We start from the raw sequence: 144179 nt of genomic DNA, 5'->3' as shown, positions 1-144179 counted from the left end.
ATGCAATGGCAGCGCCAGAGGCTCACCGCCGGTATTATCTCCTCAGTTTTTGAGGCGAATCTGCAATCAGTGTACACAGAACTTGCAGGAATGGAACCCGTTGTATCACGTGCGTTTGGGGTTCGGGTGTCTGCCCAGAGAATATTTGCAATCACAGGGGTTCTGAAGCCTGGGATTCTTTCCAGCAGTATGTAAAAATAGCCGAGACTTACCGCGTCGCTCGCTCGTGAAAAGGTCGTGCGGCAATTGTATACCAGCATGGGTATGTGCGTTGGCATGAGTGATAAGTCCTCGTGCTCGGTTACTGGTTCTCATACTGGGATACCAAGCAAAGGGTCCGATAGTAGGGGTGCTGATGTATTTCGGTCTCCCCTCACTGATCGGAGGGCATCTGCAGAGTCTGTTTTTTCTTGTGCGCATTCTTGTGCGCGACCAGGACCCTGAGACCTCAGACGCAGAACGCACTCGCCTTCTAGACCTGGCGACACAGTTAATGGTAGGCCACTGCACGGCTATGTGCGATATCTTCCAGTGTCATATGGCTCTCTTGGCTGGAGCTACTACTGTGCAGCGGGACACGGTTTTAGACGCGTGTGTTTTCGCCGGCGAACTGAGTCAGGGGGTACGCCACCGCCTCAGTTACGCAGACTGGACATTGCCCACCCTCTTTGATGGGGAGATAGAGGGTGCAGTCGAAACCAAACCAAATGGTCCAAGTCGCATCCGCTAGCCAGTTGGTCGTTGCCAATGATAAAGGGAGGGTGCCCCAAGCACAGAACGCACAACACCTTAGGACTAGCTCCGCTAACCAGAGTTAGCCAGGAGGCACGCGCTCATACCCGTCTGCAGGAGGGAAGGGTAGCGGCGCTCTCCCGGGAAAGAGAGGACCAGGTGGTGGCTCCTCCTCCTCCATGGGTGGTCGTCAACCCTGGCAGCAGGGGAAGCATGTTTGACGCTTACCTCTGCGACGGGGGTGGGGGGTGGGCTTGCTTTCAGCAAGAGATCAGGCTACAGCTTAGTAACCCCAGAGATCTCCGGGGAAGCTCACCTCACGGTAGATGAGAATCCCCCTCTTACAACCACCGATGGCCACAGATCCCTGTCACACACAGATTGCGCCAGTGCATTTTGGCTTGGAGACAGCTGGTAACCGATCCCTGGACGCTCCAGGTGGTCACACTCGGTTACAGAATACCGCTGACATCTCCACCGCCCCTGTCAGTATCCCCCCTGTTGGAGGCACTGCCAGGGAATCCCGCAAGGCGGAAGCAATCAGACAGGAAGTAGACAGTTTGCTAAGAAAGGGCGCCATACACAGAATAGTTCAGCCGGCACTAAGTCCGGACTACTCAAATGTATTCGTAGTACCAAAATCTATAGGTGGCTGGCGTCCGGTTCTGGACCTAAGCAGACTAAACCGGTATGTGCTTCTCGATCGGTTCCGCATGGAGACACATCCAGTGTTCTACTCTCCATCCACCGGCTCGACTGGCTAGCCTCTTTAGACTTATACGACGCTTACCTGCACATACTGATGCACCCAGCGAGTTGCCCTCTCCTTCGATTCACCCACCTGGGCCAAGTATTCGAATTTTGGGTGCTTCAGGATATCCACAGTGCCCTATGTGTTCACCAGAGTGATGAAACAGGTAGTACAGCTGCTCCATCAAATGTTGGTACACATCAATCCGTACCTAGACGACTAGTTGCTACACAACCCAGACAAGGGGTTAATAACCAGACATGTAAGGCTTACTCAGGATTTACTTCACCAGTTGGGCTTTCTAGTAAATCACAAACAGTTCCATCCCAACCCAACTCAACAGTTGGTGTTTCTGGGCATGGAGTTCGACACCAAAGTAGGCCTGGTTGGCCCATCTCAAGCGTGTTGCCTAGCGCTAAGCAACCTAGCAGAACGCCTAGTCAGCGTTCCTTCAGTGTCCCTCTGAGAACTAATGCAGCTCATCATAATGATGACCTCCGTTCAAAGGGTAGTTCCCCAGGCCGCACTACGCAACCGCCAGGTTCCAATGTTATTGGAACACCAAGCTCACAGGAACTAAACAGGCGAAATATTTATCCCGAACCAAGTCAAGGAAACTCTGTCCTGGAGGTCGTCACTGACCAAACTCAGACAGGGGGTCCCCTTGGACCCACTCGTCACAGCCTCCCTCCAAGTGTGGGAAGCACATCTATTGGATAAACAAGCCCAAGGAATATGGCCCACGCAGTGGGTTCGGGACCACCATATCAACTGGCTCGAGCTGAAAGCAGTGCACCTAGCACTTATACGCTTCCGACCCAAAGTTCGAGACCACAGAGTCCTGCTCTGCACAGACAACACACCGGTGGTCTCCTACATCAACAAGGAGGGAGGACGCGTTCCCCATCGTTGTCGGTCCTAGCAGAGCAAATCCTCCTTTGGTGCCTGGAATACAATGTGGAGCTAACCGCACACCACGGTCTGGCAGACGCCCTTTCGAATTGCCTCCGTCTCCAGAACACGGCGTGGCAGATCCCCCAGTGGGTAGCCTCCACGCTGTTTCGGCTGTGGGATGGTCCAAAGATAGACCTGTTTGCCGCACCCCGGAACGCCAAGCTCCCAACATACGTAACACTCCTGGGCTGTGGACGCCTTATCGATCCCCTGGTCCCACATGAAATGATAGTCGAAACACCAGTAGTGCTGCCGGACACACTGGACTTGCTGTCCCAACTGAACGGCACACTACCAACAAGCCCAGCAGTGTACCACTTACACGCATGGAGGCTCTCAGTAGACTCGTGCAGACGACAGGTCTATCTAAGTGGGATGTCAACGTCCTGGCCAGGGCGAACAGGGATTCCACCAACGCTGCCTACGACTCGAAATGGCTAGCATACACCATTTGGTGTAGTGAAAGGGAGATTGATTCATGCCATCTCTCTATAGACTAGGTAGCAGACTTCTTTGTCCACATGTTTGATGAAGTGGGTCTGTCCTACGCAGTGATCGTTAGCTACAGGTCAGCCTTGTCCCCCATCATAGAAAACTCTTTGTGGTCAAGTCAAGCCGATTTTCCCATTATTAGGAGACTGTTTACTGCTTTCCATAATCAGAGGCCAAGGGTCCGTTCAAGGGAACCACCCAATTGGGATCTGTCGGTTGTTTTATAAGCACAAAGCAGACTACCCTTTGAGCCCCTTGTTTCAGCACCACTCAAGTTTTTGACGTAGAAAACAGTCTTTCTACTGGCCATTGCCTCAGGTAGGTGCCGGTCAAAGCTAGGCGCACTGTCCTTCGTGGACGGTTGTGCCGCCTTTATGGACGATCAAGTTGTACTAAAGACACGAATCGGGTTTCTCACCTAAAACCAAATCCCAGGACACAATCCTCAACCGATCGTCATCCCTGGCTGTCAAATTTTGTCGGTCTGGAGGATCAGGAGGAATTGCTTCTCTGCCCAGTCTGAGCGCTGAGTTGCTACGAGAACTGTACCAGGTTTTCCAGACGGGGAACCAAACACATGTTTTGTGTTACGGCCCTGGCAAACAGTCTCGGCATTCTTGCGGGCAGATTGTCTGTACCACTAGCACTTCTTGGGAGTTCCCAGGTTTCGCTTCTTTATTTCAACCTACGCCCTCATGCGAACTGTTTCGATCCTACTCCAAGCTTATCATCCCCGAATTCGGCTTGGGTCTAGCTTTCTCGGGCACACCGAACCCTGTCACCACAGCGGCATTGGCTTCTTTCTTCGAGGATAGTACAGGCAAGGTAAGACACCACCCTTCTTGGGTCTTAACTAAGGTTTTGAGTTTGTTTTCACCCCGGACTGGTAAAAGAATATCATCATTTTTTTCTGTTTGCTCGGAAAACCCGCCACCTATCGGCGTCTGACTCTGCCTACAGGTCAAAATAGTCATTTTGACTGAACTGAGTCTATAGTGGGTAATTGAACATAGTGAATTTAGGCGAGGGTTCTCCGAACCCGCCTATTCACATATTTTATACCCACCATAGACTCCGGGTCACCCCCCCCAACCACCCCACTCTTTCCGTCGCATTGGTCTAAGTCCTCGAGGCAGGTAGAAAGGAACCAGAGTGATTGTATGGCCGCCTATGGTGCTGCCATGTGGCCTCGGTCACGTGGGTTCGTGACGTAAGGGGTAAAAGAATCTTGGGGTCATGGGGCTTCCACTGACCTAGATTCTATCTCTCCGTCACCGACAGAATTACTGATTAATGGCTACAGTTCAAAATAGTCATTTTGACTGACCGGAGTCTATGGTGGGTATGGACTATGTGAATAGGCGGGTTCGAAGAACCCTCACCTAAATCAACAGTGATCAATCTGCGTGGACTTGAACAAATATATTGAAAGATACTATATATAATAAACCTCAATTTTGTGATACTGAGATATAGATATGACTTCGTATTTTTATTTCACTTTTACACACGAAATGTCACATGTTAAAATAAAGAAAATTGCATTATTGTTACAACCACGTTGAGTTCTGCCTTAAATAGGTCTTGATATGTGACCAAAGCTCATAATCTGTCGTAAAATAACATTTTAATATTAATGTAATTGTGACATACTGACTACTCCGGTGAGGTACAATGTGACGTCGAAAAATATGAATTTGAGGAAAAAAATCACATTGACATTATTCACGCATGCGCACTATGTCTCGCATCTGACGCCACTATGGCCTTTAGACGTAAAATCACACGCGTTTCTATTTGTGATATTTCAGTTTACAACTATATACATCACTTAATCCCCCCCGAGTACATCTGTTGCGCAATGGACAGGCGTACGTATCAATGGACTTTTGCTATTTTGTGCGGTTTTTCATGTGTGTTTTCCCTGTTATATCTATCTAACCAATCTATTCTCAGCCAAGGTAGGTACCAGCTTATCAGTGAATAAGTATATTCACATATTTTATTTGTGAGTACTTTTTGGTGTATTTGTTTGTAGCTTCCATTCGATGAAATAATAATTCCAATAAAATTCACCCCAGTAAACACTGCATATTTCAGGAAAAAAAGCATATATTGTATATTTTTCAAATAACAAAAACAGACACAATATGAAAACAACCTGCACAGAAGTTGACATACGGTTAATTAAAAATGAAACAAGGGGATCGATTCAAGTATACTTGAGCTGATTGGCTCAGATGAGCATGTTGATGGGTGTTACGAATCATACCTGTATTGCCATAATTGACTTATATCTTAAACATGTTCCAGGTCCACAGCAAACTGAATAATTTGTTTGTTGTTATTATTTCGTTAAAATGTATAAGAAGAAGATTTTTTAAAGAATTCAGCCCCCCTAGACCGCTAAAAGTATGATGTTTTGATAACTTTCAGTTGTATATATATCTGTGCTTGAATTTGTGGCCTTTATGTGGGAAATTGACAACCATATTTTGTGACAAATTCGAATGTTTTTATTTTTCTCTTAATGAATTGATTTGGCGCTACATGCAACATATTAAATTTATCGCTTTAATTACTCACCCACAATGCCAAACTTGTTGAACATTATTGCTAGATATTCAAGATGGCGGAAAAAACACGTGACGAAACAACATTTTTTCATAAGAACATCGGCCATGTCACATGTACATCAAGTTAATCAGTTAAAAGACTCATGAGAAATAAAAGCCCTAAATTGTAGTCAACTATACCAGAAATAGAAGATGACGGACAAATAACGTGACTGATAACATTATTTCATTATTTTCCCACAAAACGTTTTGACCATACATGATACCTGTAAAATATAATAAAGTGTGTTTGCTAAAGCACGCATGGGAAACACATGCACCAGATTTTGGCATTGTTTTTTTTTTCAGAAAAACAACATGGTGGCCAAACTACGTGACCGATCAACATTTTTTATATTTCTAAAAATGGTTTCGCCATAAATGTTACATGCAAGATTTCAAGTCGATCGGTGATCGGTAAACTATCAATTTTTTTTTGTAAACAGCTTTGAACATTCATGCTATATATAAGAAAATCAAGTTGAATGTTCGATTTTGCAGAAAATCTAAGATGGCGGCGAACCACGTGACTGATAGCATTATTTTATATCCTTAGTCTTGGGCCATATATATATATACTATACTACCTCTGTCAAAAAAATCAAAGATGGCATTCAAACCACATGACCAATCACAAAAAGCTTTGCAAAACCAAATGACCATTATATTTGCATGTTAAAAATTCATTTGTCAGCTCAATGTGTTCAGTGGTTCAAAAGAAAAAAAATCTTTTTGAATATCTAATTTCAAACTACTATTCTTGAAATTTCCTGGACTTTTTTGAGTATCGTCATTGCACATGTCAATAAAAGGTTACACATCTATTTGAATAAATATATCTGTTCTTTCCGTCTGGCGCGAACAAAATCCAAATCCGTTATTCGTGAGTGTGCGCACGTTTTTTTCTTTTCAACATAATCATGCTTTTTCGTATACTGACTATTTGCGCATGCGCACAAATATGAATTAAAGAAAGTTATGTATAGAAATTAAATATAGCAGAAACACAAATGCTTTCTAATTTTGACAGCAAATATCTGTAATATTACTTTATGAGTGTTCTAGCTCATACAATGATACCATTGTTTCAAGGTCACCCATATCAAAATGAAGACGGTATTTCACTATAAAAGAAGTTATTTATTTTGGACATCTTTTTATAAATTTGATGACACTACTGATGACTATTGTAATAACAAAACAATCATATGAGTCATGTCGATTTGTGGAATATCATTTTTCACATATACGCAAAAGAAAACCTCAAAACAACATGGCACATGACTGTTACAGCTGTGGTGGCAAAGATGGGACTGACTTGGGTCGGGGCCCGTCATGCCACACAATACAGGTCCCGGTGGAAATGTGACGTCGCGTTTCTATGTTCCACGGGAGATGAAAATTGGATTTGATTAATTATAGTAATTTTCTGGATCCGGCCTCTCTACGTTATATTCGTACTGAATCTGAGCTATTGTTCAATTCAATTCAATTATTGAATATATAACAATGCATTGCATTTATTTATAGTTAATGTGAAGATGAAGTTAAATAGGGTTTTCAATTCATTTAAAAACGACGCCGTCCAGAATACAAGAACCAATATTGACAAGTTTACCACCGCATCTACGCCACTCTTATCAAGAAGTACGTTGAAGTCTAGGGAGAACAGCGAAATATTGACAACAGCACGAGTACCCAGAATCACGGAGAATCATAGAGACCAAAGCGAGTCCTCGACAACAGAACGGGATCGCAGAAACACGGTTAGTTTTAAAGACATTACGAATTCTTATTTTGTAGTGTGAAATGGTTTTCCAGCGCGTGGTTATTTTGTGTATCTACTAGCTATGATGCTCTGTGAACGTAATTTTATAATAGAGCGGCTTTGTCACAAAGAGTGATTGCATACCAAAAAACTGACTTCATAATCATGGAGTAAGTTCATAACAATAGAATGAGTACATGTCAATACAGTGAGTTCACGACAATATAGTCTTCAGAACAATATATATGCTGGAAAAATAGTGAGTTCATTTCAGTATTGAGTATGTAACGACATACTATAGAGTGTAAGTTAAAGCAATTTGTGAGAAAGTAAGCCACTACACAGATTCTACTATTTTACGTGACATTGATCGTTTTTATCAATCTTCTTTGTCCACCTGTAGATGCTCGGCTGGAAAGTAATACAAAAAAGAAGAAAAGAGCATGTTGCTATGATGTGCCAACAATATCCAGAACTGAGTGCTGAGAGAGTCAAGTATAACAATCTTCTTGTCGACGACAATTACAACATTCTCTACTGTCCAGCAGCAAAGGTTGCTAGTACCAACTGGCGAAAGGTGTTTCTTGTGTTGCGGGGAACTTTCAAAAACGTATCAGAAATACCTGGCAACCGTTTGGTGTATCGGTTGAATTACCCACATTTGGATAGTTACACCAAATCAGAAATTGAATTACGCATGCGCACATACACCAAGTTCATGTTTACAAGACACCCCATACCTAAGCTGCTATCTGCATATATTAATAAACTCGGTGATTCCCCGCAATGGGTGCTCCTGAAAAAAATACGCCCATGGATGACTGTGGTGGATAAAATAAATTATGCATCAAACAAGTTAAGTTTCAGTGATTTTGTTAACCATATATTGAAAACAGATTCGAACCAATTAAATGAGCACTGGGGATTGATTACAAATCAATGTAATCCGTGCAATATCGACTATGACATTCTTGGAAAATTTGAAACACTAAATGAGGACAGCGAGGGCGTACTGAAGGCAATCAACGCAAGTAATATTGTTGATTTCTCTTCATACGCTCCACACAGAACGAACAGTTCATCGATTGATGTATTGGTTAAGTACTATAGCCAACTGTCTAAACAGCAAATTGAAGGACTTTATTCAAAATACGAAATTGATTTCCGTTTATTTGATTACAACGCTGCCGAGTTTTTTAATCTGTCTTAATTCGAGGAAATAATCTGATGTAAAATTACTATAATCACCACTCGCCACCGAAGGGGTCAACGAATTTGTTAAATTGTAAAAATGGTATGTATTGAAGAGGTGGTTTTCAGTTTACCGTCATCGGTTGATGTATTGGTGAAGTACTGTAGCCAACTTTCGAAGCAGCAAATTTAGGGACTGTATCCAAAATACGAAATTGATTTTCGTTTATTTGATTACAACGTCTTAATTCAAGTAATTGATCAGGCTGATGTAGAATTACTATATTCACCACTCGCTTTGTATTTTCATATAGTTGTGAATTCACGAGATCATGTTTGTATTAATGTTTATATATCCACATAAAGGGAATTCATGTCCATATTTGTGACAAAAATTGCAAGAGGTATTGTGGCTTAACGAGATGGACAAGTTAGGTATTAGTAGAGCCTACACGCAAATGGATAAAGAGAGTACGAATCTTGTTTTTGGTCCTCAAATAGTGTTTAATTTTATCCTATTACTGCAGGACTAACTGAACGATAGTTTTATATTCTTTAATTCTATAATCAATCGTTTATCTATATTTGTTTCATGTATAACCAATTTGCATGAATAATCAACTTATTCTTTTATTCTATTTTATGAAGTTAGTTGAACACGATTGCATCTGTATGTTATGACTGTGACACATGAGCTCTTGACGACGTTCTTTCTGCTTCCTGGCTCCTGAATTTAGGCAGAGGGTTCTCGGAATCCGCCTCTGGTCAGTCAAACTGACAATTTTGAACTGTAGGCATTAATCTGCGATTCAGCCAATGATGGAGAAATAAATCAAGGGAAGCCCCATGACATCAAGAGTTTTCTTCTTGTCTACTCGTCACTCTGGTTCCTTCTTTCTCTGCACCGAGGACTAAGCCAACACTACGGAAAAAAAGTGGGGGTTTGGGGGACCCAGAGTTTATGGTGGGTATGAACTATGTAAATAGATGGGTTCCAAGAACCCTCTGCCTAAATTCACTATGTTCAATTACAATGTTCAATTTTGAACTCTAGGCAGAGTCAGACGACGATATGTGGCGGGTTTCTGAGTAAACAGAAAGGGATGAAAAGTGTGTCCCAGTCCGGGACAATGCTCTCCAGTAATAGACTACGTTATACCACCTAGTTAAGACCAATGAAGGAAATGGTGTCTGTCCGCAAAATTGCTGAGACTAACTTATCGCCTATGCACAGGGATCCCTGTGGTCGTTCAGAATGGGTCAGCAACCAAAGTCTGACCTACGACGGACCCATTCTAAAGAGACCATCCTCATTGGATTGAGTATCTCTTAGGTAGTAGTAGTTGATAAAGACTTTCTGCGTTCTCCAATGTAGGAAATGGTGTCTTACCTTGCCTGTGCCGTACCGTGGCAAAAACCAAAATGCTGCCGCCGTGACGGGGTTCAGTGTGCCCGAGAATGCTAGACCCCAACCCAAATTCTGGGGTAACTAGCTTTTCAAGGAAGTGCCGATGGTATAAATCCGCAAAATTGATGAGACTGACTAATCGCCTATGCGCATGCGCAGAGATCCCTGTGGTCGTTCAGGCTTAGTCAGCAACCAAAGTCTGATCTACTTCGACGGGACCCATACTAAAGAGTATCTCTTAGGTAGTAGTTGATGAAGACGTTCTGCGTTCTCCAGAAGCCTGCCCTCAGAATATGTTCAAGGGGGCACCTGACGCTAGTGAGTTAGCAATCGCATGGACCTCATGTGTCCGTACTTGGTGTCTCGATAGACCCTGTGTCTAAGAAGCTGAACGATTAATAACTCGAGCCAGTGATCCACCTGGTCATGGAAGTTTGGGAGGCTGGTCTGTCCTGCGTACCCTGGCCATAACATATAAACCTGTGCTTGCTGTCATGCCTCAACCTTTTAGTATGGCTTTCGTCGCTACTCTGCGCTCGAACTGGGCACAGAAGCAACTCCTCCTGATCCTCTGGGTTGGCAATTTTGCTCATCGGGGGATGACGATCAGGTATGGAATGGTTCCTGGGGTTTTCTACCCGGCGAGAAACCTGATAGCTCAGTCCGACGCCTACCTGGTTCCCCTGTTTGGGGTCTAGGTGGGTGACAAGGCTGGCCTATAGCCAACAACTATAGAGGACAAGTCCATTTCCCCCAAACGATGGACGAAAAGTCAGCTTCCTGGCCAACAGGGGGATGGCATGGATCTCCCTTTCACTACACCAATCAGTGTACGTACGTCATTTTGAGGTGTAGGTTGTGTTGGTGGAATCCCCGTTCGCCCTGGCCAGGACGTTGGCAGTCCACTCAGAAAAGTCTGAATGAATGTAAGTGGTACATCGCTGAGCTCAAAGGCCATTTGGTTGGGACAGCAGATCCGGAAGTCCGGAAGCACCCCTGCTGTTTCAACTAACATTTCCAACAGTAGTGGAAACCAGACCTTGCAGACTGCACAGATATTATTGACAGAAACCAATTCATACTCCCCTTTCTTCCTCTAGCTATAGAAACGAAATCGTTAGAGCTGAACCGTCTGAGTAAGATGTTGAAACATATTCAAAGTCATTCCGCGTGTATTGAACGCCACAAGATATTGATGAATGCAAGGATAGTTGTTGACACTTAACGTCAAGTCATTTGTGTCTGACGAAATATATTACATTGGACCTTGTCTTGAGATCTGAAATGACGTCCAAGGAAGATAAATCAAAGACTGAAGCGCGTGTAGACATTGATAGAAATGGCAGCAACATAACAAATTCATGTCAACAACACGGTTCTATTGAAAAAAACAACTATATATGACAAATAACCCTCCACAAGTTGAGTTAATGTTATACCATAAACAGGCAATGTTACTGATCTTCTGCCAGAAGATGATGACATGCCTCTATAATAACTCAAATTATATCACAGAGAAATCAACAACTACTTTGAGTAGACACTTGTAAGCATATGTTTGGGTGTGTACTACATGAATATGTGCAGCACTGGCTCCAGGGCACTGATTTTTACGACAGATTGTTTTTGTAAATGATCTCTCAATTGAACGTTATCCGATGATATTAATCTACTGAATTTTTCAGGGATATATGTGTCGGCACTGAAGGTCGATTTATTCAAATACAGACTATCACCCGAAAATGTACAGTTTTGGTGGCACTTCCATATATTATAAAATCTCACCACTGAAAGTAACCGCTGTACTAGTCTGGAATGTATGATAGTCTGTACTTTTCGTTTCCGTTGCGTAATATACAAGAAAACTCGCATTTGAACCACGTGACTGCAGTGGGATTACTGAATCGCACGTGGTATACTCTGCAATACAAAATATAAGAACTGCATGTTTGGTTATAGCGCCCTCAGTGTAGTCTATAAATCAACCAAATGTGATGATACAATATGCCTCAAGATTGCATTGACCACAATACCGAGTGTTGGAATACATCACAGGAGAGAGTGACGTCATTTATATACATCTATGCCACACGAAATATAATCCCCCCGAAAGATATTTCATAGCCATGTACGCTTTGTGATCGCTTGAAATCGATTTCATTTCATGCGCGTCCATTGAATGTGTGTGTAACCAATAGCGTTACAGTATGCAGTTGACGCTAGGAAACGTTCAATGAAACAGAACAGAAATGAGCGAAATTTATCTACATCACACACTTGTATAATCTAATTTTATAAATCATTGTAACCACCGCAACGTCAGTACATTGATCGTTGTTTATGGTCTATTTATTAATTTCGAACGAATGTGTTTTTTTTTAAGAAAACAATCTTGACATGTTTCTACACTTTCATTTTTCATTCTCACAAACTAAATATAAGATAACTTGTTCATTGAAACTAAAACTTAATTGTGTGTTGCTCACTGGCCAATAAAAATCGACTGTTTATATATGACTCTTATATCGGTCATGTCAACAAGGATATAAAATAAAAAGCGTGACGTAATTATTAAGTACCATGCCGTGAATTTAACTTCTTCGTCCTTGTATCTTGATGAGTGGAATATATAGTTTCGTCAAATCGATTAAATATATCTCATTAATTTGAGATTTACGCATAACACAACTCGTATTGCATACGGAATCAATGTACCTAATTTATTGCGGAGGGGAACAGTTTTATACCTGAGTACAACACTGTGGGTGTCATTGACATATATGCTACAAGCTAATGTACAGTGAGTGTATGTGACTGCTGAATATTAGTTTTATTTAATATTAGTAATATTAACAGACTTTAACTGCATATGACATTTTAACTATAAGTATTACGACTGGATTACGATGTTAAATACAAAAATGTGTTTTGAATTACCGGTACGTACTATTAATTTTAAAAATGAGCATTCGTGTAATTCAGATTTTACAAAAGAAATACTATTTAGTGCATATCAAAGATTATTATGTATATTGTTAGTGAGGTTATCCATATTTTGTTTTTATTCTATACCGTAAACCTTTACAATAAAGTGCGCCCTCATGTGATGAAACGTTTCACATGAATTGACATGGTTCGAATATAAGCAATAACACTTTTTCTGAAGTTGAAAATACAGGGTTTCGTTAAAATAATATCTGCTTTTACTGTATACAAGCAGACATTTTGTATTTGTCACCATAAAAAGACGTCTTGCTTGACTCAACTTTCGTATAGTCTCCCTTTCAGTGATAAATCCTGAGTGGTCTATGACGTTTAATTCGTAGGTAATTTAGAATATAGTCACGTAATTTAGAATATAGTGAATATTGACGAGTGCTCGTAACAGAGACATATTTTAAAATGTGTTTACACTGATAACATGGTAAAACTAGCAGCCTGTCGGCTGATATAGCTCCGCTGTTGGTGATGCATGCTCTGAAAGCAATGACTAAGAAGCAAATTAAAAAAATCCTGGCTGCTTAAATATCGACACCAATTTTCTTGATTTTATTGCAGAGAATATTTCACTAAAATTAGAGATTCGAATATATCGTCATGAAATTACCAAAGCTGACAGTGATTCACCCAAGGTACCTACAAATACAGTTACAAAGCAATCGGATTAGCAGTTTTCAAGAAGAAGTTGAAAATAACGTTTTGACCACAAATTACAAAAATAAATAGAATTGAAGATATTGTCACAAAATAAGGTCCACCTGATACACACCATATACCATATCAAAGTAATTGGACAAGGAGTTGTCAAGGAGAAGTCGAAAGTATAATTTTTTAACAAAAATATTCATCAAAATTAGAAAATTGAAGATGTCGTCACAAAATCAACAAATCTGACAGAGGTCCACCTGATGTACCTACATATACAATATCAAAGCAATCAAACTAGCAGTTTTCAAGGAGAAGTCGAAAATATAAATTTTACCAAAAATGACAAAAATATTCATCAAAATCAGAGAAATAAAGATATCATCACGAAATGAACAAATCTGAGAGAGGTCCACCCAAGTATCAAAGCATTTGGGCTGGCGGTTTTCAAGGAGAAGTCGAAAATAGCATTTTTGACCAAAAATTACAAAAATATTCGTTATAACTAAGACAATTGAACATATCCACACGAAATGAACAAATCTGAAAGAGAACAACTCAAGGTACTTTTCTAGAAAGTTTCACAGCTACGCCGACAGCGGAGCTAAAAAATCATTAATATTAACAATATTAAAAAACAAAATATATCAAATGATGCGTTTCATGATCAAGCACTTTGCATTATTGTACAGTAATCATAAAAAACGATAAAGAAATCACATAATCAAATAAGTACTCCAAAATATTAACATTAATACGGTAAGTTCGAGTGTAACATTTAAAAAAAACAGACAGATATATAGTTGTTGTAAAAGATAATATCAATCGCATGAAGAAGTGTCATCGACTTATGTGCAGCTGAATAAGTTTGTTTACCCTAATTAAACCTTCCGAGAAACTGTAGATACAATATCCAATATCTGTGAACATTGACAAACAGATGAGTAATGAACTGAAACGAACAATAACAACTTTGAACCCTTTCCTCACTGACTTAAATGAAAAGGCCCAATCTCTTTCCATGTGGTATTGTTGTCTCGAATGCAATCCTTCCGGTCACATCAAATTTCTGAGGAAAAAAAATAGTTGAACCACAGTCCCTCTATCCCCGGTCTGGAAACGGTCATTGTATTAGGTGTGAATTGGCCTCCTTCCCTGGCAAAGGCGCATTGCGGGTATGGGCAAAGCATTGTCACGTGATCAATACGCAGCCGGCCACTATTCTTGACATCGTCAGTGTTATGTACTTTTTTTACAACTTAGTTGTTTATTCCAGAATTCGTGCTTTTTCACATAATTTTTTAATCAGGATATCTGTATAAGGTCATATGTTAGCCGGCGAGTAGTTCTTTAATTCATCTATTTTACCAGCAGCGACACATTTTCGCAACCAATTTCATACCTTTACCCAGATATTTGTCGTTTTTGATTTTGGGGTGATTGAAATGAACTCTATATTATTTACCATACTTCTCGGCGCGAAACCAATATTTGTCTTCGATTTTGACATTTTATGATCGAAACATATCACTAAAAATTGGTGGGCTGATTTGTTATTTGTCACACCGCATTTTATTAATGTTAAATTTGTTTAGCGATGTCAGCATGTTGGCACGCGAAGTTATTCCCTATTAAAACGAGAAAATAAACAGAATTCCCGATATTTATCTTTGCATTGCAGGAGCTGGATGTTTATGAGTTGGTAGGCTGGTTGTGATGCGTATCAGAGTTCAAAGACCCCAAATTTCATAGTGATAATTTTGTTTACATGTTTGTATACGTTGTGGTTGCCCGAATTTGAAGTCAAAGTGAAGTCATACAATGAGGTATCGCTTTGCATGACGGTAAATTTTCCGATTTTAATGAATATCTTGACGGTATTGTAATCTGTCTGACTTCCTGACTCCCTCGGCCCGGATGTGAACGGTTTGTTTACCTGCACCGCGGTTCGAGACTAAAGAACGCCAGTTTCCAGATCGGGGATAGAGGGACTGTGGTTGAACACAAAAAAAGCATTAATTTCATTTATTGCAATCCCATTCACACTCATTCCTTGATTTAGCATACATGCACTAGATCTAAATGCTTGTATGCATACAAATATAAAAGCCCAAGGAGTTCAAGAGCAGTGATTTCATTTTATTGAGATGTGCCATGTGCGCTTTTTTACCTTCTTGGTGTATAAACCTAATTTCAACAGCTTCAGTTGGCGAAAATTTATTTTTTACACACGGCGTCACAGTTCGCGCTAGAAGACTTAAATGAGCTACGCATGGATAGGAGTTACACACTGCTTGAGTTTAGGCGTATGTCAACACCATTTTTCTACAAATATACTATACGTATGTAGATATACTGTAAAAACAGGCAAAATACATAACAAAATCATACTCAGCGGTGCCATATGTCCCACGACAAAATCCACGACTATCAAATTATTTAGAGAGACGAACTGCGCAACCGCAGATCAAATGATTCAAAACGAGTAGCTGAGCTCTCAAGCAAACTTACAGCAAGAGATTAAAAACACGCTAATCGCTACAAATTCATGGTTTACACTCTAATAAGATAGTCATATAATGAAATCAAACATGGCGAACTAACAAGTATTGTCACTTATCGTTTTTTCAAGTTCGGGAGGAAGGTACCCGAATGGAGGTAGACATAGAACATATCTACAGGCAGACACAGGCTTTCTTGGTCATTATGTAAAATGCAAGTGAATGGTGTAAGTTTTAAGGCGTACCCTAACGATTATTAGAATAGCAGCTAGCATGGTATTGTAATTATCGTTTGTATTATAGACTTTTATAAAAGAGGAATATGAGAGACAGGCAAACAACAACAAAATTCAGAATATTTTTCTTGCAGTCTCTTTGTAATCTCTCTAGTTTGCAATCAGATTAACTTAGATTAAACAAAATAGATACCATCTGCGATATTAAAAATGGTCGTAAAATATAATTATATAATAATTATATGTCTGAACATTTCATTACTGATTAAGCATTATTTTCAGAAGCGAGTTTCTAACTTTATATTGTAAATTATTCGAAGCTTTGATTCATGATCATTGCTACAAAACATTTACGGAGGATGGTAACAATTAACCACATTTGCACATTAGTTATTTTTGTTGACTTAAATGAGATTTCCAATAGAACTGGAAATAAGTCTTTTTTTAAGATGAATGGCCAATCGATCATTAGGGTTTAACATCCCCAGCCGTATACCGCTTTTTATGAGTTTTTATGATTATTGATTGCTCTCTCATGCTGTAATACTTTGGTATTTATATTCTTTGTGTTTACTCTGTCATTTTATATAACGCGTCTAGATGTGCATCAGTTATTTAATAGTATTTATTAGTAAATAGTGGTATTTAACCAATATCGTAAATCCCAAACTTAATCATTCTGATCACTCAAAAAACAAGTCCGCGCAAATGAGGTGGTGAGTTATCCAAATTATTATATCTGTGCTGATGTTAAGTTGGTATTTAAAACATAGACTCTATTAACCTGTCGTGTCCTATCGATTGCACCAGTTTTCACGTCACTATGAGAATAGTTGAATGTTACGGCAACTATGAATCCAAAACACCAGTCATATGAGATGAACCACTACTACTGGACAGTGTTCACAAGTCTTCTGGTCTTGGTATGCACAGAAGGTAGGTCTGATAGTCTAAATGTGACAGAGTGTATATTTTTATCGTCATTGAAACGACGTGTATGTGCAACAGCAATTGAACTTTGTTCCGTGTGTTGAGCTGTGTTGTATCTCATAGACAGTGTGTGTAGGCTAAACCTAACCCATCCTGCCATTTACTTCGTTTCGGCACTACGGCTGCATTTTGTGTGGTTTTTATTTACAAATATTTCCCCACTCAGTAGCAGTTTATGCATACATCGGCATTCACGAATATTTATTTACTCTAGTTTAAACCGTCATTGCTTCTGATAAGTGTCTTTGAGTATTTCGTACTCTAGTATGATAATTAGAAAATTTTCAGAGTGTTTGTTGTAAAGAAACGTGCCGGACGTGTTAGCAAAGACATTTAACAAACACAATTTGAAGCTAAGCCAAATGCAAATGCATTTTTTTTATTTTCCCAAGACTTCGACAGCTCTTAGCGCATTAAATTTGTATGGTTTGCTTAAACTTTTCGATCTGAAATGTACTATTTTTTACGACGTCGCATGTAATTCACTATTTTTGTTAAACACAATGCCAATTATTACATAAACATTTGAGAGTCGGTTGTAGTGATGTCTTTAAAATTGGTAATTAGTTATATGAAATAATTTACAACAACATTATTTGCTTTGCTATGTGACTATGTGTACATAGCCATTCCTTTTTATCATATTTCACTTGGTATACGGCAATGACAATTCACTATTACATAGACATACATACTATATAAATATAGGTACCATCAAAACGTTGATATTTAAAAATTCGAATATTAAAGATCGCAGTAAAATACTCAATAATCGGCAATGCTCTAACATACATGTTCATAAATGTAAAACAGAAATCAACCACTCAGTTACTAATAAGATAGTCGGCATGGAGGTTGTTGATATCCTCTATATTCTAATCTCTGAAAAATATATTACTGTCATTACTGGCATAATACTGAAATTATTGTTTCAAACAATAAAAACAAGAATATAATGAACCAAAACAGTGATGGAGCTAGACGCATATGTGTTATATTAGTCAGGTACCAGTCAGAAATGATCTCAGTAAAATTGCAACATGCGTTAGTCACAATACAAAAGCACAGCAAATATTTATAATTCGTGGAGAGCGATTAATATGAATTAAAATGTCATTAATTTCTGGATTCTGTAATCAATATAAACATTCTTCATCCATGCATACTGTCTGAAGCGTGCATATTTATTGTGAAGTGGTACTTCTGTTCCATTACCACATGCCACGAGATAAGTGTTCTATTTTCTATTGATGTGATAACACGCGTTACAACTTGTATAGCAGCAGTTGTTTCGTGTATTTTTCAATATTCGATTACTTCTCAGCTAGTTATTTCCATAAATACTATATGTGTACTATACACATTCATATATTGTATAATTTAAGGTCACATATCAACCAATCAGATACACGTGAGTACACACACATGATAACACGCACGCAAGTGCACACACTGCAGATGTTCAAACTCATCGCATCACTATTTGTCGCCAACTTAATTCTGATTATTATACATGTATATATTTTACACACGATTCGGCACTATAGACAAAGGTTAATGCGATATCTTTACTATCTAATCTGGGACTTCGATTAACACTGTGCTCTATTTCGTTCAGCATTCATACTTTATGACATTTGCAAATTTTAGTGCAGTACAAACATATGATTAAGTGTACGCGAGTTGCTATTTGGGGTTACGAGAAACAAGAAAACGTCGACTGAAATATTTCAAAGATACTATAGGTCGGCTCATACAATCTGAATTGATACATCTCGACATCGAGTGGTATGTCAGCATGTAAAACGAGATTCGATGTTGGCAGGCGTAATGAGCTAGATTAGATGCCGCCTGTTATCGCGAGATTTTGAAACATTTACGAATATTAGACTAGTGAATCGGCTAGGATGGCTGTGGGCAAGCCTTTCGTACGAGTCCCACGGCAATGTACTGAAGTCATCGAGACAGCCGATTAGTGATGACAAAGACGTGTCAAAGATGTTGCTATTACTATAGTAACTGATAAGAACTCATACGATAACCATTGCTGTATACTGCCTCGAGTTTGTTAATGATGACACTACCTGATAACAAAGAGTTATCACAGTTGCCAGGCTTTTTATTTATGTTACTATGGCATTTTGAACATTTAACGCGATGTCAAGAAAATGAAACACTGTTTGAGGAACACCGTCTCGTCTATTCTCGCTCACAACGAGACCTTGGTGGTCATTCAGTTTGCGCCTGGGATCTATTATGTATATATTTGGCCCAATTGCATTATTGCCATGGTGATTTGATTTATTTCACTGGAAAATGAGTTCAATGATGATAATCTGTCAGCTTTGAATAAGTATGTTTTATCTTCTAGATGTTCGATTTCTGCCAACTAATGTCAGATTTCAAACAGTCAATCTGAATTCTACGTTATTATGGGATCCACCAGAAAATGCCACCGCTGATGACGTCATCTTTTACACAGTACGGTACCAAGAGTATGTCATTTGTCATTTTATCGTTTGTATAGTTTTGTTATTATTCCTTAGAAATATGGATAAAATGTCTTATGTTGTCATTTTAACCCTGACCCTTACTTTATCAGTTGAATAAAAACTATAAACTAGAGTGTGCAGTATAGTTCATTTGCTGTTCATAAATTCGGGAGAACTAAATATTTATGCTCAAATCTCTCAAAAAAATAAAACCGCAAATATTTACCTGATGTTGACTACTAGCTCCTGTGGTTAAGAAACAAATAGCGATTCGCCGTGTTCTGTTTCGCGTCAATTCCGTGAAGGACATACATGTGAGAGTATACACTGCTTAATAGTATAGAAATTATTGGTTATTATCGGAATTCAAAAGACGACTTGGTTAGCCAATACACAGTACTCAAAAATCTTACCACAAATGTATTATAGAATTGCTATAATACTACAACTTTATATGAACTATTGCTATTTTAAAGATTCAAAAGTCGCCGCGCAGAGTGCGTTTGAATTACGTGCGTTATAAATGCTGCATAAGAAAAAAATTAGGTTGAATGTTATTTCATGTCATAACGCCTTTTCTGCGGCATTACAATATAACATTCTACTTGTAGGGAGTCTCAGCTGAGTGAAGAATGGTTACAAAAGCCAGACTGCTATAATATAACAGAAACAGTTTGTAATTTTGGTGCAGATTTTAATTACATCTACACGTACTGGTATGCCCAAATAAGGGTAATGAATAATGTGACCCGATCTGCTGATTGGACAGAACCTGAAATAGTACAACCAATGTTCGATGGTGGGTACCATGTTTATTGTGACATTCGTCATTTCAATCCTGACCTCATAATTATTCACATTGTTTTTAGCGCTTTGACCCAGAACTGTTGAAAAAAGGAATATGCCCATTTGCTCCTGCCCTATCACATAGCATATACAAAATACAGATAGGCAAATGAACTACTAAATTGTCGGTGGGGAACAAGGTATTCTGTGAGTTAATACATAAATATATGTACATTCTTCATGACTAGAGCATAGTATAGGTCCAGCAATGTTTTTTTTAGTTTAACAAAATCTGTTCAACCCAAGCTTCGTTTATAAAACTTCCTGTAGCGAGGCTGGCCTTAGTTACACTCGTAATAATAATTGTATCATTGTATTGTGAGTGTATTAAACAGTAATCAGTAATCAGAACCGTATTGATAATTAAACATTTAACACAGGTATCATCGGACGCCCTGAGTTTACCACAGTAATTGCATACAGCTATCACATCTATTTAGAATGGTTAGCACCAGAGACACCATTCAGTAACTCTGATGGCGGATATCTACGAATGGACGATGTAATGACAGTTAATTACAATTTTACATACTGGAAAATAAACGAAACTAAAACTAAGGTAAATCTATAAGATTGTACATTTGTCTTTATATCATCAAAATATTCGAGCTCGAAAACGCAGAAATAAAATATAATATATTATACTATCTTGTTTCCATTCAAAGATGCAACAGTATTTGGGAGAAGACAACAGCGTAACTCTGATGGAATTAATAGAACCTGTAATGTCTTACGAAATTGTACTCCAGGGTGAAACACAAGGAAAATATGGAATTCCGAGACATATAACAGTTTCCAGTATGTCATTTTATATTAATCCAACTTCAATTTCAACTCCTTGATTAGTCACTAGTACGCGTCAATGGTCAATCTTTCCAATTATTATACAAAATATGCCAGATTATGCGATTTCCTTGGTCAATCTGTGGTCACATGATGTCATATGAAAAAAAGAGAACAACAATGAACAGATAAAACTGATACAATTCAATATTGTACAGTTGAACACATGTTACCCACACATTTATCTGAACACATGCTACTAAGCTCAAAACCAAACAAACCATGGTCACTGGAACAGTGTTGTTTAGGTGACCCAACTTCTCTCACTCTGTTGAAACAAACATATCCTGTTGCCTTATGATTTTCAGTAAGTGCATATTGTACTATTGCGGCATTGTAACACAAACTTTATGTTCTAGATGTTATTGGCGTTCCAACAAATATTAAATATGTGACTGTGAACTTAAACTCCACACTTACGTGGGATCGCCCGATCAACATATATAACGATGAAGATGTATCATATACTGTCAGATACCAAGGGTAAGTATCCTCGTGCGGACATCCGGGCTTTTTCACGGCCTGGCAACCATCACGGTGAAAACAAAGACCGACTCAGAAAACTCTACCTTGGGATAGTTATTGGGACTTTTCTCAACAGTGTAACAAATACCCCTATATGTGCAACATATATACATTCCGTTGCTCAGGATTACTTCAAAGTTGAGTCTGTGCTGTTTCCCCAACTGTTGCCTTCTTCGACGGCGTAAACACATCATGTCATGAAAAGGTCGATGCTAATGCTTTAAAAACAAGAAGTATTCCGCATATATTTATATATTTGATGAGAGAGTACAATAAAAAACAGTGTTCTTCAGGCATAGAAAATTCGCTTTTTGGGTTGGGAGTTACGGCTCTGTGGTTTCGCTTTTGTTTCTATCTTGTGATGGTACAAATCAGGGGCCTTTAGCGGCACATTTCTGTCATATTATCAGGACCGTACTGAGTAGCTGAGTGTCATTGATATTTTATGTTGCTATTGATAGCTATGCAGCCATGAATAGTGATATTTGTCAGTAGTATATGTACAGGCTTTTGAAATAGCATAAACATATAATGGAAACTATTATAAATTATTTGATAAAAGGTTTTGAACTGCAAACTAATAGCAACATCCGTAACACAATAAACCAGATCAATCAATCAAATCATATCCAAGAGTTGTCACAGTTTGCATGTAATTATCATGTAATTATAGCATGGCAAATTGCATGATCTAATCTACTTACAGATGTGGCGACGGTCCTTATCTGGAAAAGCCTGAATGCACAAACATTAAGACTACTGTGTGTAATTTCGGAGCTGACTTTATGTATTATGAAAGTTGGTGGTGTTCAGTCATTCAGTGTACAAGCGTACAGTTTAACAGTACAAGTGATCTAACGCCTCCTGTACATACAATTCCCAGAGAGGCTGGTAAGCATCTGTACTATACATAGCTTTTCTTTCTTGCTTTAAGACAGCAGTGATTATTTTATTTTGATGATTGGATAGTATGACTGTGAATAATGAACTTTGGCGTCGATTTTGAACCTTACTTTGCTAACTGGCATTACCAAATACAGACATTGTTTCGTCTTCGACGTATAAGAGAGACATATTAATGAGCAACTAAAGGCGGATATGTTTAATAAAAATTATGGAGAGATGATAGATAGACAAATTTAGGGAATAAACAACCGCATTTGAATGTTCCAATCAATAATGCACAATTCTCGACTGTGGCTAGTCTCGATTGTTGCTTTGGTTTATTCCGATTTACTAATCTCCCTTTTATTAGGTATCATGGGACCTCCTAATATAACAAACATCACTGCTGGCAGCGATCAGATATACTTGTCATGGAAGGCACCGGAGACTCCGTACACCAATATAATCACCGGGGAACCCAAACTAGTCAGTGATATCATGAGTGTCTACTATAATTATACATATTGCAAAGCAAATTACACAGACTTGTGTGTGAGTATGAATTTTTTTTTCATTATTTTCTGTTTTAGTAAATATATTGACTACACAAACTAAGTCTGATTTGGGATTATGTTTGTCTGTTCCAGTTGAAGATATTGTAATATTTTATTTCTAGCAACATAGCAGTACAGAAACTAAGACGAATATGCTTTTACATGAGTTCATAGAGCCATGGACGTCTTATGACATAAAAATACAAGGCAAGACTAATGGAAACTATGGCATTCCTATAAACCTGGTTATTTTTACCAATGAAGCAGGTAGGGTGATTGAAATAATGTTTTGATAGATGTAAAACCATTATTATATTAATTGTTGTTAAAGTATACTTGTTGAAACTACTATGACTTTCTGGCAGTTATTATACCCCAACGACTGCGAGTACCTAAACGGGAGCTGGTGCAAAGACGAGTAGGGGAAAGTTGTACGATGATTTCGACGGGCTTAATAGGTTTTCCTGCATTTCCATCGCAGGTTGAATGTTATTACAGCTTACGTTTGTTAGTAGCTTCTTCCTGTTGTGTAGAGGTGCATTATTGCTTCATTAAATCGGATGTTGATTTTAACAAACAAGTTATTTGGAATCTCGGTTATAGCGAAAGTCTTCAGGTCTTTGGATATTTACTTAACTTCAAATTTTATTAGCATTGGCAGTAAACCTCATACTGGAACAATGGAGACAAGACGGACAGCGATAATAGATGTGTTAATAATTCGTCCGTCTATAAAATGATTCTTACTAATTATAAACCAATTGAAATTTAACAACTGTTTTATATGAATGACATGCAATTCTGCTAGTTCGGACCACAATTCATAGGTCGTGTCGGTCGGTCGGTTCATTCATTCATCCATCCATTGTAAGCCAACAATATCACACTCACGCAACGCACTGATATACAACAACCTTACAACATTCACAATGCATTAGAAATATATTCTGTATCTAATATATTCCAGCACCGAGTAAAGGAGTGAAAATAGCTATAGTAGAAGTTCAACCACCTGTTTGTGAGGAATCTCCTGACATAAGAAACGTAACAATCAAGTGGAAGGTAAGCCTATATAATTTTGAAATGTCTATAAAAAACATTAAACGCAAATGATCTCATCGCCGAGAGTGAGGGGGCCACGTGACTTCTTTCTGTCCCTCATATAGTGTTATAATATCTCCCACTGGGCATCATGGTGTTTACTGTTTGATTTACCCTTGTAACCATGGTGTTTATAAAAGAGAACGTGATGATGGAAGAGAATGGAACACTATTTGTTTAATGGGCTAAACAAATCTCGTAGCTATCTCAATCTCATCAATGTCTCTGTGCCCATTTGTGTCGGAGGCCCAAGTCTTCAACGACATTGAGTATTTGTCATCAGAATGTTGTATGCAAATTTGTGCAATAATGAAGACTTGTATTATTACATTAGTAGTTTAGGATGGACTATAGGTACGACCATGAGGGCGCTGTTCATATTGGGATGCGATGACGTCATACGGGGATGGATGACGTCACAATGGGAGGCCGTGCATAGATGAGCATAAATAATGACGTCACAATGGGAATTCGTGCATAAATTAGCATAGATGAGAACCATGGCCGTAAAGGGGTTCATTTGAATTAGGATGACGTCACAATGGGATATTGTGCATACATTTGCATACATAAAATTGATGTGAATACGAGGTCGTGTCGAGTTCATCGTGAATACATTTGCATAAATTACCATCATTTTTTTAATTATTTTTTTTAATTATTTTTAATAATTTTTAATTATTTTTTTTAATGCAAAACAAAACAATACAAAAACAAACTGTATACAGATGACCATAAATAATGACGTCACAATGGGAATTCGTGCATAAATTAGCATAAATGAGCGTCCTTGGCCGTAAAGGGGATAATTTGAATGAGGATGACATCACAATGGGATATTGTGAATACATTTGCATACATAAAATAGATTTGAATACGAGGTCGTGTCGAGGTCACCGTGAATACATTTGCATAAATTACCATCATTTTTTATTATTATTATTATTTTTTTTTTATTTAATTATTATTTTTTTAATTGAATGTTTTTTTAATTTTTAATTGGACGGGCGTGGACGTCACGAAAGATTTTTCAGAATGTATCGTAGATGGCGCTTACGGCCTTTACGGCCATGGACGCTCATTTATGCTAATTTATGCACGAATTCCCATTGTGACGTCATTATTTATGCTCATCTGTATACAATTTGTTTTTGTTTTGTTTTGTTTTGCATTAAAAAAAAATAATTAAAAATTATTAAAAATAATTAAAAAAAAATAATTAAAAAAATGATGGTAATTTATGCAAATGTATTCACGATGACCTCGACACGACCTCGTATTCACATCAATTTTATGTATGCAAATGTATGCACAATATCCCATTGTGACGTCATCCTCATTCAAATGAACCCCTATAGGGCCATGGTCCTCATTTATGCTAATTTATGCACGAATTTCCATTGTGACGTCATTATTTATGCTCATCTATGCACGGCCTCCCATTGTGACGTCATCCATTCCCGTATGACGTCATCGCATCCCAATATGAACAGCGCCCTCATGGTCGTACCTATAGTCCATCCTAAACTACTTACATTGGTATTAAATATTCATGCTCAAATAAATCGTAAGAAAACAATTATGGAAACTTAAGTTAGTATGGCTTCAAATAATACATTTGTCCGCCAATCGCCAAGATTTCGGTTCTTTCGCCGTGGTTTGGTCATATCTAATACTTTCTTCTGGGTGTTGAGAGATTGGGTCAAAGCATCCTCGAATGTTCAGTCTTGATCAACGGAAAATATCAATCGGTTAGCTTTTTTTCAGTTGTCAGTAGGTTATTGGCATTCAAATTAACGGTATTGGGAACGGAAAAAATAAAAACATATATTCGATTTAGTTGGCCTGACAGCCCGATCAAGTCCCTAAGTACATATTTCTCCTGCGACATTGGGATTTACCGTAAAGCCATATGAAGGAGATATTTCAGGAAGCATGTACTATGTCGCCTGGGTTAATTATCATGTTGTAGGAGTTATTTATAAAAGCACTCCCTTTGCATGGCATGCATTTGCGGCGGGTTTACGTAGTCCAATATCTTAAACGGCTATAGCTGTGAAACAACAAACCACTTGGTGGAATTACTTCATTTAATTTCAAAACAAACATCTACTATTTACATCATGGATTCAAATGCTGCCTCAAAACAGACACGTATCATAGTATATAATATCATATCATAACTGTTTTATCGCAAAATTTTTTATCTGTATACATAGGAAACTTACTTGATTGAAATTTAATTCAATCCTGTGAAGCAAAACAATAATATGAACAACGAAAGTGTATTGTAATTCCATTGCAGCCCATAGACGAGGAAGATCATAATGGAGTGTTAACACGTTATGAAGTACACTATAGCTACAGTAATACCACTTTACAAATACAGAACATTACAGATGTCAGTGCCACGTCTACACTGCTTACTGATCTATATAGATGGGAACAGTATTATATCACAGTCAGTATCTGTACTAGTGCTGGATGTACGGAGCATAGAGATGCACCTTACGTTTTAGAACCTGATAAAGTAGGTAGGTTGCATTATGTTGTGCTACTGTGATGATCATTGCTCAATCACGACACTAATTAAATGATGGCGATGGTGAAAAATTACTATATAAGGTTATAGAATTAATAGTTCTTATTTCCAATATAGCTCTTGGTTCTCCGAGTAAAATCCAGGCAGAACTAACATCGTGGAACTCATTCAACGTGTCATGGTTACCACCTGATAATGATGAATGTATTGTTGGTTACAACGTGAAGTGTGAGAATGGTTGGTCAGCTACGAGCGTGTTTGTTCGTGATGACCTCTATGTAAATTTTACCAATCTCTCAGTATCTTTTTACACTATATACGTGTCGGCTGAGATATATTCAAATTACAATTCATCTGTGAATGGTTCTCGTGTAGTAATCAGGATAACAATTCCAGGTATATATACTATTTATATATGTGTGTAATATAATATTCAATTCACCAGTGTTTGGGTACCATGCAGTAACTGGTATAAACATTGCAGGTATGTATACTATACTATATATGTGTCTGCAGGGATATATTCAGATTACAATTCATCAGTGCTTGGGTACCATGTAGTAACTGGTATAAACATTGCAGGTATGTATACTATACTATATATGTATCTGCAGTGATATATTCAGATTACAATTCATCAGTGTTTGAGTACCATGCAGTAACTGGTATAAACATTGCAGGTATGTATACTGTACTATATATATATGTTTGCAGTGATATATTCAGATTAAAATTCATCAGTGCCTGGGGTACCATACAGTAACTGGTATAAATATTGCAGGTATGTATACTGTACTATATATATGTCTGCAGTGATATATTCAGATTACAATTCGTCAGTACCCGGGGTACCATGCAGTAACTGGTATAAGCATTGCAGGTATGTATAATATACAATATATATGTCTGCAGTGGTATATCCAGATTACAATTAATCAGTGCCTGGGGTACCATGCAGTAACTGGTATAAATATTGCAGGTATGTATACTGTACTATATATATGTCTGCAGTGATATATTCAGATTACAATTCATCAGTACCCGGGGTACCATGCAGTAACTGGTATAAACATTCCAGGTATGTATACTGTACTATATATGTGTCTGCAGAGATATATTCAGATTAAAATTCATCATTTTTTGGGTACCATGCAGTAACTGGTATAAACATTGCAGGTATGTATACTGTACTATATATATATATATATCTGCAGTGATATATTGAGATTACAATCCATCAGTGTTGGGGTAGCATGTATAGAATCAATCATCATAGAACGAGGTGAAGGAAATCAGTCACCCTAGAATACAATGTTCATTGTTTAAAGAAGTGTAAGACATTAACACCTAGATCACACTATCCAATTATGTAACCACTGGAAGACTTTTAAAGATTCAATCACTCTCAGTTAAAATGCCGATAGAAATGTTGGGAGACTAGTATAGAATCTGTCACCATGAACAATGTTCATGACTAGAATGTTTGGGTGATTTCTTAGAGAGTGGATGGTGTTGTTGGAACAACTGCAGGGGTCATTCACCTTAGCATACAGTTGGGTGAAATTGTTTGTAAAATTGTAAAAAAATGCTTTACAAACCAACCTGTTAGGGCGGCAAACCAACCAGTTAGGGTGGAGTTTAAGAATTATTTAATTTGAATACTATATATATTCATTTTTTCTCAATTAAGAAATTGATGAACAATTTGTAGGGAATCATGGGCTTGGATGGAATTGCTGGAAGTCATTTAGGTAGTCGCCATGGAATGAAATGTTCATGTATAAATTGTTGAAACACTTGTAAGGAACAAATCATCATTTGATCACAATGTCCGTAAATTGCTGAAAAACTTTCAAGTAATCTTTCCTCGTAGATTGCAGTTTCCATGAATGGAATTATTAAACGATTTGTCCATGTATAGGATTTGTGACCTATAGGAAATAAATCGCCATAAACTGTAATGTTATGGTCGGAATTGTTATATAATTGAATGTGTTATATAACCAGTAGGAAATAAATCGCCATATAGTGGAATGTTTATGCATAGAATTGTTGGAATACGGATTAATCACCGTGATTACATACTCAGTGAATAAAATTGTTGGAAGACGTGAAGAAATAAATTCACCCTAGACGGCAAATTGCAAAGAGTGAATGTTCAACCTAGAAGGCAAAGTCCATGAAATAGATGACAATCAATCAATCAGCGTACAGGAAATCGATCAGCCATGCGCTTTTCTCGGACGGAGACGGAATTTTAGACCTCTAGATTACAATAACTTTGTAACCAGTCACCCTGCATTGAACTGTTTGAAAACTTGTTTTGTATCAATTACTCAGACTGCATTATCTAGTAAAATTATTGCTAGACTAGCCAAGAAGGCCATGGAATTCTAAAGGAAGATTTAAAGAGAATCAATAATTCCTCAATGCAATTTCCATTGAGATGAGATATACAAGATATTCACAGTTAGATTCAGATGAAGTATAAATAATCAAATCCACTACTAGGTAATTCAAAGCTAACTGCCCCGTTTCATTCATTAAGGTGGCAATAGGGGTAAAATGTGGTAAAATTATGATTCGTGTATTCTAAGCTATCCTGAACATTTATATCTGGGTGAATACGGTAGTGTGTATGCCATACTAATCATTGTCTAAGGTATTATCTGACTGTCAAATTCGCAATTGACACATAACACATAACTTTGGTAGCGCTGGAGGCTAGATGATCGCATCTCAAGTTGTCTTCATCTGTTTTGTCTTCTAATTATGGCCATAATTTTTCACATGTTTTACGACTGATGCTGCCTTAAATTATTACAGTACCACTTCACAGAACGTTATGTGTTCCTTTGGTGTCAGAAAGAAACATGATTCCAATGAACAACTTATACAATTAAAACAAATTTAAAACGTTATTTAAGCTTGGATAATTGTATTTCATTTTTTACATTCTTATAGGCACTAATGCAGCCACTAATGCGGGCACTGCTATAATTGTTGTGACATTGGTAACATTATTCTTATTAATTTTCATCTGCTTGCTGCTGGCAATTTATCATATTAAACGTGATGCTATTATAGCATTTGTTTCCAATCCACTACCACAAAAAGTATGGCAAGATTATATGGTAAGTGACGATATATTATTATGGAAATATATATGTAAATATATCTAGTATCTTTAGATGCAGGGATATACATGTCCCATTATGATTCAGACTTGTTCCTCAATGCGCTTTGCCCTCCAAATGTCGCATTTCTTTTTTGTGAGTATTTGTGTCGTTAGAACATCACCCATTTTGACTATAAAACCTCAATATTTAAATTTTAAAATTAAAAAAAAAATCGTTTATAGTGATTTCCCCACTTCTGCACAAATTGTAAAAGCGTTATAAATGTTATTATTATATTAAATACATCAATAGATTAATTTGAATTAAATGAATAGCTGACGCCACTTTGAACTCTATATTTACGTTGGTATATTATTAGCATTATAAAATGCAAAACAAATGACTGTTGCTGTTACAAATGTGTTTATTTATTCATGGAATATGTTCACAGTACAGCCCGTGACCATGTCTAGCCATGGACATAGAGTTGAAGTAAAGCCATGCAGTTGAATTATTTTTTTATTTTTAGCAGTATATATGGTTCCTCTTTCAGAAAATTCATTTTAAGCAGCTTTGTTTTGGAACAGATAATTGCAACTGTGTATTTAATTTTTATTGTTTGAATAGGTGACTCATAGTGTTATGTGTCACTTGTTAAAAGTGCACTCACCATCCTTACACAGACACTGATGTAATCCGTCTAGTAGTGATGTTTACATGACCAACATCTAATTTGTTATACTGCAGAAAATCACATTCAAAGTGGAGGAGTATCAAATTGCCGTAGATCCTGATGACGCAGATGAAGAATACGATACAATACGTGAGAGCAGTGATACAACAAACGTAATGATAACGACAACATCAACTACAATAACATCACCAATTGCAACATCAGAGGCATCATTATCTGACTTATCAGTGTCATCAGCAATTAGTCATAATTCGGTGAATGGAAATGATGGTATTGAACTCAGACATAATGTGTGGAAGCAGCTGTATTGGAAGACAGAACCATCACTTCCCTTAATGAATTCTGATAATTACGTCCATAGACAAGATGAACAACCAGAACAATCGCCTGTTGAATCATCTTGTGATATTCCGTCTTACAGTCATATGTGTGCCAACTCACGCGTATCTAGCATTAGTTATTTCGATAATAAAGATGAGAATGATTTGCGCAAATTTTATAATATATTTCTTGGAACCATTGGTGATGAAACTCGCGATACACCGAATATCAAGAATCAATATTCTAAGGTGACCGAGCCAGGAGGTGAATGTAACTCATGAAACACATTGGGTGAGGCAGCACCAGACGAGTCATATAATTACGGTAAAATGACAGGAGCTGATGATGGCTCAATTCTGCTTGGCCCAAACATCCACTGATAATATTCCCTCTAGTGTTGCTGATGTAATGAGTATGTATTTCTAACAACAGTCAGACGCGCTTCACGGCCCAATGAATAAGCCATTCATTTATGATGACTTTAAAGTAGAAGACCTCAGTTACATCACGTCGGCAAAAACACCTAACGTAGCATTGAGTAAAAATTACAAATTTGTTCTTGAAAATGGGCATTCACCAATTGACGAATACGGCTTGTGCCAAGACACAGTACATTAACACCTTGTTGGAGGAAAAAAAAACAGCCGGACACAAATGAGAATGTGGAATTACCGAGGAGGTGCCAGTCAGAGATGTGCCTGAACCACATGTGGATGCGAATGTTCAAGGCAAGCCAAGTAATGTTGGTCTTATATGAATGACTGTTAACTCTCTTGTTAAAACCACAACAAATTATGGTGATAATTAACTGATATAATATGAAAATAGCATGACTTTCAAAGATATAGCTGAACAATCAACAAGGAAAATTGTTAGCCATTTGTGTAAACAGTAACAGTGCTGACAGTCAACAATTTGTAATGGTACGCAGCATACATATTTCGCACATATTTTCTGGTACTAAACACAGACATAGTTTTCTCTTCTTTCTAGAAAATTCAACATTAATTTGAACCTTACTTTATTAAATTAGGATATTCTATATTTCTTTCTAAAATCACTAAATTTAGAAGCAAACAGAGTGACAAGACACCATATTAGTGGAAGGTGCACAAATTAAAGCAACAGATGAAAATGAAATGTTTTGATGAAGAAGGAAAAATTAATTGGCATCAATTGGCGTTCAAACATGATGGGTTGGGGTCTTGGCGTCGAACATAATGTGGCAATTTTTATGTTTGTTCTGGATTATGTGTGATTTTGAACATTGTATTGTATAATGGTCGACTGTAAGCAGGGGATGTAATTGTTTATTACATATAAACTGTAAATTACAGTAATTTGCCATGAAATATCATTAGCAATGTCTGCAATAGATATGAGGCAACATAGTCCCTTTTAAAAGTTTGTTCTGGTACACTTTGAGCTACAAAGAAGTATTTTGACACCCTATAATTATTGTTGAATGTTATGATTGTGTAATATGACCTTGATAGCTGGATTATTTTACAAACAAGGGCACCAGGAACCATTAAATAAAAATGCAAACTAGTCATCTGTCCACGAATTAAAAACAAAAACACCAGGGTGAAGTCAACACCAGGCTGCAGGACATGTGCTATGATTAATCATCAGAATAATAGAAATAGTTAAAACCGTACGTATAGATGAACTCATTGAAATCAAACCGTGCAACTTCGAGAAGCATCGGAAGCAAATGGCAATGTTTGAAAATCGACGCACCAATGACACTTTCTGAATGTCAGGGTTTTGGTATTAATAAAAGTATAAGAAATCGGTGTCAAATATATGTTTAAAGCAGTCCGTTGGCACAATAGTTTTGCAAAACGGTAACAACGAAAATTACCTTCAATTCACCGTGTATTGATTTATTTCCAGTCTAGAAATAACATTGAATATGTCATGTACTATAATATTTTTAAATATTGTGGGAGCATTTACCTTGTACTTTAGTTTTCTTCAATTTGTGTGTTTGTTTGTATATGTATAGAAATAAATCTCCATAGTGTATGCCATCATGAGCACACAAAACACAACTGATGATCACTAGGTGGCGTACATCAAATACAATATGGTAAGTGTGACAGGTATTTTTGATGTTTAAAAACCTTTCACTTAGGTAACCGGGGTTCGGTCGTTTTTCACGCTAGACTCACAAAAAAAAACACACACACAAGCTCCATTCATGTTCCAAACGATTCTCCGCCAAGTCCCTGGTTTTCACCCGAGACAGCATGAAATCAATCTTTATTTTTTGTCACTCCTTAACCAATTACAATCAGTATAAGAGACTCCAAGGCCTTGCCTTCAAACAAACAACCAATCACATGAAAGTTTTACACAACATAATCAATTAATTAATCGTCAAGCTATTTAGCAAACCCACTACTATATGTCAACACTAACTAATATTTATGGGGTAATAGTCTTGCACTAACATTCCACAAAGATACCACATTAGTTAGAATCGCAAACAAGATTGGTTATAAGATGTTTTTGGCTGATTTCGACTAGCTCGCCATCTGGCCTTGTCATTAACCTTTATCAGTAGATGTCATGGCAACCACTGTCAAACTGACTGACCTCATCACTTAACCCCTATCAGTAGATGCCATGTAAATATAAATCATGACATAAGTATCACTGTATTTGTGTGAAAACATACATCATAGACAAACGTCCATCAGGTGTTCAGGCGTATGTTTGAACAGATGCGTAGCTATTTGGTTTGCTAAGTTGTGCCAGTCATATCTTGCACTGCGAGTCTAGCTCAAACAATGCCCGCACTTAGATGAGGAGGTACAGGACATGTATAACTGCTGTAGCCAATTGACCGATACGAATTTAATACTTGGCGTGTTTAGACGACGTATCATTGTTACGGCATGCAATATAAGATCAACGTGCCGACAAATCATTGGCAACTTTATCGTTATGTTTAATCATGAGCATTCCATCACTGAACTTTATTCCGTTTCTCACGCGTGTGCCAACATTCAAGATCCGGCATAGAGTTATTTGTATCAGTATGAAAATGGTGGTCTCAGCAGTGAGTCCCCGTGTTAGTTGAACAAGGACTCGTATTATACTGGAAATACGGAATATCGAACGCTGGAATTAATGTTAATCTGAACTGTGGGGCCAAATCAGCTATTATAACTTAATCAAAGGGAAATTGAAGCGTTAACATGTTTACTTAACATCAACAAAGACACGTAATGGCGTAAATACATTAACGACATACAGATTCGGTCCGTCATTTTGTAAACTCATATCCGGTTCAAATTTGAATCTCAGTCATGTAGAAACAGATGCTGGGTGCCGCACATGAGAAATTACTACATTTCCATTAAGTCCACGGTTTATCAGCACGTATAAACAAGGCTACAGTTTACTGTATGTCCCAGTGGAATATACCACCCTACTGCTATACTATAAACTTATGCTATATCATAAATCAACATAGCATAATTTATAAGTCACCATTATTCATTGTATAACGTGACCTTTGTATCCACAATATTGTTTAAATTTACAGTCCAATAACCTTGAAAACGGTGTAATATTTTGGTAACTATTAACTCGATGGAATTGTATCTTCTAATTAGAGCTATTAGATGCTGGTTAGTTATTAAAAATAGTTGGACAAATTGTGTTATTAGGCTGGACAATAAGTTAGTTTAAAATAAATTTAATGTCATGTGATATAAAATAAATATGAGTTAATCAAAAATAACGAATTCATCACCAACTACTAGTATCAGAGTTTTTCGTTATAAGAATTGATAAAACACAAACTGTGTTAAGCCATCAGTTAGGCCTGTGGTGACGTCACTGCAAAAAGCTTTTGACAGGTTCCCCATCTGTCATGGCAATGACTCGTCACATATTGACGGTGCTTGCGAGTCTTTTGGTCCTTGGACCTGTTAAAGGTAAGTGAAAGTCTCAACTGAATATATACTTGAGTCGGTCTACTGCACGTATTTCACAATAAATAATGTACTTTGGAAGTCCGTCCAGAGTGTCTTTCTAGCGTCGTAAAGATCGAGAATAACAACATTCCGCACTGTTGTAATTTGTTTGTGTTTTTGTCGATTTGACAATATACATTTGGCTGTTAAAATATCTTTACTTGCGAACGATATCCCTTTAAAACACAGTTCTGTCGCCATTTCTGTTTTCGTATTTCTTGTATCGACTGCTCGTAAAATTGCCGAGTTTGCTCTCTTGGTCGTTGTAATTTACTGTATATCAGCGTAATTACGATTCATGACTGTTATGTCTAAAACTGTTTTTATGAGCCCATATGCCGTTAATGGCAATGTGCTGTATTTTATTCCATTTCTGCGACTATATTGTTATCAAACATTGGTTGTATGTAATCTTAAAAAAACTGCAGACTCATAAGATGTTTTTGGCTGATTTCGACTAGCTCGCCATCTGGCCTTGTCATTAACCTTTATCAGTAGATGTCATGGCAACCACTGTCAAACTGACTGACCTCATCACTTAACCCCTATCAGTAGATGCCATACAAATATAAATCATGACATAATTATCACTGTATTTGTGTGAAAACATACATCATAGACAAACGTCCATCAGGTGTTCAGGCGTATGTTTGAACAGATGCGTAGCTATTTGGTTTGCTAAGTTGTGCCAGTCATATCTTGCACTGCGAGTCTAGCTCAAACAATGCCCGCACTTAGATGAGGAGGTACAGGACATGTATAACTGCTATAGCCAATTGACCGATACGAATTTAATACTTGGCGTGTTTAGACGACGTATCATTGTTACGGCATGCAATATAAGATCAACGTGCCGACAAATCATTGGCAACTTTATCGTTATGTTTAATCATGAACATTCCATCACTGAACTTTATTCCGTTTCTCACGCGTGTGCCAACATTCAAGATCCGGCATAGAGTTATTTGTATCAGTATGAAAATGGTGGTCTCAGCAGTGAGTCCCCGTGTTAGTTGAACAAGGACTCGTATTATACTGGAAATACGGAATATCGAACGCTGGAATTAATGTTAATCTGAACTGTGGGGCCAAATCATCTATTATAACTTAATCAAAGGGAAATTGAAGCGTTAACATGTTTACTTAACATCAACAAAGACACGTAATGGCGTAAATACATTAACGACATACAGATTCGGTCCGTCATTTTGTAAACTCATATCCGGTTCAAATTTGAATCTCAGTCATGTAGAAACAGATGCTGGGTGCCGCACATGAGAAATGACTACATTTCCATTAAGTCCACGGTTTATCAGCACGTATAAACAAGGCTACAGTTTACTGTATGTCCCAGTGGAATATACCACCCTACTGCTATACTATAAACTTATGCTATATCATAAATCAACATAGCATAATTTATAAGTCACCATTATTCATTGTATAACGTGACCTTTGTATCCACAATATTGTTTAAATTTACAGTCCAATAACCTTGAAAACGGTGTAATATTTTGGTAACTATTAACTCGATGGAATTGTATCTTCTAATTAGAGCTATTAGATGCTGGTTAGTTATTAAAAATAGTTGGACAAATTGTGTTATTAGGCTGGACAATAAGTTAGTTTAAAATAAAATTAATGTCATGTGATGTGATATAAAATAAATATGAGTTAATCAAAAATAACGAATTCATCACAAACTACTAGTATCAGAGTTTTTCGTTATAAGAATTGATAAAACACAAACTGTGTTAAGCCATCAGTTAGGCCTGTGGTGACGTCACTGCAAAAAGCTTTTGACAGGTTCCCCATCTGTCATGGCAATGACTCGTCACATATTGACGGTGCTTGCGAGTCTTTTGGTCCTTGGACCTGTTAAAGGTAAGTGAAAGTCTCAACTGAATATATACTTGAGTCGGTCTACTGCACGTATTTCACAATAAATAATGTACTTTGGAAGTCCGTCCAGAGTGTCTTTCTAGCGTCGTAAAGATCGAGAATAACAACATTCCGCACTGTTGTAATTTGTTTGTGTTTTTGTCGATTTGACAATATACATTTGGCTGTTAAAATATCTTTACTTGCGAACGATATCCCTTTAAAACACAGTTCTGTCGCCATTTCTGTTTTCGTATTTCTTGTATCGACTGCTCGTAAAATTGCCGAGTTTGCTCTCTTGGTCGTTGTAATTTACTGTATATCAGCGTAATTACGATTCATGACTGTTATGTCTAAAAACTGTTTTTATGAGCCCATATGCCGTTAATGGCAATGTGCTGTATTTTATTCCATTTCTGCGACTATATTGTTATCAAACATTGGTTGTATGTAATCTTAAAAAAACTGCAGACTCATAAGATGTTTTTGGCTGATTTCGACTAGCTCGCCATCTGGCCTTGTCATTAACCTTTATCAGTAGATGTCATGGCAACCACTGTCAAACTGACTGACCTCATCACTTAACCCCTATCAGTAGATGCCATACAAATATAAATCATGACATAATTATCACTGTATTTGTGTGAAAACATACGTCATAGACAAACGTCCATCAGGTGTTCATGCGTATGTTTGAACAGATGCGTAGCTATTTGGTTTGCTAAGTTGTGCCAGTCATATCTTGCACTGCGAGTCTAGCTCAAACAATGCCCGGACTTAGATGAGGAGGTACAGGACATGTATAACTGCTGTCGCCAATTGACCGATACGAATTTAATACTTGGCGTGTTTAGACGACGTATCATTGTTACGGCATGAAATATAAGATCAAAGTGCCGACAAATCATTGGCAACTTTATCGTTATGTTTAATCATGAACATTCCATCACTGAACTTTATTCCGTTTCTCACGTGTGTGCCAACATTCAAGATCCGGCATAGAGTTATTTGTATCAGTATGAAAATGGTGGTCTCAGCAGTGTGTCCCCGTGTTAGTTGAACAAGGGCTCGTATTATACTGGAAATACGGAATATCGAACGCTGGAATTAATGTTAATCTGAACTGTGGGGCCAAATCAGCTATTATAACTTAATCAAAGGGAAATTGAAGCGTTAACATGTTTACTTAACATCAACAAAGACACGTAATGGCGTAAATACATTAACGACATACAGATTCGGTCCGTCATTTTGTAAACTCATATCCGGTTCAAATTTGAATCTCAGTCATGTAGAAACAGATGCTGGGTGCCGCACATGAGAAATGACTACATTTCCATTAAGTCCACGGTTTATCAGCACGTATAAACAAGGCTACAGTTTACTGTATGTCCCAGTGGAATACACCACCCTACTGCTATACTATAACCTTATGCTATATCATAAATCAACATAGCATAATTTATAAGTCACCATTATTCATTGTATAACGTGACCTTTGTATCCACAATATTGTTTAAATTTACAGTCCAATACCCTTGAAAACGATGTAATATTTTGGTAACTATGAACTCGATGGAATTGTATCTTCTAATTAGAGCTATTAGATGCTGGTTAGTTATTAAAAATAGTTGGACAAATTGTGTTATTAGGTTGGACAATAAGTTAGTTTAAAATAAATTTAATGTCATGTGATATAAAATAAATATGAGTTAATCAAAAATAACGAATTCATCACAAACTACTAGTATCAGAGTCTTTCGTTATAAGAATTGATAAAACACAAACTGTGTTAAGCCATCAGTTAGGCCCGTGGTGACGTCACTGCAAACAGCTTTTGACAGGTTCCCCTAACGCATCTGTCATGGCAACGACTCGTCACATATTGACGGTGCTTGCGAGTCTTTTGGTCCTTGGATCTGTTAAAGGTAAGTGAAAGTCTCAACTGAATATATACTTGAGTCGGTCTACTGCACGTATTTGACAATGAATGATGTACTTTGGAAGTCCGTCCAGAGTGTCTTTCTAGTGTCGTAAAGATCGAGAATAACAACATTCCGCACTGTTGTAATCTGTTTGTGTTTTTGTCGATTTGACAATATACATTTGGCTGTTAAAATATCTTTACTTGCGAACGATATCCCTTTAAAACACAGTTCTGTCGCCATTTCTGTTTTCGTATTTCTTGTATCAACTGCTCGTAAAATTGCCGAGTTTGCTCTCTTGGTCGTTGTACTTTACTGTATATCAGACTATTTATTGATATTCGTAGTAATTAGTGAAAAAGTAGTACAAGCTATATATGCAAATATACACGCAATTAATCATCGCTAGGACATTTAAAAAAGAACAACAATTATTTACATAATTTATATTTAAATTTGAAAAAGCGGCAAAGCGCATTTCACCTCCTACGTTTCTGGGTAGCATAAGGAAAACCATTTTGTAAGCGGTTTGAAAGAGTTTCTTGAAATCGGTTACTGCGAATGCGTAAATCTCGTTTAAATTATTGTCTTCATGTGCGTGATTCCAGCACACAAACACTGTTTTGTCAATACGCCTGCGTGAAAATGTCTGGGCACCCTCTACAATCATTATTCATCAATGAATTACATTTACTGTTTTGACGCATGCGCGACTCGTCAGTCAAATTTACCAGAAATTTCATTTTTAGAACCATGATACAATTTATCAGACAGATCGGTGTCCTGTATGTCTGTAATCCTGATTAATGATTTTTATAATCATGTGATACTCTGTCGAGTATCATCATACTTTCAGTGAACTCACATTCTTCTATTCAAGTATTGTGTACCTACAGGACTAACAGCAGTTACCATAACAATATTGTGTGTTTTTTGTGTCGAGGAGCGATCAGAATGAGTAATTTTTGAATGGAGTATGTACATATGTTAATATGAATGTCTGTTTCTCTGTAGTATTATTAATGGTTTAAACAGTAAACCCATATCACGACTAGTAATGTCATGTCACATTATAGATTTTAAAAATGCGATTGTGCGATTCATATTTTTTTCTTCAAATCTCGGTATAAATATTGGTTCAATTTACAGAAGACCGGTAACATTTTATGTAATGAAATTGTAAGACTGTTTAGTGGTTGAGCAAATTGAGTACTAATCGTTATAGCCCGCGGGATATAAATAATCACATCTATTTTAAATAAATGGAGGGAAATGTGGATTAATCTCACCGTTGGTAATAAGAATAAGTACATAAACATATAATAGCTATAATGTCCTTCCCCAATATCCGGTGTTGATACTCATACTACGTTACACTGTATTGTTTTAATTTATATTAAGTTATTCAGTGAGGTTAATCTAGGTCTGTGGCCCGTATGAAATGTTAGAATTGTTAGATTCAAGCTTGACACATGAGTACCGATCATGTAAGTCGGCGCCCTCTAGCGACGAAGTGCCTCTGTGATTTTTTTGATCCGTGAATTCGGGCAATAAAATAGTAGTTGAAGTATTCGTTTTTTATTTATTTATTTACTTTATGTGGACAAACAACTAACAATGCATTATTATATTAACTTTTAGCAACAGACGTTGGTCCACCAAGAAATGTTAGATATATAACCGTCAATATGAACGCCACACTTGTATGGAATCGCCCAGCTAATGTTACTGACGAAGAGGGCGTAGTATATACTGTCAGATACCGATCGTAGGTGTATTTTCTCATTCATCATCATAGTCAAATCACATGATGCAATGACAACACATAATCAATGAATACACTATATTTAAATCGCCACAGTCGCCATGCACACAGTGTATTTCATGCGAGCTGGATAAGTCGCTTTATGAACCACTTGCGCGCGCATACTTGATATTGATTGCAACATAAACATGTACGCCCGATATTGTGCTTATCGAGATACCAAAGGATGTCACGAAAAATTCTTATTTACCGATTACCATTAGACTGACATATTTGTCTTTTCCGACATGACAACATTACGTATCTCGTTACATCCGGGAAGGTGGTCTCTACTTGACTTTGAATGCAAATGGCCGCCAAGGTCTCGCTCAGAGCGTTAAAGTTTCAAAACTTATTTGCTCCTTGAATATTGTTTCATTCTCTGCCGCCATCACTCTTCTCGCCCGCTGCTCCTATATCATAGTTACAAACGCTAGGAAATATGTGAAGGCCGTGTTGGAAGGTAATGGAAATGTTGTATATTTTGTAAGCGAATGAAGATTTTCGGTAAACTGCGTAAAGTGTCTGCAACCCCTGATACCCCATCACCCGAATTCATATACGTTTCGCAGTCTGTAAGATTCAGCTCTTAATATTTATCCATCACAACTGACATTAGTTATTTAGTGGTTTACGTGCAAGTGATATTTACAAGGTACTGACCGAACATGCAGTCAAACAATCATACAACACTAGTTGCCTCTTCCCGTAACGATCAAATGAACCAAGAGTGAGTTGCATGACGCGATTGGTTGAAATAATCTCCTCATTTATATAAATTAATATTCACGATCAATGTAAGCCTGGCCTTTCGAGCAAAGTTGTGACAAAAAGCTTACCGTTACGAGGAGAAAAAATAATCGATATTACGAATTCATAGAGAATGCTAAAGCACATTGATATTTCAATCTATTATTTCTTTTTTCAAAATTGCGCATAATGTTTTAATAACTTTTACCAGTGATAAGTTACCTAATTAGTATGAATTTCGAGAAATCACTGTGTGTACATGAGCAGTTTTGAACGCGATAAAATCACGCGTAGAACTCACTCCTGCAAAAAATCTAGTTGTTGGTTGAATTGTTTCGATGATTATTTATTAAAGAAATCACTGAATTCACTACATATATTTGTAAATGGGACGGCGCACTCTTGTGCCAATCCTCCTGTATTAAACTATGCCTATTTTATATATAATTAAGATGTTTGTTCTTGTTTATTTCTGTCAAAATTTTGGCCAGTATTTTCAGCATATTTGGTTTTGATTTATCATTAAAATATAATTTTACCAGGCGGTAAAACATATCTCATTTGTTGATATGCGTTTTCGTTTTCGTTTTAATCGTATTTGATTCGCACGAGATTCGTCTGCTGCCGAGCCCCTATAGTTTTCTGTCATGGTGCTTGGATACCCCAGAAAGAACTGGCTCAGAAAATATCCTGATTGGCCGAGAAGCAATAGATTAACTGTAGATTATCTTGATTCCAGGCACGTTATGAAGATAATTGGTGATGATTGGGTGATTAAAAATGACTGTGAAAACACTGTGGCACACATGTGTAATTTTGGCGCAGATTTTGACTCTTGCGTTGACATTTGGTATGCACAAGTAGCAGCACGGCGAACACCTGGTGATCAGCAAGGTAGTTCATGGTCCGCAACCCCCGCAGCTGTTCAGCCATGTTACGATGGTGAGTTGTATTGAGTTATAAACTAGCACTCGAATATGCTTGGTAAAATGTATGTCATAGCCGCGTATCGTCATTCCAGGTGGGTATTAGGCATTATCTTTAGAGCAGCTTGTATTATTTGTGGATTAGATAAGGCTTTTGCGTCCAGTGTTAGTACGGCAGAAGCGCTCGCACCTTCTTCAAATCAACCCCCACTCAAACATGTATACATACTTCCCACGGGTGCGATTGTATTGAAACAATGTCAAGCATATCTTCACATTGCTATCAACAAGCGTGATTTCTAAAACAATATCCGTGTCGCTTTTAGCAAGTATGTGGTATATTGGGTATTTTTTTTTTGGGTATTGGTTCGGATTGGAATTCCTCTCCAGCCATGTATATTCAAGACAATATACACAATAACTGATTTGTAAACTGAATGATTATTTTATTCTTCCTGTGCTTCCAGTTCATCAATTTTTTCTATTGGTAATACTGTAAAACCATTTATTTACACTGACATTTAATCTCATTATTTTGACGTTTTAAGCTTATTCGCTGGGTTTTAAGTTCACGAACTCGACAAGGGAAAAATGAGTTCTATTGTTATTTTACAAGTCCATGTGGATTTAATTTAGCGGATAATACACATCAGCGAAATCAAAACCCAGTGAATACCTAAAGCATTTACAGTACAGTTAGAATCTAATTATTTTCATCCAGGTAGTTCCCCTTTTTGTTGAATGTATTCAAATGAGGAGTTTCGATGATTTGGGTATATCTATAAAAATTAATATATATGCCATATTATTTATATATTACTGAAATTTATTCAGTAAATAAAAAACAAGACAATTGTAGGAAGGTGATTGGCCATTTTATAATTAGAAATTATCTAAATCTTTTCCAAGAGTCTCAAAACCCCAGAGTAGTACCTAAGCCAAAATATAGTTACAGCAAGTTATCGTAATCGGCTGATCAATAAGTAAGTGGAAGCCATATTGAACAAACGCAAATTATGTTGCACAACATGTCCAACTCATATTATTATTATAACATTTTTCTCATATTTTTGGAAAATGTACATCAGCTCATATTGTATATAACACCCATATAACACAGTTTGGGTTCAATAAAAGTGGTAATATGACTCAATAATATCTAACCTTTATCATCACACTGATGAATAATATACGTACATAAATGAAATATAATAGTTGTGTGCACCGGATGGCCATATTTTGATTATGCAAATGAGTCATTTCTTCAACCATAACGACTCATTTTATGACATCACATGTAAACCTCTATGTTTTTGATATATTTTTGTCATTTATAGTTAGAAATGTTTTTCACCCACAACCGTTTGACAGATTGCTTTGAAAGTTGTTGTTGACATGGACACATCCAGACTTATTATTTGTATGGCATTATATGCAAGTGTCTATTTTTAGTGCAGTTTGTTTTTGCTCATTGTTGGCATTTTGTGACTTCTTCTCCGAAACCTCCTGCCACATTGCTTGGTCAACTTTCAAGTTTGTTTTTTGGTGAAGATCTCCATTTATTGTGATTTATTATTATTATTATTTTTGGATTTGTTCTCTTTCCCATACTTTATACATGGAATCCAGTAGACAATTGTATCAATTGGAAGCTAGGCTTTCTCAGTACACATTATCTTGGAAAATAGACTGGATGGGCCAATGTTTACCAGAAATGCTCAAGTTCAGATCAAGGTCATGTCAAGGTTTATACGTTTGCTTATGTTATATGGTGACACTGAACACTAAGGATAAGAGGGATTAAAATACCTTTAAAAAAATCTTCAAAGCCGGGCCAGGGTCATCTCATGGTCACATGCGGACTGCATGTGTGTTGGTGGCCAGAAGGTCACCTCTCCGTCAAGATCTGTTATTTATCTCATATGGACTTCGAGGGGCGTGTACTGAAATGCTACGAGTTTTAGCTTGTTATCATACACATTTGTTATCGACACACAACATGGTTAAAAAATCGCTGGTTGTACCTTCTCAGACATGTTACCGATAAGTCACAGCCCTGGCTCATGGACTAAATACAGTCAAACAGAGTGGGGATAACCATGGGAAATGATTGCATGGCTCGCTCATCGGGTGATAATTTAATATAGTGAAAAAAACTACTAATGTATTGTTTATTGGTCATAAAAACAATGCATAATAATCTATCGACCTAATAGAATCCGCACGTATTGCAATATAATAATATTATGCCTTTATTAACAAAGCGAGTATTGCAGAAATATAGTCCAGGTCTACATCGACTTTTTGTAATCGCTGGCATACTTGTGACTATTAAAATGGTGTAAAATTGGGGTATATGTTTTCGTTGAAGAAATATTAAAACCCTAAACATAAAATACCTTTGAATTACGTAAAATGTAGTTTTAAATCTAAGGATGTCTTAGCGACTAAATGGTTCTTAAACTTTACTTCATGGTTTTATTATAAAACTAAGTTTAAATAATTCTTATTGCAGGGATAATTGGACCTCCTGAAATGACTAATGTAACGGCTGGAAGTGATTACATATACATGACATGGCTGGCTCCTAAAACACCGTATATAGCCTATAAACGTATGAGTGATCGAACGTCAATCAATTATAATTTAACGTATTGGAAAACCCATAACAATAATGTTACTGTAAGTATCAACATGTTTATAGCGTTGTATACAATTAAGCAAAAGTTGCTTTGGTACATACTTGGCTGATTTGTGATAGTAAATAACCATTTGCTTTATATTGTAAGCTATGAACTATGCTGAGAATTCACTGACGAACACTGATCAACATTGTGTTGAGTTGACACAGTGCTATTCTGTGTGATGCATACACCTATCAATCAATACACATATAATAAAATATAGATGAGTTCATAAAAGTTTGACCTAAGTCTACCGCTCATTTACACGTTACGCTATTTGCTCGCACAAATGTCAAATAATGATAGTATACCGAATCAGTACCACCAACATTAATAATTGTGCTTCAATTTAAATATTTCGTATACGAACTTCTTTTACTAGTAGTCCAATTAACTAATTTATATATGTGATTTGCATATCAGAATCGCATTTTTAGTTTATGTTCACTTAAACTGGCTAATTTGTGTGTTGTTAAGGTACATTCCGATTTGATCAATATACCCCGAGGAAGGTGTTGTTAAATATCATGTATTTTGTTTATATTTTTTTAGAAAAATATAAATTTAGGAAATAGAAGCTATGTGATATTGAAATATTTGATCGTTCCATACACTTCATATGATATTGTTGTTCAAGGCTGGACTATTAATAATGGATATGGTACTCCAAGAAAGTTGACAGTAACTACCAGAGAAGCAGGTACAATGATAGGAATGAGACGAACAAATCTTGTAATGAGATAATACAATATTATATGATAAAATATATGATCGAAACGAAACGAAACGATACGATACGAAATGACATTAGCTCTGTTTAACTTACTTAGATATTGTTTCTTGGAAAATATGATCTTGATATTAGTTATAACAATTGTTATATTGTTAGATCAGGATTAACTATTTTATATTACATGGTTACACTATCAATTGCCTTATGCATCGTTTAATTTTCTTAGCCCCGGCAATCGGTGTTGATAATGTAACACTGGGAGTTCTGTCACCTGATTGGAAGTCCTCGCCAGATTTGAGAAACGTTACCGTTGCTTGGTCTGTAAGTTTTTTTTATTTTGATTAATAAATACTTTAAATAATCTTATTTACTTATTGGCACGGCCAAAATGAGCGACGATAGGTATTCCCGTGTGACACGTCCTACATATTGTACCTGTTCGTATGTACGGCGGTGATTGTTATTGTAATTACTAAAACAGTTGGTGCTAATGTTTATAAGTGAATGTCATTGTTTTATGTCATTAGAACATGGTTGAGTTCGGATATATTGAAAATGTTGTTACTATATTTTGAATCAATCCATGGCCTTTATACTTGTCTATGTACTGAGTATATGTGGTTTATATAATACGGGCACATTGCAACTGTTATCTGAACAACTACAAATTTTTGAATTACTACAAATTATAATACTTCTTTAAGGAATTGTGTTGTCGTTCAAAATCTTAACTTATTGTGAAATTTCCAGCATTGATGTCAATATATGGATCAATCAGAACACTGGGATGCTTATTACACAATATGAATGTTGTGATACATTATATATAGAATAGATACGATAAATTCGTCACCTTGACATTTTATTCTATTTCAATAGCATGTCGATTAATACTGTAATTCCATTTCAGCTCATAGACGAAGGCGCCCATAATGGAGTGTTAACACGTTATGAAGTACATTATAGCTACAGTAATACCACTCTACCAACACAGATCATTACAGATGTCAGTGCAACATCGACACTGCTTACTGGTCTATATAGGTGGGAACAGTATTATATCACAGTCAGTGTCTGTACTAGTGCTGGATGTACGGAGCATAAAGGTGCACCTTACGTTTTAGAACCCGATAAAGTAGGTATGTGTCTTAATCGGGAAAGTGGCCATTGTAAGACTAGAACACACATTTCCATATCTAGAACATGTAAATGTAATAATAATCACAATTGTCGTTTCTCTTAGAGTGATCAGATGTTTCAAATAACGCAATTTATGACGTGCCGACCTGTTGTTTTTTAGAAACATGGGTGGCGGGTTGCAGAAAGATGTATTTATACCCAAACCTCATATAATCTATAACGAACTTATTCTATTATGTAATGTATTGCATTGCGTTGCATTGTTTTTTTGAATGTCATCACTATTCCCATCCTAATGTGCTCTTGCTCGTTCTCTCCTCCACCATTTTTTTGTCATTTCCTCGTCCACTAAAATAATTTTATCTATAAAAACAGAATCATTTTGTGTTCTATTTAGAGCTGGATTCTCCAAGTGAGATGTTGGCACGACTGACGTCATCGAACTCATTCAGCGTGTCATGGCTGCCACCGTATAATGATGAATGTATACTTGCTTACCACGTAACATTTAATGAAAGACGGTCACCAAAACGTCGTGAATTTTTGTCTGATGAAGAAAGTGTGCATATTACGGACGTGCCAGCAGCTTATTACAGTATATTTGTGTCTGCAGAGGTATATTCGAATTACAATTCGTCAGTGTTTGGGTACCATGCAGTAACTGGTATAAACATTCCAGGTGCGTATACTATATCGTATATTTATCTGAAATGATACATTCAGACAATTCACCAACATTTCAGATATGCCTCGAGCTAACACCACGCCACTTCAAGTTGTTTCTGGCTACGTCCTTACAATAGCTATCTGTCCCGTGACGTATCCTCCACTAAACATTTCAGGTATATATACTTTTATACTATAATGTCTGTAGTAATTTATTATTACTATATCTTAAACGTGTTCTTCTTCGATATATTCGGCGATTCCGACATTTGTATTTAGGATAAATTCGTAATATTCACTGATAGTTAAAAAGGCGGCAACGTTTTCTACAAATAAAAGCTTGTTTAAAAAAAGTACTTTTCTAGTAAACGTAAAGTAGTAAATTATTGAGAACAAATAAAACAGTAAAAGGGTACTGCTTGGAATGAAAAAAAACAAATGATAAACAAAAATTGTCTGCTATCAAAGCTTAACGGAGTATCTGAACAAAAGAGACAAGCACAATTGTGATATTACTATCATTAGACTATATAGACCGTATCGAAAATAAAAACGAATTGTATACTTTTACGAAATATTTATACCGCTATTTTATATACAGTGTTATTGGTTATTTCTTGTAGGCACAGATGCAACTAAAATATATATAATTGCTGTGGTATGTATTTTAATATTGGTATGTTTATGCTTGGTACTTCCATACTACAATTGGGACGCCTTGAAAAAAATGTTCAGCAGTCCTATCTCCAAGATGAAATGGCATGAGTATGTAGTATGTATTGTTTAACAAATATTAAACAAATTATATTATATGAGATTTTTTACGAGAATGCCACAAACTATGCACGAAGGCAGTGAAGTAAAGTAACAATGTGATCACGTACTGTCTAAGTGCATATTTTGTTTGCATCCTTGTAATAATGCTATTATACATCTTCCCGGGCCGGGGTCGCTCAGTGTTGGAAGGCAATTATAACTGAGCAAGATAGAAAAATCTGTGGCACTTTCTTGCCATGAACACCATGACCAAATATCCACGCACTGAATTGTGGGATACAGATGTTTAATGTTGATATGTATTATGCAAATATTAGAGGTTGTTAAGTACAAATCTCGAGTATATAAACAACTATTGTTAGGGGTGATTGTGTAATTGCCGTTATCAGTATAATTTGTATAATTTTCTACTAAGTCTAAATAAATATCTGTACATAATCGATGAAATTACAATTCATAATAACCGATGAGTTTTGAATGCCCCTTCCATAATAAAAAAATCGCATTTTTAGAACCCCAACACATAAAACATGTTCAATGATATCACTTAGTAGGAAATCAACCCAAAATAACCTAATGTGACTGCTACTTCTGAATTTGGTGCGCGCACTAAAGTCATAATGTTAAAAGTCACACTATTTAAGACTAAACACTACGAAACTTGACTGATTGATTTATCTATCTAATTTGATCACCTGTCCTTTGCAGCAAACCATGTTGCAAGAGAAAGAACATTCTTCCAATGATACCTTGAAGTTCAACGAACCAACTGAAGTATACGATTCAGTATCTCCTCATGTCTCAAGTCTGAAACCAGTTGCATCATCTGTATTCCATGTTTCGTCGACGATGAATAAGAGTTCTTTGAGTGAGAATAGTGGAATCGAACTTGTGATGGATATGAGTCATCAGAAGCCAGTAGTTAAAGAGGTAGAGACCGTAACCATAGCAGACGAACTTTCCACAACATATTCTAATAACTATGTCCATAGACGAGCGAAACAACCCAGTTCAACACTTCATAGAACATGGAATGATATTTCATGTTACAGAAAATTTCGATATAACTCTGTGACAATGAATATTAGTGACGACGATGAGGGTGATTTTGATTTGAAAAGATTTGTTAATGATTTCTTTGATAGAATGAGTGATGAAACTGAGAATGTGTCTAATATCGATATTGACAGTAGTTGCCATGAACTATATACTAAACCAGTATATTGGCGCGATTCTTCTAAAACAGGCAAGGGTGAAACAACGAATTGCTCAGATAATTACAGTAGAGTGACAGAGGCTGACAATGGATTGATAAGGCTTCGTCCAAACAATAAAATCCAGAGTGATTCATCACCACACATTACAACGTTAACGGGTGAGGATCTTTGTGGTACACTTTACAAAGAGATCCATCCAGATTTGACTCGTACACCATCACCAGGTATTCAAGTGCCAGACGAACAAATGTCAGCTGATACCTCTATAATTGAGGACCTTATTGAACCCTGTTTGGAGGCTGTACCTGAAACGCCGACCGAAGAAACTTGTGAGAATAGTCAATCCTTCAATCATCTTGAATTGTCGGACATTTTTGATTTTCAAGTTGACGATAGTACATCATTAGGAGGAAATGAACATCCATTGATGTTGTTCAGTCCAATTTGCGATTGTCATGGAGATGACTCTGATCAACATACATTGAAAGGCGACAGCACGGTGGAAGATTATTCATCGGTGGGGGAGAATATTGAACAAAACTGTGCCAATGATGAAGTTACTGGGAGCAGAATGTTACAATTGATTGAAAGGCGTGTGGCAAATTCAAAACGACAAATAAGCACAGGAATAACAGCAACCCCTCTACTCAATAATGTTATGTTACATGCACAGAAAAAATACAACGTTCATGATCTTCTGATAGATGATGGTGAAGATGGCATGCTTATCACAATATAGACCAACTTACACAATCGAATTTTCCCTGGAAATGGTGAAATACATGCGTAATCAGGTGTTACAGTTTCTGACTAATGAAGAATTTGTGTACCAACTGTAATCACACTGTGTGTGTTTGTATGTCCTCTCAATTATTGTTGGTATGTGTGTATGAATATATTTGTTTGTCGATTCTGAGCGTAGTAAGCTTGATTGGGCGACACATTCCTATTAGACCTTTCTAATAACGAAGATTTTTACATAAATTTATTTAAACATTTGTATACGTTTTATACCTTCTTGAAAACGGATATTTTAATTGTTAGGTTTGATGCTACATATAACGTCGATGTTTTAACAATTTTTATTATTTCAGTGCTTCAGTTTGTGTAATCAGCTGACGAAAATACAATATTACTAAAAAACCTTTGGTAAAATATGTTGTCATTCTTACATCAATATTTTGCAGTTCAATTATAACAACGTGTAATACTGTACATACTGTGAATTAATATAATCCCGCGAGATTATCTTTGCTTACACAAAATAACCGTATCTAGAATTTGTAAGAGTGTGAAACTAATACAAAATTGTAAGATCAAGTCCATATTTAGGATAATCAACGTCCCATAAATTATGGATTTTATCTAACACAAAGCAATCGACATTTGCTTAAGGTAGAGTTGCAGTTTACCTGACAGGTATTTTATTTAGTTGATTAGGAAACCAAGATGACCTCCCTTGTCCACAAAACTACATATATTCGGAAAGCTTATTGTATAAATTTTAAAATTGTCTTAGTATTTGTTTTCTATGGACACTGTAGTTTAAAATATGCACAGAAATGTGCTTTTTTGGTCAAAAGTGATTTAAAAAAATTAGCTTCTAAACCATGCTTCTGTTTCCTGTCAAAATTGGTATATGGGTACATATGTTTACTATGAAGAAAATGCCGTCTTGAAAACTGTCTACCAGTCTCAATTTAGCGGGGCGGCAGCTCAAACTTCACTACTTCAAGTTTATGCATAAATTAACACCCAGGCTAGTTGTCTGTACGATTGTTGTAACACTGTTCAACCAAAAACAATACCCCGACGGTGTTTTGAAGATAAACACATTGTAAATCATTTGTGAAAATTTCAAAACAAAAAGTCAAAGCGTCTAGGAGCTATTTCTTTTTTAAAGTTCTGGGATGTGCACTAAAGAGAAGCTGAGATAATTGCTAATTTACATAACAATTCACTCAGTAAGAAGTTTGCTAATGCTCATAATTAAAATGGCTGTAACAGTTCAAAATTTAAATGTATTATCGTTTTGTTAAAAGTTAAATATAGTGCATAATATGGAGATCCCGTCATTTATTTTTTTTACCATGTTTCCTTTTTTATTATTTATGTACAGCCTTGCTAAATCTTGTTAATCATTCAAAAGAGAAAATGTTTGCACCTGTTATCTATATTTTAAAATCGTTTTTTGTGTATGTTCCACTAATCACAATTATACAAAATTTTAACAGTCTATAGCCAAGACTGTTTGGATAATAAAAAGCCAAAAAATAAATTTCACTCCCAAGTGCCCACGAACCTGCATCTCTACCTTAATTGCTAAATTTACTACACAAAGAATTACATGTACTTAACTTAATATTTGAAACTGGCTGGGAAATCGTTGAAGTCAAAGGACATCCACTGCGCCAATGCTCAAATTTCCCGCACGTAGAGCATGCTCCCAGTTTCTTTGAACTCTCCGCCCTCGTAAATGTATCTGACTGGACCTGGTATCCCTCTTGCTGTGGTGCCAGATATGTATGCTAACGTGGTTGCTAGGAAAAGGAAAATTTGTTATGCTTTTTCTTGGCTTCAGAATCTTTACGTTTCATGTCGGCTTTGGCAATGGCTTTAAAATACGTTTTTCGTATGCCTTGCATTCTTTAACAACTTCCAAGCCCAAGTCTTTCCTATCGGCAAGCCGAACAAATTTTTGCCGCCGTGTGACTAAGTTCATACCTTCGACCAGGTGTCCCTTCGCCGCTGAAGTATGCGAGTTTTCTGTTCAGACTGCCTCCACTTGTCCTTTAGCTTCTGTAAAATAATCGGACACATGTTCGTTATGCAGGAACAGATCTTCGCAGCCTTTATTGTTAAAAATAGGAGTGACCTGTTTCTGAATGCCCTTGAGTGCTTGTTATTTGCACGAGGCAAAAAGTTGTGGAAATGTTGCCATTGTTGAGTTAAAACTGGAGAACCGGGCATTCAAAAGCTTGTCCATATCCGCTAAAAGCTTATTGCTTGTTTCTCCAACCGCCTTTTATACGACGTGTGATTCAGTAATCCCAATAAAGTCTTGCGGTTTAAATGTTTTCTTGTATATTACGCAAATGAAATGAAAAGTAATTACCATCATACATTCCTGACAAACACAGTGGTTACTTTTATTGGGGAAATTGTATAATATATGGAAGTGCCACAAAATCTGCACATTTTAGGGCGATATTCTTTATTTAAATAAGTCGACCTTCAGTGCCGACACATATATCCTTGAAAACCCCAGTAGATTAAAATCATCGGATAACGTTCAATTGAGAGATCATTTACAAAAACAATCTGTCGTACAAATCAGTGCCCTGGAGCCAGTGCTGCACATATTCATGTAGTACACAACCAAACATATGCTTACAAGTGTCTACTCAAAGTAGTTGTTGATTTCTTTGTGATATACTTTGAGTTATTATGAGTCATCATTGTCTGGCAGATGATCAGTAACATTACCTGTTTATGGTATAACATAAACTCAACTTGTGGAGGGTTTGCCGTTATTATTGTCATAGTTTTTTTTTCAATAGCACCGAGTTGTTGCCATGAATTTGCCATGTTGCTGCCATTTGTATTATGGTCTACACGCGTTTCAATCTTTGGTTGATCTTCCTTGTCTCCATGGGTGTCGTTTCAGATCTCAAGACAAGGTCCAATGTAATATATAATTCATCAGACACAACTTGACTTGACGTAAAGTGTCAACAACTATCCATCCATTCATCAATATCCGGTGGCGTCCAATACACGCGAAATGACTTTGAGTATAATGACTTTCGTCGTCTTACACGGAAGGTTCAGCGTTGCCGTTCCCGTTGGTTGTTTGTTATTTTGATTTTAAAAAGCTCACTCTTACTTTAAACAAACTAATTATTTCACGTGAACCATTTCTGTTTTGACGAATAATTACCGAATTCTTCATCGCTAAATTTGAATTTTCCGCCTTCATCTGCACCATTCACACTCAAAACTACAGATCGCGTATTTTTTTTAATTCTTTTTTCATATTTCGTTTTTATCAAAAATAGCTGAAATTCTTCAAAGATTCCTTGCTCATATGATTGTTGGCCAATTGGCAAGAATTTGTAAGAAACATCCACGTTTCAAATAATAAAGTAACAATCACCTGTCACATGCAATTTCTAATTTACTCGAAAGTGAGGGTTACTTTCACTTTCCATCGTTCAATTTGTCGGAAATTTGGTCTGCAGTGACAGGATATAATGAAACACTATTTGAGGACCGAAAACAAGATTTGCGAATTTCTTGTCCATTTGCGTGTAAGCTCTACTAATACCTAACTTGTCCATCTCGTTAAGCCACAATATCTCTTGCAACTTTTTGTGACAAATATGGACATGAATTCCCTTTATGTGGATATATAAACATTAATACTAACATGATCTTGTGAATTCACAACTATATGGCAATACAAAGCGAGTGGTGAATATAGTAATTTTACATCAGCCTGATTATTTACTTGAATTAAGACGTTGTAATCAAATAAACGAAAATCAATTTCGTATTTTGAATACAGTCCTTCAATTTGCTGCTTCGAAAGTTGGCTACAGTACTTCACCAATACATCAATCGATGACGGTAAACTGAAAACCACCTCTTCAATACATATTCGAATAATTCCTTTCATTTTTACAATTTAACAAATTCGTTGAACCCTTCGATGGCGAGTGGTAAATATACTAATTTTACATCAGATTATTTCCTAGAATTAAGACAGATTAAAAACTCGGCAGTGTTGTAATCAAATAAACGAAAATCAAATTCGTATTTTGAATAGAGTCCTTCAATTTGCTGCTTCGAAAGTTGGCTATAGTACTCCACCAATACATCAACCGATGAACTGTTCGTTCTATGTGGAGCGTATGAAGAGAAATCAACAACACTACTTGCGTTGATTGCCTCCACTACGCTCTCGCTGTCTTCATTTAGTGTTTCAAATTTTCCAAGAATGTCGAAGTCGATATTGCACGGATTACATTGATTGTTAATCAATCCCCAGTGCTCATTTAATTGGTTCGAATCTGTTTTCAATATATGGTTAACAAAATCACTGAAACTTAACTTGTTTGTTGCATAATTTATTTTGTCCACCACAGTCATCAATGGGCTGCGGGAAATCGTAATTATATTCCTGATTGGGGTAACTATCCAAATTTGGGTAATTCAACCGATACATCACACGGTTGCTAGGTATCTCTGATACGTTTTTGAAAGTTCCCCGCAACACAAGAAACACCTTTCACCAGTTTGCACTATCAACCTTTGCTGCGGACAGTAGAGAATGTTGTAATTATCGTCTACAAGAAAATTGTTATACTTGACTCTTCCAGCACTCAGTTCTGGATATTGTTGGCACATCATACCAACATGTTCTCTCCTTCTTTTTTGTATTTCTTTCCAGTCAGGCATCTACAGGTGGACAAAGAAGATTGATAAAAACGATCAATGTCACGTAAAATAGTGGAATCTGTGTAGTGGTTTACTTTCTCACAAATTGCTTTGATTTACACTCTATAGTCTTCGTTACATACTTCAATACTGAAATGAACTCACTATTTTTCTAGCATATATATTGTTCTGAAGACTCTATTGTCGTGAACTCACTGTATTAACAAGTACTCATTCTATTGTTATGAACTCACTCCATCATTACGAAGTCATTGTTTTGGTGTTCACTCACTCTTTGTTACAAACCCGCTCTATTATTACGTACATATAATATCTTGGTGATTGTGGTTTGTTTTGAATCTGTAGTTGTTAAATCTGTTACGTGGGGTCTGGCCAGTCTGACCAACATACTGGATACCACATCCGGGTACTGAACAGGTAAGGAGGTATATAACATTTATATACTCACAGGTAATGTTTTTATGGATTGTGTACTGTTGTGTCGTATTAAAACTTTTGAATATGGTAGCAGAACTGACGTGCTTACATGTTTTACAGCGAGTTAAATTAAATGGCGTAAAGCCAGTGGAATCGGAAGTAGTGGATGATTGAAAGTAACCAGGTTGTCTCGAATGTTATTGTTTTGCAGTGGTTTTGTCAATGTGCCCTGCTTGTAACAGAGAATTAACTAGAATTATCTTGACTAATCTGCCGACCTTTCTATCGAACTCGTCATGCCCTTTTCACCATAGTATGCTGTCACCAAACACCGCAAATCATCGCGGAATAACATGCTACTTTCCACGGAAGATATTTGCGATTAGTGCACATTTTTATAGCAATATAATTTTAAAGCGGAAAGGTCGTCACCTGCGCACGCGCAGGAATTGAGTGCCAAGCTAAAAACGCAAAGGCTCATGGGTAGATGCTTGTTTTTAAACAATGACAGGCAATGGCTATCTGACGCATGCGCAGGTGACGACTCCTTCGCTTTAATCTCAATAATAATGATGAACCAATTGTAACTGTAATTGATGTCTTTTCGGCTGCTACTGGCTTGCGCCGCTTTTCCTTTTACTTGGTATTCTATGCAAGTTACTCGTTCAAACTTCAACTCTGCTGGTACCTATACTGGAGCCATCATCGCCTGAGAACATTCAAACACAGCTATAATTATCTACATAGTACTTGGCTACACTGAAAATGTTACTTTGGAATAGGACAAGGGAATACTAACAATTGATTAACAAAAAACACAGTATTCATCCGATAGCTAAACAAATTAGACAACAATTTCTAGATCAACACAACATTACGTATACATGCCATTTTAATCACCAACTCGCATTAACACATCGCAATGTGCTTATCTTGTTGTTGATTCAAATTCCTCCTTGCTCATCACTGGTGGATCCAAAAATTCGGTAAGGGGGTGCGCTCCTATTGACCTCCGCGCAGCTTCGGTGGGTTTGTAAAAGTAATTTATCAAGTTGTTTTTGCGGACTGAAGGGGGGAGGCAGGCGCGCCTCCTCCTAAATCTGAGCGTGCTCGTCGAGATAAACCGGCTGTAATTCAATGACCATCGCTCGCATACGTTTTCTTGGCTTGGGTAGCGTGTACGAACTGTATCGGGAACGCTCCTTGGAAAATCACCTATGTTTCGTCAGTTATGCTTTAATAACAACGTATCGTCTTTGGTATTGAACAACGCCATCCTCGCCATTCGCAATCCAGGTATCGAATCGTCCAAAATAAGTTTGACGATGAAATCCACACGTTCATGGAACACTGATAAAACACACACGCACACAGGGCGCCAAGTTAGTGCAACTCTTACCTTTATTCATTAAACCTACACGCACATAAACGAAAGGTGGCGCTATTCACTGGTCTCCGCAAATCTGGTCAATATTCATTGTCAAAGCAAATAAATGAACCCAAGGTCGCACAAACAACAACATATTATAACAACATAAAACAAAGTTCATCACAATGTCACAAAATATATGCGTATCATAAATAATATGTGTTATAATTAGCGGCATACTATTACTCATCGGTGGTTTAATTTCGCTATTTTCATATTTATTGACGGGGTTTAAATGCACAGATTCGCCAGTAGTTTTAATGTATTGTCACGTGCTCAAATTGAGTTAATTCAGCGGATTTCATTCATCAGCGAAATTAGTGAAATTACATTCCAAGAAATAATTAATGCGTTTAGAATATTGTGTAACTGGTAACGGTTACAAAGTAAAACGGCTTACGTAATTTGATACCTAGGACTGCACAGCACAAAACACACCCTGACCGTTGGCGGCGTTAGGATCGATGTAACTCATGCATCATTTTCACGTATCATGATGACCTTTGTTCTAACCGTTAAGATAATGTCTTACGTGTGTTACTGTGTTTTATAGCCTGACGTTATTATTATCAATATGTTTCGGAGAATTAGGTCACATTTCGGTGCTTTATTTATATAGTCGTATATTATAATGGTACACAATTTAATTACATACTGGTCATAAAATTCACAGGAAATACACATTTATTGTATTGTTAATATTCGCGGCATTTACCACCTTTACACAGAGTTCACCCACTCAATTCAGACTGCAATCAGGCGAGGAGCGCGACAGAAACCTATCTAAACTAATTGAGTTTGTGTCAGCCGCTAGTAAATGTTCAGCCAATTTGTATCTATATCTCAGTGAAATATTGTGTAGTGATTGCAATATTAATGTTACACATAATTAAATGTTTGGAAACAGTAGTAATCAACGCTTAATATGGATAATATGCGAGATATGCTTCAGATTGGCGTAGAGAGAACGCTGGTCGGGACGTCTTTTATAATTTATTGTCAATTTAGCCTTTTTACCTTTATTCTTTTTGTAAAGCATAAAAGATGTTTCGATTTTCCCAGTCTAGACGGTTCTTGTCAACCAGTACCTACTCAAAACGTAATAGGTACGACTTCCTACACTGCTTTTTCCAATTATCATATGTATTTGGAACACAAAACATCGCGCAGGCCAGCCTCAATCGGAAAATATCTTAAACATTTCCGGAAGTTCTCGTTAATGACCTACGGCTATGACACATGTGTCACAGGAACGGGCGCGTTCACATTTTATTTAGCAAAACGTCATTACACTAATGTGTAGTTGAAGTCAAGTTTTGTTGACAGCTGAGATCCGACCTAAGCTGAAGGCAATTGAAATACGAACTTGATACGAATTTTGTAATAATTTCACTCTCTTACAAATTCTAGATATTGTTATTTTGTGTAAGCAACGATAATCTCGCAGGTTTATATCAATTCACAGTATGTACAGTATTATACGTTGTTATAATTGAACTGCAAAATATTGATGTAATAATGACAACATATTTTACCAAAGTTTGTTTTCAGTGATATTGTATATTTGTCAGCTGATTACACAAACTGAAGCACTGAAATAATAAATATTGAATACTCGTTTTTCGAATAATTATATATACAAATGTTTAAATAAATTCATGTAAAAATCTTAGTTATTTAGAAAGGTCTAATAGGAATGTGTCGCCTAATCAAACTTACTGCGTTCACAACCGACAAACAAATATATACATACACACATAACAACAATAATTGAGAGAACATACAAACACACAGTGTGATTACAGTTGCTACACAAATTCGTCATTGGTCGGAAACTGTAACACCTAATTACACATGTATTTAACCATTTCACGAGACAATTTGATTGTGTAAGTTGGTCTATATTATGATAGGCATGCCATCTTCACCATCATCTATCAGAAGATCATGAACGTTATAAATTGTCGGTGCATGTAATAATATTGAGTAGAGGGTTTGTTGTTATTCCTATGCTTCGTTGTCTTTTTGAATTTACCACGTGCCTTTCAATCAATTGTAACATACTGCTTCCAGCGACTTCATCGTTGGCACAGTTTTTTCAATATTCTCACCCACCGATGAATACTCTTCCACCGTGCTGTCGCCTTTCAATGTATGTTGATCAGAGTCATCTCCATGACAATCGCAAATTGGACTGAACAACATCAATGGATATCTATTGCCTTCTAACGATGTACTATCGTCAACTTGAAAATAAAAAATGTCCGACAATTCAAGATGAGTGAATGATTTACTATTCTTACAAGTCTCTCCGGTCGGTGTTTCAGGTACAGCCTCCAAACAGGGTTCAGCAGGGTACCCAATTATAGATGTACCAGCGGGCATTTGTTTGTCTGGCACTTGAATACCTGGTGATGGTGTACGAGTCAAATCCGGACGAATCTCTTTGTAAAGTGTACCACAAAGATCCTTACTCGTTGAAGTTGTAACATGTGGTGATGAATCACTCTGGATTTTATTGTTTGGACGAAGCCTTATCAATCCATTATCAGCTCCTGTTACTCTACTGTAATTATCTGAGCAATTCGTTGTTTCACCTTTGCCTGTTTTAGAAGAATCGCGCCAATATACTGGTTTAGTATATAGTTCATGGCAACTACTGTCAATATCGATATTAGACGCATTCTCAGTTTCATCACTCATTCCATCAAAGAAATCATTAACAAATCTTTTCAAATCAAAATCATCCTCATCGTCGTCACTAATATCCGTTGTCACAGAGTTATATCGAAATTTTCTGTAACATGAAATATCATTCAATGTTCTTAGAAGTGTTGAACTGGGTTGTTTCGCTCGTCTATGGACATAGTTATTAGAATATGTTGTGGAATGTTCTTCTGCTATGGTTACAGTCCCTCCCTCTTTAACCACTGCCATCTGATGATCCATATCCTTTGCAAGTTCGATTCCACTATTCTCACTCAAAGAACTATTATTCGTCGTCGAAGAAACTGGTTTCAGACTTGTGACACGAGGAGATACCGAATCGTAGACTTCAGTTGGTTCGTTGAACTTCAAGGTATCATTGGAAGAATGTTCTTTCTCTTGAAACATAGTTTGCTGCAAAGGATAGGTGATCAAATTAGATAGATAAATCAATCAGTCAAGTTTCGTAGTGTTTAGTCTGGCCATTAACATTATGACTTTAGTCATAATTCAGAAAAAAACAGTCCATGGGCCACATTAGATTATTTTTGCTGACTTCCAACTAACTGTGAGGACTAAATGATATGTGGTATCATTGAACATGTTTTGTGTGTTGGCGACTTTTTTAGTCTGGGAGTGGCATTAAGCCTCGTCGGTTATCATGAATTGTAATTTCATCGATTATGTACAGATATTTATTTAGATTTAGTAGAAAATTATACAAATTATACTGACCCAGTAAGTAGGAAAGCGGCTATTACACGTACACCCTTAACAATAGGTATTTATATACTCGTCACGGCGTAAAGACGGGATTTGTACTTAACAACCTCTAATATTTGCATAATACATATCAATATGAAACGTCTGTATCCCACAATTCAGTGCGTGGTAAAATTTTGTGGATATTTGCTCTTGGTGTTCATAGAAAAGAAAGTGCCACAGGTTTTCCTAACTTGCTCAGTTATATTTGCTCTCTAACACTGAGCGATTGGGCCGGGAAGATGTATAATAATAGCATTATTACGAGGATTCAGACAAAATATGCACTTAGACAGTACGTGGCTACATTGCTACTTCTCCTTATTACCTTCGTGCATACTTTGTGGCATTCTCGTAATAAATCTCATATAATATAATTTGTATAATACATACTATATATTCATGCCATTTCCTCTTAGAGATTGGATTGCTGAACAATCTTTTCAAGGTGTCTCGATTGTAGTATGGAAGTACCAAGCATAAACATAATAATATTAAAATACATGCCGCAGCAATTATAAATATTTTAGTTGCATCTGTGCCTACAAGAAATAACCAATAACACTGTTAAAATAATGGTATAACAATTTTATTTTCGATACGGTCTATATAGTCTAATGTAATTTTAGTAATATTACTTTCTTGCTTGTATCTCTTGTTCAGATACTTCGTTAAGCTTTGATAGCAGACAGTTTTTGTTTAGCATTTGTTTTTTCGTTCCAAGCAGTACCCTTTTACTGTTTCATTTGTTCTCAATTTACCTCTTTACATTTTTAAAACAAGCTTGTTCTGGCATGATTTTGAGCAGCAACACCTTTTATTCGTAGAAAACGTTGCCGCCTTGTAACTATCAGTAAATATTCGAATTTACACTAAATACAAATGTTGGAATCGCCAAACATACCGAAGAAGAACACGTATAATTTATAGCAAGAATAAATCACTACAGACATTATAGTATAATAGTATGTATACCTGAAATATTTAGTGGAGGATACATCACAGGTCGGATAGGTATTGTAAATGCGTAGCCAGAAACAACTCGAAGTGGCGTGATGTTAACTCGAGGAATATCTGAAATGTTGGGGAATTATTTGAATGTGTCCCTGCAGACAAATATATGCTATAGTATACATACCTGGAATGTTTATGCCAGTTACTGCATGGTACCCCAACACAGACGAATTGTAATACGAATATACCTCTGCAGACACATATATATTGTAATAAGTTGCCGGCACGTTCGTAATATGCGCAATTTCTTCATCAGACAAAATTTCACGACGTTTTGGAGATTGTCTTTCATTAAATGTTACGTGGTAAGCAAGTATACATTCATCATTATCCGGTGGCAGCCATGACACGCTGAATGAGTTCGATGACGTCAGTCGTGCCGACATTTCCCTCGGAGAATCCAGCTCTAAATGGAACACAAAATTATTCTGTTTAGATATATAAATTTTAAGAGAGAGAGAGAGATTGGAGGACAAAGAAATGACAAAAAGTGTTGGATGAGACATTGAGCACAATAAGGGTGGAAATTGTAATTGCTTTAAAAAAACCTCATACATTCATTATTGTATCATTTTCAACAACATTGTATAATAGCATCTGTCACGTGTGGCATATTTGTAGAAAACAGATTACCATTACATTTAACGTGGTCGCAAACACCTTCTAGATACAGAAATATGTGCCCGAGTCCAACAATGGCTACCCTCTATAATAAGACACATACCTACTTTATCGCCGTCTAAAACGTAAGGTGCACCTTTATGCTCCGTACATCCAGCACTAGTACAGACACTGACTGTGATATAATACTGTTCCCATCTATATAGATCAGTAAGCACAGTAGATGTTGCACTGACATCTGTAATGATCTGTGTTTGTAGAGTGGTATCACTGTAGCTATAGTGTACTTCATAACGTGTTAACACTCCATTATGGGCGCCCTCGTCTATGGGCTGAAATGGAATTACAGTAATCGACATATTAGTGAAATAGGATAAAATGTCAAGGTGACGAATTGATCGTATCCATTCCATGTATCGATTCATCCATACTGTGTAATAAGCATCACAGTGTTTTGATTGGTCCATCTATTGACATCAAGGATAGCAATTTCGCAATATGTTAAGATTTTGAACCAATTTTAAAACAATTCCTATTATAAATTGTAGTAATTCGAACATTTGTAGTTGTTCAGATAACAGTTGCAATGTGCCCGTATTATATTAACCACATATACTCGAGACTGGAGTAATCACGGCAAGTATAAGGGCCGTAAATTGATCCAAAATATAGTAACCAGATTTCCAATATATCCCAACTCAACTATATACTGGTGACATAAAACAATGGCATTCACTTATAGACATAAGCACCAATTGTTTTGGTTATTACAATAACAATCACCGCCGCACATACGAACGGTATAACAATCGTTCTTCATTTTGGTCGTGCCAGTAAGTAAAAAAGATTATTAAAAATGAAAAGTTCTCATCTTTATTGCATCTTCAATATTTATTGATCAAAATAAATAACTTACAGACCAAGAAACGGTAACGTTTCTCAAATCAGGCGACGACTTACAATCAGGTGACAGAATTTCCAGTGTTACATAATCAACACCGATTGCCGGTGCTGAAAAATTAAATAAGGCATAATGCATTTAGACGCAATTGATAGTGTGTCTATGTGATATCAAAAATCGTAGTTAATTTTAATCTAAAATTATATCAATGGTTATCATATAATTAATATCAGGAGCACAAGAGCTTATTTCATATCGTATCGTATATTTTATCATATAATATTGTATTATCTCATTATGAGTGTAGTTCGTCTCATTCCTATCATTGTACCTGCTTCTCTGGTAGTTACTGTCAACGTTCGTGGAGTACCATATCCATTATCAATAGTACAGCCTTGTAGAACAATATCATATGAAGTGTATGGAACGATTAAATATTTCAATATCACATAGCTTCTATTTTCCAAATTTATATTTTTCTAAAAATAAATACAAAATACACACAAAACACATGAAATTTAATAAAACCTTTCCCTGGGTATATTCATTTGATTAAATCGGAATGTACCCTGGCAACACACAAATTAGCCAACAAAGTTCGATTCCGATATGCAAAAGCAGAAGTTGATTTTATTTACATATTATTTTGTTGATACAAGTTGAAAACTCATCAGATATATGCTTTGTATGTGAATTTCGACGAATAGCATGCAAATTACATATATAAAATAACAAATAGAACTAATACTATGCTAATTATATATACACAGTATATAATAGGGCCACTAGTATACCAGTTGTATATATAAAGTGATCAATTTGTCTATTGGTATGTAAATCACCTATATGAACCAGTTATTTTTATTATTAATATTCAAACAACACGTACAATTTATATATACAAACTAGTTAATTAGACTACCGTAAGCGAATTGCATATAAGAAGTAGTTAAATTGAATTAATGTTAGAGGTACTGATTCGGTATACCATCATCATTTGACATTTGCGGTCAGGCATTAGCGTAACGTGTAAATGGGCGATAGGCGCAGGTCAAACTTTGATGAACTCATCTAAGTTTTACTATATGTGTATTGATTGATAGGTGTATACATCACACAATAGCAATGTGACAACTCAACTCAATGTCGATGAGTGTTCGACAGTAAATTCTCGGCATGGATCGATCATCAGTTGAATGACTGAATGACTTACAATATAAAACAAATGGTTATTTACTATCACAAATCAGCCAAGTATGTACCAAAGCAAATTTTTCTGAATTCTATACAACGCTATAACATGTTGATACTTACAGTTACACTGTTGTTATGGGTTTTCCAATACGTTAAATTATAATTGATTGACGTTCGATCACTCATACGCTTATACGTTGAATACGGTGTTTTGGGACCCAACCATGTCATGTATATGTAATCACTCCCAGCCGTTAAATTAGTCATTTCAGGAGGTCCAATTATCCCTGCAATAGGAATTATTTAAACTTAGTTTTATGATAAACCATGAAGTAACGGCTAAGAACTATTTAATCACTAAGACCTTCGTAGATTTAAAACTACATTTTATGTAATTCAAAGGTATTTTATGTTAGTGTTTTAATATTTCTTCAACGAAAACATATTTCCAAACTTTACACCATTTTAACAGTGACAAGTATGCCCGCAACGGCCACCGACATTATGCATTGTTTTGATGACCAATAAACAAGTAGTTTTTTCACTATGTTAAATTATCACCCGATGATCGAGCCGTGAAATAATTTCCCATGTCCAGCCCCACTCTGTTTGACTGTATTTAGTCCATGAGCCAGGGCTTATCGGTAACATGTCTGAGGAGGTACAACCAGTGATTTTTTTAACCATGCTGTGTGCCGATAACGAATTTGTATGATAACAAGCTCAATTTTGTAGCATTTCATTACACGCCCCACAAAGTTCATATGAGATAAATTTTAAATGTGGTGAGGTAATTGTATCGCATCAAAGTAAGTTTTTACGAGAGCCCATAACAAAATGAGCAAGGATACATTTTAAACAAGCGACCTTGCGGTCGGTAGAGCTCCGCTGTAATTGACAAGTACAGAGGGCAGTGGCAGTTACTGCCTGGATTGAAGAAGTGGAAACTATGACAAAGGTGATGTTCGCACGCAATAAGAGCGGGCAATAGAAGCTGGCAGTAATTAACAGTAGATTGTAGTCTCTTTCCGGCACGCCCTGAACTTTGACAATATTTCACGCTTTTGCCACAAAAATGCGATTATTCATTTAATCAAATCGGCTGCAGTCACATCAAACACAAATATATTTTCGAGTATTATATATCAATCGAGAAAGAACTAATAGTAGATTGAATGTATACTAGTCACTGTCCGGCACAACATATTGTCACTTGCCATGTAATCATGCCCTAAACTAGGTCCATATTTAACGTTTTTCGCACATAAAATGCGATATTATTTATAATCAAATCGGCTGCAGCCACTTCAAACACAAATTCATTTTTGAATGTTATATGTCAATTGAGAGGTGACTAATAGTAGATTAAAATACATTAGTCATTATGCGTGCTCTCAATGTGTGCTAGCTTCTATTACGTGCCAACTTCACACTGGTGAATCTTACCACAGTTTAGTAATTGTGGCAATGGTCACTGGAAGCGCATATCCTGTAATTGGAAACGTATGTAATGCATATATGTATAATTGATGATGTGTGTGTACAGGAAATTAAAGCTGAAACATGAATTTCTTTTATTACATGAATATATTTTTGCGTTACTCTACATGTGACTGAATTGAGAATGACAAATTTAGACAATATGAGAAAGTGACATGCGATCTTGAGTTGACCTTGACCTTTCCTTGAAAGGTCTTGATGGAGAGGTGACCTTCTGACAACCAACACACATGCAATAAACATGTGACCTTGAAATGAACCTGACCTGGAGCCTTGAGGTGACTCTAACTCGGCCTTAGAGATTTTGGGAAAGGATTTTAGTCCCTCCCACCCTCACTGTTCAGTATCACCCATATAAAAGCAGGAAACTTATACAACTTATAAATGAACTTGATCTGAACTTGAGCAATTCATTTCTTGAGACATGGACAAATTATCTCATGCGTCTTGCCCGTCATTCTTTGCTACGGCTTAGGTTCAGATAATACAGGAATCTAGCTAGCGACAAAACTATTCTTTTGGTAACTGCAGATTCTACTTCACATTCATGACGGGGCAAAAGAAACAGATTAGACAAAGTGCATGTCAGTTGGATTTGTTACCAATTCATAGCAGTGTGGAGGTTCTGTATGAGCTATGATTATAGAATTATGTAAAATTAGATGACAGTAGACTAGTCGCAACAAGACTTCGGCAACCATGTTACACCAGGGAACTTTAATACAAAAATCAAAAGTTATTTCAAGGGGGCGTTATAACGTCAAATTACATGAAATAGTGTAACATACTTGGGATTAATAGGTTTAGGCTTAGCAAGAACCCGGAGCAAGAAGCAGAGATTAGGAAGTATTCGCCAATAGCCTCTAGCGTTCAGACAAACTGTTGTAGCGTAAACCATACAAAAGTCGCACAAATGCACAATTGTTTGACTTTATCGGTAAACAATACAATAAATGATTCAGTGAGCTATGGTCAGAAAATATTACGCTAGAAGCATGCGTGTTTGGTGCAGCTGTGATATGTTAACAAACATGTCAGTAAATGATTATCAATGAATGATTTCGACTGTAGGGTGTAAGGTAGTAGCAAACAGTGATCGTTATTCGAATGGTGACATCGAGAAGACGAAGTACAATGGCCAAACAGCCAGATCCAGGTAGCAAACAAGTAGAGTCAGCTGATAACCAAGTATGAGTAAAAAGGTAGTTTCAAAAAGTGAACTCAGTTCATGTGTGTGACCTCTGATGTGATTCAATACACCAACATAAGTTTCCCGAAAATACATCGAAATAAAAAAGTGATTTTGACAACTCTACATCATTTGCTCTATCCAGCTTCTTGGCGCGCCCAATCAAATGACTCAATTTAACTGCAGTGAAATACAGCTTTTCCTAACACAATCACGTACAGGTTCATGGACCGGTTATGAATGGCTGGCTTTAGCGAAACCGTGAGATTCGGACGATGATTCGAATGCTAGTTTATAATTCAGTACAACTTACCATCGTAACATGGCTCAACAGTTGCGGGAGGTGCGGACCATGAACTACCTTGCTGATCACCAGGTGTTCGTCGTGCTGCGACTTGTGCATACCAAATGTCAACGCAGGAGTAAAAATAAGCGCCAAAATTACACATGTGTGCCATAGTGTTTTCACAGTCATTTTTAATCATCCAGTCATCAGTTATTTCCTTCATCGCGTGCCTGGAATCAAGATAATCTACAGTTAATCTATTGCCTCTCGGCCAATTAGACTGCTAGAAATCAAGATATATTTTCTGAGCCAGCTCTTTCAGGGGTTTCTACGCACCATGACGGAAAACTATAAGGGCTCAGCAGAGCAGAAGAATCTCGTGCGTTGGCACTGTTTTCAAATGCGATTAAAACGAAAACGCATATTAGTGAATACTATCGGTGTATAAATTCAGATTGGTAATATTTGAACTAGTTCCCCCAAAATAGTGTGTGTATATAGTCAACAAATGAGATATATTATACCGCCTGGTAAAATTATATTCTAATTATAAATTAAAACTAAATATTACGCTGAAAGTACTGGTCAAAATTTTGACCGAAATAAATAAGAACTATCATCGCAATTATATATAATATATGCATAGTTTATTACAGGGGAATTGGAACGAGAGGGTGCCGTCCCTTTTACAAATATATGTATTGATTTCAGTGATTTCTTTAAAAAATAATCCTTGAAACAATTCAACGGCAACCTATTTGTTTGCAGGAGTGAATTCTGCGTGTCATTGAATTGCGTTCAACACTCATGCTCATGCACACACACAGTGATTCCTCGAATGCATACTAATTAGGTAACTTGTCACTGGTAAACGTTATTAAAACATTATATGCAATTTTGAACAATAATAATAGATGTGCTTTCAGCTTACGAATTTTGAATTTGAATTTGTCTATGAATTTCGTAAATTCGATTATTTTTTTCTGCTCGTGACGATAGAATCAGTTAATTTAGAACTACCATTTTGCCTATCTGAAAGCATTTTGGCACAACTTTGCTAAAAAAGCCAGGTTTACATTAATCGTGAAGATAAATTTATGCAAATGAGACGATTATTTCAACCAATCGCCTCATGCAACTCACTCTTAGTTCATTTGGGCATTAAGGGAAAACGCAAATAGTTTTGTATCGTTTGTTGGAATGCATTTTCGGTCAGCACCATGCGAATGTCACTTACACATAGCGTAAACCAATAAATAACTGATGTAATTTGTACTGAATAAATACTAAAAACTGAAACATACAGCCTGCGAAACGTTGATGAATTCGGGTGAAGGGATATCAGTTGTTACAGACACTTTACACAGTTTACCGAAAATCTTCATTCGCTTACAAAATATACAACATTTTCATTACCTCCCAACACGGCCTTCACATATTTCCTAGCGTTTGTAACCATGATATTGGAGCAGCGGGCGCGAAGAGTGATGGCGGCAGAAAATGAAACAATATTCAAGGGCCACAAAAGTCTCGAAACGTCCTCGCTCTGAGCGAGATCTTGGCAGCCAATTGCTTTCAAAGTCAAGTAAGAGACCACCTTCCCGGATGTAACGAGATACGTAATGTTGCCATGGCGGAAAATACAAATATGTCAGTCTGCTGGTAATTGGTATATAAGAATTTTTTACTTTTTGTAACATAGTTTGGTTTGTCGAAATAATATAGGGCGAACCTGTTGATGTTGCAATCAATATAGTGTATTTCATTGATAATGTGTTGTAATTTCCATGTTATTGCATCATGTGATTTGAATATAATCATGAATGAAGAAATACACCTACGATCGGTATCTGACAGTATATACTACGCCCTCTTCGTCAGTAACATTGGCTGGGCGATTCCATACAAGTGTGGCGTTCATATTGACGGTTATATATCTAACATTTCTTGGTGGACCAACGTCTGTTGCTAAAAGTTAATATAATAATGCATTGTTAGTTGTTTATCCACATAAAGAACTAAAGAAATAAAGAACGAATACTTCGAATACTATTTTATTGCCCAAATCGGTGCTCATGTGTCTACCTTGAATCCAACATTTCTGACACGTGCCACAGACCTAGGTTAAACTATCTGAATAACTTATTATAAATTAAGACAATACACTGTAGTATGAGTATCAACACCGGATATTGGGGAAGGACATTATATTTATTATATGTTTATGTACTTATTCTTATTACCAACGGTGAGATTAATCCACGTTTTCCTCTATATATTTAAAATAGATGTGATTATTTATATCACGCGGGCTATAACGATTAGTACTCAATTTGCTCAACCACTAAACAGTCTTACAATTTCATTACACAAAATGTTACTAATTTTCTATAAATTGAATCAATTTTTATACCGAGATTTGAAAAAAAATATGAATCGCACAATCGCATGTTTATAATCTATAATTTTGTGACATGACATTACTAGTCGTGATATGGGTTTACTGTTTGAACCATTAATAATACTACAGAGAAACAGACTTGCATACTTATTAACATATGTACATACTCCATTCAAAAATTACTCATTCTGATCGCTCCTCGAAACACAAAAAACACACAATATTGTTATGGTAACTGCTGTTAGTCCAGTAGGTACACAATACTTGAATAGAAGAATCACAGACAGAGTATCACATGATTATAAGAATCATTAATCAGGATTACAGACATACAGGACACCGATCTGTCTGATAAATTGTATCATGGTTCTAAAAATGAAATTTCTAGTAAATTTTACGAACGAGTCGCACATGCGCCAACATAGTAAATGTAATTAATCGATGAATTGTAGCTTGGTGCCCAGAAATCATCACGCAGGCGTAATGGCAAAACGGTGTATGTGTGCTGGAATCACGCACACGAAGACAATAATTTGAACGAGATTTACGCATTCGCAGTAACTGATTTCAAGAAACTCTTTCAAACCGCTTACAAAATGGTTTTCCTTATACTACCCAGAAAAGTAGGAGGTGAAATGCGCTGTTTGCCTTTTGTTTAAATTTAAATATGAAATATATAAATCATTTTTGTTCATTTTTTAATTAATTGCATGTATATTTGCATATATAGCTTGTACTAATTTTTTACTGATTACTACGAATGTCATTAAATATTCTCAGAAATGGAATAAAATACAGCACATTGCCATTAACGGCAGATGGGCTCATAAAAACAGCTTCAGACATAACAGCCATGAATCGTAATTACGCTGATATACAGTAAAGTAAAACGACCAAGAGAGCAAACTGTTAACTCGGCAATTTTACGAGCAGTCGATACAAAAAATACGAAAACAGAAATGGCGACAAAACTGTGATTTAAAGGAATGTCGTACGCAGTGAATGTAAATATATTTTAACAGCCAGATGTATATTGTCAAATCGACAAAAACACAAACAAATTACACACTTGGTGGCACTGGTAATTTGAACAATGCGGAATGTTGTTATTGTCGACCTTTACGACACTAGAAAGACTCTCTGGAAGGACGGTCCTAAGTACATCATTCATTGTCAAATACGTGCAGTAGACCGACTCAAGTATATATTCAGTTGAGATTTTCACTTACCTTTAACATATCCTAGAACCAGAAGACTAGCAAGCATCGTCAATATGTGACGAGTCATTGCCATGACAGATGCGTTAGGGGGACCTGTTTGCAGTAACGTCACCACGGGCCTAACTGATGGCTTAACACAGTTTGTGTTTTATCAATTCTTAGAACCGAAGACTATGATATTAGTAGTTTGTGCTAAATTCGTTATTTTTGATTAAATAATTTTTATTTTACATCACATGACATTAAAGTTAATTTAAACTAACTTATTGTCCAGCCTAATAACACAATTTTTCCAACTATTTTAACTAACCAACCAGCATCTAATAGTTCCAATTTAAGAAGATACAATTCCATCGAGTTCATAGTTACCAAAATATTACACCGTTTTCAAGGTTATTGGACTGTGAATATTGTCGATACAAAGGTCACGTTTTGCAATGAATAATGGCGACCTCTAAATTATGCTATGTTGATTTATGATATAGCATAAGTTTATAGTATAGCAGTAGGGTGGTGTATTCCACTGGGACATACAGTGAACTGTAGCCTTGTTCATACGTACTGATAAACCGTGGACTTAATGACAACATAGTCATTTCTCACGTGCGGCACTCAGCTTCTGTTCATACATGACTGTTAAGTAAACATGTTAACGCATCAATTTCCCTGTGATTAAGTTTTAGAATTAAACATAATGATAAAGTTGCCAATGATTTGTCGGCACTTTGATCTTATATTTCATGCCGTAACCAAGTATTGAATTTTTATCGGTCAATTGGCGACAGCAGTTATATGTACTGTGCCTCCATCTAAGTGCGGGCAATGTTTGAGCTAGATAGACTCGCAATGCAAGATATGATATAATTGGCACAACTTAGCAAACCAAATAGCTCCGCAATATATACGCCTGAATACTTAATGGACGTTTGTCTATGATCTATGTTTTCACACGATCCAGTGATACTTACCATATTATATTTGATGTACGCCACCTAGTGATCATCAGTTGTGTTCTGTGTGTTCACGATGGCATACACTATGGAGATTTATTTCTATACATATAAACAAACACACAAATTGAAGAAAACTGAAGTACAAGATAAATGCTCCCACAATATTTAAAGATATTATAGTACATGAAATATTCAATGTTATTGCTAGACTAAATTGAAGGTAATCCTTAATTGTTACTGTTTTGCAAAGCTATTGTGACAAGGGGCTGCTTTATACATATTTTTGACACCGATATCAAAGAATAATCGTAACTTTTATTTATACCAAAACCGTGACATTCAGAAAGTGTCAGCGCTGCGTCGATTTTCAAACATTTTCCATTCGCTTCCCATGCTTTCCGAAGTTGCACGATTTGATTTCAATGTGTTCATCTATACGCTGTGATTTATTTATAATATTTTGAAGATTAGTCTTAGCACATGTCCGTCAGCCTGGTGTTGACCCCGTTTTTTATAGTTTTTACTTCGTGTTGTACGGCCATGGACAGTGAATGAGTCTCATTTCCTGAATATGATGAAATGAAATGAAATGAAATGCCGAGAATAAAATGGACACATGACTTGTTTGCATATTTATTTAAAGGCTCCTGGTGCCCTTGTTTATGAAATAATCCAACTACAAAAATCATGTTACACAATCATACATTCAACATTAGAGGGTGTCAAAATACCTTTTCGTAGCTCAATTTGTGCAACAAATACCAGAAAACTTTTTAGAGGGACTATATTGCCTCATGTGCTTATCTACTTCAGACATTGCCAATGATATTTCATGGCAAATTACTGTAATTTACAGCTCATAGATAATAAACATTTACATCCCCTGTTTACAGTCAACCATTATACAATACAATACAATTTCCAAAATCACACATAATCCAAAACAAACAAAAAAATGCCCACATTATGTTTGACGCTAAAACCCCAACCCATCATGTTTGAACACTAATTGATGCCAATTAACTTGTTTCTGCATCATCAAAACATCTGCGCACCTTCCACTAATATGGTGTCTTGTCACCTTGTTTGCTTCATAATGTGGTTATCTTAGAAATAAATAAAGAATATCCTAATTTAATAAAGTAATGTTCAAATTAATATATCATTTTTAGAAAGTAGAGGAAACTAGTAAATATTTAGTACTAACTAAATGTCTAGTACCAGAAAATATGTGCGAAATATGTATCCTGTGTACCAATTTAAGAGTTTTTAACTGCCAGCATAAAGATTTGAAGTTACTGTTTTGTCAGGGGGAAATTCTTCTCCACGGGGTTCTCCACACTTGTCAGGGGGGAAACTCGTCTCGTCTCTATATCTCGTCCCCTTGAGGTACGGGATCGGGAAAGTCACTTTAACTTTACAGTCAAATAAGGCACACACAAAGAAATACGTTTCAGCTCTCGTCCAAGTCGATCTTTTGGAGCACTCTATAAGACACAGCGCCCTGGGTAAAAGTCCCCAAGACTCTCACAAGGCTGAACCAAGACTCGCCCAAGACTGGACTGCCTCAAGGCTCGCCCCTGGACTGGACTGCCTCAAGGCTCGCCCCTGGACTGGACTCTCGTCTGCGTCTGTCGTGGAGTATTCGCCAAGACCAACTCAAACTCTCTTTATTCATTTTCAAAACTCTAACCAATTACAAAACAGTAAAAGACTCTAGGGCGTAACCTTCAATCATAAAGCCAATCACACTAAGTACTGAATACGTCATATCTTTTGATTAATCGTTCACTACATTAATAACTATGAATATAAACTGTCAGAATGGCGACGACTATTTCGTAATTAGGTCCAAATCACTGAGCCAAGTTCCGTCCAAAACTTCTAATAGGCCTGAACGATGACAGACATAACACAGCAATTCGGCTAATAATCAACTAATTAAGTCGGTCAACAGATACGCGTAAACAAATTCATGATACATCCCTTCACCCAAACTGAGATATGCCTCTCCGCATTGCACGTTCACAAATCAAAGATACCGTCCTCTACTCATCGTCATACAGGTTAAATACAATACTAATAAAAAGTATAAATCAAAAGAGTAAAACACTAATTAAGTACAATGATTATAAAGTCTAAATACAATGGTTATAAAGTCACAAATATCAACGGTTATAAATCAAAAACAAAAGAAAGGCTACCAAACGACTCACTTTTCTCAAAACGGTTCGCTGAGGTAACCCGTCGCTTCACTGTCTCCGTTACTAAGGTTACAAACTCTATATCAAAAGGTCAAAAAAACTAAGGCGTGGCGGTGTAACCATGCGATCAGCCAATCGCTGCAGTCGACAGCATGATCACGTGATTACCAGGGATGCGTCTCTCGGTTAAAGCATTGCAAAGCGGTAACTAATAAACAATGAAAAAAAGCAATTAATCAAACTCCTGTCATATATGCTTATAAACTTCAACTGAACTCACAAGTCGTTAATCAAAACAAAAGTCATACGGCGTGGTAACAGAATGCAAAGACAAATTCGCTTTCATAACACATTACTCCTCTGGCGAAAAGGCTAAAACGATAGAAACTACTGAGTCACATATAAACCTGTCAATCATGAACAAAAGCTTGCGATATCAAACAATACGTATATAAGCGCACCAAACTCTCACCTCAAAAAGACATAAAAAAACGTTACAAAGTGCTCTCAACTCAAAAAAGCGTCAGAAGTATTCCGGAAACAACACATAAACAAAAACAACTCTTAAAACGTCAGTATCTCTGTACTCGACAAATCTCAAAACTCTTAAAAAAAACACGTGGGGGCATCATTCCTCCCATCATAATCCGTACTCATGAACTCATAAAAACTCCATAAAACTTCACAAAACTCAAAACACTGTGTTGCAAATACTTGTCCACTGAGGCGCGCTTAAATCGTTATAAAGGACCTCGCACGTCACTAAATATCAGTTCGAAACAAAGATCTGGGCGCTCACGTACATACAATTCAACATCACTAAAAGAAACGGTAAGAAAAAACGATAGGAAAAGCAAGCAATACATTACATTACTGAGCAATAGGGTTAGGGTTCTGGAAAAGAGTTCAACGTCCTTGAGTTACACAGTGTCAGTTACAGTGTCCAACGAGCGGTTCTCTAAGCAATACACAGATAGCTAAAGTCAAAGTCTATAAGCGTCTTCTTCTTTCGTCGCGTTAGTCCGGGGTCGTTCTTTCATCTTCTTGTCTTTAATGTCGCTCAATTCTTAATTATACAGTCCTATAAGATACTCATCCTTCGTAAGGGGTTCTGAAATCTTCATCTCTTCAGCGTTGTACATCGGTGCCATACTGGTAAAGTCGTTAGTCGTCAAGCGCGGTTTTGTCTCTGCCATCGAGCCAGTTAGTTCGGTTCACAAGAAAGACACACCTTCGCCATTTCACTTCTCTTTACAGGATGTCAATGTGCGTAAAACGCAATGCCCAGGGTTCTCACACCACGTATCAGGGGGAAATTTCTGTACTCTCTCGGGGTCTCCACACTTGCCAGGGGGGAAACTCGTCTCGTCTCTCTATCTCCCCAAGTCCCCAACACTCTCACAAGGCTGAACCAAGACTCGCCCCTGGACTGGACTGCCTCAAGGCTCGCCCCTGGACTGGACTGCCTCAAGGCTCGCCCCTGGACTGGACTCTCGTCTGCGTCTGTCGTGGAGTATTCGCCAAGACCAACTCAAACTCTCTTTATTCATTTTCAAAACTCTAACCAATTACAAAACAGTAAAAGACTCTAGGGCGTAACCTTCAATCATAAAGCCAATCACACTAAGTACTGAATACGTCATATCTTTTGATTAATCGTTCACTACATTAATAACTATGAATATAAACTGTCAGAATGGCGACGACTATTTCGTAATTAGTTCCAAATCACTGAGCCAAGTTCCGTCCAAAACTTCTAATAGGCCTGAACGATGACAGACATAACACAGCAATTCGGCTAATAATCAACTAATTAAGTCGGTCAACAGATACGCGTAAACAAATTCATTATAGTTCACTCAAATAGCTAACAATTCTCAATATAAGGCGTCTCACATTTCGTGGAACAGTCCAGCTGTGAAGTTACTGTATCTTGGCTCACGCTGTAGTCGTCAATTGGTGAATGCCCATTTTAAAGAGCGAATTTGTAATTTTTACTCAATGCTGAGTTGTGTGTTTTTGCCGACGTGATGTAAATGAGGTCTTCTACTTTAGAGACATCATCAATGAATGGCTTATTCATTGGGTCGAGAAGCGCGCCTGACTGTTTGTTAGGAATACGTACTCATTTCATCAGCAACACTAGAAGGAATATTATCAATGGAAGTTGCAGCACTTGGGGTTGAATATTTGTTTAGGCCAAGCAGAATTGAACCATCACCAGCCGCTGTCATTCTACTGTAATTATAGGACTCATTTGGTGCTGCCTCACTCAATGTGTTGGGTGAGTTCCATTCACCTTCTGACTTCGTTACCCTAGGATATTGATTCTTGATATTCGATGTATCGCGAGTTTCATCACCAATGGTTCCAAGAAATAGATTACAAAATTTGCTCAAATCTTTCTCATCTTCATTATCGAGATAACTAATGCTAGATACGCATGAGTTGGCACACATGTGACTGTAAGACGGAATATCACAAGATGATTCAACAGGCGATTGTTCTGGTTGTTCATCTTGTCTATGGACGTAATTATCAGAATTCATTAAAGGATGTAATGGTTCTGTTATGTTAACTGCTTCTTCTATTACAGCTTCTTCCATATGACCAACATTATGTCTGAGTTCAATACCATCATTTCCATTCACTGAATTATGACTAATTGCTGATGACACTGATACGTCAGATAATGATGCCTCTGATGTTGCAATTGGTGATGTTATTGTAGTTGATGTTGTTGTTATTATTACATTTGTTGTATCACTACTCTCACGTATTGTATCGTATTCTTCATCTGCGTCATCAGGATCTACATCAATTTGATACTCCTCCACTTTGAATGTGATTTTCTGCAGTATAACAAATTAGATGTTGGTCATGTAAACATCACTACTAGACGGAGTACATCAGTGTATGTGCAATAATGATGTGTGTACATAGCAATATGAATCACCTATGCCCCCACAATAAGAAAATGAAATAAACGGTTGCAATTGTCTATTCCAAAACAAGGCAGCCTAAAAATGAATTATCTGAAAGGGGAACGATATATACTGCTAAAAATAACTATTTACTTCAATTCTATGGGATTAATTCAACTCCATGTCCATGGATATACATTGTCACGGGCTGTACCATGAACATATTCCATGAAAACAAATCAATACAGTTTGTAACCGCAGAAGTCAGTTGTTTTGCATTTTCTCGGTATTTGCAATATTAATTAGTTCAATTAATTCAAATTAATGTATTGATGCATTTAATATAGTAATAACATTTATAACGCTTTTACTATTTGTGCAGTATAGAGGTGGGGAAATCACTATAAATGATTTTTTTCTAATTTTTCAAATTGAGATTGAGTTTTTATAGTCATAATGGGTAACGTTCTGACAGCACACATACTCACAAATAGGAAATGAATTGTGGAACAAGTCTGAATCATAATGGGACATGTATATCCCTGCATCTAAAGATACTAGATATATTTACATATATATTTCCATAATAATATATCGTCACTTACCATATAATCTTGCCATACTTTTTGTGGTAGTGGATTGGAAACAAATGCTATAATAGCATCACGTTTAATATGATAAATTGCCAGCAGCAAGCAGATCAAAATGAATAAGAATAATGTTACCAATGTCACAACAATTATAGCAGTGCCCGCATTAGTGGCTGCATTAGTGCCTATAAGAATGTAAAAAATGAAATACAATATAATTGGAATACTATTAACGTTTTACATGTTATTCTTTAAAATTTATCATGGAATCATGTTTCCCCTCTGGCGCCACAGGAACACATAACGTTCTGCGAAGTGGTACTGTAATTAAGGTAGGAGCAGAAGAAAACATGTGACAAATTACTCATATCATGTATGTAGGGATATGGCCATAATTAGAAAACAAAAACAGATAAAGAAAACTTGATGCGATCACCTAGCCACCGGCTGTGTCATGCACGTTACTGAATGTGTTAACACCCACAATTCCGACAGTCAGATAATCCCTCAGACAAAGATTAGTACGGCATACACACTACCGTATTCACCTAGATCTAAATGTTCAGGTTCTTATAGCTGCTTTTAGCACATTTACCCCTATTGCCACAATAATGAATGAAACGGGAGTAGTGGTTGAATTGATTATCTGAGCCTCATCTGAATTGAACTGTTGATATCTTGTATATCTCATCTCAATGGAAATTGCATTGAAGAATTATTGATTCCCTTTAAATCTTCCATAGCATTCCGTTGCCTTCTTGGCTAGTTTACCAATAATTATACTTATAGATTTGCAGTTTGAGTAATTGATGGATAAGAAGTTTTCAAAAAATTCAATTCAAGATGACCGGTTCCATGGATTTCTACAAACAATTTCTTCTATGAATTGTAATCTAGAGTGATAAAATACCGTCTTCGTCTGAGAACAGAGCATGGCTGATCGATTTCCAACAGACTGATAGACTGATTGTCATCTCTTCCATGGACTGTGCCTTCTAGGTTTAACAAACATTCAGTCTCTGCAAATTGCCGTCAACGATGAATGGATATATTACTATATATATTACTCCTTCTCGTTTCATTGTATTCTTTACAATTCTACAAACATTTTCATCCATGGACAATGCAATATATTTTCCTAAATGTAAAAACTCAAGGCGATTGATTCCCTGCCAGTCACCTAACAAAATTTTCATACCTGGAATATTTATCCCACTTACTGCATGGTACCAAACACTGATGAATTGTTACCTGAATATATCACTGTAGACACATATATATGTTACGAGAATCATCACAGATGAATTGTAATTTGAATATAACACTACAGACACACATACGTACATAGTATACATACCTGGAATGTTTATTCTGGTTACTACATGAGAACCATTCACAGAAGAATTGTAATTTGAATATATCTCAGCAGACACGTATATAGTGTAATAAGATACTAAAAGATTGTTAATATTCACATAGAGGTCATCACGAACAAACACGCTCATAGCTGACCGACCATTCTCACACTTCACGTTGTAACCAACTATACATTCATCATCATCAGGTGGTAACCATGACACTTTGAATGAGTTCCACGATGTTTGTTCTGCCCTGATTTCACTCGGAGGACTGAGAGCTATATTGGAAATAACAAATATTTATTCTATAACCGTATATAGTAATTTGTTACCATTCAATTAATGTTGTGATCGTCACAGTAGCACAACGTTTTCTGTCGATTTGCACTTGCATAATGCAACCTACCTAATTTATAGGGTTCTAAAACGTAAGGTGCACCCTCATGCTCCGTACATCCAGCACTAGTACAGACACTGACTGTGACATAATATTGTTCCCATCTATATAGACCAGTAAGCAGTGTAGACGTGGCACTGACATCTGTAATGTTTTGTATTTGTAGAGTGGTATTACTGTAGCTATAGTGTACTTGATAACGTGTTAACACTCCATTATGATCTTCCTCGTCTATGGGCTGCAATGGAATTACAATACATTTCGTTGTTCATATTATTGTATTGCTTCACAGGATTGAATTAAATTACATTCAAGTAAATTTCCTATGTATACAGATAAAACGTTTTGCGATATCATTTCATCATTACTTGCCTTAGATTTTATATTTTCAATTAACAATGACACATTTTTGAGAAAATATTTATGTACGAATTCGTACATAATGTACATTTCGAATTGGTTTTGCTTATAGTGTGCCAGTGTTTACAATAGCGTTATTGTAGATGATGCCCGATTGAATCCATGATGTAAATAGTTTGTTTTGATATTGAATGAAGTAATGCCACCAAGTAATTTGTTGTTTCACAGCTATAGCCGTTTAAGATATTGCACTACATGTACACCTGTCGCAAATGCATGCCATGCAGAAGGAGTGCTTTTATCAATAACTCATACAACATGATGATTAACCCAGACGACCTAGTACATGCTTGGAAATTAATTTCCAGCTTCCTGAAATATCTCTCATAATGGCTTTACGGCAGATCCCAATGTCGCAAGAGAAAGGAATTTGATTGGGCTGTCAGGCCAACTAATACCGCCAATATGTGTTTTTTTTCACATTCCGTTCCCACTAACGTTAATTTGAATGCCAATAACCTACTGACAACTGAAACAAAAGCTAATCAATTGATAGTTTTTCGTTGATATGACCAAACCACGGTGAAATAACCGAAAATCTTGGCGATTGGCGGGCACATCTGTCATTGAAGAACTTAAGTTTCCGAAAAATATTGACTAATTGTTTTCTTACGATTTATTTGACCATAAACATTTAATACCAATGAAATAATGCAAATCATTGCACAACATTTGCATACAACATTCTGATGACAAATAAACAATTTCGTTGAAGGCTGGGGCCTCCGACGTAAATGGGTACAGAGACATTGATGAGATTGAGATAGCTACGAGATTTGTTTTAGCCCATTAAACAAATTGTGTCCCATTCTCTTCCATCATCACGTCCTCTTTTATAAACACCATGGTTACAAAGGTGACAAACAGCTATGATGGGAGATATTATAACACTATATGAGGGACAGAGAAGTCACGTGGCTCTCGCACTCTCGGCGATGTGAACTCAGCGATCATTTGCATTTAATGTTTTTTTTATAGACATTTCAAATTACAAAAGTATATAGGCTTACCTTCCACTTGATTGTCACGTTTCTTTTGTCAGGAGATTCCTCACAATCGGGTGGTTGAACTTTTAATATAGCTATTTTCACTCCTTTACTCGGTGCTGGAATATATTAGATACAGAATTTATTTCTAAAGCATTACGAATGTTGTAAGGTTGTTGTATATCAGTGTGTGCGCGCGTGTGTGTGTGTGTGTGTGTGGGGGGGGGGGGGTTATTGTTGTCTCACAACGAACGATCAAATGAATGAATGAATGAATGACCGACACGACCTATGAATTGTAGTCCGAACTAGCAGAACTGCATGTGAGTCATTTAAACAGAGAATTTATTTCTAAAGCATTGCGAATGTTGTAAGGTTGTTGTATATCAGTGTGTGCGCGCGTGGGTGTGTGTGTGTGTGTGTGTGTGGGGGGGGGGGTTATTGTTGTCTCACAACGAACGATCAAATGAATGAATGAATGACCGACACGACCTAGTCCGAACTAGCAGAACTGCATGTGAGTCATTTAAACAGAGTTGTTAAATTTCAATTGATTCAGAATTAGTAAGAATCCTTTTATAGCCGCCCGAAATATTAACGCCTTTATTGCCGATGTTCGCCTCGTCTCCATTGTTCCAGTATAAGGCTTACTGCTAATGTTAATGCTAATGAAAGTTAAGTAAAAATCCAAAGACCGCAAACTTGAGGATTTTTGCTAGAACCGAGATTCCAAATAACTCGTTTGTTAAAATCAGAATCCGAATATAATGAAGCAATATTGCAAATTTGGGGAAATTTTGGTGGTTTTATACATCCAAATCATGGGTTGTTTAGACGAATGACTGGTCGTTGCCCTGTAGGGAACACTGACAATTAAGTTTGTCTGCATTTGCGGACTGTTTACTGGCCCATTGCTCCTCTACAAAAGAGGAGCTACTAACAAACGTAAGCGTTGAAAACATTCAACCTGAGTTGGAGCTGCTGGAAAACCACTTAAGTCCGTCAAAATCATCGTACAACTCCCCCCCCCCCTACTTTTTCGGACCAACTCCCGTTTATGTACTCGTTGGGGTATAATAACTGGCAGAAGGTCATAGTAGTTTCAACAGGGAAACCTTGACAACAATTAGTATAATGGTGGCTTTACATCTATCAAAACATTATTCTAATCACCCTACCTGTTTCTTTGGTAAAAATAACCAGGTTTATAGGAATGCCATACTTTCTAATTGTCTTGCCTTGTATTTTTAGGTCATAAGACGTCCATGGCTCTATGAACTCATGTAAAAGTACATTCGTTTTAGTTTCCGTACTGCCATGTTGCTAGAAATAAAATATTACAATACGTTTAACCGCAAATGTTGTAAATAGGAAAAAAAGACAAATATAATCCCAAATCAGCCTTAGTTTGTGTAGTTAATATGTTTGTTTAAACAGAAAATATTGAAAAAAAAAACTGTTTCATACTCACACACCCGTCTGTGTAATTTGTTTTGCAATATGTATAATTATAAAAGACGCTCATAATATCACTGACTAGCTTGGGTTCCCCGGTGATTATATTGGTGTACGGTGTCTCCGGTGCTTCCCATGACAAGTATATATTATCGCTGTCTGCAGTTATGTTCGTTATATTAGGAGGTCCCATGATACCTAATAAAAAAGAGGTTAGTAAATCGGAATAAACCAAAGCAACAATCGGGTATATCACGAGATATTGCGCAATTCACTTTACATTGGCACAGCCGGGAATTGTGCTTTATCGATTTTAACATTCAAATGCGGCGGTAGTTTATTTCCTAAATTTGTCTATCTATCATCTCTCCATAATTTGTATTAAACATATCCACCTTTAGTTGCTCATTATTATGTATTTTTATACGACGACGACGAAGCAATGTCTGTATTTGGGAATGCCAGTTACCAAAGTAAAGTTCAAAATCGGCGCCAAAGTTACATATTTGCGACACCGTATTCAAACAGTCATTGTTAACCATCCATTCATCACCATGGAATAATCGCTGCCGTCTTAAAGCAACGAAAAGCTATGTATAGTGTAGATGCTTACCAGATTCTCTTGGAATTGTTTGTACAGGAGGCGTTAGATCACTTGTACTGTTAAACTGTAGGCTTGTACACTGAATGACTGAACACCACCAACTTTCATAATACTTAAAGTCAGCACCGAAATTACACACAGTAGTTGTAATGTTTGTGCATTCAGGCTTTTCGAGATAAGGAACAGTGCCACATCTGTAAATAGATTAGATCATGCAATTTGCCATGATATAATTACATGCTAATTACATTCAAACTCAGACAACTCTTGGTCTGGTTTATTGTGTTACGGACTTTTGCTATTAGTGTGCAATTCAAAACCTTTAACCAAATAATGTATAATAGTTTTCATTATATGTTCATGTTATTTCAAAAGCTTGTACATGTATTATGGACATATATCACTATTCATGGCTGCATAGCTATCAACATAGCAACATAAAATATCAATGACACCCATCGACTCAGTACTGTCCTGACAGTATGACAGAAATGTGTCGATAAAGCCTCCTAATTCGTAACATGAACAAATATATATATGCGCAATACTTCTTGTTGATATATGGTCAGTTTTCTTATACTGTTCGGAGGAGTCTCAACAACTATCACAAAATACAGTTTTTTTGGGAGTTTTCTACCGTTGTTTCCATCGTGATGGTTGCAAGGCAGTGAAAATGCCCGGATGTCTGCCCCGGGGATACTTACTTTTGGTATCTGACGGTATAAAATACATCTTCATCATCGTATACGTTGGTCGGGCGATCCCATGTAAGTGTAGAATTCAAGTTCACAGTCACATAATTAATATTCGTTGGAATACCAATAACATCTATAACATAAGATCATAAAATAAGTGTTACCATGACACATTAATACAACATGCACTTATTGAAAGTCATAAAACAACATGATATGTGTTTTTTTTTTGCAAAAGAGAGAGAAGAGGTGGATTACCTACACAACACTATTCCAGTGACCATAGTTTGTTTTAAGCATAGTAGTATATGTTAAGATACATTTGTGGGTAACAAGTGTTCAATTAAATTGTTAATTGTTGTTCTCTTTTTATATGACATCATGTGACCACAAATTGACCATAGACATCGCATTTTGTATAATAATTCGAAATGTTGATCATTGACGCGCACTAGTGACTAATCAAGGAATTGAAATTGAAGTAGGATTAATGACATATTATTATTACTTATAAAAAGACATACTGGAAACTGTTAAATGTCTCGGAATTCCATATTTTCCCTTTGTTTCACCCTGGAGTACAATTTCGTAAGACATTACAGGTTCTATTAATTCCATCAGAGTTACGTTGCTGTCTTCTCCCAAATACTGTTGCATCTATGAATGGAAACAAGATAGTATAATACATTATTGTTTATTTCTACGTTTTCGAGCTCGAATATTTTGATGATATACAGACAAATGTACAATCTTATAGATTTACCTTAGTTTCAGTTTCGTTTATTTTCCAGTATGTAAGATTGTAATTAACTGTCATTACATCGTCCATTCGTAGATATCCACTATCAGAGTTACTGAATGGTGTCTCTGGTGCTAACCATTCTAAATAGATGTGATAGCTGTACGCAATTACTGTGGTAAACTCAGGGCGTCCGATGATACCTGTGTTGAATGTATAATTATCAACACGGTTCTGATTACTGATATATGACAATTTTATTTTAGGTGTTTAATACACTCACAATACAATGATAAGTATATTAATACGAGTTTTACTAAGGCCAGCCTAGCTACAGAAAGTTTTATAAACGAAGCTTCAGGATTGAACAGATTTTGTTAAAATGTTGTGGATATGTTTATAATTATGATTAATACTAATTAAAAAAACATTGCTGAACCTATACAGTCTAGTCATGAAGAATGTACATGCATATATATGTCATGAATTAGTTTTCGCGTATCTGTTGACCGACTTGGTTAGCTGGTTACTAGTGGATGGCTGTGTTATATCTGTCATCATTTAGGCTCATGCGAGGTCCTGGACGGAACTCAGTGATTTGGAACTAATTACGATATGACCGTCTCCATCCGAACTACTATTTCTGACAGTTTGGTATTTGTAGTTTATTAATATAGCGGACGATTAATCAGCAGATATGACGTGTCCAGTACTTAGTGTGATTGGCTGTATGATTGAAGGTTACGCCTTAGAGTCCTTAAACGTCTTTGTAATTGGTTAAGTTTTGAGACGTAATAAACTGTCGAAGTCCTTGGACAGAGAGAGAGAGAGAGAGGGAGAGAGAGAGAGAGAGCTACGCGTGCTGGTGAGTGCTGAGCAGAGTCGCGGACGAGGCAGTTTGCCTTAAGGCGTTCTCGATGTGGCTAAAAGCTAGCTATTGATAGGTATTTCGTTGTGTGTGTCTATTTGACTGTAAGGTTTAAGTGACTTTCCGATCCCGTACCTCAAGGGGACGCGATAGAGAGACAAGACGAAAAATTTCCCCATGACATATATATGTATTAACTTACAGAATACCATGTTCCCCACCGACAATTTTGTAGTTTATTTTCCTTATTTGTATTGTTGTATATGCTGTGTGATAAGGCAGGAGCAAATGGACAAACTCACTTTTTCAACATGTCTGTTTTAAACGCTGAAAATAATGAAATCAGGATTGAAATGACAGATGTCACATATGTAATATATACGGTACCCACCATCGCAACATGGTTGTACTATTTCAGGTTCTGTCCAATCAGCAGCTCGGGTCACATTATTCATTACCCTTATTTGGGCATACCAGTATGCGTAGATGTTATTAAAATCTGCACCAAAGTTACAAACTGTTTCTGTTATATTGTAGCAGTCTGGCTTTTGTAACCATTCTCCACTCAGCTGGGATTCCCTTCAAGAAATAAATTATATATTTTAATGATGCAGAGAAAGCGTTTATGATATAAAATAACAATTAATCTAAGTTTTTCCTTATGCAGCAGTTATAACGCACGTAATTCAAACGCACTCTGTAAGGCGACTTTTGAATCTTTAAAATAGCAATAAGTCAAATAAAGTTAATATTGAAGCAATTCTAAAATGCACTTATGGTACGATTTTTGAGTCCTGTGTTTTTGCTAGACATGTCGTCCTTTGAATTCTGAATTAATACCCAATAATTCCTATATTATCAAGCAGTGTATACTCTCACATGTATGTCCTTCACGAAATTGACGCGAAACAGAACACGGCGAATCGCTATCGGTTTCTTAACCACAGGAGCTAGTAGTCAACATCAGGTAAATATTTGCGGTATATAAACATTTGTTTCTATTTTTTGTTTTATTTGTTTTAAAGGATTTGAGAATAAATATTGAGTACTCTCGAATTTACGAACAGCAAATGAACTATACTGCACACTTTATATTCTAGTTTTTATTCAACTGATAAAGTAAGGGTCAGGGTTAAAATGACAACATAAGACATTTTATCCATATTTCTAAGGAATAATGACAAAACTATACAAAAGATAAAATGAGAAATGACATACTCTTGGTACCGTACTGTGTAAACGATGACGTCATCAGCGGTGGCATTTTCTGGTGGATCCCATAATAACGTAGAATTCAGATTCACTGTTTGAAATCTGATATTAGTTGGCAGAAATCGAACATCTAGAAGATAAAACATATGTATTCAAAGCTGACATATTATCATCGTTGAACTTATTTTCCAGTGAAATAAATCAAAGTACCATGGCAATAATGCAATTGGGCCAAATACATAAATAATAAATCCCAGTCGCAAACTGAATGACCAGCAAGGTCTCGCTATGTGCGAGAATACACGAGATGTTGTTCCTCAAACAGTGTTTCATTTTTCATTGTCATCGCATTAACTGCTCCAAATGCCATAGTTACATAAATAAAAGAACCTGGCAACGGTGTAGTGTCATCATTAACAAATTCGAGGCAGTATACAGCAATGGTTATCGTATGAGTCCTTATCAGTTACTATAGTAATAGAAACAGTTATGACACTATTGTTATATAAGTTGTAACGTGTGTTACCACATCAATAGAAAATAGAACACTTATCCAGTGGCATGTGGTAATGGAACAGAAGTACCACGCTTCAGACAGTATGCATGGATGAATAATTCTTATATGGATTACAGAATCCAGAAATGAATGACATTTTAATTCATGTTAATCGCTCTTCAAGAATTATAAATATTTGCTATGTATTTGTATAGTGACTAGCATGTTGCAATTTTACTGAGATCATTTCTGACTGGTACCTAACTAATATAACGCATATGCATCTAGCTCCATCACTGTTTTGGTTCATTGTCTTCTAGTTTTTTTCGCCCAAACAGTGTTGAACAATAATTTCAGTAGACGGTAATATATGTGTGTGACCTTCAAAGAATAGAATATAGAGGATATTACACAGTGATTATGTAAAACATTGCCGATTATTGAGTATTTTACTAAGATCTTTAATATTCGAATTTTCAATTATCAACGTTTTGATGGTACCTATATTTATATAGTACGTATGTCTATGTAATAGTGATTTGTTATTGTCGAATACCAAGTGAAATATGGTAATAAGGTCACATAGCAAAGCAAATAATGTTGTTGTAAATTATTTCATATAATTACAATGGTGAATTACATGCGACGTCGTAAATCATCTGATTACTATTATACAATTCATATCAACAATATTGATTGTAGTCAATACAAATAGTACATTTCAGATCGAAGAATTTAAGCAAACCATACAAATTTAATGCGCTAAGAGCTTTCGAAGTCTTGGGAAAATAACAAAAATGCATTTGCATTTGGTTTAGCTTCAAATTGTGTTTGTTAAATGTCTTTGCTAACACGTCCGGCACGTTTCTTTACTGCAAACACTCTGAAAATTTCGTAATTCTCATACTAGAGTACGAAATACTCAAAGACACTTATAAGAAGTAATGACGGTTTAAACTAGAGTAAATAAATATTCGTGAACACCGATGTATACATAAACTGCTACTGAGTGGGGAAATATTTGTAAATAAAAACCACACAAAATGCAGCCGTAGTGCCGAAACAAAGTAAATGGCAGGATGGGTTAGGTTTAGCCTACACACACTGTCTATGAGATACAACACAGCTCAACACACGGAACAAAGTTCAATTGCTGTTGCACAAACACGTCGTTTCAATGACGATAAAAATATACACTCTATCACATTTAGACTATCAGACCTACCTTCTGTGCATACCAAGACCAGAAGACTTGTGAACATTTTCCAGTAGTAGTGGTTCATCTCTATGACTGGTGATATGCACTCACATCTGCTGTAACGTTCAACTATACTGATGGTGACATGAAAACTGGTGCAATCGATAGGACACGACAGGTTAATAAAGTGTACGTTTACATATCAATTTAACATCAGCACACATACACTCTTGGTATTTGAGTGAAGCATGACAGAATACAACAGGTTGATTAAGTTTGGGATTAAATGCCACTAATTACTAATCAACACAATCAACTGATACACACCTAGACGCGTGTTATAAAAGAACAGAGTAGACACGAAGATCACAAATACCAAAGTAGTACAGCATGAGATGACAATCAATAATAATAAAAACGTCCTACAAGCGACACATTAATGGGCATGTTATACCCTAATGATCGATTGGTCATTCATCTTAAAAACTTACTTCCAGTTCTATCGAAAAGTGTGCAGCTTCGTGCGTGGCTCATTTCAGTCTTCTAGTGCAAACAACCGCTGAATTGTTGAATTGTGTTGTTAGTTACGAACAATAATTCCATGGGGATTCATGTAAAAACATGTTGAAGTAAATAAATATCTTATGCCTTAATAAGCAACTACACTGCTAATCTTGGAAGCACATTCATGTTTTTCATTAAAACACACCGCTTTAATTGAAAACACACTGTTGTAATTAAAAACATGTGTATTATTTAACAAAACACTTGTATTCTCAATCAAAACAGTAGTGTTTTAGTATTTTTTGAAACGTGTTTTAGGGAGTTGTTAAAACACTTTTTGGTGAAAATTGAGCGCATTGTAAACACACAAAAATGTGTTTTACGGGGATATAAATGTTTCATTGAAGTGTTTATGTTTATGAACTAATGCATCCAACTTTATGTAAGCAATATTAGCAAATTTTCCGAACAGTCTGGTACTCGTACGTAAACAATATGGTATATATGCCAACTAGACAATCACCGAAAGTGACGTAATTCAACACATAATGAGATGGGTGATGACCTTACCTTCAGAGAATAATATTATTAATCCGCTTTTGGTGAACGGTAGTTGTACTACCAATCACATCTGAGCATTCTTACATGTGATTTTAAACAGTGTTCAATTTGAGACACTGCAGAAAGCAAAATCCCCAACGATGTTTCAACCCAAAACACCAGACTATAAATGTTTTGCAAGTAAAAGTGTTAATGTATAAGTCGCATTTGTGTTCATGAAGGTAACTAAACACTTATCTTCTAAATGCTTTTATCGTGAAGCACTTCCTAAAACAAACAAACAAGCAAACAAACAAACAAACAAACAAACACACATGTAATGTTTCATAGTAAAACACTTATGCATGTTTTATAAGTGTTTTTGCATGTGACATTTACACAATTGTATCAGAGTAACAAAAACACTTTTCTTTTTAAATTTTTTATCACAAAATAGTAAAAATGTTTTATATTAACAGTATATAACAGTGGTGTTATAAAATAACTCATTTTCAATTTTAAGAAACACACTTAATATGTTTAATTATAAATCACTTAAAGTGATTTTAAAGTGAGACGAAAATTAGTCATATTTTAAGACACTTGATTTTTGCCGTACCAACATTTAGGTTTGTTTTTTAATGAAACAAAATTAATTAAAGAGACTTTCACTAATCATTACAATGCGATATTGAAGATAAATATGTGATAACATTTAGTGATAGGTACATATAGTCTTAGAACGCTGATAAAATCTGGACTATTTGGCATTGAAATTATGTGAGCCAATCCATAAATATTACTCATCAGCCAACACCTATATAAGTACCCAAGAAACATATTGTGTGTTTCTTTAATTAATTAAAGTTTTTATTCACAAAAACAAAAAATATTTACTAATGATCGAGAAATTATCCGCGCCCTCTATCGGTATTTATGACACAGCAACTTGTAGTGCAGTTGAAGTTGTTTTGTTGGCTTTAATGCCAGGTTTTCTTTCATATTCTTTGCTGTCATCATGAGCTCACTTCAAAATTTCACTATCACCCACATTTTCAAAAACAAACACAGTTAAGAGACTTGTCACGAGCCGAGCGACATCAGCAAGATATCAATCTTTCTTAGAGATTGACCATTAGGAACTGGAGAATCGAATTGGATAGCAAAATCTGGAAAAAAAATTGACAAAATAAAAATTTAGTGACGCGGTGTGCGCGAAGATAACCAAATCGTATGACAATAATTAAATGTATGGTGCTATGACAATAACACATTATAATTACGCCTAGAAGTTGTGTTTGATACAAGTGACATCAACGCCATAGCAAGATATTAGAGTAATACAGTCCATGGTATAACAAGTATCAAACCATCTCTAAAAGTGATATATATCTTTGTCCAAGTGAAATATAAGGTGTATATTGCATATTACGGTCCATACTGTGTTAAATCTATTTGAACATTAAAATTAACAATAAAACTCATTGTTTCATATACAAAGTCGTGAAATTAAAACACAGTGAATATTTTCAAAACATCAAAATGTCATTAAAAATATATGGTTTTTCAGTACAATATCAGAAGTACAATTATTAGATCGAATATAGAGTATGCTATACAAGAGATGAATGTATCTTACTTGGATGTCTTGCAATACTTGCAATATTGAGAATTCTTGTATTCGACATTTAAGAAAGCAATCGAAGCTTGTTTATGTTTATTAAATGTAACATTTCCTACGTGATATATTGGTATACACTAAATATATAATGTATACTTGATGGAAACAACAATTTTGTGCAATATTATACCTGGATCATAATTGTAACATTGCGTTTAATAAGATAAAAAAAAGCCCTCGATATATAGTCCTTATATGGCGTGCCCTCTAACGGTTAATCCGCTAGGTGACGTAGATTAGTGTCCACAACGCTGATGATATTTAGATACGTGGTCGACCGTCAATAAGAGAATATATTCTAAATTACGTCACTATATTATAAATTACGTACGAATTAAATGTCATAGACCACTCAGGATTTATCACTGAAAAGGAGACTAGGCGAAAGTTAGGTCGAGCAAGACGTCTGAAAAATGTCTGCTTGTATACAGTAAAATCGGATATTATTTTAACGAAACGCTGTATTTTCAACTTCATAAAAAGTGTTATTGCTTATATGCGAACCCTGTCAATTTGACGTGAACACGTTTCATCGCCCGAGGGCGCAATTTATTGAAAAGGTTTATCGCATAGAATAAAAACAAAATATGGATAACCTCACTAACAATATACATAATATTCTTTGATATGCACTAGATAGTATTTCTTTTGTAAAATCTGAATTACACGAATGCTCATTTTTAAAATTAATAGTACGTACCGATAATTCAAAACACATGCACATTTGCGTATTTAACATCTTAATACTTATAGTTAAAATGTCATATGCAGTTAAAGTCTGTTAATATTACTAATATTAAATAAAACTAATATTCAGCAGTCGCATACACTCACTGTACATTAGCTTGTAGCATATATGTCAATGACACCCACAGTGTTGTACTCAGGTATAAAACTTTTCCCCTCCGCAATAAATTACGTACATTGATTCCGTATGCAATAAGAGTTGTGTTATGCGTAAATCCCAATTAATGAGAAATATTTAATCGATTTGACGAAAGTATATATTCCACTCATCGTGATACAAGGACGCAGAAGCTAAATTCACGGCATGGTACTTAGTAGTTACGTCACGCTTTTTATTTTATATCCTTGTTGACATGACCGATATATGAGTCATATATAACAGTGGATTTTTATTGGCGAGCGAGCAACACACAATTAAGTTTTAGTTTCAATGAACGAGTTATCTTATATTTAGTTTGTGAGAATGAAAAATGAAAGTGTAGAAACATGTCAAGATTATTTACGTAATAAAACACATTCGTTCGAAAATATTAAATAGATCATTAACAACGATAAATATCTATTGCAGAGAATACGACGTGTGATTCAGTAATCCCACTGCAGTCACGTGGTGTCTTGTATATTACGCAAATGAAACGAAAAGTACAGACCATCATACATTCCTGACTAGTACAGCGGTTACTTTCAGTGGTGAGATTTTATAATATATGGAAGGGCCACCAAAACTGCACATTTTAGGGCGATAGTCTGTATTTGAATAAATCGACCTTCAGTGCCGACATACATATCTCAAAAAAAAATCCAGTAGATAACGTTCAATTGAGAGATCAGTTACAAAAACGATCTGTCGTACAAACCAGTGTCTTGGATACCAGTCTTGCACATATTCATGTAGTAGACACCCAAACATATGCTTACAAGTGTCTACTCAAAGTAGTTGTTGATTTCCCTGTGATAGAATTTGACTGTATCAGTTAGAGATATTATGAGAGGCATGTCATCATCGTCTGGCAGAAGACCAGTAACATCACCTGTTTATGGTATAACATAAACTCAACTAGTAGAGAGCTTGCCGTTATTATTGTGTGTTCAATAGCACCGATTTGTTGCCATGAATTCACCGTGTTGCTGCAATTTGTATCTAGGTCCACGCGCGTTTCAATCCTTCACCAATCTTGCTAGTATCCGTGGGCGTCGTTTCAGGTCTCGTCACAAGACAAGGTCCAATGTCAAGTGTCAACAATCATTTATGAATTCATCATTATTTTTTTTTAACGATGAAAAGTTACCAATGTACTCGATATACTTTATTTCTTGATAGGTGCGCTTTCTTTGCATGATTCAAAGGTCTACGGTACAAATACAACTAATCACACGCCGGCACATTTATCATCTATATCTGACTTTCACTCTTACTTTCAGTGTCTCCATATGTGTCTACACACTTGAACGTACTGCTAGAGTATCTAATTATCCAATTCAAGAACCAAATTCAGGGGCCAGGAAGCAGGAAGTGTGTCATCAAAAGCTCACGTGTGACAATTATCATATACAGTATGATGTATGATGTTCAACTACCTTTATAAACCGAATAAACTGACTATACATACAAAATGATTATACATAAAACTAATAGAGATGTGATAAACGATTGAATATAGAACTAACAAATATAAACTACTAACTAGCCAAATAGCTGATTACTAGTAAACAACTGTTTACTAGCTCCATAACAATATGTAAGATTTGTAAGAGACAATTATATGGTGACCAGATTATCACAGATTGAAATTAATTGAACAATGTGTTATTGTATGTCTATTATTATTGGTGAACATCATATGTGCATGGGCGCCAAAATGATCAATACTATTAGCCAAATAGTGTATAAACATGTGTAGGTAAATTGTTATCAAATTAAAAAAAACGAGAAAAGCAATGTTGTCATTCTCCTGTAACTCTAGCCCCATGAACCAATACATATTTACATTTACCAAACACAAGTCATAATATAGATTAAAGTTAAGAAAAAAGATTTTATAAATTATAAATTCAGATTGAATAATATATTGATATATTAGATATATTTAATACAAATACAACATAAATGCAGTATAAAACGAACCACACAGCGTATGTATTTGACCGTGGACTACGTAACCACAATACCACTTCCTCCCAGTTCACACTTAATTACCATACTGAAATAAATAAATGTAATGTGGTAAAAATAAAAAGGTTACTATACTGAGTGTGAAAACATTCGGCTACACTACTACTGTACAACATTCGCTTTGATGTAGATATGATGCAACAATCAATACAAGTCAGTGTGTATATCCAGTCTTGTCGCGTGCTATATTAATGCTTATTCTTATACGAATAAAACTGACTTGTATAATCTGCAAAATCATGCCTGGAAATACATTGGTCTCCGATGGAGCTCATTTCCGGTATATTTCCAAAATAACGATCTCCTTTTGTTCAACACCAAATGCATGGACAACACAACACAATGAATATATATTAAAAACTTTATTTTCCTTTATTTCCTTTGGCAATTCATCACTGTGAGTGCTACAACCACTTGCTCTAAAATTTGGCTGGCCGCCATCATATATTTTCCACAAAAGCGACAAAAAAAATCAATTATTGATTCTTGACCGATTCGTCATATTTGGTATTTAGTAGCGTACGTAAAAAACATAATGGTTCGGATCAGTCATACACTTTTGCCATCATTATGATTTTTCAACTGAATTGACTGAAAAAAATTATTGTTTCAACCGATTGATATTTAGTGTGTTATATTTATGAACCATTTTTCGGTGTGAAAAATATACAATGAATTTACGCGTTTGAATGACATGTAGATTTTGCTCTAAAATTACTGACAATTCAATGATTTGTTTAATAGTGGTATAGCAATTCATCCTGAATTGTTGCTTGTTTCGAGAATGATTTCAAGTGTTTTACAACAAAATTTAAATTTGTGAATTGGTCACGTTCATTACACGTTTGTCATTTCTTTTTTTTAAAATGGTCACGTAAAAATTCTAAAACCAAAAATTCCCAACAGTCCAAACAAGTCGACATTCGTGTGCAACATCATTGTAACTTGTGCTAATTGTGACTTGTGTCCCTATAAATAAAATAATTGTGTCAATAGTTGGATAGTTAGTTGTCTGCCATTTTGATGTTAACACGCCTGCTCTTTCTTTCTTCAACAAAACTTGATATTTCACGTGAAACACGTTCATGTTGCAGAATAATAACCGAAGTCCTTCTTTGCAAATTGACATACAATTACACCGGCTATATCTACGTTCGTACTCTAAATAACTGCCAGTGGTAGCGTGTTTTTTTTACGTTATGCTCTCACCAAAAATAGTTATAATTTTTCAAAATGTTCTTGCTCATAAAGTTCTTGATCAATAGACAAGTGATTTGCTACAAAACATCAACGTCCAAAAACTTTCAAAGTTTAATCCCAAGCGTTTTAATCAGTGGCATGATTACACCTATATTCTTAAAAAAATCTTTTTTATACAAATTATATGATATAATAGATAACAGTTGCGACTAAAACAACCCCCTGACACACGCCAATTTCGATTTACTCAAAAATATGGGTATTTTTTTTACTTTGCATCGTTCAGTTCGCCGGAACATTGTATGCGGTTTCAAGATGACACACTATTTGAAGACCAAAATTAAGATTCTTGAATTTCTTACTCTCTTGTCCATATGCATGTATGCTCTATTATTACTTGACTTGTCATTCATCTCGCGACGCCAAGACACCTCCTGAGTTTCCTTTATTGTAACAAATAAGTGGATAAATAAACATAAACATAAATATTAGTATAAAGCGTTTAACTTTCCTGTAAATTCACAGCTACATGGCAATACAAAGCGAGTGGATAGTAATTTTACATCAGCGTGATTATTTACTGTAATTAAGACAGATTAAAAAAACTCGACAGCGTTGTAATCGAATAAACGAAAATCAGTTTCATATTTTGAATACAGTCTTTCAGTTTGCTGCTTCGAAAGTTGGCTATAGTACTTCGCCAATACATCAAGCGATGCACTGCTCGTTCTATGCGTGGCGTATGAAGGGAAATCAACAATTTCACTTGCGCTGATGGCATTTAGTATGCCTTTACTGTCTTCACTCAGTGTTTCGAATTTCCCAAGAATGTCGAAGTCGATATTGCACGGATTACATTTATTTTTAATCAATCCCCAGTGCTTATTTAATTGGTTTGAATCAGTTTTCAATATATAGTTAACAAAATCACTGAAACTTATTTTGTCCACCTCAGTCATCCATGGGCGTATTTTTTTCAGAAACACCCATTGCGGGGAATCACCGAGTTTATCAAGGTATGCAGATAGTAACTTATGTATAGGGTGTCTTGAAAACATGAACTTGGTGTATGTGCGCATGCGTATTTCTATTTCTGTTTTGGTGTAACTACCCAAATTTGGGTGATTCGACTGATACACCACACGGTTGCTAAGTATCTCTGATACGTTTGTGAAAGTTCCCCGCAACACAAGTAAAACCTTTCGCCAGTTGGTACTAGCAACCTTTGCTGTTGGACAGTAGAGAATGCTGTAGTTATCGTCGACAAGAAGATTGTTATACTTGACTCTTTCAGCACTCAGTTCTGGATATTGTTGGCATATCATGGCAACATGTTCTTTTCTTCTTTTCTGTATTTCCGTCCAACCAGGAGTCTATAGGTGGTCAAATCAGTTTGATACAAGCTATCACTATCAGGTAAAATAGTGGAATCTGTGGCTGGCTTACTTGCTCAAAAATTGTTTTAATTTACACCCTATAGTCGTTATTGTTATGAAGACTCTATTGACATGCACTTATTCTATTTTTATGAACTAACTCCATGATTAGGAAGTCATTTTATTATTTTTTGTTACGAACCCTCTCTATTATTACGTACTCGGAGCATCGTAGCTAGTAGATACCTATGTTCATAGTCTTGAAACACAAAGTAAACACACGGTGGAAAACCATTTCACACTAAAAAATGAGCATTAAAACTAACCGTATTTCTGAGAATTCGTTCTGCTGTCGAGGACTCGCTGTGGTTTCTATGATTCATCATGATTCTGGGTACTCGTTCTGTTGTCAATAACTCGCTGTGCTCCCTATGGTACAATGTACTTCTTGATATGAGTGGCGTGGATGTGGTGGTAAACTTGTCGTCAATATTTTTTGGTTGTTGTAGTCTGGACGGCGTCGTTTTGAAATGGATTGAATACCCTATTTAACTTCATCTTCACATTAACTATAAACAAACGCATTACATTGTTATATTCAATAATTGAACTGAATATAGCTCCATTGGCCTATATGTGAATTATTTGATGCTCTGAATATATTGAAATTGCAGAAGATATTTGATGATTTGCCTGGACTCGCCAGGAACCGAATTGGAAGCCGAAACGTTCGCCAATATTCAGGATCGCTGAAAATCGTACAGCTTTGACGCCAATTATATTATATCATTATCAATACCAATGAATTTCATGACGTCATTGAAGCAGATTATCGCGATAATGTATCAAATTATTGAGCATCAAGGCATCGTGCGTGGATATGAATACAATGTTGTCGGAAACAAATAACGAAGAAACTATTTAAAACGAAGAGAAATTGTTACATAACAATTATTTAATACTGAAATCGGCATCAAACAAATAACAATAACAATAACAGCGGGTTTCAATATCGAAATCAGACAATTTTGTGAGGCCATCATCGTTTGCTCTGTACGCGAAAGCGCGCTCTGTCGAAGCTTTTCATCTAGTACGCGCGCTTCTAGATTCCGCGACTGATGCCGCTATCCAACTTGTTTCGGGACACCCCCGAACTAACCCTTCGCAGAATGAACCATTACAGTGTGTATTTAATAATAGGCGCCCTTAACGACAAGGAGGGGGAGATAGCCAAAAATAAACAGTCAATCAACTATCTGGTATCAAAATGTGTAGAGCGGGTGTTTTAAAATTGCGACCTAAGCAGAACAGATCACGCAGTTTTTCAAGATACAAGACCTCGCCGATCACCAAAACCATGCAATTGAGGCATTACTAGCTGAAAAAAGATGAGTTTGTTGCAACGGGGTAAGGAAGTGGTAAATCACGAAAAAAAGACAGTTCAACTTTTGAATGATCAGTCGAGTAGAGCTTCTGAGATTGACAGTTCCATTACTTTGTTAAAACATGGTTGTCATAAATATTTTTTCACTTAGCTGACGAAGTATGCCACAAACAGCCTGCAACGTTGGCATAAAATATTGTGGAAAACTGGGTGAAAAATGCAGCGCCAGTTTTTTGGGTCTGGCAAACAACCTAAACACAATCTACACGTACGGTTACTAGAAGAATGTTGCAGTAACCGTGCAACACACCCGGGAGGGGGTTACTTCCATAGAAGTACAATACAAGTATGTGCCGCCGACTGGGGTGTCATTTCACGTTTTTTTGGTTTAGAAGTGGGTAATCATTTATCAATGGTTTGGTTTAGAAGTGTGTAGCATTTATTTACTTTTTTACAGGTCCTTATATTCAAAGCCAGATACCGAAAGTCAGTTGTTAAACTGCTGCCATTAGGAAGTGTGCACTGTGCATGAACTTTGAAAAGTGCCAACATTATATTTTTATATTTATAATTTATATGTTATGCTATCAGTGTGTAAATTTGATGACACCTGAAATATTTTATTACAAAAATGAGGGAATACTGATCCCCTTCTTGACGAATACAGTGGTAAACTAACATTTCAATGGTTTGGTGAAAATTACTAGACCTGGGGTTAAAAACATAATTCAAGACCCTGCAAACACAATTGTGGAATCATCTTAGCTCATGAGGTCTAGGGGTCATACTTCAGTTACATTTTTGAATCACCCACACATAAACCAATCTATTATTGTAAATGGCAGTGTTGATTCTTAATGACAGCAACGTGGTAAAACATGTACATGTAACTTGAAAGTTATATCCACTGTCATTTGGGCAATAAAGATACTTACCACCAGACATTTGTAGTATTTCATGTCACTTATTCACTGAAAAACTAGTACCTACCTTGACTGAGAATGGAGTGGTGAGATAGATATAATATAGGAAAAACACATGAAAAACCGCACAAGATAGCAAAAGCCCATTGATACGTACGTCTGTCCATTGCGCAACAGATGTACTCAGGGTGTCACGTGATGTATATAGTTAGGAATGAAATTGCACAAATAGAATACGGTATATTTTTCAACGGCTTGTATAATTAAAAACCATTCTTAACGAAGATATTACCTGAAAAAAAACTCAATAACCCGGAGAATATCTCAGACTAATCTTAATTGAAATTGCTTCACATCGAATCTTTTGATTTTGCAGTTCGTTCTTGATCGTTTAACTGAGAATCTCGCGTGCGATTCGATGACTTGATGACACTCTAAGGTGCTAAAAAACTAAACCACAAGCGAATCCACGGAGCTGCTCAGTAATATTCGGTTATTGATTAAAAAATCATGCGGATATCTGTAAACATAACGCTTGACTTGCCAAAGGCTTCAACCAAATTATTGCCGACAATACTACTTTATAGTGTTAGGTTGGTAGGTGAGTTGGTAGGTTGACAATCCGCCATTTTGTATTGTATTCCCTTGGCCGTAAGCTACATCAACTCTTTATTTTTATATGCTATCGAAAAGAGCTAATCGTCGAAACGTCTAGTTATTTTGAATAGTCACTTAGAACAACGATTATCAAATATTATATACTATATATTACACCAACACTGATTAGCTACATGCGTGACTAATCAGATCTTTGTATTTCATCCAGGTCTAATATGCGTTTACTGCCACGATGGAACACTACGATTCAGACGATATATACCTTATTGGTGATATTAATAACAGCATAAACGTAAACATTTTCATTAATTACTGAATTTTCTGTACTTTCGCCGGATTAATGTAAATCCAAAAACACGATATATAGTGAGAATATAAAATAAACATACTCTTACTCACATATCCGCTGCCAAGAACAACGTCAAGTACAAGGGGACGATGAGGAAAAACCGAATGTTCGCAATTTCGCCAATATTACATAAATGTACACAGACTTTTTAAGTCCGGTAATATATATTCACATAAAATAACACGACAGAATACTATATTCAACAAAGTAAACATGTGCTGCGTGTTTGGCTAGAGCCGACACTGGGCTTTTAAAAACCGATACCGTGAGCCCTATTCACGCCGATTCAGCCAACACTCCGTAGCCACACGTTGGAGCAAAGACCCTCCCATCTGGCTGCACAATCTGCACAATGTATATTCTTATGCGCTGTACCGATAAATCACGCGACAAATGACAAATCCTGAGCGCAGAAGTATTTTTCAAGTAATATAGCCCGTTAATTTGCCGAATCACGCGAGATCTCTCGCAAAACGTTGGAAATGGACTATGAGTTATTTTCTTTCGTTCAATTCGCATTTCCTTATATGGTAAGATGAAAATACCCCGTAAAATCACAACACGCTGAAACTCAAGGCATTACGGTGACAGATGTACAATAATAACTATTACAATTAGGAACAAAATAACAATCGATTCATATATTTTTACCCGTCTCTCCATTTACAGTGATTGAGAAATATTAAGAAACTGATCATTGTCGTAATCAAATAAATCAAAATCGATTTTGTATTTTGCGTACAGTCCTTCAATTTGCTGTTCCGTTAGATGGCTAAAGTGGTCTGTCACAGTGTCAATCGATGAACTATTTGTCCTATGGGGGACGTATGAAGAGAAATCAGCAACTTCACTGGCATTAATTTTTCTAAGTATACCATCAACATCCTCACTCAATGTTTCAAATTTTCCGAGAAAGTCAAATTTGACATTGCACGGATTACAGTGATTTTTAATCAACCCCCAATGACCGTCAAATAGGTCTGGATCTGTCTCCAATATATAGTTAACAAATTCCTGGAAAGTAAATCCTGCCCCGGTGTAATTCATTTTGTTCGCTGCATTCACTCGTGGAACTATTTTTTTCAGAAAAACGTCTTTAGGAGAATCACCGCTAAGTTTATCGTTATACGCAGAAAGTAATTTAGTAAATGGGTGTCTAGAAAACATGAACTTAGTGTATGTGCGCATGCGTAATTGTATCTCTGAATTGGTGTAACTATTCAACGAAGTGTATTTATATTTATACGGGACACCTTTCCCTATCTCATATACATTTCTAAACGTTCCTCTTAGTACAAGCATCACCCTTCGCCAGTTAGAGCTCGCAACCTTTGCTACTGGGCAGTAGAGGATTTTGTAATTATCGTCGACTAGAAAACGTCCATAATTGACTTGCTCAGCCATCAGCTCTGGATGTTGTTGGCATATCGTAGCAACATGCTCTTTTCTTCTTCTTTGCAAGTCTTCCCAGATGAACACCTACATGTGAACATATAAAGCAATGTGACGGTGACGAATTCACGGTAGTTTTAAATATGTCATTGCAAGTACCGTAGGAATAAACAGCTGTAATCTAGTGCACTATTAAAGCGTTCTTGTTGACAACAATGTATCTTGCACGCGTTGTTTGTGTTACGTGAGATCCGTATCGTACGTCATTCGGTGTATTGTCGCGACTTCGCTTAATTATTATGGCATACAATGATTATCTCAGAGAAACTATTCGGAACTTAGTGTTGTATACTAAGTGTCACTGAAGTCTTAGTTTTCCCCGTCACCTTACTACATTAATTACAGTGCAATAGATCCTAGACGCAATTGATACCGATATCTTGTTTAGAGCCGCTAGACTATTTTTTGCTATTCAAATAGGACTTTATATTCTTCTGTCTCCGTGCCCATTGTTTCAAACAGCATAGTTGTATTGATCAATGAAACAGTAGACGCGATGGCGATATCAAATGGCAAAAAGTCTATAGGCTCTCTTACTCTTAACGAGATCTCGGTGGCCATTTAGGATCTATTGAAATTGATTTGGGTAAAGATTGAATTACCGCATGTTCTGTTATTGCAGGAAACTCATCTTGTAAGTTAGAGCTTGTCGTTTTGCTGAAAGCTAGGGACGTTGTTATTGAAGATGTGAACGTGTCACTGGTATTAGGCTGCGTAGACAGCTTGTTTTCGAGGACCTCATTCCATTTTATTTTCAAATTGTCTATGATAACAAAAAATATACTCTGTATTACTCTGCGAGATCTGCACCAGTACGCAGTTAGAAGCAATTACAGAGGCAGTCTAAAATCATACAGTGTGTTTGAGTAAATGGAGGATTTTTACCTTGTATTATATTATATTATATAATGTATATGTATCAAGGAATATTTATAACACGATAAATAAATATTTCAAAAATATTATGCGAATGAATAAAAATATATTGAGATGTGTAATGCTTATTCTGGAAACAGAATGATGAGATAGATAGACAGATAATACACAGACAATCCTGAGCACAATAATGAATAGCTGACACAGCTGTATGTTCGAAATGAATTTCTGTGCGCATTGATTTTTACAATATTTTTAAAGTAAACATACTGTATTGACTATGCAAAAATAAGGCATAAATTCGTCAAATACTTTCGACATCTTTTGTAACCAATATTAAATAATATCTGAATAAATCGATGTAATGACTTTAAATCAAATAATACATGTACTTAAAAGTATATTCAAACAGAAGTTCATAGGTCGATGCCCTTGAAAGTCAGTTCGAGGGTCATGCCGAATCGACAATACAACATGCTTAGAGCAGAATGATCACAAATAATGATCGTTCACGTTAAATTTATCAACAATACATAGAGCCTTGGAATTAAACTAACCGACATAGCGTGGAACACCCTGCAATATACATCCGAATATTGCCACGACCATTAAGACACAGAATGCGGTGATTCTATTCATCTCCATAAGTCTGCAAGTTGGGCAAAATATTGTTATATATACAAATATAAATGTGACTTCATTGAAATTTGTACGTATTTTGTAGGTCGGTGTGGGGTGGTCAATCGATTCTTGGTCATATACCGTCACTTCAAGATTTTTTGCTTGACTGCAATGAATGGGAACTTACATTATCACGCTTCGGGCAGATAACGCAGGGGTGACATAATTATCTCTGTGAGTATGATTTTCAGCTAATTTTGAAATGGCTAGCTGGTACATTTATAGTTGGTACTCAACTGTGTGAACATTTCTTATAATGCCATCATTTGCATGTAGGCATTATTTTATTGCTTGATTTGTATAATTTGACAAATGGGAGATAAAATAATTATATAATAACTGTACAATAAATTAGCTTTATTCAATATATTTTCATGAAAAACGTTATGATACTTTGTAAATGGATTACTTTTTACTAAACAAGGTCATATGTGAAATATATTATTATTATTTATTCTAATTATGGAATGAATAAACGAAATCATGCACACAAAGGTGAAGAACTTTTCTTTGATTTGTCTATTCAGTCATTGCCTTACTGTTCAGAGTCGTCGGATAGGCAATTACTGCATTCGCACCCCAAACAAATGACACATGATTTGAGGAAATACTAATAATAATGTGGGGGTATCGGGGCACCCCCTCTCCCCATTATTGCTATGACCCATAAGAGAAATAAAAGTTGCTGTAAGGAAGTACTCCTGACGCTGCTGCCCTGCGCATAGCTCTGCGTAGGGCAGCACATCACATGAAGACTGGGGCAAATCTCTTGGGAACACCACAGCCAGATTGGGAAGAAACCTCACAACCTAAAACAGCGCCGGTGTCGATGACATCATGGGAGTTTCTGTGCTTGTGGTGCCGAGGTGTCGAACACTTCTCCGCGGCCGCCTCGGCTGAATATAAGGCGGGATGTCTGGTTTGGAGCAAGGAATGTGCTCTCACTCCGAGGGGATGCTCGCTTGCCTGCGATGTCAATGGTTCTTGGTCAACTTTGTATAAGCATTGCAGCCTTGTCCGAGGTGTGCAGACCAAGTATTGGCGAGATCAGAGTATGTGGTTACACCTATTTCTGGTCTGGCCATAATGATGTCTCAAATAGACTGACCCCAATGACTCCCTGTGGGTGTGCTATCTGTAGTAGCTGTGTACGCTCCAGCTGGGAGTATCGACATCTATGAAGGAAGCGTTCTATGCCTAACTAAATTTGGTGGTTGATGCCATCCCTGTGAGAGACGCCAGAGTTATCCTTTGGGACTTTAGTGCTACCACTGGTACTAGTAGCCATGTGTCGGTCCCCATGGTCTGGAATCCAGGACGAAAGTGCTTCCCAACTTTTAGACTTTGCTAGGTGTTGGGGGTTGTGGATAATGGGTTCCGGGTTCCAGAGACCCAAACTTAGACGATGGTCATGATATTCCAATGATGGCATCACAAAGGAGGAGATCGATCATGTTCTTGTAGATGGGAGATGGAGGATGGTCATGAGCTGCCAAGTGTTCAGAAGCGCTCAGTTCTTCAGCACCGATCATAGGCTTGTTGTTGCTACTCTTAGGCTTCTTTTCAGGGTCCCTAGAAAAACAACTGTGGCACCACGTTTGGATGTTTGCCAGTTGAGAGATCTTGTGGTGGCTGGTGAGTATGCGGCAAGTCTTTATAAGGCACAGGTTGTGATGAGCGTGCTTGGCGACACAGGCTGGCTCTGGTCATACTTCAAATCCACTGTCAGTGTCAAGTGTCAGAGGAGCTTCTACCCAGGCAAATCTCCAAGGTGATCTTCAAGGAATCGGTTGAAACAATCGAAGTGAGTCGCCAGGCCAGACTTGATGAAGACGTTGGACTGCACATGGTGTTGAGGCGACAGGCTATTAGAGAGGTGCGCCAAGAACGCGAGGCGTAGTTCCGGAGCTCTGTGTCAACAAAAGCCCCAAGTCTGGCTAATAGAGTGATCAGGAAGATACACAACTCAGCATCTGTGGTGCGCTGATCTGCAGTGAAGGCAGCAGATGGACGGGTGCTTTCGGATGAGTCTGCGATGAGGTCTCGCTGGTTCAAATACTATCAGGCCGACCCTTTAAATGGTGAGCTCAGGGTTGATGGTCCTCCTGCCCTGGAGGTGGCGTCTCTCGTTAGTTGTGATCCGCCTTCTTTAGAGGAAACTCGGAAGGCATTGGGCCAACTGCAAGACGGATGTACCCCCAGCGTGTGTGGGATTCGGGCTGGAGGTGAGATTACCCAGATGTGGTTGCACAGACTGATGTGCTCAGTGTGGAGCTCTGGCGTCATCCCAACTGACAGGAGAAAAGGACTAATTGTTCCTATCTGGAAGGGAAAGGATGATGCCCAGGACTGTAGCAATTACAGAGGGGTGACGCCCCTATTGGTACCCAGAAAGATCTTTGCCTGGATTCTTCTTAACTATATCTGCCAACAGCTGCTTCTCCATCAGCCTCCTGAGTCGTTGACTGTATCTTGGCGCTACATGTGCTGTCTGAGCGGATGTGGGAATTCAATAGAGGGTTCTTAGTAGTCTATATTGATTTCCGCAAGACCTTTCCACTTTATGTGTAGAGAGGCTTTATGGAGAATCCACAAGGTCCGTTGTATTCCCACACCTCTGGTGAACCTGATCTCCTCTCTGTATCCTGGAACAGAGAGTGCTGTTAAGTGTGCTTGGGGCGTGTCTGCATATTTTCCTGTCGAGGCAGGAATTAGACAGGGATGCATACTGGCTCATATGCTTTTTAACACTTGTATGGACTGGAAGATGGGAGGTGTGATGGAATGCATAAGTTGTAGGGTCTCATTTTGAAGTGTCAAGATAACTGATCTTGACTTTGCAGATGATGCCGCATTGTTTGCCGAGTTGATTGATTCTCTAGTGGAAGCACTTGATGCACTGAGTGTGGAGACCGAAGCGCTTGGACTATATGTGTCGTGGGTTAAGATCAAGATTCCTGGCGAATGGAGGGAATGTGGATGTCACTCATTCATTTGTCTTGGCCTTGCACAGGGTTATATGAGATTGCTGAACAAAGGTGTGTGGCGTTCGCGATGTCAGGATAGAGGTGTAATGGTCTGAGTCTTCAAGTCCCTTGTGCTCCCGGTCTTACTATATTCTTGTGAGGCCTGGACACAAACACTCTGGCAGGACCATGTGTCCAACAGCAGAGTACTCAAGGAGGCTGGCAAGGTGAGGTTCACCTGCTGGATTCGTGACAGATGAGGCAGATGAGCGGGTTTCTCGATGAGTTATGGGGCATAGGCTGTGCCCAGGCTTGGACACTTGCTCGGAGGGTGGGCGCAGCAAGGTGCCACCCTGGCATGTGCCCCATGAATGGATGAATGAATGAATGAATGAATGAATGAATGAATGAATGAATGAATGAATGAATGAATGAATGACATATTTACATGACAGTCCTACTGAATCTCAGCTGGCGATGTTTGACAACTTATTTGTAAGCATGGTAAATTATAAACACTGTCCGAGCCCTTCCAATGGCATTTTAGATATCTGCAGGCGACAGAATGGGTTCTCAGTAGTAGATTGCAGATGAAACCCGGCAAGTTTTATACTGAATATGTTCTATTATATGTTTAACTGTTGGGTATTTTTTTGTTTTCATACATCAATGTGGTTGGTTATATTCGATGCTACACTTCAATTGGGCATACAATCATTGTTTCGAAGCTGAAGGTGTGTTGATATTATAAAAATGTATTACAAAGCGCTTAATAACTGTTTGTGCTACACTTTGCACTAGGATAACAACCCAGAACTCAAATAAACAGTAACTTGCATTACAATAATACTAAAAATATATCTTGTTGAATTACGTTTCTTAGCTGCACAGGAAACAAAATTGGCAAGGTTTCTAACATCAGTCACATTAGTGGTGTTCATTACATGAATAAATGTGTCTATTGTGGGAAAAATAAGAAAACATTATATATAACAATTCAAAATTGAATGGCGTTTTTTTAGTGATAAATGATACCTATCTGTTTTTTATAACTATTACAGGTAAAGATAACATGCTACGCAAATTCCACTGATAACTGCGCATCCGACATTTAAGGTAGAATAAATTAAAATACCCAGAATGTATTCATTTTACAATAAAATGTACTCCAAGGCAATATAAGCATATTGACCTAATAAAAGTTGGAGGTCACCAGCCTTTTTTTCGAGAAATTGATGGTTGTATTTTAGTTGAAAGTCGCCATTTTGACACTATTATAACACTTTTACCACAGGTTCCTATGGCAGAAATATTATGCAATATCTAAAAATATAGCCTGGTGACATAGACTGAAAAAATCATATACTGTAAATGATGAAGTACTTTTTGTTATTCTGAATTATTTAAAAAATCTGGGTTTTAACAATTGCAATTTTTCTTTAACATTGTGTTCTATGGAATTGTTCTAAATTTTTAAGAAATATTAGAACACATCTTTCAAATAGCTTAACTGTAACACACAACAGAATGCTATTTCGTGATACATGTACAATGGACAATAACTTATGATTGTACATAATAAACTAATGAACATTGTCATGCGATTTATGACCAATTTTGTCAAAAATTATGACTAGGATTCAATCATTATGCAGTTATTGGTCACTGAATTGTATTCTATAAGTCAAACCACCAGACATATATATATATGTGTGTGTGTGTGTGTGTGTGTGTGTGTGTGTGTACTTGGATTGCTATATGTTGCGAGGACAAAAATACATATATATAGCTACTTCCGAGGACATACACACCTTCCGAGGACCTTTTTCATAGTCCTCGGAAAACATAATTTATATTAATAGTTAATTCGATTATTAATACGTTTTGCGTAGCTTAGGTTTAGTATCGGGGGAAGGTATGGTTCACGTAATATTAATATTAATATAATTGTACCATACCTTACCCCGATACTAAACCTAAGCTTCGCAAACATTTCTATGTTCAGTCACGGGATATTCAACTCTTGTTTAATTAAACCTAATTAAAATGCAATTCTCCATTGTATTGCATTGTAATTGAGTTTAATTAAACTCCAATTAAAACGCAACCCTATATAGGAACGCGTTTTAATCGAGTTCATATCGCAACTATATTAAAAGTTAATTCAACTATATTAAAAGTTAATCCAATGAAGTCCTCGGAACATATTGCAATACAAGTATGTGTGTGTGTGTGTGTGTGTGTGTGTGTGTGTTTATTACATAAAACCAATATACAGACCTGGGATGAGGGCAAGTTCTAGACAAACGGGGTATTGTGTTACTCATTATAAGAAGGATGTTGCCATTTTTACGTGAACTGGGGACAGGAACATGATATGCTTTAGGACCCCTCCGAACATTGGTGATATCCTTAGCCCTGTATGCAGCGAGCCTGGCAAGTGGCCAGTATGCAAATCGTTGATCGTGATAATTTCACGTTTAAATCCCAATTGTGAACTATTGTATGAACACATTAGTTTTGTTAATTTACATGTATGCTCGTTTTACATCGAAATCAGACAATGCAAACACGCTCTATACATGAACGATAATTTCGCTTTCAAGTACAGCAGGGAAAGTGCTCCAGGTTATTTGTGTAATAAGGTGTTCGTATGCAAGTGATTTTTCCACACAAAAAACGAATTCAGCCGAATTGACGGTTAGATTACTGTTACCCGAACAGATAGTTTGGTTATAAAAGTGTGTTATTTTTCTCTGATTTGTAAGATATGAGAAACCTGTTTCCCAACTTGACTATTTAGTTATTTAGTTTCCAGCTGTATCCAAGATGGCTGCCTCATATAATAAATATCGGTAAATTAATTGCATTTATTTTAATATCACGTGTACGCCAGCTGGTTGTGAGCGCATTGTACATTTCAGTAAAGGTATTGTGTTTATTATGTTGTGTTTATATTTATGGTTTAATAGACATGGGGTAAAAATTGTGGTTGAATTTGCACTAAATTGTAGCGTCGTAGAAATGGATATTTTTAACACAGTATTTGAACTAACTTACTCTTTTGCAAGCCATTCATTGCCTATTCGTATAGTACATACATTGATGATAAAAAACGAAACTAGTTTTGAGGACATTTATACAAAATATTTTAGTTATAAAATGATACCCATGGCTTATTTGTGTCAGAATAATATTTATATTATCGTATAGTACATCCATGTGTGAAGATTTTGCAGCCAAAAATATCGAACGAAAACTCGTTTGCAAACCCAAAACGAACTTATGTAATTATGTAAAATCGCAGCATAAGGATGTGTGGTGAGGAACATGTTACTGTAATTTTGTTTACAAATGACTGAAATCACGAGGAATTATGTCTATTTTAATATAGCCTTTGCTAGTTTCTCAAGCGTTCAATGAAAATAGTCTTTGATGGAATGGCGTTAACTAGGTTCACCCTAGTTCAAGTCGGCCGAGTATTCTTAAAAAGACATTCGTGACACGATGGCTGTGTCGGTTTCGTCTTCTGCTGCCACCAGAAGCAGAAATATCGACGCAGTTATTCTCTTATTTCCAATCGTCGCGTGGTGGGTCTTCGCCTGGGTGTTAATTCCGGGGAAGATGCAAGACAGACAGCAGACACCACGAATGCGAACGGTCAGTTTCTAGAAAAAGTACTTTCCGTATCACAGTGACATCGATATCAGCGTTTTGACCTAGGGCCTGTCTCAACACACTGACACACTTCAGTAATGTCGGCTGATTTTGCCGTTTTACTTTTCGCTTAACCCTACATTTGTGACAATTTCAGAGTATGCGCGTTTTCACTAATATATACATTTTTTGTGGCTGTTTCAGTTCTCATGAATATATTGTTGTCCAATTTGAAAAAAAAATATCACACATAATAATTTAATAAATGATATTTCAATAAGAGGTAAAATAATACTATAATTTACATATTACTGTAAAATGTAAACATCTTTTTATTCACGGAACATAGTATGATTAAAATTGATCTCCTAGAATTATGCAATTGTAAAAGTAAACGTACGTGCGTGAACCAAATACGTGTTCCATGCTAAGCATTTTACATCAACATATTCCACGTGTCATAATATGTATGCGGCCAGGTGTTGTTTATGATACTGAACTTATAAGATATAATAAAATACCCAAACCACTTACCAGGTACTGGTACTCGGAGAATATATTGACACGAATGTGCATAGACAAAAACAACGCTAAATGTGCCCCTGTAGAACTGTATTTGTTGTAATTACGTTAACGTAGCATATATGTGTATATTGATAAAACTGACCAACCTTTGAACTCATTAACATATTCCAATTATTTTAATGCCGTATGTCTTCCTTCAATATATAATAGAAATAATATATAATCAAATAACAACGCATTCAGTGAACCACATTGTGTTTTCGGGTTAGTGGTCTCATCATGTGACCAGTTTGTTTTGTAAAAAAAAAATCCTGTTGCAAATAGAATCCTATAAAGCTTTTACTAGATTCTACCCACAGCAGTGTAGTTTAGTCCAAACCAGTTTTAAAGCGTACCTATACGTATTGTTGTGATGTATAGATAATTTGCCACGTTAATCAAAGTACTGCAACAAGTTAGGACACTATGTATATTACTACTTTACACTGTTTTCGTGTATTTTGATATTCCGCCATGACACAATTTGTCAAAATTATTATCTTTTTGCAAATGCAATGTCAATACTAAACTGTATTACTATCAAGCTTGGCAAGAAATATATAAATGAATTTATCAGAGTACATATTTATACATAGTGTCGAGTGTGAGCGTGTTTTATCTTACCAGAATAATAGAGGCACTTAAACTGGTGGCGTAAAAATAATTGTAATTATGTGCGCGTATTTAAATGTGCGCCGTAGTTTGCATCTAATATTCCATGCCAATATGTTCACACAGTCTGGTTATTCATTAATCCTGACACAAATGTCGCAAATTTCGTATTGGCCAATACGTCTGTCAAATACTTGACAACTAGGTAAATATTGCAGTATGACGTGTTTGGTCATTGCAATATGTTGTTAGACTTGCCTATTTTCACATTATCGTAGTGTAAACGGAAACAGACTTTATATTAACCCCACACGTGACCTAAAAGAACCACTCAATCGTATCCAAGTCATACCAAAAGTTTTAGAACTATAAAGACGTCGCTGATTGACTCTTGAGTCGGATGATGATTTCGGTTTCAAATACCCCGAAAAAAAGTATTCTATGTTGAAATGAAGTTCTCGTATGCAAACGACTTTCCGCGCGAAAAGACGAATGCGGTCAAATTTTATTAGCAGTTCTTTCATCTTGAAAACTACTCTCCGGTTTGCTTTGATATGTTATACTTGACTACCTCTATCATATTTGTTTATTTCGTGACGATATCATTTATTCTCTATTTATAGCGAATATTCTTTCATTTTTTGGTGAGAATGCCATTTTGAATTCTCCTTGAAAACCTATACTTAATTCACTTTGATAATTGCTATACGTGTACCTTGCTATTTCGACCATCTGCTAGCTCATTGGCGATAGACTTAATGTTACTCCAGCAAATCGTTTGGCTGTGAAATTTCAGTATCTCCCCTGATTTGTAGGAAACTGGAAACCCTGTTTTTCAATTTTGTCTAATTATTTAATTTTAAACCGTATTCTAGATGGCTGTCCCATATAGTAAATATTGGTAGATTAATCGCATTTATATTATTTTGACTTGTATGCCAGCTGACTTTTGTCTATATCATATTTATAGTATCCAATCCTTATTCCGCAAAATATCGACATTCCTACGTTATAACTAACACTTTGTTCTGTATGGCCCAGTATTGGTAAGGTCAGCGAACGTATAAAATTACGATTTAAGCATGACGTAAATAATCACGTCACTATCGTATACCTTGCAAATCACACGCCAGGAATTGAACTTAATCGCGCTTGCTTCTGGCCTTCATGGTTGTATATAATCGCCACTCCATAAAATCTACTCCTTTTAATGTGAACGTGTGGGCAAGGAAAACTCCTATCGAATACGGAATCAATGATACTAGTTTATTACCGAATAAGGTTGTTAATCTAAATGCAACCTCATGGGTATCATTGACACACATGTTGCACGCTGTTAAATATGTACTCTTGAATTGTAATGTGACTCATACATTATTTTATTAACTAACTTTATCAGTGGCGGCGGCACAAAATAAAGCACGGCGGCACTTGTGTCAGCAAAATTTGCCCCTCAAAATGCATGAAATGGCGTTTCAGAGGGGTCTAAATTTCCAAATTTTAAAGGGGGAGCATGCCACGGACCTCCGAGTAAGGTCGCGCCTTCAGCGCAAGGTTAATGAGTACGATCTCGCACCCTCATGCAAAATGCTGTCCCGCCGCCTCTGTTTGTCCTTCACATTACGCCATGATATTGTGGAAAAACGCAATGAATTGCATAAACTTGACATTGTGCTCATTGAATCCAATAAATGTGTTCCCTGGGTACATGCAATTGTAGCTCTTTCGTTCAAAACCATGGATATTTCGATATTATATAAACAGGGTGCATTTTTACGCGGTATATACGTTGCATTGGAAACCATGTCGAACCCGGCGAGGCGGGATGATGAAACATTTCATCGGTAAATAAAACTTTATGTCAAAAAATGTTGTCGGTTATTTTCATTTTTGTGTGAATCTGATATGTTACCATGACAATGATGGATTTTCGTGTGTGTGGTATTACTGTTATGGCATAAATCGGGTGTCGTTTCATTACACAATGATTGAGGACATATATTCACGCCCACATACTGACGTAGTCATGAATGGGGTATGGATGCGGTTAACGGTTTAAATTGAAATAAATATTCATAGACGGCAACATATATTCCCTTCTTCAGGACTTTTGAAACAAAGACTACAGACAATATTTTTATATTCTTGCTTTTAGCAAAATAAAAGACACATTTTCACCAAACATTCAACAAAAGTAAATAAACAAATACAAGAGCAAACTAACTACTAAATTACTTAAACATAAACCGTATTAACCACACCATATAAGCCACTCCAAGTGGCAAGCTGACATGACATCATAGCTGGCAGTGTTAGATCAGTTTTGATTGTATATCCTCTGCCATGGCGATGACACACTACTGTTGGACAGTGTTAATGAGTCTTCTGATTTCGGGATATTCAGAAGGTAGGTGACAGTGTCTAATTCAACATGATAAGTATGTATTTGTCCCTGAATTCATATATATATATATACCCGACGTGCGTTTATAAAATATGGCCTTTGGACCCCGAGTTGTACTATTAAACCTGTGTGTTTCCTCGTTGCAAATGGAATAATCTCAGTATCTCCGTAACTTTACACACATGTCCGCAGATTGTGAAGCATTTATGTGAAGGGCCCGAATCTCACGTTTCAATGAAACAAGGGTCGTCAGGTTTGTCTTCCGCCACAAACCGTTACGATGAATTAACTAATATCTGTTTACATGTATAATGAATGAGTGCTGGGAATGAGGAGCACCGATGTTATATTTAGAAGGTTGTGTCGACACATCCCATCAATATGAAATATATATGCGGTATGGTAATTCCAACATCACAAGATACCCTTCATCTTGTTGCTTTTTCCACCGTAGAATTAATGGCATCCGCCTAATGCGCATCCAGCTGCTATTACGAGTCGAAAATAAAAACATGGCCGTCCACTATGAAAGAAGCCAATTACATAATATCACCGTATACTATCGCTAGACAATTTTAACCATACGCTGCGAGTTTGTTGGGTAGTGTAGATAACACTTTGAATGAAACATACATGTGTTCAACATTAATTAATACAGTATGGTCAAACATCAGTGGTAATCAAATAAAATATGAAAAATGAAATCAACAATAAATGTAATATATGTAGTATATTACATAATGCTAATTTTACAAAGAGTGACATGTTTAGATTATCGATATTATTAATATTTAGTTAATTAACTATAACTGATGGAATTTTATTGACTTGAACCGACACCTATCTCCGTGTGTAGTCTAACTGGGAGTGATGAATAGACAAGGATCCTTTTGAAATTTGATTAATAGTTAACAAGTTTTATCTTAGACAAATAACACTAAATTTCAGATGTCAAAGGTGAATTTAGATGTATTTCAAACTTAGAAATAAGACTATTATCGTTTGTCAATATCTTGTTTGACATTACCACGGAGAATATCAGTACACAAGCAACACCAGACATCGGCATATCATTTGAAATGGTACTCGAATTGACAAGTTAATACATGTTGATTATTTTAGTTATATAATAAGTAGCAATAAACAAGGGAAAATTGCGGAAGATTTGGTGACTCTAAAAACGTGTGTAAGTCTTGGACACAGTTAGTATGCGACATTATTGAGTGTTTCCTGTTTTGTTGTTCCGTATACTGAATTTAACAAGAACAGTTTTTATTACATTGCCTACAAGCTATATACAACGTTTCATTTCCCGTGTGCCGCGTAACGCATATAATATATAAGAGGCAAGTCCTGATGAGCATGCGCTGTTGAGTAGTTTAATGATGTATTAACCGCATAACGTCGAAACGTGTGAATTGTAGAGTTTTACTTCACTCGTGGGTTTCACGAAATTTCGTTATATTTGTCAAAAATGGAATATTTGAAGTACCACTAAATGCTGTGTTAATGGGTGGTTAATGTGTTAAAATAAATCTTTTTCCATCACGTTGAAATCTGATGTAATTAACAATTTGTGGTATGTGAATGTTAAGAAAATAAAATTAAGTTAATTTACATATCACAGGTACCACTTATTGAACAAAGTTCCTGTTTTTGAACAACAACTCAAAATTACTCACTTCCTTGTGTAAGTGCCGGTGAGTCTAAACGTAGCAAGGGCAGGTGACAAGTAAAAACAGTTGGTGTCAAAATGAAGGTGTTGACACCGTACATTGAAAAGACTAAAACTGTCTGAATCAAAACATTATAGTTATATTAATTTAAATAATTCATACACACATAAATAATTCATGTATGAATAATAACTTAAATAAATATGATTTTTCTTGGTAAAAATATTGTATATTCTGCATGAAAACGTAGGAATTTCACAATGTCGAAAACAGGAAGTCTTTATCACAGTGTTCCATGTGTTATGTTCGAAAATCAAGTTGTTCAGGTAGCATATTAGTCGAGAGTGGTCATATAGCACATATCAGTGACAATATTTGATATTTTAATGTATTTCTAATCAATTGGGTATTATTGACCTTTAATATCAACTATAATTTGCTTTAATGAAAATCCTTGTTAAACTTCAGCAAAGACAATAACTCATGTTCAACATGTCATACCATATAGTAGAAGTAAGTGTACGTAGTGTTGTTTAATATTTATTTTTTTCTGCTACGTTATATTATCTAGTTCACGTGGCGGACAATGAAATCTGGAAATGTTGGTCATCGTAGTGGAGCCCATAACATAAGGATAAAAGAGGTGGCTATCTACAATCGGAATCCGCACAGCTGAGCTAACTGGCCCTTTAATTTTCTCCTTATAAATCTGAGGCTGATTTACAATTTACCCTCCTACAGCCAGCGAATACCAACATTGCACCATGACCATAAAACACCCCCTTCTTCAAATAGTCTTACGATGGTATACTATATAAACACACAACTCTTTGAAGTTACACTGGCATACTATGCTTACCGAGATATTATATTGTCCACAAATATTCGGGCAAACATTAAATTTTAAAACGCGCGAAAAAAGGATTATGTGGATTAATATATACAGGGCTAGTTTCGGAGTTTCGGGGCTCCTTATTCATGTGTTACATGTTTCTATGCCAGTTTATCCAGCAATAAACCATACCGTGTTTAGCATCCACATTTGACTGTTTATTCTGCCATCAAGTTCAACCGAAGCGTATTCCTGTATCCCCCACATTGAGTCCCACGCGACGATAACAACACACGCTAAAAACGAATAGGCTCATAGATGGACGCTTCAAGTTGTTTGTATACAATGACACGCTATGCCCATCTGACGCATGCGTAGGTGACGACTCCCCCGCTTTAACGATTTAACTAACACGATAGAATGTTGTATCGTGACTCGTAAAGTTGTAATGCTGCAAATGTGGCCAGCATAAATGAATAAATTAATTTTATCCGATTTTATGCTATATCCGATATGACCCAACATGACTCTTATCATAAATTATAGTTACATTATATTACATTAACCAAGTATATTTTATACAATTTGAAGCACATTTAACGAAAATCATTTGTTGTAATGTTTGTTTGCGGATTGTGCTTACTTTTTAGATGTACTAGGACCTCCCACAAACGTTCGATTTATAGTCGTTAACATTAATTCAACATTGATATGGGATCCACCAGAGATTGTTAGTGATGGTGACGTCATCTTATATACAGCGAAATATCAAAGGTAAAAATATAGCATCTTTTTTTTTTTACCTACTGCTATTCTCTGCGTAAGTAAATTATCTATTGGCATTCCCTATGCGAGTATATATGTGAGACGTTTATCCACTTTTTAAATATAATACGCTTATTCAATTGCATTAGACTGAGTGTCAATTAGTAGTGTTACATATACTAAGCTAGTGGTTCAAGCGACTAAGTCGTCGTACAACCCACTATATTCGAGGGACATATAAATGAATGCTTTCGTGAATTCGTGAAAGTGCATGAAAATGAATATTGAAAATAACGTAAAATGAATAAAAACATGTTTTTAGATATATAAAAAGTATGATTTCCACGGGACTAGAGTATTGTTAACTTACGGTACGATATAAAGGGTAATCAAACGTTGTATATGAAGTGGTATTATGGTAGTATAGGAATTTTACATATAGTAAATATGAGTTCCATAAGGCAACGTATTCAGATATCCATACGGGCGCTGTGTCTGTAAATATTAAATATTACCCGTTTGACTGCTAGATTCAGTTCATATATTTTCACATTTTTTGTAATTGTCACAAAATTTAATCATCATTTTGGGCCATACGAACAATTTCAGATAATTTGTCAACTTGTCATGTGGGGGAAGTGCAATCTGTATATTAATAGCCATTTTCTTACATGTGCCAACAATTGACGATGGCACTTAAAAGATTAAATAAAGTCTGTTACCAACATAACATGTTTGTCCAAACTTTTACTTCTTGATCGTTGCCGGTATACATAATAAAACTCAAATATTCAAGTGCTAGTGCATTTGATTAGCGTAGTAAATCCCATTGTATTTTTTTTTTGTCACATAGATGTGGCAGTGAACATGTTATGGACAAGCCTGAATGTACTCGCATTACATCTACAAGGTGTAATTTTGGAGCTGACTTTTTTCCATCTGAAAAACTGTGGTGTGCAGTTGTGGAGAGTATAAGTGAACAGTTTAACACTACAAGTCAAAGCGTCACCAAATCTACATATCCGCGAGTAGCGGGTGAGCATATACACCATAGCAAATTACTTGCACATTCATGCGTCAAAAGTGTGCATTGTGAACAGTGCGGTAACTATAATCGCTACTGGATACCCCCCCCCCCCCGTCCTCTTCTCACTTATTACGCTAGAACTCCCCATTTTTATAGTCGACAGCGTTAATTGTTCAACCAATAGTCTTAATACTTTGCATGCGTTGTCATGACTGCAAGTGGACTCCACCACTGAGCATCGCCATGACAACATCAATGCAACTTGGTGACAGCATACAAATTGAAATGTACAAATGATGCTAAGCTTGTGCATAAAGTGTAAAAAGCTGACGTAATTGACTGTAAGCAATTGTAATTACAGGTGTTATTGGACGTCCTGATATGACAACAATGATTATTGGTAGCTCTTATATATACATATCTTGGTTAGCACCACAGACACCGTACACATATCCAATAAATGGTGAAGTCAAGCGAGTTAATAATTTTATGAGAGTAGATTATAATTTAACGTACTGGGAAACAAATAACAAAGATGTAAAAGTAAGCATTAACCTTCTAGGTTGTAACATGTTACTACTGTTGTTTATTATAATAATTATTTGTTACTAAAATGAATTATGGCCCTGATTATATCCCTGCCATATTTGTCGTTTTAAATTTGTTACTGATTAGTCACTGATTAATTACTGATTAGTCACATGACCACCAGCAATAACAAAATTAAAACAACATTGCTGATATTGCATATAGGGAAAAGTATATTATTATTTTGATTAAAAAAAACATACATTCGTTGTGGTTATTTATTTTTCAGGACATATCCGCCATCTGTTCAGCCTCTAGTGGTGGATCGATTCTGTGACATCAATATGGATGAACACAATGTCTTTCAAATAACTGTGTTTGCTTGTGTAGTCGTTCGTCATTTAGAATCTAGTAAATCTTTCGAATACATATTCTTCATTGTTTAATAACTACAGATAAAAACGATATATGTCACTAATTTACGTCACAGAAACGCTTCGTCACGTGGGGGCACTGGTTGTAAACATACATGCTCAGTAGCATAGCATACTGTTAATCTGGATATTGTGCATAAGTTCATAAGGATAAGTTCATACAAACTTGAGTTATTGTATGTTTGAGGTTATAATCAGTCTAAATGATATACCAATATGTTTATTAAAATCGTCACGCAGCCCATGTTCGAATATTTTAGTCAATAGAAAGTTGATCGTTTACCATAAATCATTTTAAAGGGTTCTGATCACGACATCGACATCATCATAATTATTTATATTCAAAGTAACCCACAATATCTCTTCACCAATACTACTATGTAAGTGCATGCATTTGTTGTATATTCTGGTATATTGTTCTGTTGTAATGTTTTATATTAATAGACATTTTCATTTGTATTTCAGGTTACTACAAGCCAACAAACTAAACTAAACTTGAATTTAACAGATTTGCAGCCGGCGACTTCGTATGACATTGTTATTCAAGGCCAGATTAATGAAGTCTATGGCATCCCTTTAAAAATAAATGCAGCCACAGAAGAAACAGGTAGAATTATTAGGAATTCATGTCAGCAGAACCAACCAAACAACTTTAGCTCTATAGGATAGACTCGCGATGGAAGGCAACCATATTTAATATTATTGTCTCAAAGCTGAACCCAATTATTTATTATATAAATTATTACATCCGATTAACGCGTAATGTTTAGAAATCTAGATGAAACTGTTTACAAACGTTTAACTGTGCATATCCGATTGTTTGCGTTGAATTCAATGTATCCACATTATCGACTGTGATAATATACATATATGGATATACTTTCCATCATATTTCCAGCGCCAGGTGTAGGTGTTGACAGAGTGATCGTAAATGTGCAGTCACCCGATTGTTACACGTCATCCGATTTGAACAACGTGAACATTGAGTGGTCTGTAAGTGTGCTATTGATATTAGTAGTACTAAGTAATCTGTGTGTTTGTTTGTTTATTTATTTATTTATTTATTTATTTATTTATTTATTTATTTATTTATTTATTTATTTATTTATTTATTTATTTATTTATTTATTTATTTATTTATTTATTTATTTATTTATTTATATGTATTTACTACCTGTGCAACTTTTTGGTGAAAAAAATTTCATTCATATGTCTCAATAAAGATACACAACACCTTCCCCTTTCTTATATTCTCTCTGTTTTACGAAGACTTTAGCATGAATCCTTGCTTGAATTGTTTAAATGAATAAATTCATTCGTCGATTGCTGTAATTCCATTGCAGCCCATAGACGAGGAAGATCATAATGGAGTGTTAACACGTTATGAAGTACACTATAGCTACAGTAATACCACTCTACAAATACAGAACATTACAGATGTCAATGCCACGTCTACACTGCTTACTGATCTATATAGATGGGAACAGTATTATATCACAGTCAGTGTCTGTACTAGTGCTGGATGTACGGAACATAAGGGTGCACCTTACGTTTTAGAACCCGATAAAGTAGGTAGGTTGTACATAAAAAATTACGAACCGAGGCTAATAACAACCAATATATTTAAATGTGCTTGTGTATGACGACAGAACAGCCTTGACTTTTTAACTAATACCAGTTTAGAAACTGATCTGATTTGATTTGATAGGGATAATGTGTCAATTCAATCGTCTTGGACAGATAATTACATACGATGATAGCAACGGACATGTTATGTGTTCTAGTGTGTATAACAACTGTTAGGCATCATTTATTCTGCAAGGAAACCTCGGAGCGGCAAATGGTATCATATTGACAATTATCGTACATGCATCTTGTAGTAGAGGTTTAAATGCTATACGAACAGTGGCGGTGGCACAGGAAGGCAGTATGGGGCGATCGCGCTCTCGAAATATGTTGGGCATCTCCCCATAAAATGGAGCTGAAACCCTAGGTGTCAACAAAATTTGCCCCTCAAAATGCAGGAAATAGCGTTTTGATTTTTAAGGGGAGGCATACCCCGGACTCCCTATGAAGGTTGCGTCTTCGGCGCAATAGATGATGAGTAGATCGCGCCCTCCATGCACAATTTAGTGTCGCCGACTCTGACCCTTAACTATGCAGACACTGATACAATAACAAAATGATTGATTTTGTTTATTTCCCACATAGTAATGAATATACACAGTTTTTAGCTTGATTTATGTTGTTTGCTTCGTGGTACAGGACTCGGACTTTCTGTCTGCATGCAGTTTGTAGCAGATGTTGGGAACAAACTAAACATATTTCTGAATGTCAGTTCTGGCTTGCAAGCCCCTTTTATCCAAGCATTGAATATGTTGCATTTTTTTTCTTGGTCTGTTAATGATTCACATAAACAAACTATATTCTATTGATCGAATTCACATTAACATTTTCTACGGCTGGTAAATCACATTTTGTTATCGTAAAGGGATGTATCAGCGTTATTCAAGCATCGGAAATATGAATATGAAATGAACTATTTATTCAATTACAAAGGTTATGTATTAACAGGTTTGGATCCCCCGGGTCATATCTTGGCCGAATACACTTCGACAAGCTCATTCAACGTGTCATGGATACCACCGGATAATGATGAATGTATAATTGGCTATCACGTTACATATAATAACAATCGGTCATCAATTTATAATATGTTTGTTCGTGATGACTTATATGTACATATCACCGATGTGCCGGCGTCTTATTACATGGTATATGTGTCTGCAGTGATATATTCTGATTTTAATTCATCTGTGAATGGTTCTCATGCAGTAACTGGTATAAACATTCGAGGTATGTATACTGTACTATATATATGTCTGCAGTGATATATTCAGATTACAATTCATCAGTGCTTGAGTACCATGCAGTAACTGAGATAAACAAAACTAGGTATATATACGATATTATACATGTTTTTGTGCAGTGGGGTCGATAAGTACTATTCTCATCACTACAAAGAAAAGAATAATCAAATTTGTAAACTTCTAAGCAACTTTCTTTGAATTTTCTGTCTTATTGAATCAGCAAACCTGTATTTGTATCATTACTTATGATTATTTTTCAGACTAAATAGTTGACATATTGATACTTGTAGCAAAGGAATTGTAATATATCGCTATTGGTTCAGTGTGCGACTGACAACAAATCGGATATGTCGGAAAATGCATCCTAGATAGAATAATTATGATAGCGTGTGCTTCTGTGCTTCAATCTGAAGAGCAATGAATTGATCACTAATCAATACCTCTATAGTAATGACTGGTTATAGATTGTTTTTGAGTGGTCGCCACTCTTCTTGAGTTTTATTTATTACGCGTTTATTTATAATTACATTATGTTTATTAATAATTACAACATTACGCATGTCGGTAAATGTCACCTTGGCACAAAAAGAATTTAAAATAAAAAGACAGCTCGTGTTGGTGCGTGCATCAGTCGAACTATAATATAATGTACATTAACTTTGATAGTTGAGAAAATCAATTAATTTGCTGTGTAGAATTGTAGATAGTTTCATTAAATTAGTTTCTACTTCACTAACAATTCCAGGTTTATACAATGCTCGTCCTAGGCACATTTACGCGTCTTGAAAATATAATACAATTTATTGATTGATGTACATTTGGGTGAACTCTGTTTAGTAACATACAACAGTTATATTTATTCAACAATTATCACAATTGCGTTGGTCTGAATGCTATTAAATTCTTGAACAAGGTAATTAAATACCATTCAAGTATACTAGTATTGGTTTTATTTTCACTTTCCCCTTTTAATCTATGTATCTCACTTTCTTCTAGTCGCAACAAACTCGAGTAAACTTTATTTGATAGCTGTAGTTCCTGGAATAATAGTTTTGATTTGCGTCCTGGTATTGATTTACCAATGTAAAAAAGATGCTGTCAAAACAATATTTGCCAATCCATTGCCTAGAAAGCAATGGAAAATATATGTGGTAAGTGTAAAACTGCAAACTCACTCGATATGATCTTTCACGGAAATAATAATTACAGTTATTGCGTATATTCGTAGCGGAAACTGACTTTTCAGATATATTAATTTGGGATATTATATTCTATTGCAGACAACATTATCGATGAAAGAATCGATTCCTGTTTATCGTGAAGAACCAAATGAAGAAGAGTATGACGCTCCTCGTTTCCTGCAAAATACACCTAGACAGACGTCGTCATCTTCATCATTTAATTTGTCTGAGTTGATTCGTAATACGAATACAGTGAATGGAAATGACGGAATTGAAATTGTAAGTGAGGTTGAACAGATGATAGCGGCTGGGACGGACGAGTCTGCAATCATAAAAACAAGTCCATCTATGAATTCTGATAATTATGTTCACAGACGAGACCAACTTTCAAGTCCAGCACTTGGCAGATCACATACTCTCACTCATGGCCAACTTTGTGACAGTTCTCTTAACTCCAGCTTTGATGAGAATGAAAGTGATTTAGAGAACACCATAGATTTGAACAGATTTTTAAATGAATCACTCAACGATATCAGTGACGTAAATCAAGGAGGACAACAACATTTTACTGGACATGGTCCCGAGTTATTGAACACGTCAGATGACGGAGGTATTTCTGACATTGCCAACAGTAACACACCTTCTAATTTGTTTAGTTACAGTAAAGTAACTGAAGCAGGCGATGGATATTCGTTATTTTGACAAAATAAAGCGACACGCAATGCTTATCAAAAGTCAATCATAATTAGATCTCCTGCTTGCAAATTCAAGGATGAGTAAATCACCTATGCACATTTTTGTTCATCCTTAGAAACAAATTCCCACCGAGGATTATAATGAACCATGTATCGAATCTAGACCTGAAACACTGACCAAAGATTCTTGTGTGATTGGTCAAATATTCACTGACCTTGAATTGTCAGACATTCTAGACTGTCAAGAGGATGACAATTCTTTGTCAGGCGACGAATTATGCTGCCAATCCAATGGAGTGTTACGAACAAAACGACTCAGTCAGGTTACGTTAAAGCGCGGTAGTCGTCACGCTGCGCATGTGCGACATTTGTGTTGATAAACACTGCTTTTCCCACAATCCAATGCGCTCTTCAAATGGAAATCACAAGTATGAGGTTTGACCTGGGCACGACTTGCACTGATTACCGGCGGTGACTCCTTCGATACCTTCCAATCACCTAATTAAAGCTTGGAACAGTCTTAGTTTATACTCGCTGATCTTCGCAACAGTTACAGTCGCCATCTTTGTTTATATGAAACCCATATATCTCGCGCATGCGTGGCGCGACGACTACCACGCTTTAAGTTGAACGACGAAGAACTATCAATGCAGTGTACGCGATAAGTGTTAGAGAGAAACCGCTCAATCCCATGGATTGCACCAAAGAATCATGAAACACTATTGTTTATGTTCTTTTCAAAGTTAATCTATCTTTTATTATCCATTGTAATTTTAATCCTGAACGTAAATTTGTTGTGAGTTTAGGCTAAACTGGAAGTGCACCTTTAATACGCGCCATACATAATACATTACACGATCTCTCGTTGGCGCTTTCCGTGTATAGCACATAGTTTTCTTTTCTGTGTGTATTTTATGTCTACGGTTCTAACTAGAATTTATAAAGGGAATTAGAAAACAGGATCAAATGCGGTTTAGTAAAACTGTTAATCATTTGTTTAATAGCTGCCTGTAATTTTTCTTGATGTTTGTTTTATGCATTAAAATTAGGCATTGTAAGAACTTGTATTGGAATTTCAAAATCATGTATATAGTATACATTGGCCAGTCATTTTTTCCAGTTATTTAAAAATAAATAGTAACATTTGTAGTAAGATTGAAGCACCTGGCCTACGAGTAATAAATTCACTATTTAATAGTTAATAGAGACTGTGACAGCGAATCTTTGCTGACCACATACTGCAAAGTCTATCATTAATTACAAGAGCCAGCAGAGACATTTTGATCCCTGGAATTCAATTTGAATCAGATGTATACCAGAATGTACCAGAGAAGTTTGAATGTGATCGGTCAAAGAGTGTTCAATAAGATAAGTTCTAAATTTTGCATCAAATGAAGTTGCAGAAGTAACAGGTGGGCGGAGTAAGGCAAATAGTAAGGTATCAACTGAAACTCTTGGACAAACTACAAAACACATCTCACTCTGTACCAACAATTGTTGATCCTAAATTCTCAGTAGGGAAAAAATCACAACTATTTATAAAAGTTAAAACAGAATTTTACCCACTGTTGTATGATACTTGTTTTGACCCACTCAATGTTATTGCTAATAGTTGCAAATTGTTAATTTGTGTTAATATTTGACCTGGGGATCAACACTAGTAGTTTCGACCAACAGGCCTAGATATTTCAGACCTTCTGACTCCTTGGATACATGTGTTAAATAATGGCTGTGAAGATGTTCAGTGACCACTAAATCCCGCATTGAGTAGATTATTGATTAGTCAGTTGGCGAATGCACTGTATTTATACAGGTTAGAGAAATAGTTGTGTCTGTAAATTGTTTGCTTAGAGAACAGTGCGATTCACGAGGGATGCGGCTTCATAACTTGCCACAAAACAGACAAACGCCTACTTACTATCACCCCTGATTTTTTGGCTCTATAATAAATTGTGCGAGAAAGGGGATAAAAATAACAGTTACATTAAACCATGCTATTTTTTTTTTACTTTTGGAGGCTTGTGTAAAACGCATACTGGATGCTGATGCTCAAGTCAATGACCCCCTTGTGGTTGCTGTTTGGTATAAAACTTGAATGAAGACACAATCTGTGAATATGAATCAAATTACAAGTAGCACCCAGTCCAGGAACGGGAACCAATTACCATTACTATCAAAAGAATACTTAACATGCATGGTATCACACAAAATATACTTGTCCAGGACCAAATTATAATTTATTCTGTAAATCAGAAGATTCCTCCCACATGTCAATAATGTGCTCTTGATTTTCAACTTTCATTTTCTTTGCATTATAATAAATTTTAAATTTGTTTATTCATGCTCGGTGACACCATAGATTTGTACATTAGTACAGCTCAGTATTGCTAGAAACGGCATGATCAATTCAAGCCATTAGCTGGTTTCTGGAAGTGGGAATTAATTTATTTTGACCTACTCCTACTTGCTTGGTGATCTTGCTGAATGAAATTTGCTCTTGCAGCAACTACTAGTGACCGGGTCATAAGGAAAGTAAATTAGGAAATATTCTCTAAATTGACTGGCTGGCTCACTACTTGCTAATAGTACTAAAACATGATTTTGGTTTGGCCTCCAGCCATTCATTAGGTTCTTAAATCACCTTTGATGGAATGAATACATTATTTTCGAAATAGTAGTATGTTTAAGTAATGCTTAAAAATTTAGATCAATACTGTAAAATGACTAATTTTCACTAGGTTAAAATTTCACTGATTTAGCATTTCAGGCATATTCAGTAGGTTTTAATTGGCTGTTTTATCATTGAGATAATGTGTTCTATAGGCTGTTTTACCATTGAGATAATGTGTTCTATGATGCTCAATTCACCAGGTTTTAATTTAACGCATTTTCCAGTCAAAACAAAATTAAAACCCAGTGAATAATTAAGAATTTTACAGAAACACAACTTTTGTAGTAGTGCTAACTATATGCCTTTACTTTTATGCACACAAGATTTAGGAATTCTGAAGCTTTTTACTGTTGGATTTAGAGTCAGCTCCACATACATCACACAACTTAAAAGGTGGTAGACGTTGCGCCACGCATGTCTGACATTTGTGTTGATAAACATTGAGTATCCCATAATCCAAGGCACTTTTCCAATTGTACGAGCACTAGTCACTACAGACTACTTTTTCGATACCTTCCAAACATCCTCTCAGTTTTTACTAGTTGGTGTGCGCAACAGTTTAGATGAGACCCATATCGCGACGACTATCCGCCCTTTACCATTCAGCAAAATTTCAGCTGGCTTAAAGATAGCTTAGGTTGTTTTCAAAACCCCCATACATAAAGATCATACAGAGATAACTGCCTTTGTATGCATATCACAACACTAATTAAGGTAAATACTAGAAAGAATAGATTCAAACTATTGATGACAAAATTCTTTGAAGTTTGCATGAAATGGCAAAGCCAGCTAAGAGCCTCGTTGGGAGTTGGGTCATTCTCTGACTGTACTGTACAAATTAAGTGTATTTTCCATGACAAGAAATCTAATTTTCAATTGATTTTATTTTCAAACAAAAAATAAATTCAAATAGAAAAAAAAATGAATCAGTGATTGCTTCTCTTAAACAGTGTAGTACCCATGTAGCAATATAAATGTTTCATGAAAACGGCAGTTGAGCTAAATATACAACTGCAAATAGTACAACTGTGTTTGGCCGACAAATTACAGTCTCAAATTTAAGATATATCTTTTAAGTGTAGTATCTGTTCTTAAGCTAGAAATCTGACATAAAAAAATTGAAATTACTACTAACACAGAATCTTCATGCATTCGGAAAGGAATAGTGAGAAGGAAATTCATACCAATGTCAAATCATAAAATAATGCATTGTATTATCATTAAGGGATAATTTGATGCACTTTTGCAATTATTTTCAAATTTGTAATCCATGTAAAACTGATCTAAAATTATCTGTTAACCCAAACGAGTAAACATGCGTTGAATAATTTGCCACAGCAAGCAAATTTATCAATTTACAGGCGTCTTGTTGTTATTTACATATTTATACCATGAACATTCTACCTCCTGTTCGTTCATTTGGCACTACAATGGTACTTTTAGCCCAGTATTACATGGATTCAGATGAATGAAAAAACTGACAAACTATGGAGACCTTGAGCAGCGAAGAAACCCTGGTAATGATTTACAATTCTAGAAACTGTGATAATCATAGTCCGAGTAGTACATGGAGTACTTGGTGACTCCTAAAGTCCCCTCACAAGAGAATGATGTGGTTCATCTGGCGGAATAATGTGTAGTAACTGCTTATAAAAACTTCTCATAAACCCATTATGTGTAGTATCTATTTACATTGTAACTTATCAGACTAAATATATGATATAAATGCAAATCATTATAATTTTGGTATTTTCTGAATGTTACCATCGGCAACACGTCAATGTCAGTTTGGGTTAGATTTGCTAATCTTCATCCATCTCCTCCTCAGTGGCATTCATAGCGTACCCACCTACAATATAGAAAAACAACAACATATATTTATGGTATTTTCTTCAATACACAGCACAACTTGTCAGGGAGTTGTCAGATCTTTGTGGTACATTCAAAGCATCCCACAGTCACCATAATGCAGATGATCTATGATCAGACACCGTATTCTATTTAACATGATCTATGAAACAGTGTTCAACATGATCTATGAAACAGTGTTCAATATGATCTATGATATGATCTATCATAGTGTTCAATAAGCTCTTTGACACAGTGTTCGATAAGCTCTTTGACACAGTGTTCGATAAGATCTTTGACACAGTGTTCAATAAGATCTTTGACACAGTGTTCAATAAGATCTTTGACACAGTGTTCAATAAGATCTTTGACACAGTGTTCAATAAGATCTTTGACACAGTGTTCAATAAGATCTTTGACACAGTGTTCAATAAGATCTTTGACAGTGTTCAATAAGCTCTTTGACACAGTGTTCAATAAGATCTTTGACACAGTGTTCAATAAGATCTTTGACACAGTGTTCAATAAGATCTTTGACACAGTGTTCAATAAGATCTTTGACACAGTGTTCAATAAAATCTTTGACACAGTGTTCAATAAGATCTTTGACACAGTGTTCAATAAGCTCTTTGACACAGTGTTCAATAAGATCTTTGACACAGTGTTCAATATGATCTGTGACACAGTGTTCAATAAGATCTATCATACAGTCTTCAATATGATCTATCGTACAGTGTTCAATATGATCTATGACAGTGTTCAATATGATCTATGACAGTATTCACTAGGATCTATCATACAGTGTTCAATATGATCTATGACACAGTGTTCAATATGATCTATGACACAGTGTTCAATATGATCCATGACAGTGTTCAATATTATCTAAGACAGTGTTCTATATGATCTATGACAGTCTTCAATGTGATTTATGACACTGTTCAATATGATCTATCATACAGTGTTCAATATGATCTATGACAGTGTTCAATATGATCTATCATACAGTGTTCAATATGATCTATCATACAGTGTTCAATATGATCTATCTCACAGTGTTCAATATGATCTATCACACAGTGTTCAATATGATCTATCACAGTGTTCAATATGTTCTATGACACAGTGTTCAATATGTTCTATGACATAGTGTTCAATATGATCTGACAGTGTTCAATATGATCTATGACACAGTGTTCAATATGATCTATCATACAGTGTTCAATATGATCTATGACAGTGTTCAATATGATCTATGACAGTGTTCAATATGATCTATGACACAGTATTCAATATGATCTATCACACAGTGTTCAATATGATCTAAGACAGTGTTCAAAATGATCTATGACAGTCTTCAATGTGATCTATGACACTGTTCAATATGATCTATGACATTGTTCAATATGATCTATGACATTGTTCAATATGATCTATGACAGTGTTCAGTATGGATGCATGCTAAACGTCACAGGTGTATTTTGATAATACACAACTTGAAAATATTACTGCATTTAATTTCAAGTAGCTTAAATAAAATTAGTTATTTTTATTTTATGATTGGTTTTCTGGTTGTTAGAAGGTCCTCGATTGTGTTTTTAAGATTGTTTTGCCACATCATGAGAGACCATGGGGAGTAAAACATTGCATGACAAGGTGAATAAGGGTCTATAACAATTCTCCTTGTTGTAACTCTGGTTTGCCTGCATTACAAATCTTTTACCATGTACCGATAACCGAACACCATAGCCCCGTTGTTTTCTGAGATACCTGTGGAAAACAAATCTGGTAGCATTACTAGCATTACAAAAATAAGCTGATACAATTTACACTGTATCTTGTTTTCCAAGCATAAATAGCAAATATAGGTAATACTACTAATAATATTTCTCCTTCAAATTAGATCCTTGCCATAGTCTCAAAAAACTGTGCATAAAAATAAAATTCAACTGATTGAAAGCTGTATTTACAGTAATCAGCGTTAACAATGTTAATATGTGCTTTACCTCATTTTGATTTTTGGCGATCCGCTCCGCTAGGATTGCCCTTATAATCACTTTTATCATTTTGTGTGTGGTTGTGCGTGTAATTTACAGTGTTTTCGCGTGTTATTTCTTCTGTGATTTTTTTGGCGATTTCGCTCAAACTTGGCAGGTAGGTCACACCTTCACCCTAGTTACTAGGAAAAATCTGAAAAAAATTTTTGGCCCACCGTTGCCATAGCAACATCCCAAAAACTTATTTTTGGATAGCTTCGCGCCAAATGTATCTCTTTCTACAAATTTAAGATAAAACACTTCAGACATAGCTCATTCTACTCAGCTTGAGTGTGGGCACAAAGTTACTATTTGAATTTTTGATATCTTTTTTTATTACCGAGAAATTTGACCCCAAAGTTGGGGTAACTTTTCACCAGCAACAGCTTTTAAAACCTGTGATTTTTTCGGCTCGGCTGATTTTGTTCATACTTCACAGGTAGGTCATACCGTCACTAATTGGAAAAAAAAAATCCTGGCTCACCACTGCCATTGCAACATCCAAAAACTGATTTTTGAATACTATTACCTCCTACCAGTTTTGTAATAGCAGTGTTCAAATGATCATGCTTTTTATTTTGGCTACGTTTTGCACTGGTAAGAGATCACCGGCGCCGACATTGTTACACTGTATCAACATAATCCCAACGCAACTTTGAATGAACTGTAAATGCGACCTTCATTCTAGAAAATACTATTGCAAAATGGTTGGAAATAATAAATGTAACAGCAGGATACGTCCTAGTAATAAACTAAGTGACTTCTAAAGACTGAATGGTTTTTGCGAACTTTGCCCATTTAGTTATAAACCGACGTTAGCTTCACGTTTATGTCACACTATGGAAACAGCCAAAAACATGTTGCTTTTTTTTGAGCGGAGCGATCGCCAACCAGCCTACCGACTTGTTATAAATGTTTATTACGTCCAAAATATGAGACACTAATTAGCATAATCCAGTATTCAGTCATCATGGAGGTAAATAGGTATAGGTCTTCAAATAATTTGCATATGAAGTAATTTGCATATATAGAAATTTGCATATAATGCAATTTGCATAAAAATAATTTGCATATAAAGTTATTTGCATTTTGCAGATAAAAGATTTGTTAAGAACCCTGCAACTTTACCATTATAGATGTAGATATGGCATAACATAGTACATGAAAGTAGTGAATTCAATACTTTTGATGTCAAACGTATTTAAATGCTAGTGTTTGGTCATTTAATTTTACCTTCTTTCTTATCAGGTTTTCTCTTATCTTTGCCGGGTATGTGTCCAGTTCGTAACATTTGATTCAATCGTTCTACTTCCTCAAGTGTCTTGGCATTAGCAATGGCTTCCTGAAAAACAAGATTGATAATAATAAAGGGGCAATCAAAGAAAATTTAATCATTATTAACAATGAAATAAAAAGCAGTGTAAACAATACAGTCATTAACCCCTTGAATGTCAAAGTCATCGTTAGTCACTTTACAAAGTAAACATGCACAATTTGATTCAAATTTTTGGAGAAACAATCAAAACAAGTAGAACATATGTCCATTTGGTCAAAATTAATGAAGAAATCATTGTAAATGTTGCACTACAATGTTGGTGATCAAAACTGAGGCATTCATTCATAAACATATTCCTGCGGAAAACCTCAATGGATAATCAAAATGAAAGGGAAAAACAATGTCAGCATTGCATAACATAACACGCTAACAATTCTATTGTCTTTCCTAGTAAAATGAAAAAAAAAAGATAGATAATTTGCATAAGCAGGTGTGAAGTTCCGTTTAAATTTAACATGTTCTCAGCTGTTTCCAGATTATATCTCTGGGTTCACAGGGATATAAGGTTGCGGAGTAACTAATCACTAAACAAAGAAAGGATAATTGCATGATATACATGTGTCATGAATGAAGGTAAGATCTTGCAACAACAAAAATCTGATCAATATGATTCAAAAATAAGACTGGAAAGCAATTTTTTTTCTTTCTAAAATGTTAGTACATGAATTTTGCAGGTATAAGCAATCCACCACTAGAGGGCGCTGTGCATTGGCTTATCAGTTACCAGTAGTTGGAAAGGAAAGATCGACCAGCATTTGGCCTAATATAGGTAATACATACTCTGATGGCGGCCACATCATCAACAGACGGACCAGTCTTCTTCTCTACTAATCCAGCTCCTGGTATAAACCTGCAAGATCATAGTAAAACTATGGTTACCTTTCTAATTATATTGAAGTGTTCTTATGATAAAAACCTGCGATTGGAAACCATTTAAAACAGGCTTTGACAATGCACAGTTCCTTTGTTGATTTTACTATTAATTGTCTCTGCATTCTGTCACATGTACATGCCTAAGAAAGGGCCCATTGTATATCAATTTCAATACAGTATCATGGAAGTGCATTGATTGACACAATGTGACCGACAAGTAAAATCATAACTACAGACTGAGAAACTATCATGGAAAGCACAACAAAAAAATGAATGTCGGCAATTTTTGTTCTAATCTAAAAAAAAATATGGCGTGCACCTGTATCAAAAAAAGCATAACTCATGACCCTCATACAAAGTTTGTATTAATAGGCCCTGTTCATGTCCGAGAAATGGTTCTGGACATGTTTACAGAATGCGATTTTGGGATGTTTAGGATTCAGGAAATTATATCAAATCACAAAGTATCACACTGTATGCTAATACAGTGTGATACTTTGAGTATAGTACTTGTGTAAAAACTTTCAACAGAATCGCAAAAAAAAAAAAAAGAGATGCATCGTAACCCAACATGTATGATCCTCATACAAAGTTTGAATGAAATCACACTTTCCATTTAAGTATCACAATTTAGCAAAGTTGAGAACTGAAATGACCACCAGTAATTCCGAAATGATTCCAAGTTAAAAGTAAATACTCGTAGTACTAAAAACAGAAATATTCAAGTCCAATTCAAGTACAGTCAAACCTGTGTTAACGACCACCTGGATACAGTGGCCACCTGTCTATAGCGGTCACAACCGAACAGTCCCTACAAAATTTACATGTAAAACACCCTGTATATAAGCGGCCACCTGTCTAATGCGGCCAACGGCCAGGCTTCAGCGGCCACAGTGATCAGTTGAACTGCATATAACGGAAATAGTTCCCGGATGTCTTGCAGAGTACTGCTTTAAACCTCAGACAACTACTAGTATATAAGCTCCAAAGATCACAAAGGACAAAGTTAGCATGTTTTATTCAGTTTACCACGTACGGCCAACACACCGTACCAATAGCCTGGGAACGCCAAAAACATAATTAAAAATTTGAAAATGTCCTGATGAAAACATGCTGTCATTAATGTTTTGTTGAAATATGTATACCACAGGAATAACTTGGACAGAAGTGCTTTGTACCTGGGGTTTTGTTTAATGAATCAAGCAACCACAACAATGACGACCCGCAAACATTTTGTGAATTGCCGGGCACAGTCTGCCAGGGTGAATCGGAATGCCGACGGTAAATCCCAGATCGAACTGATTACCAAAAAAAAACATAACTCACTCATTATTTAGTATCGATATTTATTCACTTTGAACTCCTATAAATATCGACAAATACGCATAAGAAAAAAAATCAACTCAACGGCCATGCCTGTTGTTTATCCATTCAAATAAATTATGCCAACTAGCCTTGCGCATGTGCGTTCTTGTTCTTTCGGGGCTTATGATAACTCGGGTCAAAAAGAAGAGTCGCTTCCGTTACTGCCTATCGATCACTGTGAGGGAATATGTGTGCAGTATCGTCTCGTTGTCCACTAAATTTGTTCAACAATTTTTTTTTTGGTCGCTACTGCCTCGGTACATGTAGCAATAGATGCTTTTAACAATGATGTTAAATTGACGTCAGTTCTCCGGCCAAAGTCTCCAGGCATATTTCACAGGTTTCTATTGTTGCAGCAGTACGCACGATGACATGGAAGTCGTCCAGATTTCGATTGCGCAAAGTAATCTTTGATTTTGCAAGTGAGGTAGGTCAGGAAGATTTTTTGAAAAAAATAAAGAATTTGCTATAGCCCAGGGACATTCCGACTAATTAGAACAGTTATGAGACAAAATAAATATTAAAAGAAACATACAAATTCAAAATAGCTAAGCAAAGCAAGCTGAGTGATTCATTCAATGCCAAATTAATATTCATGAATAAATTAGTGAACCTGTATAGAAAGGCCACCAGTCTATAAAGGCCTAAGTCTCAAAGTCCCATGGGTGGCCAACTATAGACAGGTTTGACTGTATCAGATATCATTAAACGTTTCACATGAAAATAAGAATTGTATCAAGGTGGTCACATAAGTAACCACAAATATAATATTCTTTAAAAGTTTTTGCATAGAATGGCGTGCATCATTTCAAATTTATATTAATATGATACCAGAATTTCAGGTTCATGGGTGGAATTTCAGCAAAAACCATGATTATGCAGCTCAGAGTGACCCGTCAGCTGAATCAACTTTCCTTAAAATTGTCAATACCAGGTAGTTGAATTGGCGTTAAACATCTGTGATGATTGTGTTCACTGTATGAATCTCACAGTTAGACACATTTTTCAACTGGTACTTAACTCTATGTGTAAAATAGCTTTGCGTTTCAATGTTTTAAATTTACTATGGGTTCAATTGTAGAACGAGATCTGTCTTAGAAAAGTGCTACAGTGGAAATGTGCTACATACATGTATATCTAAATATGTCTTAACTAGTTGCAATGGTTTCTTTGATAGTAAAACCAGAATTTAAAAGACTGCACATTTTGCATTGAACATCCATGTACAATCAACATTCTGGGTTTTTTTCTCAGTAATATCCAACAATGCGACTAGTGCATTTCTGGGCCCTGGTAATTTGAAGCCATAAATTTAACACCTAGATGTTGACACATTGACAACTACAGTGCTGTATTCTGCTCACAAAATAATTAACCAAATTTGTGTGATCTTTAATTTCTAAGCTTGTACCATATACTATGGAATACTTTATTTTCGCTGGAATTAATTTTCGCTGAAAAGGCTTTTTGGGCATTTTGCTTGGAATTTATTTTCACTGATTTTTGATGAGATTAATGTGAAATATAGGAAAAAAAGTATATTCGCTGGATTTTATTTTCACGGAATCATCCCTTCAGCGAAAATAGTGAAAATAAATTCCAAGCGAAAATAAAGTATTCTACAGTATATGAATACCGGTAAATGTAAATTGATGAGTAATCACTTACGTTTGTGATTTTTTTCCGATGTCTTTCGCTAACTGATGTCCTTTCTGTCCCTTGAATACCTTCCTAGCTTGTTCTCTTTCCTATTGTAACAAACAGAAAATGTTAGTTACTACTGTAAAATGTGTATTAAAAGCAGCGGCTTCTATTAAAATGGTACAATGCAACAGAGGGCATGCTTCTATTAGAGAATCTACACATATGAGAATAGTCAATTTTTGGTTCTCAATTGTTCAAATTGCTTCTATTAGAGATGCGGCTTCTAATACAGATTTTACGGTACATGTATATCAAACACGCACGTGTTAAGATTGTACCAGGCTATGACTGACAACATACAAGGGTTTTTCTAAAAAAAATGTTAGGAGGGAGCATACCTCTGAAGAGAGTAATTATAAATCCAAAATGTTCAGAAATTTAGAATTATGAACTGTTGAGTAATACTGTAAAATACTTTATCTTACTGCAATTCATTTTCGCTGAAAAGACTTTTTTGGGCGTTTCGTATGGAATTTATTTTCACTGATTTTTGAACAGCACTATATTAGGAGTGATCAGTACCATTTTCAAAATGATAACCGGATGTTTTTTTAAGAAATATCATGAAAAATAGTGAAAATTTTAATTTTGCTTTCTATGGTGAGATTATTTATATCTCAAAATTTTGCTCTTGAATGGAAAAGCCGTATACAAATGTATTATTACTGATAAGAAATCTAACTTTGCATTTAAAAAAAAATTACATACAATTTAGTGATAGTCTATTATATACAATGGAAAGTAATCTCCCATGATGCATTGTATGCATGTGCATACATGCTCTGTTGACGCAAAATTTGAATTAATCTCATGGCCTTAATGTCGCAAAAAGATTGATCAATTTTCTTTCATCTGTTGAATGTCAATTGATGAACATTTTGTTGAACAATAATACGACATAAGTGAAAATACAGCATTACACCAGGAGCAGGATATGACATGAATACGAAATGAACATCATGGATTATGTTTCTTTTTATCCGGTACTCATTTTTTTTCAGTGGAAACACTGATTATATATTCGGGATGCACTTTGGCATGTATGCAATAAGTACTTTTATTTTTCAAACTACATGTATCAAACTGGCAGATAAACTGGGGCATAACATATTTTTTAACTTTGGTTATCTTAGCACATTTTCGTTAGAACACTACCATGGCAACACTGACTGAAATGAAAGTACTATGATTCCCAAGCCTGTTTAATAGACAGACAACTTTTACTTTGGATTTTAACCACCTCACACAAACTAACCTTCATTCTGATTTTCTGGAAATCCAATAACTTGAGTTGTGGTAGTTTGCTTATGACATACAGGCGGTAATGTTTCTTGCTTATAACTGGATTATTTAACAAACTACAAAATATAAGTGTTGATATTATTTGATAATCTTGATACAAGAACACAGTGAACATTTCAGAAATGTCACACCACCATACTTCATATAGTATACTTTATTTTTGCTTGGAATTTATTTTCGCTATTTTTGCTGAAGGGATGATTCCGTGAAAATAAAATCCAACTAATATACCTTTTTTCCTATATTTCACATTAAACTCATCAAAAATCAGTGAAAATAAATTCAAAGCAAAAGACCCAAAAAGCCTTTTCAGCGAAAATTAATTCCAGCAAAAATAAAGTATTCCACAGTACATGATTCACTAGTTCAAGTTCAAGCATTTTTCGTGGCCTAGTTATAGTGGCGCGTTTATCTTATTAGCCATGCAAATTTATTCACAAATCACTGATTTTGAATGTACAATACAGTAATACAACATATTGGAAAAAACATATGGATTTTATTTTCACTGAATCACCTCTTCAGCAAAATTAGTAAAAATAAATTTCAAAACACAAATATAGGCTGGCTTTACAGGAAACAAGAAAAGCAAAAAAATCTGACCATTTGTCAGTATAAGCTCTTAAGCACCAAAGTTATTTTTTTGTAATGTTTCACAAATAAATCTGTAAATTTTTTAACTATTATAGACTTGTAAACAATTGACATTAACAATATTCATCAAAATATACAAAAACAGAGCACCAAAATGTTGGTGGGAAAAATCATCTAAATTCAAAGTAAGCAGGTAAAAATGTTTTTTTCTAATCAGCCAAATAAATTTACAGTCAAAATCCGCTTAATTGCTTTCACTGTACTACCATACAATAATCACAGGTCTCCGAGAGATCAGATCGCGGACAAATTCTACACTGATGATTTATCATGATACTTACCTCAAAACTCGCAGGGTTTTAACACTAGCCAGTGGGTCGAGATCACCCTGCGAAGAAACACAACAATAAATAAACATACTGGGTACGAGTTAGATTGGTTTACTGAACATATACATATGCATCATACTATTTTTTCACAATATGACATGATTTTCAGATATGACAAGATATCTTACCCATATCAAGCAATGTTAAATGGCTCAAATTCTTAGTTTTTTGGTAATTTTTTTACATGAAAAGTAGTTCCATGACCATGTGTTTTTATGATTTTATGTTTTTCATTTAGTGATTCTATTTTATAGTTCTTGCGCGTTCTTACGTTCCTATGTTCTATCTGTATGTTTAAACATTTTCTTCTATGCTATCGATAATAGTTATTTAGGACTACGATTACCAAATATTATCTTCTATATATCATGTTTTTATGAGAATTTTGTTATATGCACTTCTATTGGAGATAAGGACAAATATGGTTTACTGAACTTGGTGCCTCAATTTTATTTTCTGTCAGAAGCACAGCATCTCTGGTTTAATGATATATGTAGAAGGCTCCAGCAATTGACAGTGTGGTGGTGGTGGTGGAATTACATGTTTTATCGCATACTTGTGTGTGTGTGTGTGTGTGTGTGTGTGAGTGCGTGTTTATGCAAGAATCATTATGTGTGAAGTAATCCTATTCTATTAGTATCTTACCAATTCCTGAACACTGTTATTTGTCAGAATAAGCTCTTCTATTTGAGGTAAATTTTCTTGCAGATTTTCGGCAAATCGACTGAAAGAAAAATAAAGAAATAAGGAATCAATTAGAACATTAATTATTTTTTTAAATGGAGACACCTATACTATTATCAGAATATAGATGGTCCAACAGTGCCGTCGGCATTTAGACACTTACACCCAGAAGATGAGCCTAGTATCTGGTCTCTGCAAGGTTTCTAAAACCTATACAACAAATGCCTAGAAACCATAGTACTATTAGCCATGCAATATGTACATGTATTCAAATACCACAGAGGTTTTAAAAGTATCAGCAATTAAATGTATGACGGAGAACAATAAATCAGTACACATCAAAACTTGAATTAGACTATGAAATCTTTGCTGCAGACTATGTATCCATTTATAGAGTTGTAATCAACACATAACTTACCATACTCTGTTATTGTTCAGGAGTAGACATCTAAGTCGTTTTAGAAGAGGAAAACCATCAATTTTACGGATATCATTATCAGACAGATCAATACAATCAAACTGGTCCTACAGGGTAATTATAATTAATATAATATCTTTATTTCGTACTGTGGCTATTGGCTTATGAACAGATACAAATAAATACATAATAAATTAGATTGGAATGGTCGCAGAAAAAAGTAAAGAAAAACAAATATAAAATCATAATACATAAAATTTGAATAATTAAGTGTTCTCTCTAAGCATAAGTTGTTTTACTTGAATGTTATAAAATATAAATTTACCAAGGTTTAATTGTATATATGTGGTTTGATTACGAAATAATGAAATAAACTTTATCTCTGTACATGTAGGTAGGGATTAGTAGTACTGTGCAATAAACTTCGACCTTAGAGAGTTATATTTGGGACAATACATGTACTAATGTAAAGTGGTATTCGTCCACAATTACATTACAGCCATAAAGACACTAATGAGTACATAGAGTAATATACAATACATGAAACTGACAAGCTCATCCTCCATCTTTTTTTTTTAATTTTAAAGTGTTTGTTTTTTTTACTTCTTTACAGCCAGTACGTGTTTAAGGCAAAATGGAATCATTTCCTATAACATTGTTGCACTGTGCATACACAAGACCCTCATGTAACTATGTAATTACTACTACTAGGATGATTGGAATGCATCAGAGTAATCCAACTATTACATAGCGTCCAGGAAAAATATCACATTCTTGCTGCCACTGGGAGAGTGCATTGAATTGGAGGACAAATCATTGTTCTCATACATGTACATGTGTGGTGCAACAACAGCATTGATGCCATTTAAAGGGGTACTTCCAGTTAAGCCTGATCTTACAACAAATTTACTTTCTGGATTAAAATTACAATGGATAACAAAAGATAGATTAAGATTGTAAACAATATAAACAATAGTGTCCCATGATTCTTTGGTGCAATCCCTGGGCTTGGAAGGTTCCCTTTAAATATATATTCATAACACTTTGTACTCATATTTATTAATTTATCTTATAATTTTTCCAGTTCCAATCTACCATTCTAATCTCTAGTTTTTAACTGAGTAGCATGTCTTAGTGAAAATTACTCAGTTTGTCCTTGATGAGTCAATACCCTTGATAATTTGTGATTTTTGCTTGAATCCCAACACCTGCAATGTAACAATTGGATTTCTACCAGTGTTTTTTCCACGGATACAGAGCTTTGTTTTACAACTACAATGCTATCTATTATCTTGACTGTCAAAGTGATATATTTCTGTTATTAAGTTCATGTGGTGCAAAGTACTGTAATAAGTATGTTAATTCATTATTTCCATTATGAATAATTATGCAAATTCCAATAGTTTCAATTTCTGGGGATGATACTACCAAATCTAATTATACCGGTAGAGGAAAACTACGAAAAACAAAATCATCCTACCAGTGTAGCTCCCAAGTTTTCAATCACTGGAATCTTGTACCCTAAAAAATTAAAATAAATTGAAAATCATATATATCATGAATAATTAATAGCAATGAATATGGCTCAGAATAGGCCAGCCATGGTAACTTTGCATCAGACCACAGTGCCATGTCTCTGTTCTGGGACATGTGTACACCACATCCACAATCCAGCGTTAGTGATGGAAATTATTGATGTACCGGTATACACCAAATAACTAACCACACTACAACTGTCATAAGCTAGTATCATTTATAATCAAGAAGTTGACAACAAACAAGCACAATAATAATATGCGTCTTATACTCAGCATACAAAACTAAGGCATACATGCTGGCCAACAAGTATGCTCCTAGATTCTGTTGATGACAATGAAATGATAAATACTGTTCAAAATGACAAACATTTATTATGGAGTATAGAGGTCTAGAGCAATCTCTTGAAAATACATGTATGATCTTATCGATAAAATCTATACATACATACATGTAAGAAATATAATATCAACTATTTAAAAAAATCATTACCAAAAAACCAAATGCAAAATGGTGACAATGATACTTGTATTTTCCGCCTTATGACAAGATTGTTTTGCTTAATCAATGCATGACACATATTACAAATTAGTAAATTAGTGTTAAAGAAAGGTATGGAACAATGAATGTTACCAATCTCCATTTTAATTCTATGGTGTACCCTACACACCTGCCCTTTTAAACCAAGTGTCTTAACACTTACTTCAAAATTATCAAAACGTAACTTACTATGATGTCATACTTGTAGTTTGTTTACATGTACGCATCAAGATGTGCATTGTGATGACGGCGTTGCTATATATACTTGTTCACTAATAAAGACTTTTTGGAGTATTTTCTTCAGGTTTAGGCAATGCGAGTAGGTATTTTTTTTCAAATTATTAACGTCATTGTGAAGTTTATTCATCAAAGTATTTGGTAATGCATGTACAATTTGTATTACAGGGATTTTTTTTAAACAAGGGAAAAGGGGCTCAGTGCCATCATGTCATGGCCTTGCGCCCCCTTACTCCTGGGAGCAGATCCTCCAGCAATCATAACATTCTGATTGACAAGGGATCACTTGTGGCTACAGTCTTCAACTGTGACCTGTCTGCTAGTAATTTTGACCCCAAGGAAGCCATAGAATGCTCCATTTTAACTCAGAATTATCAAAAACTCCACACCCTGGTAGGGAGAACCCTATCTCCCCCACTTGGTGGCGCCGCTGAATTGCAGTGCTCCTTCTTGCAGTTTTTTTCTAGAAAAAAACATGGTTTTACAAATTTAATTTTCAAGAGATTACTACGGACCTACATTAACTCAGCATGCATGCATCTATCAATTTGTTTTGTGCTCTTATATTTTTTAGGGAGTCAACAACATTTAAGCAGGACCATGGTCAAAACATTTTTAACTTGCAGGGTCTGTAATTGATCAACTTGTTGAATAGTGGCGAACATTGCCTATACTTACTAATATACAAATGTACCTGAATACAAACTTGATCTGAGCATTATGTTCTATTTATTTGGTATTTATCGATACAAAACTGAACCAGGAATGTCCAGCAGTTATGGTCATAAACACGACACGCACTCAAACGTGTGAAGTATTAGAAGCTGTGAACAATGACTGACAATGTTGTATCATTCCGTCTTTGTCGCATTTGGAGGATCCTGTCGTACTAGGCTATTCTGAATTATAAGCACTGTCCACTGATCTTTATTCATGTCATTGCAATTACGACTTATCGCACTATATACTACAAACTGGAACATAATTCCGGATACATTTGATAACGTTTACCTCTCAGATCCAGTTCCCGGTCCCGCACTGGATTCGTGTGTTGTGCTGAGGTTTGAATCAACTCCGGCGTCAACTTCACCATATTTCAACGAATGTATAGGTTTTTAGATTCACAAGCAATGTTAGACGGTGGAACGTCAGTGCAATGTGTCTCTAACCGCGGTTCGGTTGAAAAAAGGTAGCTAGAATTGCAAGTTTTCAGTCCGATTATCCACACACTCAATCATTCAATACAAGTACCTACGAACAAACAACGTGCGTGCTACGCATGCGCAGAGAGTGTCTTGTTCTCGACTGTATGGTGGTAGAGGGCGCGATCACTGGAAATTTGACCTTATAAACGAACTACTTAGAGAAAGCGACGTAGTAAACTTTATCACGTGTTGTACATTACAATTATACACATAATATACACTTGTTGAGTGGATTTACCAGAAACCTCGAAAACACCGGAACGTCAAATTAAAAATAATAACAAAGAATATGCGAGGCGATCTCACTGCATACAGCTTCTAGAATCCATGAACGGGGAAAAAACAAATCCATACAGAAAAACAAAATGGTCGCCATAATCCACTTGATATGGTCTTTCGCATAATTTTAACTAACAATAAGTTATAAAACAGTTGAAGGAAAACAGGACTTTATGTTGTTTTTTAGAGTCATTATGAAAATCATCATCACTTAATGTGTACTGTATCAATTACATTACGAATTGCAATATTTTCATACATAAACATGATGAGACTGTTGATATTCGATGAAATCGCGAAATAACGAATTAGAAAAATCCTGATGAAATATGTAGAACTCCTCGTAAACTTAAATACAAAAAATGCTAATACCGACCTAAACGAGGGATGTAAAATGTGTACATTATGTTCGGTTATTGGCAAGATGAGTAGCTTGCGAATTCCATAGTTTTTGCATGTTATTAATATTGTTATTATGTTTGCAAAACAATGAGCTATACTGCAATACTGCTGGTTGTTGTTGTTTTTTGTCAACAGTAAAAATCATACCCAGCTTAAGAAGTTTCCATGGAAAACCGCAATATTTGAGTTCAACAAAATCTATATCGATTCTGTAAATGATTCAGATTCAGGTTTGGAGCCATGCGCGAAATAGACTTTCAAACTCAGCGTACAAACGATGACGGCGAACTGATTAATTAGGGCAACGGGTAACCATACGGCTGCTCTAGCTATTCGATAGAGGCATGCGTGACAGGATTCTAGTAATGCTGATTACAAATTAAGTTTGAAAACCCATTAGATTCAAACTCGTGATCGGACTAAATCCATTTTCAACATACGGCATGTACGAATTTGAATTAAAGAAAAAGTCACATTTCGAGCGAAAAAAAATGAAATACAAAAATGTTCGAGTAATCCACCATACTAACGTTTGACATGGTCACAATCAAACAAATTCATTTCTGATTTGAGCACCCCCTTCAAATATAGTAGAATATTCGATATGCAAACAATGGTGTATTTGGCTGAGCCAAAATAATGAACGATTTGTACATAACGGCAATTTTGAGAGATTTCATATTTAACGATATTTTGTGTGGGGGTGAATGAGTTAATCAATTATATTAATTATCTGGGAATTTATTAGAAAAATTACCGCTTATTTTTTGTGTTAATTTGTCATTGCACACCAAAATTGGCATTCACATCGAAAATATTGGTATCCATGATATTTTCAGCTTTTGATGTGTGTGTAGGTCTGTGTGTGTATGTGTTATTTAGTAAGTATTTACTAGTACTCCAATTTTTAACAGCACAAACCATTTTAAATATTAACAGGTTTTACCAATAATAGACCTTTGGTATGAAATTCAAATATTTGTTTTTTTCAAAGAACAAATTAAAGCATTTTACAATGTATTTATCAAATCACAGATAAGTGGATAACAAAATAAGAGAATGAAATGAGCGAAACTAACATTCCGATCAAGTCTTATTGAGCGGAATCCATACAAAATGCTGCAAAAGGATTAATTATTCACTGGGTTTTAATTTTGCTTATTTCGCTGACTGGAAAATCATGATGCGCTAAAATAAAACCCAGTGAATATGTAAAATTGAGCATAGAACACATTATCTAAATGATGAAACCGTGAATTTAAAACCCACTGAATATGCCTGAAATGGTAAATCATCGAAATTTAAACCCAGTGAAAATTGGTAATTTTACAGTAATTAATATAACACTTTTTTTGTATTTTTTAATGTATTCTGTACAGAAAGTATTACCAATCTCTCAAAAAATGTGACATGTACTTTCACAATACTAAGTGTATTTATTGTCCTGGTACTAGTTAATGCAAGTTTACTTACTCGCGTTGTTGTAGATTAAACTCAAGCTGAAAGCATGTATTTCTGCACACAGAGGGCGTCATTTCTAATATCAGTCCGCATGGAACAGCAGAAGTAGACAACTAAAACAATATCAGTGGTAAGACAGTAAAACTTATATATTTACTATAACAGTAGACTGTCGACAGTCGGCCGTACCTAATATTAATCTGTTATTATTAATAAATATTGTGTATAGACGTAATAGCCGTGAATAAATTGCGAACGCCAGGACAAGAAGTATCGGGTGCTGTTAAGCACGACAGTCTTTTGGAACTAAAGTCCACCCGTGAATTGGTTCGCATTTCCCATCAAACGTCTTTGGCGTTTGAATGTCCAGAAAACACAATTAAATTAGGCTCGAGGACTGTCGACAGTCTAAAAAAATAGAACATCATTGTGTACGTTTTTTGGCGATAACAGTAGCCCGACAACCGTTATAAAACGAATATACAAAATAGTGTTTCCATAATCATTTTATATGAACCGTTTTAATAACCTTTTTTTTTTATAAATTTGTAGTTGAAATTGTGTTTCCGAAATTCTTATGACCACTTTGCAAGGTTTCCGAGATTTAATTATTTAAATAATAATTAATGTAAAAATACATGAAAGTACGATTTTTTATAGCGGGCATTTGTTATTCGATAGTCTT

At 36.0% G+C, this 144179-nt stretch overlaps 6 protein-coding genes and 2 long non-coding RNA genes across 8 annotated transcripts; 5 read left to right on the top strand and 3 right to left on the bottom strand.

The window, feature by feature from the left end:
• Positions 1-4768: 4768 nt before the first annotated feature.
• Positions 4769-9141, top strand: LOC102804417 (carbohydrate sulfotransferase 11-like). The gene is made up of 3 exons (XM_006817684.3): positions 4769-4890; positions 7075-7310; positions 7716-9141. The coding sequence occupies exons 1-3, from the start codon at positions 4791-4793 to the stop codon at positions 8520-8522; spliced, it is 1143 nt and encodes a 380-aa protein (XP_006817747.2). The 5' UTR covers positions 4769-4790; the 3' UTR covers positions 8523-9141.
• Positions 9142-40638: 31497 nt separating this feature from the next.
• On the top strand, positions 40639-50539 carry LOC146739115 (uncharacterized). The gene is made up of 9 exons (XM_085503796.1): positions 40639-40771; positions 42297-42499; positions 44999-45165; positions 45720-45867; positions 46127-46221; positions 46811-47039; positions 47438-47719; positions 48330-48478; positions 49192-50539. The coding sequence occupies exons 1-9, from the start codon at positions 40692-40694 to the stop codon at positions 50437-50439; spliced, it is 2601 nt and encodes an 866-aa protein (XP_085359922.1). The 5' UTR covers positions 40639-40691; the 3' UTR covers positions 50440-50539.
• A 44801-nt stretch (positions 50540-95340) lies between these two features.
• Positions 95341-96069, bottom strand: LOC102804520 (carbohydrate sulfotransferase 11-like). Its single transcript, XM_006817685.2, has one exon. The coding sequence runs from the start codon at positions 96067-96069 to the stop codon at positions 95341-95343; it is 729 nt and encodes a 242-aa protein (XP_006817748.2).
• Positions 96070-100057: 3988 nt separating this feature from the next.
• LOC102804630 (carbohydrate sulfotransferase 9-like) lies at positions 100058-102331 on the bottom strand. Its single transcript, XM_006817686.3, has 3 exons — positions 102280-102331; positions 101449-101609; positions 100058-100873 (listed from the first exon to the last, which is right to left on the bottom strand). The coding sequence occupies exons 1-3, from the start codon at positions 102329-102331 to the stop codon at positions 100058-100060; spliced, it is 1029 nt and encodes a 342-aa protein (XP_006817749.2).
• Positions 102332-112545: 10214 nt separating this feature from the next.
• On the top strand, positions 112546-118537 carry LOC146739114 (interleukin-10 receptor subunit beta-like). Its single transcript, XM_085504049.1, has 5 exons — positions 112546-112609; positions 115765-115888; positions 116733-116914; positions 117268-117449; positions 118334-118537. Exons 1-5 carry the CDS (start codon positions 112546-112548, stop codon positions 118535-118537), a joined length of 756 nt encoding a protein of 251 aa, XP_085360175.1.
• Positions 118538-118772: 235 nt separating this feature from the next.
• LOC146739113 (uncharacterized) lies at positions 118773-120570 on the top strand. The gene is made up of 3 exons (XR_014930604.1): positions 118773-118861; positions 119212-119440; positions 120443-120570. It is a non-coding gene; the product is annotated as an uncharacterized LOC146739113 (long non-coding RNA).
• Positions 120571-121700: 1130 nt separating this feature from the next.
• Positions 121701-122182, top strand: LOC146739112 (uncharacterized). Its single transcript, XR_014930603.1, has 2 exons — positions 121701-121889; positions 122019-122182. It is a non-coding gene; the product is annotated as an uncharacterized LOC146739112 (long non-coding RNA).
• A 3969-nt stretch (positions 122183-126151) lies between these two features.
• On the bottom strand, positions 126152-141412 carry LOC100369819 (U2 small nuclear ribonucleoprotein A'-like). The gene is made up of 10 exons (XM_085503352.1): positions 141159-141412; positions 139315-139355; positions 137835-137941; positions 137378-137456; positions 136685-136731; positions 135703-135805; positions 134412-134491; positions 131286-131355; positions 130403-130511; positions 126152-127134 (listed from the first exon to the last, which is right to left on the bottom strand). The coding sequence occupies exons 1-10, from the start codon at positions 141238-141240 to the stop codon at positions 127088-127090; spliced, it is 765 nt and encodes a 254-aa protein (XP_085359478.1). The 5' UTR covers positions 141241-141412; the 3' UTR covers positions 126152-127087.
• Between the last annotated feature and the right edge of the window lie 2767 nt (positions 141413-144179).

Source organism: Saccoglossus kowalevskii, chromosome 9 (genome assembly GCF_978046115.1).
Source record: "Saccoglossus kowalevskii chromosome 9, keSacKowa6.1, whole genome shotgun sequence".
NCBI lineage: Eukaryota > Metazoa > Hemichordata > Enteropneusta > Harrimaniidae > Saccoglossus > Saccoglossus kowalevskii.
Note: the sequence above shows the minus strand (reverse complement) of the source record. Positions and strands in the feature narration are given on the sequence as shown.

What these genes read in the sequence shown, in the direction of transcription:
- LOC146739114 (XM_085504049.1), top strand. Translation starts at nt 112,546, where the DNA reads ATGGCGATGACACACTACTGTTGGACAGTGTTAATGAGTCTTCTGATT. An exon ending in TATACAGCGAAATATCAAAG is followed by an intron (nt 115,889 to 116,732) that starts GTAAAAATATAG and finishes TTTGTCACATAG; the next exon opens with ATGTGGCAGTGAACATGTTA. An exon ending in CAAATAACAAAGATGTAAAA is followed by an intron (nt 117,450 to 118,333) that starts GTAAGCATTAAC and finishes TTTGTATTTCAG; the next exon opens with GTTACTACAAGCCAACAAAC.
- LOC146739115 (XM_085503796.1), top strand. Translation starts at nt 40,692, where the DNA reads ATGAACGCCACACTTGTATGGAATCGCCCAGCTAATGTTACTGACGAA. An exon ending in CCCATAACAATAATGTTACT is followed by an intron (nt 45,166 to 45,719) that starts GTAAGTATCAAC and finishes ATATTTTTTTAG; the next exon opens with AAAAATATAAATTTAGGAAA. An exon ending in AACTGGTATAAACATTCCAG is followed by an intron (nt 47,720 to 48,329) that starts GTGCGTATACTA and finishes TATTTCTTGTAG; the next exon opens with GCACAGATGCAACTAAAATA.
- LOC100369819 (XM_085503352.1), bottom strand. Translation starts at nt 141,240, where the DNA reads ATGGTGAAGTTGACGCCGGAGTTGATTCAAACCTCAGCACAACACACG. An exon ending in TCCAGAAAATCAGAATGAAG is followed by an intron (nt 134,492 to 135,702) that starts GTTAGTTTGTGT and finishes TTGTTACAATAG; the next exon opens with GAAAGAGAACAAGCTAGGAA. An exon ending in ATGATGTGGCCGCCATCAGA is followed by an intron (nt 130,512 to 131,285) that starts GTATGTATTACC and finishes CTTGTTTTTCAG; the next exon opens with GAAGCCATTGCTAATGCCAA.
- LOC102804630 (XM_006817686.3), bottom strand. Translation starts at nt 102,331, where the DNA reads ATGGTCGTGGCAATATTCGGATGTATATTGCAGGGTGTTCCACGCTAT. An exon ending in GGGTGTTCCACGCTATGTCG is followed by an intron (nt 101,610 to 102,279) that starts GTTAGTTTAATT and finishes TTGTTATCATAG; the next exon opens with ACAATTTGAAAATAAAATGG. An exon ending in CTGCAATAACAGAACATGCG is followed by an intron (nt 100,874 to 101,448) that starts GTAATTCAATCT and finishes GTTCACATGTAG; the next exon opens with GTGTTCATCTGGGAAGACTT.
- LOC102804417 (XM_006817684.3), top strand. Translation starts at nt 4,791, where the DNA reads ATGGACAGGCGTACGTATCAATGGACTTTTGCTATTTTGTGCGGTTTT. An exon ending in CCAATCTATTCTCAGCCAAG is followed by an intron (nt 4,891 to 7,074) that starts GTAGGTACCAGC and finishes ATTTATTTATAG; the next exon opens with TTAATGTGAAGATGAAGTTA. An exon ending in AACGGGATCGCAGAAACACG is followed by an intron (nt 7,311 to 7,715) that starts GTTAGTTTTAAA and finishes GTCCACCTGTAG; the next exon opens with ATGCTCGGCTGGAAAGTAAT.
- LOC102804520 (XM_006817685.2), bottom strand. Translation starts at nt 96,069, where the DNA reads ATGATATGCCAACAATATCCAGAACTGAGTGCTGAAAGAGTCAAGTAT.